Source organism: Lampetra fluviatilis, chromosome 32 (genome assembly GCF_964198595.1).
Source record: "Lampetra fluviatilis chromosome 32, kcLamFluv1.1, whole genome shotgun sequence".
Classification (NCBI taxonomy): Eukaryota; Metazoa; Chordata; class Hyperoartia; order Petromyzontiformes; family Petromyzontidae; genus Lampetra; species Lampetra fluviatilis.
This window is the reverse complement of record NC_136306.1, coordinates 179,375-323,155: the sequence shown is the minus strand read 5'-3', so window position 1 is coordinate 323,155 and position 143,781 is coordinate 179,375. Positions and strand designations below refer to the sequence as shown.

Here is a 143,781-nt window from a genome sequence, read left to right as displayed (position 1 = left end):
GCGAGACGACCTTGGGGCCGATGTGAAGGCTGCAAGCGCGTCGTCGTCGAGCATCGCTGGCAGAGCGCGCAGGGCAGTGGTGTTGGACCACCCCGACATTTCTTGATGTGCGAGGAACCTTCGGTGGAAGGCTCCCCAGTCGCCTCCGTCTGCCTTGAACGCCGACAGCGCGGGCAATCGCTGCTGGAGGACTCGGTCGTCGTCGTCGTCGTCGGAACGATTTTCCCCCGCGCCACTGTGGTTGTACAAAATGTCGGCTCTGTCAGCAGTCGCACCCTGGAGAGCTCCGGCGCGCGCCGATGACGCGGGCCGCGCTGAGTGGAGATCTCCGGCCACGTGGTGTCCCCGCTTCCCACCAAACAATGGCGGTCCCTCAAAAACGGCGCCAACCTCAAAACTTTTGGCGCGAAGCGCCTTCTGGCGGGAACCCTCCAGCCGCACCGCCTCCTCCAACCAACCCCGCAGCCGTCCCTCCGCCCGCTGGCACGGAGATCTCCGCCAAAACTGCAGCGGCGGCGAGCAGCAACTCCGCCAGGCGGGAGTGCGCGTCCTGTAGGCTGGTGTCGGAGGCGAGCTGAGCGTCGGCCATCGCCGCGAAGTGCTGCATCGGCGGCAACTCCTCGTCCTCTCCTCCCGAGGTTGGTGTCTCCGGTACGCCGTCGTCTTCCCGATCTCGCTCGTGGGTACGGGTAGTCTTCCTAGTATCCATTCTTCTGGAAGACAGGTTTACTTCTGACGCCAGTTGTAATGTAGTAACTCAGCGGGAGACGACTTCACGGGTAGCACACTCTTTATTTCACCAACTTCGGTTCACAGGCGACTAACACCCACTGTAGTATCTCGGGTGACTAACACCCACTTGGTTACTCGGGTGACTAAAACCCACTTAGCTACTCGGGTGACTAACACCCACTTGGTTACTCGGGTGACTAACACCCACTGAGTTACTCGGGTGACCAACACCCACTTAGCTACTCTGGCGACTAACGCCCACTGAGCTACTCTGGCGACTAACGCCCACTGAGCTACTCGGGTGACAAACACCCACTGAGCTACTCGGGTGACCAACACCCACTTAGCTACTCTGGCGACTAACGCCCACTGAGCTACTCGGGTGACAAACACCCACTGAGCTACTCGGGTGACCAACACCCACTTAGCTACTCTGGCGACTAACGCCCACTGAGCTACTCTGGCGACTAACGCCCACTGAGCTACTCGGGTGACAAACACCCACTGAGCTACTCGGGACACACCCTGCTGGGGTGTCCGTCTCGACTGTGGGTCCCCCAGTCCCGACCCACGTGGGCGTCGAACCACGGGTCCCACAGTCTCGCCTCCGAGCCACACAGGGCCCCGGTCCCTACAAGGACAGCGGGACTAGGGGTCTCGGGGCACTATGTCTTCAACTCCGTCTTCGATCTTCAACTGGTTAACAACCCCGAGTGCTCTCGCGCGTCCCCCTTTATACCCCACCTGCGGACGTCGCTGAGAGCACCCATCCTATTTGACCAATCACTGGGCGCTGGCTACGATCCTGTTTTCCCACATCTCAGCGTGCCTCACCACCCACGCCGCGCCGCCCCGTCATCCGTCACTCCCGGCGCGCGCGTCCATACCACGCCCACAACGCGTGCCCAACCCCGCACCCCGTGCCGCCCCGTGATCCATCACTGTCACACGGCGCGCGTCAACACCACCACTACATATTCACTATACAATTACGATACTATATATTACCTTATACATTGTATTAAACATTACACTTTAATACTATTTATTATTATACACTATGCTATACACTATACCATTGACCGTCGTGTGAAAGGTACTAAGAGGAAGCAAAGAAATATGTCAATGGGAGAGTGGTGATGGTGGTCCCGTCTGTAAAAGACGTAGTTCCAGACATACAGTACCCTGGCGTTTACAAACTAAGTTGCCTCTGTGGTAGCAGTTACATTGGAGAAACCAAACGACGTCTCGGACCGCATCCGTGAACATAAAGCAGACTTGAAACACGGTAGGACAAACACCTCAGCCGTGGCAGATCACTGTTACAATTCAGTGGGCTCACATGATATGGACTTCTCCAAGACAGAGGTTTTCTGCAAGCCATCCGGCTGCCATGAGAGGTTCGTCCATGAGGCGATCCACATATACAAACACAGAGACAATTTCAACCGAGAAGATGGATTCTGGCTCAGCAATCATTGGAAGGACGTAATAAACCATTCCGGATCTTAACTGATTGTGTTCACGTTTACGGTGACTTTCAGACCGCAGTCCACTCACTGACATTGACTATATATCTTGTATTCTCCGCAGGGAATGGATTCTTTGCTCCGCTGCATGCTTCCTATCACCACTCTCCCATTGACATATTTCGTTGCTTCCTCTTAGTACCTTTCACGCGACAGTCAATGGTATAAATTTCGATTTAAAGCTTTCGTGACTGCAGGGATTCATCTTCTTGGTTCTTTCGGTAAAGTCACGTAGAAGGGAAGTAATAAAATAATAAAAAAATAATAAAAATAAAACATAATAAAACAATTCTCACGACGTTTCGGCCACAACGCAAGCAGCCGTCCTCAGGCGAAGAATGAAACACCACCAAGCTTGGAGCGTATATTTAAGCTGGGTTAGAGGGGGGGAGGTGGGAAGAAGAGCGCCTAGACAAAATAATTTGCATATCAAGATGAATTCAGCATATGGAAAATGCGTAGGAGGTGGGCTGGGGGGGTTCCAAATCAATACTATGCCCGTGCATTATGCAGGATTAGCAGCATCAAAGGGGGGGGAGGGGGGTAGCATTAACAAAGGAAAGGAATGTTAATAGTATGTAGCTGCAGTTACTAAACAACCACGTAAAAAACTAAAGTATAAACTGCATAACAAACTAAAGTATAAACTACATAGCATCATCAGTATACTTACTATATTCTACAATAAGCTGAGTTACTAACAGTAAGTAATACATACAAAATTCTACGTTGTAAAAAATTATATAATATGCTTCCATCTAAACTTTATTCTCTTACATCACACGCGTCTATACCGTACTATTTACTGCCATAGACAAACCCAACATTAAATTACATACTGTATAGCTATAAACCACCCTATACCTTATACATTTTAATATAACACTATGTATTATTCTACCCACCCTAATGTGTATCGAAATGGTTTATTACGTCCTTCCAGTGATTGCTAAGCCAGAATCCATCTTCTCGGTTAAAATTGTCTCTGTGTTTGTATATGTGGATCGCCTCAAGTAATAAAATATTAACTACTTATTATTTTATTACTTCCCTTCTACGTGACTTTACCGAAAGAACCAAGAAGTCAATGGTATATTGTATAGCATATTGTATAATAAATAGTATTAAAGTGTAATGTTTAATACAATGTATAAGGTAATATATAGTATCGTAATTGTATAGTGAATATACAGCAGTGTGGTATACAGTTGGGTGGGTAGAATAATACATAGTGTAATATTACAATGTATAGTCTATAAGCATATTAGTTGCTGCGGCGCCATATTATTAACATTCCTTCCCTTTATTAATTCTAACCTTACTCCCTCCCTTTGATACTGCTAATCCTGCATAATGCATGGGCATAATGACTTTAAACCCCTCGCCAAACCTCCTACGCATTTCACAAGTAGTACTAATCGCATATCTGCATTTCCCATAAATATGCTAAATTCCTCTTGATATGCAAATTATTTTGTCAAGGCGCTCTCCCCCCCTCCATCCCAGCATAAATAGTCGCTCCAAGCCTAGGGCGTGCCATTCAGACTCTGCCTTCTCGACAGACCTGTTTTCCACCTGACGACGGCTGCTTGCGTTGTGGCCGAAACGTCGTGAGAATTATTTTGTTATGTTTTATTTTTATTATTTTATTACTTCCCTTCTACGTGACTTTACCGAAAGAACCAAGAAGATGAATCCCTGCAGTCACGAAAGCTTTAAATCGAAACTTCTGTGTTAAGCAATTTTAATTCTAAACAAAAACATGACACTCTAATATGCGAACTCTTATGTTTGGAATTGTTAACACAGTACTCCTGAAGATGTTTCTTATTGATCTGTGCATTTACCCTCAGTGATTATGTTGTCAAACTGGGTAATCATAACAATCAGTTCATTCCACAGAGTAACGCGAGCATATTCGGCGACAGGTAGAGTCGCCGTCGTGGTGCGCGATGATTCCGTCGTCAGCGCGCGCAGCTCATCTGCTGCTGGATGTATTGGTTCCCAGTGGGTGCTGGTCGATGTGTGTGTGTATTAAACACACGGCGCATTCGATGGCGCTCTCCTCTTCTGCACGGGCGGCCGGTCAGGCTTTTCCCCCTGTTGGATGACGGGTCGACAGGACGCTCGCCACTTGTCCGCTGATGGCTGACACCCTTTGCTCGCTGGCGCTCGCTGGCGCTCGCTGGCGCTCGCTGGCGCTCGCTGGCGCTCGCTGGCGCTCGCTCGCGCTCGCTCGCGCTCGCTCGCGCTCGCTCGCGCTCGCTCGCGCTCGCTCGCGCTCGCTCGCGCTCGCTCGCGCTCGCTCGCGCTCGCTCGCGCTCGCTCGCGCTCTTGCGTTTCTACCCTTTCTCGCGGCTGATTGCTCGTCAGCGCAACTCTGCCGGCTCATACCGAACTCAGCCCCTAACGACCCCTCCTCGTCCCATCTCTCCTCGAGGCACGGCACCCATGGTTGGTGTCGGTGCCTGCCGGCAAGCCTCCGCCCCAACTCCCTTGCGAGCCTCCCTCGCAACGCTGCGTCGCAAGTCGAGTCACAAGACTGAGCAAGACTCGACCCAGACTGAACTGCGTGATGTGCGTTTGTGCTTAAACCCCCTCTGCGCGTCTCTTGCGAGAGAAAATAAAAAAACAGATGTCCTCCGCGGCCTCTCCCCGCGGTCTCTTCCCGCGGCCGCCCTGACTCCCTACTCCCTCTGAGTGGTTGTCATCCCGAGGCCAGACCCCTCCATACGGATTTATGGCTGGCCTGTTTTCGTGCTGAACCGCTGGAAGACAAAGGTGGCCGGGGAGGCTTCTCTATGGAATACATTTTCTCTTAGTTGCGCGTGGTTGACCTATTTTGACTTTCTATTCTTTGTTCTAATATTTAATAATTATTATTCGGTTTGTGATTTGCCATGGTTATTACCACGTATATTCCTAGGGTTTGTTAACGTTTGTTGTCTATCTGTATACAGGGATTGCACTGTTTTACTCGAGTTATAGTTTAATGTCCTGAGGTTAGATGTAACTAAGTTTTCACTTAACCTTTCTTGACTGATGGAATTCGTATTCTTTGGTTTTTGGTAAGGTCACGTAGATAGAAAGATACACAAAATATATATGCGGTGAGTACGAGTAAATAAGGGAATTACTAATAAAGCCACTATTGTAGACTGCAGTCTTATCACGTTGATTTGTTCTTTTTGCTGAGTTTCAACTTTTACTGTTAAGGAAAACCGGTAAAGAAAACGCGAGTTGTAACGTTGTTTGTTTCTGCTCTGAGCGTGTGTTTTTTTTGGCCCTGCATATTATTTGTGCACCTCCAGAGCGTTTTGGGAATGTCGGGTCATAGACCTTTTGTCAATCTGGAGATTTTCAGATAGCCTCTAACCCCCATTTGCTCCGAAGTTTGTTGTTGAATGGTATTTTACGACCTCCAAATGCTGGGTGCTGTGAGGAGTAGCGGGTTGTTTTTATTATTTAATTTAAATAAAAATTTGCTGAATTATTCTTAATATGAATTTGCAAAAGACTTACAAATACAACAGTGTGCATTTCCGAGGGTTGGGACGAGAGCGGACCATCGCAAGCATTCTACCAGAGGAGAAGGAAGAAAAGGAGCTCGCCAGGGCCGTAAGGACGGGGACAAGGGAGCTCCTGGGACCCAGCGAGGACACCCCAGGATGGCTGGTGAGTTTACAGACCGGGAAATGAGATGTCGCAGGCAATGTGACCCATTTACGCGGGTATGTGTTTCAATTACATGGAAATGTGACCAAGCTGCAGTCCACAGTGGAAGTAGTCCAGTCTGAGGTAGAAGGATTATGCTCCACGTTTGGGGGCTAACCGGGCGAGTGTCTCAACTGGAGACAGCTTGAACAGACGCGCATTGGGAGGGGAAGAGGGAGTGGGTAAGGGGCCTCCTATGGAGCTACCACTCTTCCCCATACGTGCTACCTGTGCGACGTATGGGGGCATCTTGTGCGAGACTGTCCCCAGATTGCACACGCTAGTCAATTGCCAGGGTTAAACTCCAACGCCCCCTAGATAGTGGACCAAGTAGGGGTGCAATTGACGGGGTCACAACACAAGTTGATGATAATAATGGCGAGCGAGTGACCCCCATGCAGATGCTGACAACAACACCCGAGAACGTGGCGACTGCGGGCGACTGGCTGTGGGAGCTAGTGGCAGGGATCACAGGGGGCCACATCATTGGTGGAAGGGCAGGTTATCGGGCTGGACTTGGGAGCGGTAGCCTCGCTCATGAGCCTATTGCAGCATGGTCGGGGTCGATTTGGGCTGTCTACAGGCCCCGGACCACGCGTTGCACACTGCGAGTGGCGCAAGAATGCACCTACTAGGGAGAATCACGCTTGAGGTCCGCCTCAGACACCAGGTGTATAACCAGAAATTATACGTGTCAAGCGTGTCATGCCACGAGTGCATTGCAGGTACTGACCTCCTGGAAAAGTTGGGGCTCAATCTGCAGCCCCGCCAGCGATGCACCACTGTGGAGAGCAGTGGGGAGAGGATCCTGTTTTTGGGACAGGAGCCGGATCACCTCCACTTCAAGCGCATGGCCACCACCCTGGTGTCGGCCATTACCATTGACCCCCTCGCTGAGATGTTGTTGCCGGTGGTGACGGTTCCCACTGACCCCTCTCACCGACCATCAGTTGAGGTAATGTTGAACCCTCACCTGGAGTTGGCGGCATGGTAAGGGATAGTGGGGTCGGTCACGTTGGTGCACGATGATGGGGGCTATCTGTTTCTGCGAGTCGTTAACCCTCACAGCACCCCAGCCATGGTGGAACGGTGCACCCCAGTGGCAACAGTGCACCCCCTACACGCACACCACTCGAGCAACTTTGTGTTCCCCCTCTGAGCAGATGACCCTTGCCGCCCCGAGGACAACCGGGACCTGGCGTGGCAGGTCAGCCCGACCCCCCGAGCTGCGGTTGTTCCCCTGCTCGATGCACTCCAGGTACCGTGGGCAGAATTAATCAAGGTGGAGGCCGATCAGCTGTGGGGGTTGCTGCGGGAATACGCCGACATATTTAGTGAGCATGATTCGGATGTTCGCCGGACTGACCTCGTCAAGCACCAAATTGACACAGGTATGGCCCGACCCACTAACCTCCCCATTTACCAAGTGGGTGCGCCTGAGTGGGCCCAGATCAAGGAGGAGGTCGTGGATATGCTTCGCGATCACATAATCCAGCCCTCATCGAGCCCCTGGTCTTCCCCAGTTGTGCTAGTGACAAAAAATGGATGGGTCGACGCGGTTTTGTTTCGATTATAGGAAACTGAACGCAGTTACCCTCGGCAATGTCTTTCCCATCTGCCGCATCGATGACACTTTTGACAACCTCGTGGGGGCACGGTATTTCTCCACCCTAGATCTGGCATTCAGGTACTGGCAGGTAGAGATGGCGGAGGAGGTTCGGCCGAAGACTGCATTCACCACCCTTATGAGACTGTTCGAGTTCCGTGTGCTTCCGTTTGGACTTACTAACGCACCCGCGACATTCCCAGCGGTTGATGGAGTTGGTGATGTGAGGCTTGCAGTGGGAACAGTTTCCTTTATTTGGATGACAATAGGGTGTTCAGTAAATCCCTGCCTGAACAATGGTCTAGGTTGCGGGAGGTGTTACAACTACTGCAAGGGGCCCATCTCAAGCTCAAACTACGTAAGTGCTATATTGCACAGCACGAGATGGGGTACCTCGGATACTGTTTTAGCGAGGCAGGGGTGTGCACCGACCCGGAAAAGTTACAGTTTATGGTGGAGTGGCCGCAGCCAAGTAACCTGACAGAGATTAGGTCGTTTCTGGGATTTGCCAATTATTATCGTCGGTTTGTGAAGGGATTCAGCGAGATTGCATGCTCACTACTAACCCAACTGACTTCCCCCAAGAACCCTTACAGTTGGACAGAGGCCTGCCAAACAGCCTTTACCACCCTCAAGGCCCACCTCACCCACACCCCTACCCTGGCTTTCCCTGACTTTTCCGTAGATCTCATCCTGGACACCGACAACTGCAGCAGCGGTTGGGAGCCATGTTGTCGAGGTGCAGGATGGGGCAGAGCGGGTCATGGCATACGCCAGCCGGACCCTGAGCGGGGCCAAGCTGAACTACTGTGTGACCCGGCAGGAACTGTATGCAGTGGTCTTCGCGTGTGTAGTGGTGGTGTTGACGCGCGCCGACTGTGACAGTGATGGATCACGGGGCGGCACGGGGTGCGGGGTTGGGCACGCGTTGTGGGCGTGGTATGGACGCGCGCGCCGGGAGTGACGGATGACGGGGCGGCGCGGCGCGGCGTGGGTGGTGAGGCACGCTGAGATGTGGGAAAACAGGATCGTAGCCAGCGCCCAGTGATTGGTCAAATAGGATGGGTGCTCTCAGCGACGTCCGCAGGTGGGGTATAAAGGGGGACGCGCGAGAGCACTCGGGGTTGTTAACCAGTTGAAGATCGAAGACGGAGTTGAAGACATAGTGCCCCGAGACCCCTAGTCCCGCTGTCCTTGTAGGGACCGGGGCCCTGTGTGGCTCGGAGGCGAGACTGTGGGACCCGTGGTCCGACGCCCACGTGGGTCGGGACTGGGGGACCCACAGTTGAGACGGACACCCCGGCAGGGTGTGTCCCGAGTAGCTCAGTGGGCGTTAGTCGCCAGAGTAGCTAAGTGGGTGTTGGTCACCCGAGTAGCTCAGTGGGCGTTAGTCGCCAGAGTAGCTAAGTGGGTGTTGGTCACCCGAGTAGCTCAGTGGGCGTTAGTCGCCAGAGTAGCTAAGTGGGTGTTGGTCACCCGAGTAGCTCAGTGGGCGTTAGTCGCCAGAGTAGCTAAGTGGGTGTTGGTCACCCGAGTAGCTCAGTGGGAGCGTTAGTCGCCCGAGTAGCCGAGTGGGTGTTTGTCACCCGAAATACTACAGTGGGTGTTAGTCACCTGTGGAACGAAGTTGGTGAAATAAAGAGTGTGCTACCCGTGAAGTCGTCTCCCGCCGAGTTACTACATTACACGTGCAAGCAGTTCCAGCATGGTGACATCCAGCGATGTCACCATGCTGTAAGTGCAGTACCGGCCCTAGAGGGCACGGTGTGTGTCGACCTGAAGGGAAGGTCGGGTAAGGCCATGACAGCCTAGTTTACCCGGGAGGACATGTAACTGGTTAGAATGACAGAGGGGTCCCTGAGAGGGGGCTGTGAGGGTCACGTGATGGGAACTGAGGTTCTTTGTGAAGGTTCTGTAAAAGGGGCGTGGCCAGGGGCGGAGTCGGCCACGCCAGAGAAAATATAAGCCGAGTCCCAAGAGGAATCTTGGCTGTCCGTCCCGGGGAAGAAACCCTTTGTCTACAATCTCCGATCTTCATGTTCTCCAGCACGTGGACCCGGGCAGTATGCTGTTGGTCCCGGTCCGAAGTTGATAGTTATCTTGTAACCTGTGTAGTTAGCCAGGGTGGTCACCACCCTTGGTGGTTGTCTTGTTAATAGGTAAAGTTACCCCATTGTGTTGAAGTAATAAATGCGCTGCCTCCGAGTCTAAGTGTGCGACTCAGTTGAACCCACTACAACTGGCGTCAGAAGTGGCCAAATGTTATTGAGAGATATGCCTCGTTAGATTAAATGTTTACGCGGCGAAGACAACCTACCAGGATGTGGTCAGATGACGAAGATGACGGGGGGATTATTCCCCAGACAGCCCCGGGGATGGCGACCCCGGAAATTGGGACCGAGGTGCCACCGGCAGAGCAGTGCGGCAATCATCACAGCGACACCCCGCCTCCAGCGGGGAGAGAGCGACGATCATTCTGCGCCCATCTCGCCGAACTTCTCGAGGCCGTGGCCGCAATGGTCGCCGAGCTCAACCGAGAAGAGCAGGCGGTGGAGGAGAGAATGCCGGAGCTGCGCGGAGCTGAATCCTCTGCCGCTGATTCCCGCGTGTGGGGAAGTTTGGTTGCACAGCCCGTGCATGCGTGCGCCATTGATTGCTCAATTTGTATCCATCCTCTCGGTTGAAGTTATGTCTGTTTATATATCTGGATGGCTTCATAAACAAACCTTTGATAGGAGCCTGAAGGTTTGCAGAGCACCTTGGTCTCGGAAAAATCTATATCATGAGAGCCCCCACAGCGTTATAGCTGACCATTGCTATATCATGAGAGCCCACAGCATTATAGCTGACCAACCCGTTAGCAACATCAGCGTTTTGAACTTTCTCAATTAAAAAAGAGAGATGATATTGTCATACTCTCAGCCAACAAGGGCAATGCCACTGTCATCATGGATAAAACCATATACAACAACAAAATTCAGGACCTTATTATGGATGGTAGCTATACCAAAATCAATAGAGATCCTACCAACCGCTTGGTGACGAAAACCAACAATGTCATCACTAACTCGACTTCTCTAATCGAACCAACCACGCTGCTCTCTCCACCCAGATTTGATGGCCTTCCAAAAATCCACAAAGAAGGTACACCGCTCCGTCCCGTCGTTTCCACCATTAACTCACCCACCTACAAACTGGCGCGATTTTTGTCCAATACCCTGGTTCAATTCACTGGCAAGACCACCTCAGCTGTACTTAACTCAGCTCACTTGGTTTCTCCATACATCTCACTGTCTCCAGATGATTTGCTTGTCAGTTTCAATGTAGTCTCTCTGTTCACCAAGGTACCTGTGCCTGACACCATTGCAATCATTGAAGACTTGGTCCAACAGGGACTGAATTCTGATGTGCCAACTTTGGTGAGGCACTGCCTTACCAATACTTACTTCACCTGGAATGGTACATTCCACAAACAAGAGGAGGGGGTACCCCAATGGGTTCTCCCTTATTGCCAGTGGTAGCGAATATTTTCATGGAGAAATTTGAAACAGATGCCATCCAGACATCCACCCTACATCCTTCCTTGTGGAAGAGATACGTAGATGACACGTTCGTCATCTGGCCACATGGCCAGCCAGCACTAAACCAATTCTTCAACCACATCAATTCCATACACCCAGCCATCAAATTCACCATGGAAGTGGAAAAGTATGGCAAGTTACTATTTCTTGATGTTTTGATCGAGAAGAGACCTGATGGCTCGTTGGGACATTCTGTCTACAGGAAAGCCACACACACGGATGCCTATCTAAAGCCTGACTCCCACCACCATCCAGCCCAGAAGAATTCCCTCATCAAAACACTACACCATAGGGCCCATTGCATCTCCGACCAGCACCACCTAGCCAGTGAGCTGGAGCACGTACACCAAGCCCTCAGGATGAATGGATATTCTGACCATACAATTCGCAAAGCTGTCTCCCCAGCTATGGGGAGACAACCATCTGAGGACCCAATCAAAACTATCACCTTGCCAGACATAGCAGGGGTTACCAAAACATTTCCCAAATCTTAAACAAACACAAGATCCAGGTTCGTTTCAACACAGTACACAAAATCCGTGATTTGATCCCATCTGTAAAGGATGAGATTCCTGACATACAATTTCCTGGTGTCTACAAACTAAGTTGTGGCTGCGGCAGCAGTTACATTGGAGAAACGAAACGACATGTCTCGGACCGTGTTCGCGAACACAAGGCAGATCTGAAGCATGGTAGGACCAATACCTCTGCCGTTGCGGATCATGAAATAGATTTTTCCAAGATGAAGGTCTCTGCAAACCCGCTGGCTATCATCAGAGGTTTATTCATGAAGCCATCCAGATATATAAACACAGACACAACTTCAACCAAGAAGATGGGTACAAATTGAGCAATCATTGGAAGGACGTAATTAACCAGGTAAAGTCTTAACCTGCTGTGATGTTTCCATCCTTCCTGCGATTTTAGTTGACTCTGAGTTGCATTATTAGGTTGGATGTCTTTGTATTGACGGGCTGGATGTCCTTCTCGCTCAGTCACCGATGCTGCGACATACTAGGCAAGTCACCGATGCTGCGGCATACTAAGCTAATGCATTGATATGCTAATCTCTCGCAATACAATAGCCACTTTCACAGTCTCAGGCAAACCATCTCTAGCCTCGCCCTCTTACCCTGAGGCTGCACTCATCTCAAGCCTACATAAGACCTTGTTTCAGTAGCTTTCTTTCTCTCATCTGAAGGCTGTTGCCTGTGTTGTGATCGAAACATCGTGATCTATTAATAATTTTCTATCTATGTGACTTTACCGAAAGAACCAAAGAGTATGGATTTCTGCAGTCACGAAAGCTTCAAATCAATATTGTGGATTTTTTTTACTACTTTTTCTCCACACTCTCGTGGCGCCTCTATGTTGGTTGCGTGCTAAAGATTGAGGAGTTATTTATTTATTTAAATGTTTCCCTCTCTTTAAAAATGTTCAGGGGGTTACCAGCTGGGTCGACTGGATTTTATGAACGAGGGGGTAGAGTAGTGTCGTGAATACAGCCACTACTGTAGGTACTTTATACACTCCGGAAATGCTACTGTGCAACAGAAGCTGGAGGGACACATCATGGTGAGCCAGGGACTCCTGATTGGCTGAAGTGTGGGCATGGCCGACCCGAGGGGGAGGCGGCGGCCAGGGGATAAAGGGGGGGGCCGCGAGGGGGTTTGTGGCTCGTCTGGCTGACCCGTCTGTTGATGGCTAAACTGCTCTCACATAGCGATAGCGTAGGAACACATAACTTTCAGACCCGAGGAAGTTAGTGTTACCCTGTTGAGGTCTATTAATAAAAGTGTTGCCTCCAATTTGAGTGTGCGTGTGCCTCTGTACATCACACTACATAAATGAGCTTGTCGCGCTCGATGTCCTCGGTCCATTTCCGACCATGTCCCGCGGGAATAAGTATTAGTGGGCGTCGAATATTTTTCACGATGGCCGATGGCCTGACCGCTTCCCAACCAATCGGCGACGTCTATCACAGAGACATTTCTCTAAATTGTTCCGAGAGGTGTATGATTTGTTGGGAACTAAAAAGTATGAACGTCTCCCTATCACCCTCAGACGGATGGGATGTGGAGAGATTGTACAGGACTCTGACCTTCATGTTAAGCCAGCAGGTCAGTGGGTCCCAGTGCGACTGGGACTTGCATGTTCCCGGGGTTCTTGCTGTCTATAGAATGGCCCCTCACGCCATTTTTTCTAATGTACGGAAGGGAGCATGACCCCCCGATTGATGTCCAACTGGAAACTGAGCCGAACAGGTCTAAGGCTTACATTTCGGAGCCCATGCGCCTTACCCTTCAGAAACTTTTGGAAGCACATGAGGCTGAGGGGTCTCCACCTTTGAGGGAAGAAATGGGCTCCGGGTGACAGGGCTCTTGGCTGCACTATCGTCCAATACCGGTGGAAACGTCGCCCAAATTGTATAAACCCTGGCGAGGGCCGGTTGACGTGATTCAGGCCGACAGGCCACAGTGTGTTAAACTTCGCTTCAGTCGGTGAAGCTGGTTCGTTCACCACTGATGTTTTAAACCTTTCATTGTCCCTTGTGAATTCACCTCATCTCCAGTACACAGGGGCCAAGTTTCAGGTGTGTTGAGCAAGCTGGGGGGTGCGCCCGCTGAAGTTGGTCCTCAGGGGAGTTCTGTGATCTCGCCCACAGGATCTGAGCATTTAACACCCCCAATGCCGCAGCCTGCGTTGTCTCCAGATGCTATGCTCGTCAGGACATTTTCGAATTCCCCCCGGGACCCCCAGGGAGCTCAAGCCCACCTCGCCTGGGGGCCCGGCTACAAGGACTCATTCCAAGACTGTCCAGTTCTCGTAACTCCCACACACAAACACACATTCCCACACCATCGGTTGATTGTCACACCCATCAGTCGTATTGGTCATTGGCTGAACCTGGTCTTTATTGTGCTCACAATATTTCTATAGTGTATATATTGTACATACCGCTCATTGACACTTTTAATTATGGAGGCACACTAGGGGGCTTTCTGATTTTGTGGGAGTTGACAGCCGGGACGGCTGTGTTTTACAAAGCGGGGGGGGGGTGGTGATGTAGTGACATCGCTGGATGTCACCATGCTGTAAGTGCAGTACCGGCCCTAGAGGGCACGGTGTGTGTCGACCTGAAGGGAAGGTCGGGTAAGGCCATGACAGCCTAGTTGACCCGAGAGGGCACGTGACCGGTTAGAATGACAGAGGGGCCCCCGAGAGGGGGCTGTGAGGGTCACGTGATGGGAACTGAGGTTCTTTATGAAGGTTTTGGAAAAGGGGCGTGGCTAGGGGCGGAGTCGGCCACGCCAGAGAAAATATAAGCCGAGTCCCAAGAGGGATCTTGGCTGTCCATCCCGGGGAAGAAACCCTTTGTCTACGATCTCCAAGTTTTCCAGTACGTGGACCCGGACAGTATGATGTTGGTCCCAGTCCGAAGTTGATAGTTATCTTGTAACCTGTGTAGTTAGCCAGTGTGGTCACCACCCTAGCTTATTGTCTTGTTAAGGGCTAAAGTTACCCTGTTGTGTTGAAGTAATAAATGCGCTGCCTCCGAGTCTAAGCGTGCGACTCAGTTGAACCCACTACACTTGTGTAATAATACTCTTGGAGACGACTTGTGGAATCGGTCCTTTTATTTATTCCAGTTCACAAGTACTCCCCGCTGCTGGCAGGCAACGGGAAGTGGGCAGACAGACCACAAGAGACGCACCGCCACGTGGCACTCGGAGCCCCGCTCGCGCGGGGCTCCGAGGGCCGCCTGGGAACCCAGCGCCCGGCGCCAAGGGGCCCAAGTGCCTGGGCTGCCCAGGGTCCCAGAGCCCCCCAGCAGCCCCTCCCCTCCCATGTCACTACACCTACAACACCACAGTACACACGTTTACTGGGCAGACCCCATTCCTAATGATGTTTGGTTGTGAGTCTCGCCTACCTGCAGACCTGTTGTTCGGCATTCCCCCACCGCAACCGGAGGGTGGGAGTCAGCCCATAGAGCACCTGATGGAGACCCTGGGCGTGGCCCATGGCCGGGCCTACCAGAAGGGGGAGGCTGCCCACCAGCGGCAAGAGGAGGGCACCCTTCCCCGTGTGGAGCTCCCCTTTTACTCGGCTGGCTCTAAGGTGTGGCTGCATACCCTGCGTGTAGGCTCCGGACAGGTGGGGATGCTAACCAAATACTGGCAAGCACCCTGGACCGTGTTGCGGCAAATCTCCCCCTGGATGGTGCTGATTCAAGGCGGTGGATACGGGTTGGGAGATGGTGGTAAACATCTGCCGATTGAAACTCTGGAAGGTAACTTTTGCCAGAGAGGCACCTGCCTCTCGGGTTCCCCGAAATCCCACACCACCCATGCCCCCCATACCTGACGGCTTCACTCCATACATGGGCCCCACTAAATTATTAACTTGAACCTATCTACGTGACTTTTAACGAAAGGCCAAAAGAATATCAACCAAGTGTCTTACCTCGTACCTCGTCGCTGAAGATCCTGGCGTCACACGGACGCTGTGAGTGCCGAAGAGAGGACTGACCGAGATCTTCACGGCCAAGATGTAGGAGATGGGATTTTCCTTCGTTCCCCGGTCTCACCTTTTTATATCCGACTTCAAAGGACCTGGGTTACGTGATACCGCATGGCCAATTGTGCACCTACCTGTGGCTGTACCGAACTTGTTTCCTCGCAGCGACCGTTGAGCTCCACCACGTAGATAGGTTCAATAAATTATTAATTTGAACCTATCTACGTCACTTTACCGAAAGACCCAAAGAATATTAATACCTGCAGTCACGAAAGCTCTAAGTCAAGATGTACGCTTTGTTGACTGGGTGGGTATGCCACAGTAGATAAGGCTTTTCTTGCAATACACTCCTCTTGGGTTGTGTCGACTAGACCAGGGGTCGGCAACCTACGGCTCCGGAGCCGCATGCGGCTCTTTACGGGCTGCTTCTTGACGATATGTACGTATGTACAGTATGTACTCAGATGCATTGCGGCTCTTGAAATACTGAATTTTGTACCGAATTGGAAAGAAATGGCTCTTCTTGTTATTTTGATTGCCGACCCCTGGACTAGACAGCTTACTTTCGAGGATTTATTTGCGCCAAAAATAAAAGCATTAGCACGGATTGTATGTGGCATGGTGGTTGTGGTTTCCGTGTGGAGCTACCACGTATACGTGAGTGAGTCAATTGTGTGGGTGGTTGGGCGCGTAGCGGCCATTGTGTGTTGGCCACCATGTACACGTACTAATTCATTGTGCAGGTGGTAGAGCGTTTCGTAGCCTTTTTCTAGCGGCAGCTGCTGTGTGCGCGGGTGTGAGTTTTAACTCCGCGTGGCCCCGGCCTGCAATACAGCATGTCCCTTAGGGACAGCGTTAACCAAAGGGGCCTGTGGGGGCCGCTGTCTGCCCCACTTCCCTCGCCGGGCAGGTGGGGCACAACGTTCGCCCCCTCCATTCCCTCCTCCACTGCATCGATCAGCTCCCACCGGGCCCCCGCCGATCGAGTGATCAGCCCTCCCGCACCAGCGCCCTCTCGGAGAGACATGGCTGAACTACTGGCTTACCGCCGTACAGAGTTAGCCCTCACTCACTCGTACACACCACCCCTAATGCTAACGCGGCGGCGAGCACGCGCGCGCCCCTGCAGGCGATTACACCCTACCACGCACCCACATCACCGCTAACGCTAAAGTGACTGCGCGAATGCGCGCACTCCTGCTGGCGATTATATTCTAATACGCGCCTGCGGGCGGTTATATTCTAACCCACGCACGCACGCACCTAACACGCGCACACACCACAGCTAATGATAGTGCTGCAGCGCGAACGCACGTCAACCTGCAAGCGATTATACCCTAACATGTGCACACACCTAACACGCGCACACACCACAGCTAACGCTGGAGCGGCGGCGCCAACGTGCGCACACCTGCAGGCGATTATATCCTAACACGCGCACACCTAACACGCGCACACCTAACACGTGGAAACACCACAGCTAACGCTAGTGCGGTGGTGCTAACGCGCGCGCACCTGCAGGCGATTATATCAACGAGCGCTCGTGCTGCGGCTCTGCCCTCACTCTCGCTGCGCGTCTGCCTGTGCAGCCACTCCAAACACAAATCACAGACACTGCACCGATGCACTGTGCTAACGTTTATTCACGGCGCAAACCCTGCACTGGCCGGATGGAATATTCTGCGAGCAGAGCCGAGCCTCCCGCTATTCAAGTCCCCAAATACTCACACGCCCTATCACGTATCTCGCAGGTGTGCTCATGTCGTTGCACGGACGCTGTGAGAGTCGGAGGGAGGATGATGAAAAAAACCTTGCCTATCACTGCCTCGTAGCAGCACTCGCTGACATCACACAGATGCTGCGAGCGGCTCGAGGAGGCAGGACGGCAGGGGTGGGGGGGTCTTGGCGACCAAGCTGTTGAAGATTAGAACTATCTTGAACCATTTTTTGGCTCCTCTTTTTACTCCCCTGACTTTTGAAATCCAGAGTTACGTCATCCTGCGCAGCCAATCGTGCGCCTACCTGTGATTTTCAACTGTTTCCCTGCCCTTACATGGAGCGTTACATTACGTTATTTTTCAACCCCATGTCTCTATACACATACTCATTAATTCCTGACTCAGCCTGTTTAATCTGGAAGGGCCTCCGGCTGGCAAATACACACCCGGCTAACGTGTACTTGGTCTGTGATGCTTTGTATCCCCTGACCTCATCGTCTGCTCTGCTCGCTTAATATTTCACCCCAGCCCTCTCCCCGATGTTGTGCGTGACTCATTGCGGCTGGCCCGGTGAACCATTGTGCGCCCATACCAATTTAACCTAATTTAGGGGCGCCGCAATGTGATTTGTCCTGGGAGGGGCGGCCAGTCTCCTGGTACCAGGAAACTGCGGGACTTCCCACCTAGGGGCCCTTTGGATGAAAACCCGTTGAGCCAGGCGATCCCCCGCCGGGACACTACGTGTGTGTGTGTGTGCTGCGTGTGTGTGTGCATGTGTGCTCAGGGTGGGGGGCAGGGGGGAGTCACAGCGCTTGCGGAGTTGCTCCGCGGCCGTGGCACCACAGGCCCAGTTACTCGATCGGCGGGTGCCAGGCAAGGGCAGCCCGACGCGGTGGAGGAGAGGGAAGAATGGGCGGACGTTGCGCCCAACCTTCCCCGTGAGGGCGGCGGGGCGGACGTCGGGCCCCACACTTGCATCACATCTCATATCTATCATTCGAAGGGGCACCCCCAGTGACTGCTGTCATATACTGTAATGCAGATATTTTTGTGAGGTCCTCCCTGTCACCCACTACTTTGAGAATTCCCCCACAAGGCCTTGCTGAGACCTTCATAAACCAATCACCATCCATGTGTGTAAGCAGGGGCATGCATCTATTAATATTTATTGGGGTAATGTATAATAGCTGCACGTGTGTGTATTTGTATTCTCGTGGTTGTGTGTACATATGCAAACGACTGTATATGCCCGAGGTGTACACTGTAAGTATCAATTCCAATAAGTCCTCGATGGCAGTGCTTGCCTTGGGCCATTCACGAGCCAGTGGTGGAAATTCCAAATTTTTGTGGTAGCGCCCTTTTTGGACAGCCATGTTGATATTTCCATGAAATCATATTCATTTTATCAGCCGTGGAGAAATGATGGACGGAGTCGACTCATGGCCAGTTTATGTGTGGCAGGGGTGGTGCAGTGGTAACACTCATGCCTCACAGTAAGAAGGACCTAGGGTCGAATCCTGACTCGGCTCCCTGTCTGTGTGGGGTTTTTATGTTCTCCAGTTTTGCATGGGTTTCCACAACTTTCAAAATTTTTGTCACATAGCTAAAACACATTGCATTCAACCTGTATATACAAAACATCTGAATGCTGAAAATGTACCTGCAAATTACTAAATTGAAATTAGACATAGCAACAACAACCTTACCAGGACCCTCCTGAAAAAAAGTATTGAGACTCATGCTTTCGTTGCGTAAAAACAAGCGTAACAAAAGCGTGCGTTTGTTGCGACAGATGTTCAGAATTGGAACGGGGAACGCAGGTCGTGGCCGTACAAAACCGCCCGTGTCATAAAAAGTCGGCTGCCCGCTCTGCTGCACACTGGGTGCGCCACCGTGGATTTACATGCACGTTTCAACACCACACGCGCATGTCACGAAGGAATGTCACCTTTCTTGTTGCCGCACCAAAAAAAAACTCAATTTAAAACAAAACCTCACTGATTATTTTTCTCGCGATACTTACAACTCAATTTTTTGTCCGAATAGTTCAGTTCATCGCCGTAATTCTTCGACAGATTCGCAATTGTTTACATTTTCACTGCAGTTATAAATAAATGCCTGAACAATGAAAATATAAAGGGTCGATTTCTACGCATTGTCCGAATTAAATCTGGATTGCAGTGCGGAAGGTGAACTTCTATTGCCCAGGAAACCGGTGCCAGTGAGTGAACAGTGCTGAAAAGTCCAGCCAGCATTCCTGGCAGCAGCGACAGGTGACATACGTGCAGAAGCAGAGACACTTCCCTGTACGGCACAGCCTCCCCCACCCGTGCACCGTGTTTCATAAACCTCCAAGCCCCTCCACTCCTACCACAGTGCCGAGTGAACGCCAGAGTTCCACTGAGACGTGTTCTAAAGTAAAATTAAGTCGAGAGATTCTCTTCTCGAGAAACGGCGTCATGGCCGACTCGTTTTTGGAACGGTTCAAAGCGCGAGCTAAGCGAGGAAATAGCGAGGACTGGGAAAGCCAAGAGGCACATGAGGTTGAAGAGGATGAGGGCAAGAAGCCACAGGAAAGAGGAGACCAGAGCGTCAGGCAGACGAGCAATGGAGGAGGAGGCGGCAGAGAGGGTGACACGAGGATTCGAATGGAGGCGGCCAGCGTCGCCTCGCTGCACGGCTCGGGGTTTGGCTTCGCGGGGCAGGACGATGCGGCGCCGCGCGAGGACGTGGGAGGGGACCGCGGGAGCCTCCGAGTGAGGCACGGAGACAGCCCCGGTGCGGCCAGCGAAGACGCAGCAGCAGCGGCGGCGACAGCGGCGGCAGCTAGCGGAGTCCGTGACAGCGAGAGGAGGAAGAGTGGCGAGCCCGAGAGCGACCACGGCCATGACTCCATCGGGGAGGACTTTGAGTTCCTGGACATGCAGCAGGACAGCAGTCTGGTGGATGAATTTATGCAACATTTTGACGTGAGTCCCTGACAATGTTTGTGTTTTATAAGATCATGCACTTTGTTTCTCTAGGCATAAGTGTACGCAGTACAAGAGATGTCTTCCCACTATCAGCGCCAAGCCAAACTCCGTTCATCATTCATTTTGGGTTAGGACAAGGAATTATCTGATCGAATTTGTGTCGTTAATAAGAGTCCTTCACCACCCGACACAGCCAACATTACCACGCGTACAAGCGTTTAGTGAGCCGGTTCCAAAGCAGCCGTCGGGACGTCTCTATGTTTCGATGGTGAAACGACGCTCATGAGCTGTAGGACTTTGACTTGCTCGTCACACTGACTTGTGTGCTTCATCACGTTTCCCCAAAATCCAATCCTCGCGACCCACCGTTTTTTTACGTTTACCAATTTACTCCTCCACCATTCAAATTAACTCGTTCCACGCCGCACGCACCCGACGATTGTTAAACACGTACCACGTGATGCGCTAAGCAATTAACTCAGTCTGCGGTAATTGAGCCAATTCTAATTAAGATTGAGATCGCAGCATGGGTGTGGAACACGTGATGCAGTTAGAGTCTCAAGACTCAATTGAATAATAATTAGCGGGAGATTCTAAGCATTGGGGATGTTTTGGCCAGGACGAGTTACATTGTGTCTGTGTGCGTTTAGCTATTGGGGGGAGGGAAACCAGAGAATCCGAATGAGAACCATGAAGAACAGGGGTAGAACTTATAATCTCCACACGGAGAGGTGGCGGGGTAGGGAATCGAACCCCGGGATGTGAGACTCAAGGTCATCACCCAAGAGCTTGTATGTATGTGTGTTGAACGTATTTTGAGTATGTAGCTAACCGTGCTATACCGTATTTTGTTCACTTTACTGCCTAAGCCGACAATCTCTGGTTATCCCCATGTATATAATGATCCAGATATTTTGTGACCCCTAATTAATTGATCCAAAAAGTATTTTTCCCAGTTTTACATTTTCATTTCTGTTTTAAATAAACCTTGCTTTAAAAATAAATCATAAGTTATAGAGAATAAAATGGGGGGTAACGAGACATCTGGACCACGCTGTAGTATCCCCTCGAGAACAACCGCGTGTAGTTGCTGAGAAGTGACTGGGTCTGCGTGCGAGGCTGGCGTCATTGTGGCAGAGGTGGGACAAAGTCATTGTTATGCAAGTCCAAGTCGAGTCGCAAGTCATCAAATTCATGACTCGAGTCTGACTCGAGTCCAAGTCACATGACTCGAGTCCACATCTCATAGGTGGGACAAAGTCATTGTTATGCAAGTCCAAGTCGAGTCGCAAGTCATCAAATTCATGACTCGAGTCTGACTCGAGTCCAAGTCACATGACTCGAGTCCACACCTCTGCATTGTGGGGGTGCAGGCGTGTAATTGTGGTGGGGTAAACACGAGCCAAAACGAAGTGGATTATCCCGTGTATAGTTCTAGCAGCCCGATGCTCGAGAGCGCATGTTGATTTCTAAATGTGGAGGGGGGAAAAAACTGAGGACCCAGAGAAAAATCCACCCGGGCGGGGGGGGGGCAAACTAAACGTAGACAGCAGCAGGCGTCAGGATCGGGATCGAACCCACTACCTTCTGCACACCAGGCGAGGTAGCGAACATCTCCTAGCCACCGTGGCGCACGCGGGACACGCGGCACAGCGCGGACATTTGAAGGCAGTACAAACGCAGGCAGCTGGCGAGTCCTCAGCGGAGCCGGCAGCGTTGGTACAACAGCGCTGCAATCCAGCGCCAGGCTCCGAGATGTGCGGCTAACACGTTTCACGACGCGAGCTCAGAGGTGGAGTCTCTCTCGTCGGGGCGCAGGCGCGGCACCGTACGAGCCACGTTGCAACAGGGCGCGTGCAGGAAAGCCATCGACGTCGTGCGGGAGCAATGGGGCTGCACGCACGGGGAACAGCGCCCACTCGGGGAGAGCCGAGGGCACGGTTTCTCAACGCCGATCGGAAAACCGTCATTGATTTCCCACCTTATTAACTGTTCGTGTCAATTACGCGTGGTTTGTGTTGTTATGTAACTAAACTATATATAGTTGTTGTTTTACCAGGTAATGCCCACTGAGCTATACAGGGTGCTTCAAAAAAAGGTTAACACTTATTATTGAACTATCGTTTTTTATGGAAAAAGAACGGATAATACACTGCAACATGATAACAAATGCATGTTAATAGCTTCAAAAAGTAAAAGTCTCCACTCGTTCGCCATCATTGTTAACGCATGCCTGGAATCTTCTCTAGGTGGTCTCCAGTGCCCAGAGACACATTTATTGTGGTGTTGTTGCGAATTCTCGGAAGTGTTAACATTGTTTTTGAAGCTCACTACCGCGTCGGGGTGGCGAGATGTTAACTACCTCGCCTGGTATGCAGGAGGTCGTGGGTTCGATCCCGGCCCTCACACCTGCTGCTGTATATTTGGAGTTTGCGTCTCTCCCCCCATGGTCGCGTGATTTTTTTTTCTCCGGAGTTTTTCCCCTCCACATTTTAGAGTGAACATCACGCGTTTTGAGGAGTTGGCCGCTGCTATACATCTCCACTTACACAGCTGGCTGGACAAAGGCCTAGGCGGCGGGGGAGGGGAGTAGTTTGGAGTGCTTTGAGAAACTTTCCCCATTGGTTCAACAGCCGCGACGGGAGGTGGAGTCGAATCGGCAGTGAGCGGGGGGTGGGTGGTTCTGCTGAAGGTTCGGTAATGTGGCCCAGGGGGCGGTGCAGCTCGTTAAAGAGGTTCGCGGTTTTGGATCCGGCAGGCCGCCCCGGGGTTCTTCCTGCTGCGGGTGTTATTAAAACGACGCACAGTGGCTACGCGCCGTCTGCTTCGCGGTTCGACGTTAACGTTGCCGTGACGTCGTTCGAGAAGAGTAGTCCACAGGAGTGCCGGCGCCACGGTTCCAATTTGACTGCAGTGACCCTCAGTGGCGACTATGCGCAGCAGCAATCGGCGCCCCATACTGGCAGACGCGTGCCTGCTCGCAGGCCAGTTTGAACTTGTGCAGCACAGGGGCACTGGGGGTGCCCTTTCAAAAATGTGTTCAGATGAGCGTGACGTACGTTGTTTATTGCGTGTATGGCGCATGGGGATGTATCGGAGGAATCCAGGGCGCTCTCTGAAAAATAAACTATGATCATTGTTAACATCACTCACAGTCAAGTGCGCCTGCGGTACAACTACATGGGATTCAGTGAGGTTGATGATCCATCACTCACTGATTCACTCCATGCACTCTCTCACCGGCGGTCAATCACCTCCTCATCGCTCTTTTATCGCTACTACCATGGTTACTGTTCCCGTAAACTTAAGTCATGGATTCCTCCACTCATGTTGAGGACTGTCTTCCAAACACTCAGTGTTTCGTCTGATCAATTATGTGTTCAACCGTCACACTGCAGGTCACTGCACACTTATCCACTCAACACACTGTAGGTTACAACACACTCACCCACCCTCTCACCACGCTAGAGGTCACAACAAACTCACCCACTCGCCACATTGCAGGTCACAACACACCACACTGCAGGTCACAATACACTAACCCACTCAACACACTAACCCACTCACCACACTGCAGGTCACAACACACTTACCCACTCACCACACTGCAGGTCACAAAAAACTCTCCACATTGCAGTTCACAACACAATAACCCACTCACCACACTGCAGGTCACAACACACTCGCCACACTGCAGGTCGCAAAAAACTCACCACATTGCAGGTCACAACACACTCACCCACTCACCACACTGCATAAGCCTACACCAGAGTGCTGAAGAGGAGGCTCCGCCCGGGGGTCGAGTCTCAGATTCAGGAGGAACAATGCAGATTCCGTCATGGTCGTGGAACAATGGACCAGCTCTTTTCCCTCTGACAGAGATTTCAGGGGTCATGAGAGTATGCTTCGCCAGTCTACCTCTGTTTTGTAGACTTGGAGAAAGCATATGACTGTGTTCCCCGCAATGTCTTGTGGAAGGTGCTGTGGCAGTATTATGTACCGGTGCCACTTTTGTGCGCTATCCAGTCCCTCTATTCCTGGAGTGAGAGCTGTGTCCAAATTCTTGGTGTTAAATCAAAGTCGTTCACTCTGGGTGTTGGACTTGGCCAAAGATGCCTCTTGTCTCCACTCTTGTTTGTGATTTTCATGGACAGGATATCGAGGTGCAGCCGAGATATGGAGAGTATCCAGTACGGGGGCATGGAGGTGGCGTCACTGCTTTTTGTAGATGACGTTGTCCTCTTTGCCTCGTCAGTCTGTGATCTCCAGCGGGCACTTGAACGGTTTGATGCCGAGTGTGAAGTGGCTGGGATGAGGATCAGCACCTCCAAATCAGAGGTCGTGGTTCACTCCCGGGAGACGGTGGATTGTTCTTTTCAGGTGAGGGGGGAACAGCTGCCCTTAGTGGAGGAGTTTAAGTACCTCGGGGTTTCTTTCGCGCGTTATAGTAAGAGGGATTGAGAGATCGGCCAGTGATCGGTGCGGTGTCCACAATGTTGCGGACACCGCACCGTTCCGTAGTAGTGAAGCGGGAGCTGAGTTCTCAAACAAAGCTCTTGGTTTACAGGTCAATCTACATTCCCACCCTCACCTATGGCCATGAGCTTTGGGTAATGACCTCAAGGATGAGATCACGTGTACAAGGGGCTGAAATAAGGTTGCTCCACAGGGTTGATGGGCTCACTTTCCTTGAGCAGGTGAGGAGCCTCAGAGTCGAGCCGCTGCTCCTCCAGATCGAAAGGAACCATTTGAGGTGGTTCAAGCATCTGGTAAGGAGGCCCCCCAATAGACTCCCTCTGGAACTCTACCAGGCAGCACGTCCTACTGGGCAAAGATCCCGGTGCCGGCCCAGGACACGCTGGTGGGACTGTGTCGCTCGGCTGGCCTGGAAGAGCTGGAGTCTGTTGCCAGGGAAAGGGAGGTCTAAACCGCCCTACTCAACATGCTGCCGCCGCAACCCTCGCCAGGACAAGCGGATTGAGAAATGAACAAACGAATAATAACGTGAATTATATCCTAGGATCCCAATGCGCAAGCTTAATAACTACTAATACTCATGAACAATAATCACGAAAGAAGACTATGAATTATCAAATAAATAATGGAGAATTTCTAGAAGCTATCTGCAGTGCAACCTGAACGTATCCACCAGCGGATACCCTCCACATCACCACGCAAAGTAGGAGCGCTGCTCTATTCTGCACCATTGACTTTAAACAGTACCAAGTGCATCAGACACATATCTGAGATGAGCTACGTACAGTGTGCAATGTTTTGCAGACGACAACCTCGCAAGATAGGTGCGAGACGCAACTCTCGGGGTGGGGAGGGATTTACTTAAAACGTGACTGTTAATTAATAATATTAATCAATATTACACACGTACATACAAATTAGTCGTAATTTATTTTAGTTTTATACTGTATACTGTACGTTGAAATAATATTAACGGACTAAAACACATATTAATAAATATTACACACGTACATACAAATTATTTATTTAAAATTCCACGCATTGCAATTTCGAAAATGTCTTCAATGTCACGAAAAGCCACAGGCCCTTAAGGAAGTCTTGCAGCCTGAGATAAACTGCAAAGAGGTACCCCCAGGGCCCTCTGTGGCAGCAGCCGCCCTCGGCGCACGCCCTCTCACCCATCGCCCGTGGCACCGCCTCGGGCTCAGCCGAAAGCGATCGTCCGCCAATACACGCATTCGTACGGTAATTCCCACGAAGAGAAACGCAATGTTTGTCAAGTTTCACACTTAACTTCAAATTTAGCAATCTTTCGAGATCGTAATCAACCAGGCTATGCGTTAACTGTGTGTTAGCCGACTCTCTGTGTTGCATTGCATTACATTTCCAAGAAATTTGCTTTAAAAAATTCTCAAACTGCCTATTTCTCTCTCTAAAATATACCAGGCTTTCATAGGTCCATTCGCTCTTTCTCTCCCTCGGTTGCTTCGGGGTGGATTTCTACACAACTCTCTCTAAAATTTACCAGTCTTGTTGGGTCTTTCATTGACATGCTAATTTCTCTGCTCCAGCAGACCCACCTCTCTCTCTGCCCCCCCCTCTCTCTGTATTTAATTCCTCGACACAGAGGCATTGGGTCTCTGTGTGTCTATGTTGTGTGTCTCTCTCTGTGTCTCTGTGTTGTCTCTCTCTCTCTGCTTGTGTGTGTCTGTCTGTGTGTCTCCGTGTCTGTGTTTTGTCTTTCTCTCAAATTTAGTTCTACCTGATGACGGTTGCTTGTGTTGCAATAGAAACGTCGTATTATATAATATTATTTAATTCTTTTTCTTTCTACGTGACTTTACCGAAAGAACCAAAGAGTAAGAGCATAAACCAAGTCTTCCAATATTCCCCATTTTAATGTGTACAATTTGTTCAGTCCATGTGTTTTAAATGTCGAGGCGATGTGCTGTTGTGTGTTTTATTACGACGCGTGTTTGGCAATAGCGGGCAATGTTGCTGCCGGGTGCAATCGCCATTGAGTAATTTGCGGGTCATGGTTTGGCCAATACCAGTCACATTGTATTATTACATTTTTAGTTGTGGGAGGGAACTCTGCACACTGAAAGGCGCCCGAGTCGGGAATCAAACCCAGGAATTATTGCTGTGAGGCGCGAGTGTTACAACTGCACCACCCTGCCGGACAAGTCTTTCACTCAAGCCACTTTCAAATAGAAATCAGTGCCTTCAAAATATAACCACAGATATTCAAAGTTACACAGGTCCAGGCCCTCGGTCAAGGCAGCCTCGACATCAATGAGCAAGTGCGTGGGTCCCTTGCCTGCACTCACACCGATCATCAGGATGTTTCAGTAGGATTTTGATTGGAATGGTTCTCCATCTGTCGAGTCCATTGACATGGCAGAAGAAAGCCGAGTACCTGGAGAGAGAACACTGAACGTTCAAATAGATCAGGAACCTACTTGATGTACTCTACAGCCGTCTTGTAAGTAGGTACCACACACAAGAAAGCCTCATCCGTGTGATCCACTAGCCCTGCTCCCAATTGTTTTATTATGCACCAAAACATACCCAGCCAAACAGGACGCTACTTGTCAGCCGAATTCAATTCCTGGCAATGACACACGACAGGTGCAGCGATTGAGTCGTGAAGCCTGGCCCGGGTGGCGTCAAATTCACTTTGCGTGAAGCGCCTCGCCAGCAACAGTGGCGAGAGGAGGGCAGCCGGGGCTTTGGCCACACTTGTCCTTCCTTTTTTCTTGCCAACAGCCTGAACGGTTCTCTATTTTTTTTTAAATGCGGGGACCTTTGTATTGGTCTTTGTGCAATAACAGACCACTACTTTTGTGATGGTGTAACTTAAAGTTATAATGTGCCATTGTGGAAAATCAGTGATGTGTAAAAACTACATTTTGTGTTTTATGTAGAGGGACAGACATGTGGAAGCGTATCGTCTGCTTAGTTATTGTGATAGTGTGCGAGTGCGTCACGGATATGAGAATTCACAAGTGACTCCTTGTAAAAAAGGTGTCAGTTTTGTTGCCAGATAAAAGGGTAAAAAAACAATTATCATATTATTATAATTCACAAGTTGTGCGGTGTGATTTTGAGCGCTCGAATGTCGCTCGAGGATGTGACGCACAGCCATCACGTGGGGGTACGATGCAGCCAGTGCCCACTTCCCTGTGCCAACAATGAAGATGCTTCAAGCGACTCGACTTGTACAAGGTGATCCATGACATCACACTTGGCGGTCACGATTCTTAGCCACTTGCGTGATCTGGTCCAGAAGCCAGTGAGAGAGAGTGTGTATGCCTTTTCTCGTGGGGAGCGGTAGTGTAGTGAGTAGTGCGCTGTGCTATGAACCTGGCGGGCGACACGGGTTCGTTTCCCACTTGCCGCCAACACCAGGGACGATTATCTGAACCGGCCCTGGGCCTCCCCTAGGTCGGCTCAGGCTCAACTGAGTACCTGGTACTGTGTGTAAACATTGCCATTTAGAAAACAAAGGCGGCCGGGCGTGGTACTGGCCACCCCCCTTCGTGTGCCGTGCCGACCTTCATAGGTGCTCGCTAACAGCTCTTGCCCCAAATGTACGTTAAGGATATACAGGTGATTTCTGTCTTTGTGCCGTTTCTCCCCTGGGATAGACAAACGTAACGTTGCCTGGGCATGGATGCAATTGGCTGTTTTGTTTTTTAAACGTGGAAATGCAAAACCCGCAGGTAACGCGACTCGCGTCGCACTCAGAGGCACACGCGGAGGTTCCCACCAGAGCGGTGCTGAAACCTCACCGCACCAGTGGCAACCACCACAGCTGAGACGATGCTCATTCTCTGATGGCCATCTTACCATTTCCCTCTCCCTACCCCTGTCCAGTCACCTCCAAATAATTCCCACTCGTCTACCCAAATCTAGACGTTCTTCCTCTGCCTAGTCGTCCGAATGAGTTGACATTTTTCTTCTAAGCGACTAGGGACCTCGAGTTTAATTTTGTTCCCCGATGTCGTCGACTCTCCGGCTGTGTTGTGGGAGCTGCGCAAAACGCGTTATCGGGAAGGAATCTCACGCCTCGTGTCCCCAACGATCGGCGCACGCTTCTGGACCCTGAGCCAGGGCCTTGCTCAGAGTCCTCCGCGCGGGACTCTCTCCCCTGCAGCTCCCCAGAAAATTCATGAAGTGGCACCGGTGGGGCAGTGCACGGCGAGCCGCTGCACTGCGGCTGTGTTCACGAGTTGCCTCTCCCGAGCACAAACAAGTTACGTCACGGGAAGGGGGCGAGGGGGGTAAGGGAATGGGGGGGGTTCTTTGCCCCCGGGCGATTCCGCCGCTGTGTAAACTCCGTTGAGTCATGTTTTGTGTAAAAATTTTTTTTTAAATGTTTAGCCAAAGTTGGACCGTGACGCCGTCACACAGTGGTCTACTCTAGCTACGTACGGTGTGAAAAAAGTTCAACATACATACTCTTCCCAAGCAGACGGAGCAGTTCTATATATTTAACCGTTAATACACCCGCAGTGGTAACCAGGGCGCCCTACTGGTTTGACCCGCGAAGCCCTGCAACAACGCGCTGCCGCTGGGCCTCGTCCCCCGCCTTTGTGGTAATTCGTGCTCTGATACTCAGAAACACCACAACCACCACCACCAACCACTACCACCACGTCCCGTGCGCTGGCCTCCTGTCTTCCCCCCGGGATGCGCTCTCACCGTGGCAGCGCGTGTCCGTGCATGCACGCGCTGCCAACAGCATTCCATAATGTAACTTAAAAAATAAATGAGTTTATCGAGCAGTAACACTTCCAATTTTTTCAAGGGTTTGTCTGTTACGCGATAGCCCCGACGTATCATGCAACTATCCTTACGTCAACTTAAAAAAAACTTATTCAGGAAACATTTATAAAATGTCATTCTCATCGGGCCCCATGATGTAAACAAGTGCAGTGTCCAACCCTTATCATCCACTGTGCCTCTCCATGGGCCTCTCTGTACTATGAAGAAGGCCCATTGCCCGAAACATCGCCGATTACATACATTTCCTTTTAAGGCCACACACACACAGCGCTAGTGACGGGTGTGTTGACCGTGTGTGCGACGCTTGGAGCAGCAGCGCTTCGTTCCCCGGCAGTCCGAGGCCCAATTTCTGGCCACAGCTGCCGTCAGCGATCACTTTCTACCCGAAAATGGCTCTCCCCTTGGTTGCACTCAGCCTTAGTTTGAGTCGTGCAGGATGTGACTTTTGAGTCGCGTGGACGCCACGTTGCCGGTGAGTGCGCTCCGCGTGCGGTTACTTCCCCCTTGCGTCGGAGTGCCCGGACGAAGCGCAGCTGTTTCCTCCTCTCCTTGTGGCTTGCGCGCCCCGCTTCGAAGGGTGGGGGGCGGTGTGGGAGAGAGGGGGGGGCGGGGGGACTTTGCAGTGGGTGAATGATGATGATGGTGGTGGTGATGATGCTGCGCTCCGTTTAGGGGAGGCAGGACTACCCATGTCTCGCAAGTGCCACCATAGAACTTGAGTCAACGTTTATAAACAGCTGTTGACTTACAAGCCCGAGTAGCCGCAGGCTACTAAGGCTCAGCAGATGTTGCGCTGTTACTCGCCACCACCACCGCCGCCGCCGCCAACCTTCCCGTGGCTGCGTTAATTTTAGCGGCACACGCTAACCCACGCAGTGTGCGACGGCGCATGGCGATATCGCGTGGGAAGTTCGCGTCTGCGTGCATCCAGACGAAGGCTCTACTCCGGGTAGATTGGGGCAGAGGAATCCGCCGGGCGCTCGGGGGTGAGCGAGCCAGGGGGTGAGCGAGCCAGGGGGTGAGCGAGCCAGGGGGCGAGCGAGCCAGGAGGCGCGCTCAGAGTTCCGTCACCGTGGCTGCTCGCATGGCTGCCTACTACTGCAGCCAGCTGTGGAGCGCCCTGCAAGGCTGGGTGGTGAGTGGCACCAGGGCAATCGTGCTCGTCTGAGCTCAGAGTGAGCGTGGGGACTACTGCGTACGTGTGAACACTGTGTGTGTACACTCGTCTGTTTGTCCACTAGTATTTATGTGTAAGTGTACACTAGTCTGTGTATGTGTACACTAGTCTTTATGTGTATACTAGTTTGTGCATGTGTGTACACTAGTCTGTATGTGTGCACGCGTAGTGAGTGTAGCGGTTCGCGCGCTGCGCTACGAACCCGGCGACACACAAGTTCGATTCCCGCTCGCGGCCAACAGCAGTGACTATTATATGAACAGTATTATATTAACATTATTATATGAACACTCGGGGTTGTTCGGGGGCGCCTATGGCGCCCCCTTCGGCCAGGAAAGTCACAAAAAAATTACACACGAACGACGCATTCACGCAAGGGCCCGATGCTCCGTTTTGAAGTATTATGTTTTGAATTAGATAATTTTATTTCTTCATTAAAAGCTTAGAAATGTTACATCTGGAAGACGACATTTCGTGTGAATTTTCTCTTGTCAAGTAGATGGCCTTGCTGGAGGTTCGGTTCGATGCGGACTTTCACCTGTTTGGGATTGCGGGATCGAGATAAGGCGACATAGAGCTGGCCGTGCGAGAAGACCACTGTCTGCAGATCGATTCCAACCTAATCGAACGTCTGTCCCTGCGCCTCTGTCATTCATGCAGGGGGTGCGTAGGTTTGCAGCGCCCCCTGCATGGAAACGACGGAAAGTGCAGCGTTCATCACAGATAAAGTTGTGCGCTTATATAAGAGTATGTTCTGGGCCTCCCCTAGGTCGACTCAACCTGGTGTGCTGTGTAAACTTCACCACCAGGGAGACAGAGGCGGCCGGGCGTGGTGCTGGCCTCCCCCCCCCCCCCTCGTGTGCCATACAGGCCTTCATAGGTGCTCGCTAGCAGCACTTGACCAACAGTTTGTTAAAGGCTATATGGGGGATCTGTCGTTTTTGTGTGTATACTGAGTGTATTCTAGTGTGTGTGTGTGTGAACACTATTGAGTGTGTATGTGATGTGTGTACAAAGGTCCGGGTCTTCTCTGCCACAGTTATGCCCTTTCCATTGTCTACGCTTGCCAGACGCAGTGCGCGGAGCCCTCTAAAGGAACATCTCCGCCGGTTTGAAACATTCAGGCTGGCCTGCCTACGATCCATCTTAGGTTTAACCAGACTGGATTGTATTAGGGACTCACAGATTCTTGAAAGATCTGGACAAAGTCCCATCAGTGAGCTCCTCCGGCAAGCGAGGCTGCGCTGCCTGGGTCATGTTGCCCCCATGCCCAGCCACCGCATGCCCAAGCAGTTTCTGTTTGGCCGGATAGATGGGGCTAGAGATGAGATGGTCTGATGTGGTACAGAAAGGTTGTGTAGCTGATTAGATTTGCTGATGACTGGTACCAGCAGTTCCAAGATCGGCCTCTTTGGAGGAAGTTCGTGAAGGACGCGACTGGGGAATTGGAGGCAGTCACCTTCCGTCAAACAATGGAGGGCAGTGGAGTGACGCTCACAACGATCAGAGCGCCGGGCAGCTAAAACGCAGAAAATTTGCACAGTGGGAAGTACAGTTGGTGCATCTGCCAGTCATCTCAGTCAGTCAACCCATGGCACCTGGGTTTTCGCACATCCGATTTGCACGGTTGGCTACGTACTGTACGAAAGAAGTGCAGCATACATACATACCTGGGTGTGTTCTATGACCTGCTGCCAATGGGCCTTTGACACTTCACGTGGCCTAAGTACACCTAGCATGTCACAAGCGCCGTGGTGACGTCACCGCCACTTTGTGGTGAACAAAAGTTGTGTGTACACTAAGTGTACTCTGTGTGTGAACACCAGCGCGTGTGTGAACACGAGTGAATGTGTGTGTGAGAGCACTAGTGTGTAAGTGGGGAGCGGTGGCGCAGCGGGTAGCATGCTGGGCTACGAACCGGCTCACGGCCAACACCAGTGACGGTCATGGGCCTCCCCCTAGATCGACTCAGCCTCAAATGAGTACCTGGTGCGGTGTGTAAACATCATTGGGGAGACAAAGTCGGTCAGGTGTGGTGCCACTCAACCCCGTCGTATGCTGTGCCAGCCTTCATAGGTGTTTGCGAAAAACACTTGCCCCAACAGTCTGTTAAGGCTACATGGGGGATTTGTGTTGTCTTTGTGTGAGTGAGCACGAGTGCGTGTTGTGTGTAAAGTCGGTGGCAGAAATTCCACATTCCCATGGTGGAACCAGTCTGTACGGAGTGGCGATGTCTCATGAAGTCAGAGCCGAAGAGGGCTTCTAACTCGCAGCTTCACAGCACCCCCACCCTCACACTACCACGATCACTACGGGTCTTGACGGAGTGTCCTCATGTGCTGCTTCTAACCCGTGTGGTGTTGCCATCACGCGGGTATTGTCGCTGCTGTAGAGATACCTCGTGAGGCCAGCAGCGGACGATTTGGAGCCTCTCGCGGACTCATCTGAAGACGTGAACAAGTATGGGAGTCACAACAGGTACAGCCTGGGCCACATGGGCACCTTCGTGTTCACACATTGTGTCTCCCCGTGGCGAGGGAACATCCATAAGGCCTCTACACTGTATATTCTATTCATCATCATCAGCCATGGTCAGTCTACTGCTGGATGGAGGCCTCGACCATGGCTGTATTGACCGTACAAATTTGTTCTGTCCACTTCACAGTGGACAAAAGATCCCGTGATGTCTTTCGTAAGAATAGGTCATAGTGTGTGGTGTCAGGGTCCAAATTTACCAGATTTGAAAAAATTACCTAACAATTACTCATTTAGAAATAGCACCACCGCTCACGGCTGTAAAAAAAAAACACTGCAAATGATGTAAAAGATAGTGGCTTGATGATAACCTCACACTAATCCTGTACTGCACCACATGACTACACCGAGTGGCAGCACCGTCTGATGAGCAGATCGCATTCCCCATGTTCACCGCAGGGCCACCCTTCCGCTTGACGCCATTCGTGTCGGAGACGGCTGCACCTGTCGTGCATTGTCGGAACGCAATCGCGTGCGAGCTGATGCAGGGTAAAATGAAATGTCATTCCGTGCGATGTGTACTTCACCATGTCCACGGCCATTGTTGTCATCCAGAACCGAAGCGGCTTTGGAACGCGAGCCGCAGATGCCCGCTCTCGAGGGCAAGGGCGGCAGGAACTCTGAGGTCGAGATGGTGGTGGGCGGAGGCGGCCATTGTGACCTCGACCGCAAATCCCCGGCGAGGACTCTCGAGGGGACGCCGCCGTTTGCTCCGGTGGACGACGCCGCCGCAGCGGCTACGTCCAGGAGATCCGTTGGAGGCGAGAGAGACGATGCCGCGGAGCTCCGGCGACGTTCCCCCATGTTCACGGCAAACACGGGGGACGCAAATGTGTTCCAGCGTCATGCACCAAACGAGGAGGCCCAACAGCGTCTGATGGAAAAGGACAGCTGCTTGGGCGATGCCATTGGTCACACCGCCACCACTGCGGACCGTGCCTTGCATTCAGTGCCTGTAGAAAGGATGAGGGCCGAAACGTCAGTCACCGACGGTCACAACACATCAGCGCTGACGTTACACCCGCCACCTGCATCCCAATCGCCATGCGCCACATCGCCTCTGCTTCCACCATTCTTAGCGCCTCCAGAGGCGCGGAGCTTTCAGCCGAGCTTCGCTCCGTCGTCGTTAAACTCGGCACCGCCGTCTCCTTCAACTACCTCACCGCGCCAGGCCAATGAGTGTATAGCAGGCGGACGGGAGCACGAAGGCCATCAGGAATTCGCCGGCGTTGTTGACAAAGATGATTTTGAAATTCATCATTTTGATGACGTTGAGGTAATTGTTACATTGTTCAAGCGGGGTTAATTTTGGGAAGGAGGGCATGACATCTGCTTGGTTGTGTCTGATAATTTACATTGTTACATTCTGCACGCTTAATATTATGCATCTTAAAAATATGTATTTGCATGTTGGCAAAAGTAAATGTTACTGTGTTTTGGTAATGTGAGCATTGAAAAACTGGCGCTGCCTATGTAGTACGTACCGTAAACGTATTAACGTCTCTGTTTACGAGTCAAGAGTGATGGACTTTAAGAAAGCAACGAGGAAATAAGCTTCTGGTCTTTGAGCAATATAGCGTCAGAATGTTTAAAGTTCACAATGGAGGGTTGTAGTGAAGCGTGGTAATTTAACCAGGAAGCTGCGGCGTGCGGGAGGCCGTGGGCAGGATGGAGGGGGTGGCACCGCGACGTGAGGTGATGTGGCCCTGGAGGTCAACGACTACGGAGAACATCTGAAGGCGGACGGTGGCGATAATCCAATCCACTCATTGGTGCATTGGGCATTAACGCCATTCTCATAGCACAAGGCAGTCACGAAGGCGCTGTGTGTCACAAAGAGTCCGCAGTAGTATCACAGGAGCGGGCGATGTTGATATCTGTTAGGGCGCCGCGGTGGCGAGATGTTAACTACCTAACCTGGTATACAGGAGGTTGTGGGTTTGATCCCGATCCTGACGCCTGTATATTTGAAGTTTGCATGTCTCTCTCCCGGTGGTCGTGTGGATTTTTTTCTCCGGATCCTCCGGTTTTTTTTATCTATATTTAGAATCAACGTGCATCTAGAGTATTTGCCTGCTATAAATTTCCATGTAATAAGCAACTTCGTTGAGCTATGATTTGTGGCCAGGTCGCTTCTGAAAAAGAGCTACATAGCTCAATCGGCATTTCCTGGTAGAATAAAAACAGTTTAGTTATCCCAATGGATACATTTTAAAATTTGGAACGTAACGCCAGCACACAAGGGCCGACTCTTTTCGAATGGAATCATTGGGATTTTTAACAGCGTATATGTCATGGTTAATACACCAGGAATATAAATACGACCACAGTATTAAACCAGGGCAGCCTGCTGGATTCGTATCACAAATCTCTGCAACAAGCGGAGAACGCACTACCGCTGTGTCACGTCACCGCCCCGATGAGACTAAGATCGGGACTTTGAGGTCAGGTGTCAACTGTATGTAAGAAAGTTTATCATGTCCACTGCTCCTGTATCTGGTTGTGTACATTGTGGTATACGCGCTTGAGTGATGATGGCTGGGCATCGGAATCAATGTCTTGTCTCTTGATCTCTCCCAAGTGTTCGTCACCCCCATTGGATTTCACGATTCAAAAGCAGCGAGCCTCGCTCAGCAAGTCAGGAGCACTGGGCAATCGCAAACTGGGGAAACCACGGCCAGCAGACACGGACTCAGAGTGGATGTACAGAGACAGCACCGGTGCGCTCATACACACATATGGGCCACGCCGGACTGGCGCCCCTTTCCGATTGGCCCGGTTTGCGTGGAAAACCAAAGGCGCATTGCAAGCGCAGTAGAGGGTATTGGCGATATAATGTTGACATACGTTGTATGCTGTGATATCAATACCGGGAATTCCGCAAAATCCTCTTCACTCGTGACATGGGCAGCTACGAACACTTGAATAAGTTTGTAGCAATCTTACTACCAGAGGGAAAGAAAGTGCGAGGCACCAAATCGTAACACGTTTTGTCTTAATGTATACTGCAAACTCGGCATGGAGGGTAGAAAAGAGGATCGTGTGGACAATTCTGTATAAAGTACAACCTTGCTTTTCATCATTGTTGTGGAGAGAATGTACTCATTCATGCCAGATTATTGAGTTATGCCACAATAATATGACCTTCAACACTCGACATAACCAAACAAATTAATTATAACGAGTACAAGTAGTATTGCTTCAACTCAAGAACAATATTCACAACCGAATTTTGCAATTGTTTACGATGTTTCATTTGAAGCATACGCTAAGCATTTTCAGAACAAGATCCAGGAAGTGGGAATACATTTCACAAAGTCAGAATGGCCTAACCCAAAAATCTATATAATTAATATTGGCTGCAACAATCTACGTCTTCTTGGTTCTTTCGGTAAAGTTACGTAGAAGGGAAATAATAAAATAATAAACATAAAACATAATACATAATAAAATACAATTCTCACGACGCTTTGGCCACAACGCAAGCAGCCGTCCTCAGGCGAAGAACAGGGCTGTCGGAAAGACAGCGTCCGAATGAATACCACCAAGCATGGCAGCGTATATTTAATCAGGGGTTAGAGGAGGAAAGCGCCTTGACCAAAGGAATGTACATATCACCAGAGGAATTTAGCATATTTATGGAAAATGCAGATATGGGATTAGTCACTACTTGTGGAATGTGTAGGTGGTGGGGGGGGTCTCAAAGTCATTATGCTCATGTATTATGTAGGATTAGCAGTAATAAAGCGAGGAAGTAGGATTAGCAGTAATAAAGGGAAGGACATTTTAATAGTAAGGAGCTGCAACAGCCAAACCACCACGTAAAAAACTAAAATATAAACTTTAAATCGAAATTTTACAATCTACGTGTTAAGTCAATATACAGTGTTACCATTAAGTATCAACGGACTTTCCACTGGTATTTATGAGGATACATTGGGCCCAATGATCAATGGACAGTTGTGTTCTTGTGAATGTAAATGCAGAGGCTTCCCTCATTATTTTGCAGATTCTCCAAGTGCCGAGTTGCCAGAAGAGGAGCCACCCACTCAGAAGAGAGGTCCACCAGGTGGTTTCAGGCTGCCTGCTCTGGGACCCTCCTTGCCTGGCGTGCAGGTAATCTACCTGTGCCATGAGTAGGTATAACTCGTTAAAGATTGTACACAACAGGGAACCCATGGCAACAGGGGGCCATGCACTGTACCACAATCACAGCCACCTAGATTCGATTATTGGTCATGCACATCACATTACACTGTCCTGGGCCTCCACTAGGCAGAGATGGGCAGTATACAGTGTCCGAAAATGAAAGTTTAATAGTTTTAATGTTATTCGAGATACTGACATAAATCTGATATGAATATATGCATTAGACTCGTTGGTTCTTTCGATAAAGTCACGGAAAAAGAAAATACATTAAATAATAGAATACGACGTTTCGATTGCAACACAAGCAGTCATCAGGTAGAACTAAATTTGAGAGACAAAAACACAGACACGGAGACACAGATAGACACACAAGCAGAGAGAGACAACACAGAGACACTCGGAGAGACACAAAACATTGACACACAGAGACCCAACGCATCTGTGTCGTGGCCTTAATAGAGAGAGGGGGGGGCAGATAGAGAGGTGGCTCTGCTGGAGCAGAGAAATTAGCATGTCAATGAGAGAGCTGTGTGGAAATCCACCCCGCGGCGGCCGGGGGAGAGAAAGCAAGACTGGTACATTTTTAGAGAGAGTTGTTTGGAAATTATGTGCATTAGGCTTAGAAGTTTTAGTTTCTTGTGAATATTGATTGTACTTTCTTTTAGTTTCAGGAGAAACACAATTTTTTTTCTACAATGACAAGTCCGCCCATTCTGGGGTTTTTAAAAATTTTAATTGATTATAGTGAATGATAATTCTAGAATTTCTAATCAATACCATAAATAAAATAAAACATCTAAGTATATTACATGTACTTATTAAATTTATGTGAGTATTTCAAATAAGAGTAAAACTATTAAACGTTCTTTTTAGGTTCATACATTTTCAGACACGCTGTATTTAAAATACACCAAAGTATTTTGTATTTCAAGCACATTTATGAGAATGTTTTTTTGTTAAGTACAACATTTCAATGTATTTTTGAACAGCAAACAGCGACACCCCCTATATGCAGTGTAAACACACATCGAGAGTCTACACATGTCTATGCGTGTACGGTCAATGTGAATATAGTTGTCCGTTTCTCTATGTAATAGTCTGTGTGTACACAACCACTCATCCACTCCATACACAACACCACTCACCTCTACACGCCACCACCTATCTCCACAACTCTACCACTCACCAGATCCCATACCACACACCCCCAAACACCACCACCCACCTCAACACCACTCACCCCACCCCATGCCACCACATGCCCATTTTTTTGGTTCAGTTTTGTTCTTGCTTTTGTTGTTCAGATGTTCAGGAAGAAATCTCAAGACGGTGAACATGGCGAAGTCTCTCCCAAACCACAAACCAAAGAATTATTCAAGTCCAAGAGCAGCCTGGGCCTTCCCCTGCCCGGAGCCAGAAGACAGCTGCCAGTTCCGGCCAGTGATGACGCCGACAAACAAGGGTACGCTTCGATCGCTCCAGTTCGGTGCGTCCACTCCGATCCGGCATGATCGCTTCGGTCCGGCACAACTGGGCCGGACTTGCACACCGGTCCGGCGCGACCCGCTCCACTTCAGAACTACCATCGCTGCGTTACACTGTATTTGTTTCAAATGTTCTGCTGCATTATAAAGACGACTTAAATGCCAGCCGGAATAGCCGATGATGACTAACAAGGTGATTTTCACGTTTCATTTCTTCTCAGGTCGGAGCCTCCCCAATGGTTAAAGGAACTCAAATCAAAACAGAAAAAGCCTGCCATGGAATAGACACCAATGTGAGCCTGGAAAAGGTTTTCATCTATGAGCAGCACTGTGAATCGTGACATGATGTAGGGTTGATAATTGGTTCTTTACCCTTCTATCTGGCAACAAAACTGACACCTTTTTACAAGGAGTCATGTTTGCATAGACCGCAATACCTGCAGTCATAATACAAACAAAAGAACATAACTATGATGTGCACTGTCCTTAAAGTTGATTGATCCACACCCGAGACAGCTTTCCTTAGAGCCTAGTCTCATATGGGTTGGACCAGATGACGCCAAAAGGCGCACAACTCAAAGACAATGCACTATCAGAGTATGAGAGGTCGGGGCAAGCATCTACACTATGGGAACCTCATTTGCCAGTAAAAATATGATAATTGGTTCTTTACCCTTCTATCTGGCAACAAAACTGACACCTTTTTACAAGGAGTCATGTTTGCATAGACCGCAATACCTGCAGTCATAATACAAACAAAAGAACATAACTCTGATAATGTGCACTGTCCTTAAAGTTGATTGATAGAAGGGTAAAGAACCAATTATCATATTTTTACTGGCAAATGAGGTTCCCATAATGATGTAGGGTTAATTCCATATATCCTTAAATGGGTATTCTGAATGTTTCTACTTAAGGATTGTATCATTCGCAGACAAATACTTTTAAATATATAAATACAATATGTTCAGGCATTTGCATAAGTCACTTTTTTATTTGCTTCAGAAGTTTAAGAAATACGCGGCTATGCTTGTGTTAAAAACTCTTTATTTTTCCAGGTAATGCCCACTGAGCTATATAGCTCTTTTTATAAGCGACCTGGCCACGAATAATAGCTCAACGAAGTAGCTTATGTGGAAATTTATATCAGTCAAATCCTCTAAATGCGTGTTTCTAAATGTGGAGGGAAAAACAAAGGGACCTGGAGAAAAATCCATGTGACCACGGGGAGAACACGCAAACTCCAAATATACAGGCGTTAGGGTTGGGATCGAACCCACGACCTCCTGTATGCCAGGCGAGGTAGTTAACATCTCGCCACCGTGGCGCCCCCGTTTACTTTGGCACAGGTTTGTTTGGCCTTAGCTCTCCTCTCCTCCACACCTGAGATTTATCATGGTCCTGACGGAAGCCGATCGCTCCACGCACACGGACCCACACAACTGGGGCACTGAGGGCAGTGCTGGTCATACGCGATGCAGAGGTCACTGTGGATCGAATAACTCAACACAGAGGTCGTCGCAGTCACGGAAATTCCTTGCAGTCACGAAAGCTCCAAATTAAGTTGATTCCTTACAGACTCTGTCCACTACCAGGCACGGCTAAACACATTGACACGTATAGTAGCTCTCAAGCGCCTTGAGTGAAGGCGCTCTGTAAATTATATTAACGTGCCAAATTATTTCAGCTCGCGCGGGTAAGTTAAAGCATCGTAATCCTCAAGGCCAAATATAGCAATCAGATATATCTACCGCTTGTACCCGTGACCATTCGCTTAGCTATGTTGGGTGGACTTTGACACAAATGTTACCATATTAGGACGTGGCCGAACCCAAACATTGCTAATGCATCAGTGGCTGAAATGCATTTGCCGGGAGCTGGTGGCTCTGCAGCACGCGGCCTATAACCCAGCAGCACTGTGGACGAGCCGGCGGCGAGGGTTGGTGGATCACGCGCGCGCTCGGGAAACTCCCTGTCCGTGCAGGGTAATGCAGTAGCGCAAATTGGTTAATCTCCTTAGTTACGGGGATTGTTAAACCCGCCTCACACACGTGGGTTTTGTGAGGGTGCTCTGGTTTTATCCCACTTGTGTAAAAGACAACTCGCTCGCTCATGGAGTTGGCCAAACATCCCCCAATTGTAGGACCGTTGAGCTTGGGGAATGGTTGCCACCGGATCTGGCTGCTTCATCGCGTCGTATCTGTGGGTTCGCGCGCCTCTGAATCATTCTCCGTCGGACTTTCTGTGCGCTGTGCTCAACCTGTAAAGAATAAATTGCTTCACTGTTGATTACACTGCGTCGCCTCTCACGAGATTCATTGGTGACGCGCCATTGCTTCTTTTTAAGAGCGGGAAACCCCGCGGGCGGTACGTGACGTCACCGGCTTCTGCAAGGCAATGACGTCATGCGGCACGTGCGAAGGGTGACGTCACCAACTTGCTACAAGGGGGTGACATCAAGCGGTCCCGCGAGGCATTACCAGCTCTGAAGTGGGCAAACTTTCCCACTTCAGCAGTTGCTTCTTGCTGTGGTTTTCCCACCTGATGACGGACGCTTGTGTTGCGCCCGAAACGTCGTGATTTAATATATTTTTTATTTTCTACCTACCTTCAAGTTCATTTATTAGGTATAGCCCTGTGAGCCATTCGGCTCTTGAATCGGGTGCAACCGCAACAAACAAAAAACAAAAACATGAACAAAAAACATCTTAAAGTGAATGTGACTAAGTGCAAACAGAAAATCCAAAAAAGACAGCAAAATATTGCAGAAAAAAATCACTGTACACCAACGATGTGTGCAAAAATCCCAGTGGGATGCAAGTCAAACAACTAACAACCACAAGACAACTTAGATTAAGGCCATCAGTCTAACTCTGTACTACAACAAACATGGCTAAATTTCGATTTAAAGCTTTCGTGACTGCAGGGATTCATCTTCTTGGTTCTTTCGGTAAAGTCACCTGAGGACAGCTGCTTGCGTTGTGGCCGAAACGTCGTGAGAATGATTTTATTGTTTTATTTTATTATTTCCATTCTACGTGACTTTACCGAAAGAACCAAGAAGATGAAACATGGGTAAACCAATACACTTTTCGAAATCACCAAAATAAAGCCATGAAACAGTGATCATAGGAACTGTGACGGAATTTTCACAATAAATGGTATAAACAACATGTACTACCAAAACCCTGCAGCCATAGCTGGCTGCATGAGTCACTCCACAACAGGAGCATCAATCGGAGTATTATAATTTTTCAATGCACCTTTAAGATCAAAACACTAAATCAAAACACAGGTCATACTTTGTAGCGATCATCCGGAGCGAGACTTTGCCGAAAGAACCGAAAAGTATGGATACCTGCAGTCACGAAAACGTATAATCTAGATTCATTACCGGCTATTGAAAAGCAGCGTCACTGCACCACGAAGCGTGCATCACCGGCCTCCGCAAAGGAATTACGTCAGGCGGTACTAGCGAGGCGTGACGTCACGCTCGCAAACCCTGCCAGAGGAATGACGTCACGCTGCGCTGTGCCGGGGACGTCACGCCATGGCGGCCTCGTTCCACCCGCGCGCGGGGCGCCTCGTCTCGCTGAGTAACGGGGGCCGCACGGCGCGGCGCCTCCGAGCCGCGCACGAGTTCAACCACGGCCTCGTGATGAGCCGCGAGCCGCTGCGGGACGGGCAGCTCTTCCAGATCCGCATCGACCGCAAGGTGAGGAACCTGTCCTGCCCCCCCCCGGGGGTTAGGAGGGGGGGGACGCCGAGCCCCCGATCGCCCGGCGCGGGGTTCTCAGATTCCCCAGCTCGGACCGGCGCTTACCCCGCGCCCATTGGCCGAGGCGGCGGCCACGCGGCGCGCTCATTGGGCCGCCGCGTCACGTGGCGCTCGTGTGCACTGCGAATTCTGACGAGGGCCGCGCGCAGCATCCCGCAGCCCCTCTCCTCATCACCCCCACCCCGCCCCTCACTCCCTTCACCTCCTCACCCTCACCCCCCCTCCCCCTCTTCACACCCCCACCCCGCCCCACCCTTCACACCCCCACCCCGCCCCACCCTTCACCTCCTCACCCTCACCCCCCCTCTTAACCCCCAGCCCCCACCCCTCATCCCCCCCTCCCCTTATCCCAACCTCAACCCTAGCCCCCAACCCTCAGCGCCAGCTCTCCCCCCACACGATTTCACCCAACCCCTTCCCTTACCCCCTCACCCCACGCTTCCCCTCAGTTGCCCCCTGCAGGTTGCTGTTGACGTGTTGCAGGTTGCTGTTGACGTGTTGCAGGTTGCTGTTGACGTGTTGCAGGTTGCTGTTGACGTGTTGCAGGTTGCTGTTGACAAGTTGCAGGTTGCTGTTGACATGTTGCTGTTGCCAAGTTGCAGGTTGCTGTTGCCAAGTTGCAGGTTGCTGTTGACGTGTTGCAGGTTGTTGCCAAGTTGCAGGTTGCTGTTGACGTGTTGCAGGTTGCTGTTGACGTGTTGCCAAGTTGCAGGTTGCTGTTGCTAAGTTGGAGGTTGCTGTTGACGTGTTGCAGGTTGCTGTTGATGTGTTGCAGGTTGCTGTTGATGTGTTGCAGGTTGCTGTTGACGTGTTGCAGGTTGTTGTTGCCATGTTGCTGTTGCCAAGTTGCAGGTTGCTGTTGACGTGTTGCAGGTTGCAGTTGACGTGTTGCAGGTTGCTGTTGACGTGTTGCAGGTTGCTGTTAGTGCCTCATAGTGCCGTGCCTCATCAACGTGTGTGAAGCAACATATGATACGCATGTAGTACCCACGCATTACGAATGTCCTGAATGCTGAGAGCTATTTAATCTGAGGCGTAACTGCCCTTATTCGGCGAGACCGATGTTATCTGTGCCCCACGAGGCAACACCATGCACCTTGACATATATTTGACATATATCCTTGACGTATGTCCTCGTCTTTTTGCTCACCAGCGAAATCCATTTTGACGTTTCTGTGACTTGATTTTTACTGCGTGGTTTTTCGAAGTAATTTGTCCCAAGGCAACGTTTTGTTACAGCAAATGTATTTTAATTAATGTTAATATGTTTTGTGTACTGTTTCAGTTTCGCCTGTAAACATTTTTTGTTTGCTCTGATTTCTAATTGGCAGTTTTTTTTTGTTATCTGCCTTTTCCGAGTCGCTGGGCTCTTTGCGTGGTAACGAGCGTGTCGTCTTCGTCTTCGCAGCTCAACTCGTGGAGCGGCTCCCTCGAGGTGGGGCTCACATCCCGGGACCCTGGCCAGGAAGCGAGCGAGCTGCCGAGCAGCGCCACGACGCTGCGGGGCGGCGCCTGGCTGCTGTCGGGCTCCTGCGTGTTGCACGACGCCAAGACGCTGCTCGATGCATACGGGCGCACGCACGCCGGTGAGGGTACATGTTTGCCCTCGTGCGCGTGTGCGTGTGGCGCACACGTGCTTATCGGTGAGGTTTAATCGGCACGCCAGTGAAAGAGTGTGTGTGTTTGTGCGGACACATGCGGTTGTGAAGTTGTTATCGCACTGCCCTACTAACTAGGTTTCCGCTTATGGGTGACGAATATCTGAACCGGTCCTGGGCCTCCTCCCATGTCGACTCGGCCTTAAATGAGTACCTGGTATTGTGCGTGAACATATGTGAAATGGTTCGAGAGAGTCGCACACACTGCTATGGGAAGGCAACACTATTTATTAAGACAACGTGAAATAACACTACACATAGGGTGGCGACCACCGACCTATCCTCGCTAACACTCGTTAACACTCGCTAACACTGACACTGATCTTCTTGGTTCTTTCGGTAAAGTCACGTAGAAGGGAAGTAATAAAATAATAAAAATAAAACATAATAAAATGAAATAATTCTCACGACGTTTCGGCTACAACGCAAGCAGCCGTCACCTGAAGACGGCTGCTTGCGTTGTAGCCGAAACGTCGTGAGAATTATTTCATTTTATTATGTTTTATTTTTATTATTTTATTACTTCCCTTCTACGTGACTTTACCGAAAGAACCAAGAAGATGAATCCCTGCAGTCACGAAAGCTTTAAATCGAAACTGACACTGATAGCAACTGGCGTGGCCAAGCCAGGAGGGCTACTGCCTGGCCACGCTGGCTTGAGGCTTGGCTTCACTCTTCATGAGGCGTCTTCAGGAGGCATCTTCATTCCGGATCCGAGCAGCCCCGCACCAGGTGTGGAGCCCCCTTATATGCGCCACGGCGTGGCCAGGCCACACCCCGGCCACGCCCACCTTCGAGAACCCTCGAGAAGGCTTTGCTTCTGGCCACGTGGCCTCCGAAGTCCCCCCAGGGCCCCTGGCCCCCACCTTGATCCAGTCACATGTACGGTTGGGTTCATCCAGAGTGCCATGGCCTCACACAACCCCCGTGGCACTGACCGATGGCCTCCAAGCCCCCCGACCCGGCCGTGACGTCATTCCCTTATCCACACGTAGTGACATCGTGTGTGTGTGTGTATAGACCCACACGGTAGTGATGTTCCCCACACGTAGTGACATCATGCGTGTGTGTGTGTCGACCCACATGGTAGTGACGTTTCAAGTCACTACATATGTACTAGGGAACCAGAGGTGACTGGGTGTAGTGCTGGCCACCCACTCCCACGTGTGCCGTGCTGGCTTTCACAGGTGCACACTAATAGCACTTGCCTCAAGAGTCTGTTCAGGATACACGGCGGGATCTTTATCATTAATCGCGCACATGCGTGTGTGCACAAGATGAGTGTGTGGACCTGGACTCGCTGGAGGAGGGAGCGCTGGTTGGGGTGCAGAGGACAGCTGCAGGCGAGTTCCACGTGTGGCTCAACGGCCACGACTGTGGGGTGGCGGCCACAGGCCTCCCCTCCCCCGTGTGGGCCCTCATAGACCTCTACGGCAAGTGTACACAGGTGAGGATCATGCACGCGGGTGAGGCTCTTATACACCATAACCTGTTGTATGCATTTCCATGTGACTTACACACACGTGTGTGTGTGTGTCTTTACAGGTCACTGTTGTGGATGATGAACGACCACAACAGGCAGCCGATCACCCACCAGAAGGTATTTTACGAAGAGTCTACAGCAACCGCATTCAGGGCCGGATTAAGGCATGGGCTTTAGGGGCTGCAGCCCAGGGGCCTCCGCCAGAGATTAAGTGGAAAGTTATTTCATTTGTGAGTGCTGAATTTTATATGTTGTTAGCCTTGTAAAAATAAAGTTTATTTTTCTTTAACTTTTTTTTCTTTAACTTTTCCAGACCCAAAGAGTATGAATTCCTGCAGTCACGAAAGCTTTAAGTCAAGATTTGTTTTCCTTTTCAAAATATTACTGGGGGCCTCACAGTACCTGTAGCTCAGGGGCCTACAAAATCTTAATCGGGCCCTGACCGCATACACAAAATCCTCCCAGCTGCATGCACCATTAGTTAGTTATTTTGAAACAGTGGTAATCTGCCAACCGAGTCATCCTTGAAGAAGCACTTCTTAGCTCAACGGGTTTTACTTGGGAAATAACTTATATTTCTGTTAAACATATCTCGGCTCATTACAGTGCCCTCATACGACCACCATGTGGAAATGTTTTCTCACCACCTAGACAGCACACAGTCTCTGCATGATGTGCAAGTGCTCCTTGGATTTCACTCTGACGTCAACCCATAAATGACAGCCTGCAGGCAGCGAATCAACATCACCGGCCATCAAAATGAGGTTGACACTGATTATCCATTCTGGTTTGTGTGCGTTTGACTCGATGGCCCGGGAAGGTGCTTTCTAGGCAGGAGGGGTAAGACACGGTGGACCCGTCGTCATCGCTCCTCTAAGCGCATCCTCGTTGTCTGCGCACGTTCCCACCTCCCCAGCCTCCCCCTGTCTTCCGCCTGCCGCTCCTCCGCCGAACAACGTCTCCGCATCGCGCACGGAGAGTCGCCGCATCGGCGCGGCGCGGCACGGCACTCGGGCGGCCTCCACCTCCTCCTTGGCGGCAGTGGCAGTGGACGCGGGGTTGACAGTGGCGGTGGACGTGCACGGCTCGGCACCACTCGGCTTCGCGCTCGCCTCGTCGTCGTCCGCCTCCCTCCTCTCCGCTCCTGCCCACTCCTGGTCCAGCCCCCCGACGCCCCATGCGCCTGTGTCGGCCTGCAACGACGCACTGCTCTTCCACGCAAAGTGCGGTGCCCTCATCCGCCTGAGCAACAATCAGAAGACGGCCGAGCGGCGGCGGCCACTGGATGAGTTCAACAATGGCGTCGTGCTCACGAACCGGCCGCTCCGCCATGGAGAGACGTTTGAGGTGTGTGTGTGTGGATCGTGGGTTGATCGTGTGGTGTGGGTCGTGTGTGGATCATAGGTGGATCGTGTGTGGATTGTGGGTGGATCGTGGTTGGATTGTATGGTGTGGATTGTGGGTGGATCGTGGGTGGATTGTATGTAAAACATGGGTGGATCGTGTGGATTGTGGGTGGATATTGGGTAGATCGTATGGTGTGGATGGAGTGTGAATCGTGTACGGAGCGTGTGTGGATCGTGTGGTGTGGATCATGTGGTGTGGATCATGTGTGGATTGAGTATGAATGGTGGGTGGATTGTAGGTAGATCGTGTGTGGATCGTGGGTGGATCGTGGGTGGTTCGTGGGTGGTTTGTGTGTGGGTGAGCGGGCACAAGGAAGGTTTAAACATGTCATATTTTTTATTTACTCTTATCAGCAATCAAGTTTGTTTGCACCAATGCTGGGTGAACTGCCAAATGTTGACTTAAAGCTTTCGTGATTTCAGGAATCCATACTCTTTGGTTCTTTCGGTAAAGTCACGTATGTAGAAAAATACAATAAAAAATAATATATCACGACGTTTCGATCACAACACAAGCGGTCGTCCTCAGGCGGAAAAAATAATCCAGCAGTGGAACTGCTGAACCAGCGAGAGAGCTGCAAGGAATTCCATCCCCGGACGCAAGCAGGTCAATTGTGTTAATGGGGGAGATTAGGGAGAGCGAGATTAGGGAGAGAGATTAGCATGAAATGAGCTTCCGTCGCCCCATAAGTGTATCGTCCCCGCATATGCGCACAACAGCAGTGTTAATGGGAGATTAGCACTATGTTGATGGGAGAGATTAGGCAGAGAGATTTGGGGGATTAGCAAGTTAATGTCATGTCTATGTGTAACACAAGCTGCAGTGCTGCCAACTGCACTGTGAGAGGCAAGCGCGTCCACGCAAGAGAACCACCGCAATTGGTGGTCGCGCCAATGAGACACAGCCCATCACACAGCCAGAACCATTGATATATTGAGGCTAAGGGAGCAGAGGTGGCCATGTTAGTGAGACCCCAGCCCGTTAATGCAGAGGCACCTAACAGGGCAATGCAACTCAGAGAGTTGGAGATAACAGCCAAACGCCAGGGAAGAATGGAAGCACCACAGCAAGTTACGACTTTGCTTGGTTAATAACGTCCTTCCAATGATTGCTCAGCTTATACCCATCTTTTCAGTTGCAATTGTCTCTGTGTTTATATATCTGGATGGCTTCATGGACAAATCTTTGATGGTAGCCCGAAGGTTTGCAGAAAAAAACAATATCGTGCGAGCGGAAGCTCATTTCATGCTAACCTCTCTCCCTAATCTCTCTCCCTAATCTTTCCCATTAACACAACTGACGTGCTTGTGTCCGGCTCAGACCCCGCTTGCTTGCCCATCGCCATATATATAACCTCTTGTTGTAACAGCTCTCTCGCTGGTTCAGCAATTCCACTGCTGGATTATTTTTTCCGCCTGAGGACAACCGCTTGTGTTGCGATCGAAACGTCATGATATATTATTTTTTATTTTATTTTTCTACCTACGTGACTTTACCGAAAGAACCAAAGAGTATATGTCATATTCTTTGTATTCAAGTGAATTATTAGAAGTTATCCTTAATTCCATGCACCAACTCTTTGGTTCCTTCAGTAAAGTCACGTAGAAAGAAAATTAGTAAAAAAATATTCCTTAGGAGGGAGCTGGTAGGAACGTTTGGTTGCTCGGTCAATGGCCAGGGTCAACGGCAGCGTGGTGTATTCCGCAAATATGGCCGACTGTGAGGTCGGGCACAAGCCGGCGTGAGTAGGTTAAATGTTGAGTTTTATAAGGGCACCACGGGGTGACCAGCCCCCCCCCATCCAGCCCCACTCCTCCCACCCCCCACCCAGCCCCACCCTCCCCACCCAGCCCCTCCCTACCAGCCCCTCCCCACCCTGCCCCTCCCCACCCTCCCCTCCCCACCCTCCCCACCCTCCCCTCCCCACCCTCCCCACCCTCCCCTCCCCACCCCACCCTCCCCACCCTCCCCTCCCCACCCAGCCCCTCCCCACCGTCCCCACCCAGCCCCTCCCCACCCTCCCAAGCCAGCCCTCCCCACCCTCCCAACCCAGCCCCTCCCCACCCTCCCCACCCAGCCACTCCCCACCCTCCCCACCCAGCCCCTCCCCACCCTCCCCACCCAGCCCCTCCCCACCCTCTCCACCCAGCCTCTCCCCACCCTCCCCACCCAGCCCCTCCCCACCCTGCCCCTCCCCACCCTCCCCTCCCCACCCTCCCCCTCCCCACCCTCCCCACCCAGCCCCTCCCCACCCTCCCCACCCAGCCCCTCCCCACCCTCCCCACCCAGCCTCTCCCCACCCTCCCCACCCAGCCCCTCCCCACCCAGCCCCTCCCCACCCTGCCCCTCCCCACCCTCCCCTCCCCACCCTCCCCCTCCCCACCCTCCCCACCCAGCCCCTCCCCACCCTCCCCACCCAGCCCCTCCCCACCCTCCCCACCCAGCCTCTCCCCACCCTCCCCACCCAGCCCCTCCCCACCCAGCCCCTCCCCACCCAGCCCCTCCCCACCTTCCCCTCCCCACCTTCCCCTCCCCACCCATCCCCTCTCCACCCTCCCCGCCCCTCTCCGCCCCTCCCCACCCTCCCCTCCCCACCCTCCCCTCCCCACCCAGCCGCTCCCCACCCAGCCCCTCCGCACCCTCCGCACCCTCCCCACCCTCCCCACCCAGCCCCTCCGCACCCTCCCCATCCTCCCCACCCAGCACCCCCGCACCCTCCCCACCAAGCCCCTCCGCACCCTCCCCACCCAGCCCCTCCGCACCCTCCCCACCCAGCCCCTCCGCACCCTCCCCACCCAGCCTCTCCCCTCCCCTCCCCACCCGCCCCTCCCCACCCGCCCCTCCCCACCCAGCCCCTCCCCACCCTCCCCACCCAGCCCCTCCCCACCCTCCCCACCCAGCCCCTCCCCACCCTCCCCACCCAGCCCCTCCCCACCCTCCCCACCCTCCCCACCCAGCCCCTCCCCACCCTCCCCACCCAGCCCCTCCCCACCCAGCCCCTCCCCACCCTCCCCACCCAGCCCCTCCCCACCCTCCCCACCCAGCCCCTCCCCACCCTCCCCACCCAGCCCCTCCCCACCCTCCCCTTCCCACCCGCCCCTCCCCACCCAGCCCCTCCCCTCCCCACCTGCCCCTCCCCTCCCCACCCGCCCCTCCCCTCCCCACCCGCCCCTCCCCACCCGCCCCTCCCCTCCCCACCCGCCCCTCCCCTCCCCACCCGCCCCTCCCCGCCCCTCCCCTCCCCACCCGCCCCTCCCCGCCCCTCCCCTCCCCACCCGCCCCTCCCCACCCGCCCCTCCCCTCCCCACCCGCCCCTCCCCACCCTCCCCTCCCCTCCCCACCCGCCCCTCCCCACCCGCCCCTCCCCTCCCCACCCGCCCCTCCCCACCCGCCCCTCCCCTCCCCACCCGCCCCTCCCCTCCCCACCCGCCCCTCCCCTCCCCACCCGCCCCTCCCCTCCCCTCCCCTCCCCGCCCCTCCCCTCCCCACCCGCCCCTCCCCTCCCCACCCGCCCCTCCCCTCCCCACCCGCCCCTCCCCTCCCCACCCGCCCCTCCCCTCCCCACCCGCCCCTCCCCTCCCCACCCGCCCCTCCCCTCCCCACCCGCCCCTCCCCTCCCCTCCCGCCCCTCCCCTCCCCTCCCCACCCGCCCCTCCCCTCCCCACCCGCCCCTCCCCTCCCCACCCCACCCGCCCCTCCCCTCCCCACCCGCCCCTCCCCTCCCCACCCGCCCCTCCCCTCCCGCCCCTCCCCTCCCCACCTGCCCCTCCCCTCCCCACCCGCCCCTCCCCTCCCCACCCGCCCCTCCCCTCCCCACCCGCCCCTCCCCTCCCCACCCGCCCCTCCCCTCCCCACCCGCCCCTCCCCTCCCCACCCGCCCCTCCCCTCCCCACCCGCCCCTCCCCTCCCCACCCGCCCCTCCCCGCCCCACCCGCCCCTCCCCGCCCTCCCCTCCCCGCCCGCCCCCTCCCCTCCCCGCCCGCCCCTCCCCTCCCCGCCCGCCCCTCCCCTCCCCGCCCGCCCCTCCCCTCCCCGCCCTCCCCTCCCCGCCCGCCCCTCCCCTCCCCGCCCGCCCCTCCCCTCCCCCCCCGCCCCTCCCCTCCCCGCCCGCCCCTCCCCATCCGCCCGCCCGCCCCTCCCCACCCGCCCGCCCGCCCCTCTCCACCCGCCCGCCCGCCCGCCCCTCTCCACCCGCCCGCCCGCCCGCCCCTCTCCACCCGCCCGCCCGCCCGCCCGCCCCTCTCCACCCCGCCCGCCCGCCCCTCTCCACCCGCCCGCCCGCCCCTCTCCACCCGCCCGCCCGCCCCTCTCCACCCGCCCGCCCGCCCCTCTCCACCCGCCCGCCCCGCCCCTCTCCACCCGCCCGCCCGCCCCTCTCCACCCGCCCGCCCGCCCCCTCTCCACCCGCCCGCCCGCCCCTCTCCACCCGCCCGCCCGCCCGCCCCTCTCCACCCGCCCGCCCCGCCCGCCCCTCTCCACCCGCCCGCCCGCCCGCCCCTCTCCACCCGCCCGCCCGCCCGCCCCTCTCCACCCGCCCGCCCGCCCGCCCCTCTCCACCCCGCCCGCCCGCCCGCCCCTCTCCACCCGCCCGCCCGCCCGCCCGCCCCTCTCCACCCCGCCCGCCCGCCCGCCCGCCCCTCTCCACCCGCCCGCCCGCCCGCCCCTCTCCACCCCGCCCGCCCCGCCCGCCCCTCTCCACCCGCCCGCCCGCCCCTCTCCACCCCGCCCGCCCGCCCCCTCTCCACCCGCCCGCCCGCCCCTCTCCACCCGCCCGCCCGCCCCTCTCCACCCGCCCGCCCGCCCCTCTCCACCCGCCCGCCCGCCCCTCTCCACCCGCCCGCCCGCCCCTCTCCACCCGCCCGCCCGCCCCTCTCCACCCGCCCCGCCCGCCCCCTCTCCACCCGCCCCTCTCCACCCGCCCGCCCGCCCCTCCCCACCCGCCCGCCCGCCCCTCCCCACCCAGCCCCTCCCCACCCCACCCAGCCCCTCCCCACCCCACCCAGCCCCTCCCACCCTCCCCACCCAGCCCCTCCCCACCCTCCCCTCCCAGCCCCTCCCCACCCTCCCTTCCCAGCCCCTCCCCACCCTCCCCTCCCAGCCCCTCCCCACCCTCCCCTCCCAGCCCCTCCCCACCCTCCCCTCCCAGCCCCTCCCCACCCTCCCCTCCCAGCCCCTCCCCACCCTCCCCTCCCCTCCCCACCCAGCCCCTCCCCACCCTCCCCTCCCCACCCAGCCCCTCCCCACCCTCCCCACCCCACCCAGCCCCCTCCCCACCCTCCCCACCCCACCCTCCCCACCCAGCCCCTCCCCACCCAGCCCCTCCCCACCCGCCCCTCCCCACCCAGCCCCTCCCCACCCGCCCCTCCCCACCCAGCCCCTCCCCACCCAGCCCCTCTCCACCCGCCCCTCCCCACCCAGCCCCTCCCTCCCCACCCTCCCCACCCCACCCAGCCCCTCCCCACCCAGCCCCTCCCCACCCTCCCCTCCCCACCCAGCCCCTCCCCACCCTCCCCACCCCACCCAGCCCCTCCCCACCCTCCCCACCCCACCCAGCCCCTCCCCACCCTCCCCACCCCACCCAGCCCCTCCCCCACCCCACCCAGCCCCTCCCCACCCTCCCCACCCCACCCAGCCCCTCCCCACCCAGCCCCTCCCCACCCAGCCCCTCCCCACCCTCCCCACCCAGCCCCTCCCCACCCAGCCCCTCTCCACCCTCCCCACCCAGCCCCTCCCCACCCTCCCCACCCAGCCCCTCCCCACCCTCCCCACCCAGCCCCTCCCCACCCAGCCCCTCCCCACCCAGCCCCTCCCAGCCCCTCCCCACCCAGCCCCTCCCCACCCAGCCCCTCCCCACCCAGCCCCTCCCCACCCAGCCTCTCCCCACCCAGCCCCTCCCCACCCAGCCCCTCCCCACCCTCCCCACCCAGCCTCTCCCCACCCTGCCCACCCAGCCCCTCCCCACCCTCCCCACCCAGCCCCCTCCCCCACCCAGCCCCTCCGCACCCTCCGCACCCAGCCCCTCCCCACCCTCCCCTCTCCACCCTCCCCTCTCCACCCAGCCTCTCTCTCCCATTTTTGGATGCACGACGGACGGACGGACACAATAATCCCCTGTGGGCTGGTGTAACCAGGAGGTTCCTACCAGCATAATAGAATACGACGTTTCGATTGCAACACAAGCAACCGTCATCAGGTAGAACTAACTTTGAGAGAGAGACAAAACACAGACACGGAGACACACAGACAGACACACAAGCAGAGAGAGACACACTGAGGCACACAGAGAGACACAACATAGACACACAGAGACCCAATGCCTCTGTGTCGAGGCCTTAAATAGAGAGGGGGGGGGCAGAGAGAGAGGTGGGTCCTGCTGGAGCAGCTGCTGGAGCAGAGAAATTAGCATGTCAATGACTCCACCCGAAGCGACCGAGGGAGAGAAAGATCGAATGGCCCTTTGAGAGCCTGGTACATTTTAGAGAGAGAAATAGGCAGTTTGAGAAAACTAAATGTAGCAAATTTTTTTGGAAATGTAATGCAATGCAACACAGAGTCCATGCACCCACATTGTGTTTTTTTTATTCTTAGATCCGGATAGACCGACTGGTGGACAAGTGGAGTGGCTCTCTAGAAATTGGTGTCACGACACATGACCCCAACAGCATGGACTATCCAGCCACAATGACCAACATGATGTCAGGTATTGTACAAGCACATTATGAAACGTAATCGTCGATAAACATGCAGTATTATGTGAATTAATGAGTGGCGCAGTGGTTAGCGGCACTGCGCTCTGAATTCGGAGACCTGAGTTGAAATCTGTGATGTCTGAGCTGGTCCCGTGACCCCCATTTCACCAGTTCACACTCCCAGTGTGGTGAAATATGACCAAATATCCCCCCACGACCAACACAGCCTGGGTAGGCCTTCATCCAGCAGTAGATTTACAAAGAGCTGTAAGTTATTATAAAATGTACATCAAAACACTTTACAGTATTTGTCACCGACATATGCCATATACAGTGTCTATCTATTATCTTACTAACAAGGCAGAAGTAATTGCGGAGGCGAACTAATTAAACAGTACGCATTTATACAAAGTCAAAAGCATAAAGAAACACAAATTATATTAAAACGGTGCACACTGCCGGTTCATGTAGAATGTAACCCAGGTTTGTCGTAGCATCTGCAGGAGTGTTTGTGTGTCTGCAGATAACTTTCCTCATCCCTCGCCTTAATGTGTGTATGTATGTTGAACTTGTTTTGCAATGTACGTAGCCAACCGTGATAATCAGAGGTGCGGGAGGATGATGATGATGGTCTGTTTAAATATGCAGGTACAATCATGATGAGCGGCTGTGGGATCCTGACAAACGGGAAGGGGACGCGGCGAGAGTACTGTGATTTCAGCCTCGATGAGCTGCAGGTGACGTAATCATTACGGGCATGATTTCCACACGCTTTGTCATCGATGCTGCCTTGACAGTACAGCAAACTCTCGATTATCCACGTGCGGTTTATCTGATTCGCGGATTAACCGCGCACCTGAGATTTTGACATAAATTAATAACTCACGGATTTTCCCTTAAGCCCAAATTAATCATCTAAAACAGTTTTACATTGTTATTCGTGGAAATGTTTATTACACGTCACTTGCTTAAACCGAACAAATATGTTGCTCCAGTTAATCTGAAATCCACATGTTCGCCTCTACAGTACAATACATTAATTGCATATCTTTACAACAGTGGGTAGAGTTTGTTTGATGTTGATTGGTATGGCTCTGCTGCTGTCCACTTAGTGGGCTGAGTCTTCTGCGCGGGAGCATGAAAGTGTTATCACTGCGCACGCGCATTGATCGGTAATTTAGACCTATGTTCGTGCTTTTTGGCATAGACATCCACGGAAATTGGTTATATTTTTGGAGGATCCGCGATTTTTATTATCCGCGGACGTCCTCCCTATCATTAGCGTGGATAATCGAGAATCTACTGTATTTGTTTCGCTTAATATTGCTTTATCTGCCATTGACCCCACCGAGTCTGGTGGTTCCCCCCATGTTTGTGAATGCTGCAGTGGTTTCCCAATATGACTGTCTTATTCCTGTATATATTTCTAGTGTCATCACCATATTATAATTACTTATTCCTGTATATATTTCTAGTGTCATCACCATATTATAATTATCCATTGTTTTATTTTTCTGGCTGTAGGAAGGGGATCACATTGGCTTAATTAGGAAAACGAATGGCGAGCTTCACTTTTATGTTAACGGCTTGGATCAAGGTATGTATTGCCCTCATACGTGTCCATTAATCTGTCCCGATCATATTTTGTGAACAATTTGCATATATGTGATCGGAGGCTAATGGGTATTTAATTCCTAAATAAGTTTTTTTTCCTATTTTAAATTGACGAAAGGTTGAGGCATCATTCCACAACGAAGGTGTTTACTTTCTGTGTAAACATATGGTAAGTAGGCCCGTTAATCTTGTCCAAAAGCTGGTCCCACCATTGCGGTGATGTTCACAGTAATTCCAGCTGGTCTGGGAGATTTTCCTTTTTCACACTGAATGGCCATGGTTACTTCTTCAAGTGTGACCTCTTGAACATTCTCTTCATCTGGAAATTGCCTGTGATATGTTAATCTTTAGCAATGGAGATTTGCATAAAAAATAATTCTTGTCATGCACTAAGAATTGCCAATCTTCAACCTTTCCTGCTGCTGTCATGCTCCCATTGCTTATGACATCTTCAACGATATCTTTTTTTGTGTTTTTTTTATTTATATTCTCGTTCTATTCCTGATGGTTTACAGACTTCAGTGTATGTTATATTTTGTTTGGAATGATTATCTAGTGATCATTAAAATCAGCATACCTCGGGAAAAACAACATTCTGATCATACATATTACCTGGCATGATTTTAATTAGAAACGGAGGCGCTGACCTTGTGGAGATGTGTTTCTGGTATTGTGGAGGTGTAATGTGCTGCCTTGTTTCCTTCCACCACCTGTGTACACAGGTGTAGCGGCATCCCAGACCGCGACCACGATCTACGGGGTGGTGGATCTTTATGGAATGGCTGCCAAAGTCACCATTGTCCATGAACAAAATCATGCCGACCGTCTGAGGAGAAACACGGCCATCATGCGTGCGATTTCTCCCGAGTCCACCAATCGCGCCACCGGCAGATTGAACTCGCGTTCGGAGGCCGACGCGTGCGGCACGGCACGGGCCACAGCCGCCCCCATGCCTCTACTCGCAGGAGAGAACTTTGATGAGAGTGTTGATTTTGGTGGAGATCTCGAGACACGGAGAGGGGCGGAGAGGACCACTCGAGCTGTCAGGGAACGAGATAGAGTGATGGACGAAGTGGGATGGAGAGACGAAGAGCAGGAGACAGAGAGAGAAACGCCAGAGGTGGCGGAAGGAGAGAAGAGCGCAGAAGACGACATGAATTCCTCGAGAGAGAGGAGGCGGGAGCAGATATCAGGAGGAGATGCGTCGGGTCTGTTCGAGAGATACGAAGATATTCCGAGCAGAAGATGCAGGAATGGAGAAGTAGGAGGAGGTAGACAGAGCCTGGCGGATAGGGAAACCAATAGAGACAATTACCTGAGGTCCGATTTGGACTATTTTTCCAGTCTGTCCAGCTATACGGATTTTGGAATCGCCTATTGCCGAGCTCATGCCACAAGAGAAAACTTGCTCCGCTCTGCACGTAGCAGAGAATTGCAGGTGGAGAGAGAGCTAAATCGGGAAGAGGAGATGGACACGGGCAGACAGGTGGAGATAGAAAGTGACAGAGGGAGACTTTTGCCAGAACTGAATTTGCCTACAAATCTTTCCGACGCAAGGCATCTCATTGCTCACACGAACGTGCGGTTAGCCGCGTCGTGGAGAGAGAGGGGGGGAAATGGAGATGAAGATTTAGAGAATGGAAGGGAGAGAGATGGCATCGGATTGGGGTTGAGCCATTCAAGTTTCTTTACAAATGCCAGATTGTCAACATGGAGAGAAAGAGAGACAGAGAGGGAGAGAGACAGAGGGACAGCAGTGAATAGAAGCATATGCACTCCAGAACCAAATCAGCTCTCACTTCCTACTGCTGAAGCGATTTTTGCCAATAGTGAATTCTCTGGTTTGGACAATGGATCTGACGTTGAACTTAATGGACAGAGTTGTAATGCCACAGCATTGGCCGGTGGTCCAAGTGTGGGTGGCTGCGGCTCCGGAGAGATGGAGGAATCCGTGACGACGGTGATAGAGGGAGGTGAAGGCACTCCTGGGGATTGTGGGCCACTGCTCTTCCACCCAAACTGTGGGCAGCGTGCGGCCGTGGTCAATGGAGGACGCACCGCGTTGCGGCCAAAGTGAGTCTCGTCTTGTGTCTCTCGATTGTCTTGCAATCGGAAGCAAGTTCGTGGCCTCGTCAAACACGCCTTGGAAACCATAATTCGTTGTTTTTAATGATTTACACTTGGTTATAGCAAGAAATCTTCACTGAGCCTCAGGAGTCTTGTACAGGAGCGTCCTGCCAAGTTTCCGCATTATGGGGCGATGTTGCTGTGTGTAATCCCAATGTAGTCATTTATCGGTAATTTTTCACCATAGGGATGTTTTGTGAATATCAGTTACATTGGACGTTATTTCAGCTATGAGAAAAAACTGGAAAATCCAAAGGAAACTCATGCAGATCAGGGGTAGAACATACAAACTCCATGCAGAAAGGTGCCCCAGTTGGGAGTTGAACCGAGGTACTTCTTGCTGTGAGACAGGAGTGTTACCACTGGACCGCCCCTGGCTTAGTCCTACTGCTTGCTTCTTGTCTCATCCAGCTGCAGAAACTCAACATAATTTGATTTTAGGCTCAATTAAATAAGAATCCCACATTCCTATAGTGGGGCCAGCCTGTCTGTGGGATGACCATGGCTGCATCCACACAGCCATGTGAAGATACAAAGCCTTGTTCCCACAAAGTAGTGCTTATTGTATTAACCCAGAAGGAAAATGGGCTCACCCGACCTCTAACTATGATTTAAATTCCTTACCTATACACATTTGGCAGTTCATACTCTTTAGATCTTTCGGTATATGATATAACATCCTGTTTCAGCAGCTCTCTCACTAATTTTTTCACCTGAAGATGATTGCTTGTGTTGCGATCGAAACGTACATTTTTTTTTATAATTTTTCTATCTACGTGACTTTACCGAAAGACTCAAAGAGTATGAATTCCTGCAGTCACGAAAGCTTTAAGTCAACATTTGGCAGTTCACCCAGCATTGGTGCAAACAAACTTGATTGCTGATAAGACTAAATACCAATACCAGTCCAGAGTTTGCTTGTGTTGAACTAATGCTTCTGGAAATGATGCACTCTCAGAAGGCTGTGTGGCCGATGGGATGTGTAAAATATAAAATTTTCTTGTGGATGGACAGATATGGGAAGGGGGTGAATTTCCTGCTAATTTATTTTGTTAATGTAACGCCTGCTTTTCCTCTCTGTGCACTTCAATTAATGACAATATGTTTGTAATTGCTATGTAGTGCAGTGTTTGCAGTTATGATTGTGTATTTGATTTGCGTAATTTGTTCCATTTTTATCATGCCTGCTGTACCCACAGTGCCTTGGAAGATTTTAACCACGGGGTGGTTCTCTCGAACCGACCGCTCAGGCCGGGAGAGCGATTTGAAGTGCGCATCGACCGCATGGTGGACAAGTGGGCGGGCTCCATCGAGGTTGGCGTGACCACTCACTCGCCCGTGCGCATTGCGCTGCCCTCAACCATGACCAACATGCGCTCTGGTACGCGTGTGTGCGCGCGCATCCATTCACTCGCGTGGGCCACCGTGGTCGGCCGGCAGGGTGGCGGCAGCGCATTGGCAACACTTCTGCCTCGCGGCAAGGAGGGCCTGAGTTTGATTGCTGAATTGGGCTGGGCGCCTTTCTGCGTATGTTCAGCATGTTCGTTCACCCCCTGTTCTGCATGGGTTCCTCCAGGTTTTCCCCTATTTTCTCCAAAAGCTAAACCAAATATACATTGTAACTGGTATTGGCCAAACGTCACAATGTTGAAAAATGACATGTAAATTACTCATTTGGGATGATCCAAATCAGCGTTGCCCCCTCTTTAAAAAACTTTGCAAGAACTTCCTGAAAAAAAATCTTGAGACCCAGTGAGTCTTTCCAGTCCAAACGAGCGTAATACATTTTTTTTTAAAGCGTGTATTTTGTTTAACCAGGTGAGAACTGGAGAGACACAGGCAGAGACTCATTTGTCAGTGTCGTCTGGGTCATGAAACTGACAAAGCAATTGCAACAGAACGAAGTACAACAATAAAGCTAATAGAATTCGGAGCAAAAACAACCAAAATATAAGTAAGAGCAAAAATAAACAAATAGAAATTGGAGCAAAAGCAACTGACTCAGAATCAGATTCTTTATTTGGACTGGAGGAATCTGATGAGCTATGAAGCTCTTTTTTCATAGTTGTCCAATAACTGCATTACAGAGGAAATAAAAAACAGTGCACCATCACAATTCACTATCAATTAAATACATATCCAGTTATATGAATCTATATATATAAAATGGAAATTTGTGAATGTGTGTCTGTTCAAAATGTTTAGCGAACTTCCCGACATGCAACAAACTTGAAATTTGCCATGTGGGTACTTTCCAGGCTGGGGGGGGGGGGCGCAATAATGCATACATTTTGCACGGAAAGTGAGCTGTGACGTCACATCTGTCATGTGACCCGTATGCAGAAGCGTAACGCAGTGTGTGCTCATGTCACGCATCCCCAACCCTCCGCGGGTAAAGTGAAATACAAATGTGTTGCAGGTCTAAGGCGTTCTTCGTGCAGCATTGGTTTATTATTTTAGTCGTTTACTGCCGTACGCACCCTGAAAGTTGTGTGTGTCTGCAGCAAGCACGTGTATGTGTACTTATGGACGCACGCGTGTGTGTGGGGGGGGGAGCGGTAGTGTAGTGGTTAGCGTGCTGCTCTACGAACCCGGCGACCCGAGTTTGATTCCTGCTCATGGCCTACACTGGTGACGATTATTTGAACCGGTCCTGGGCCTCCCCTAGGTCGACTGAGCCTCAAACAAGTAACTGGTGTGGTGTGTGAACATCGCCACTGGGGAGACAAAGGCGGCCGAGCGTGGTGCTGGCTGTGCCGGCCTTCATAGGTGCTCGCTAACAGCACTTGCCCCCTACAGTCTCAGGCTACACGGGGGATCTTTGTCTTTATCCTGTGTGTGTGGGGGGCAGCGACTGCGTAGCGATTCGCACGCTGCGCTACGAACCCAGTAACCCGAGTTCAATTCCCGCTCACGGCCACCGGTGACGATTATTTGAACCGGTCCTGGGCCTCCCCTAGGTCGACTCAGCCTCAAGCGACAAACTCGTGTGGTGTGTGAACATTGCCACTGGGAGGACAAAGGCGGCCGGGCGTGGTGAATCCGAGTCCCGGTGTCTGTTCGAAATGTTTAGCATACTTCCCGACATGTGACAAACTTGAAATTTGGCATGTGGATAGCTCCCATATTGTACACAATGTTAAAAGTATAAAAATAGACTTTTGTATTTTGGGTGGGGGGGGGGAAATGACCATGAAGTGTGTGGCGTCAACCCGCATACAGGACTGGCGAGAATCGATAGCGTTTGTGGTATCGATTAATCGGGAATAGGCCGATTCTAAATAAATCTACAACCTTCGATTCCTTTGCTCGATTTAAAGAATTGAATCTTGGCGCGTGAGCGCAAGTTTTTTTTTCCACCGCGCGTTGGGTTTTATTTTCATTTTAATTTATCAGGTTATGATAAAAGTTTTCTTTTCATTTATCATTAAATTGCTGAAAAAATATATAATTATATTGTTTATAAAGATTAGGGTTATTGTGTGCAAACTTTACATGTAGCACGTTAAACGTTTTCCCCCTAAGTAACATGGCTAAACGGTACAATGCCAATGGGTCTTTTATGTAAAATTGTATTTAGGTAAATTATTATTGTACTTATTAAAGTACTTAAATTCTTACCTATAAAAGTTATTTTGTATCTGTCTGCGTCTCCGTCTGTCTGTTTGTGTACGCAACTTGCGACGCTTTTAACTCACAAACTGGGGTTTACATTTCTAACTTTAAAGTAGTTAAATTGACAATTTAGTACTATAAATTATTATTTTACTACACTGAGCGCGCATCTTCGCGTGCACGAAACGTCGTGGCTCCCATAGCAACGCACACGCGCGATTGGTGAGGGCGGGGAAAAAATATAATTCGCTTTAATGCAAATAAAAAAGACGCACAACGCTGAGGTAATTCTGCAAAGTGTGATGTCCTCTTCTCCCCCTCCCACGCCAATGTGTGCAGTTACTACTATAGTAAGTATATACTGCTGCAGAGTCGGTAGATACAACTATAGAGTCCGTAGATACTGCTATAGAGTCTGCAGATACTACTGTAGAGTCAGTAGATACTACTATAGAGTCAGCAGATACTACTATGGAGTTAGTAGTTACTACTATAGTCAGTAGATACTACTATTAAGTCAATAGATACCACTATAGATTCAGTAGGTACTACTATCGTCATTAAATACGACTGTAGTGACTGGGAAAGTCACTGTGTGGTACTGGGCTGGTGAGGCCACGGCGGGATGTATACTGTTGTGTGTACACCCCGGACATGGGGTGCAGTACCAGCCCTAATGGGGGCTTGGGTGAGCGCTGGTTAAGCACGATGGCCACGCACACACAGCGTGCAGTGCGGGCTCCCGTTGAGAGAGCGAGAAAGTGTCAGCCAGCTGGGGTTACGTTGGGGGCATGTGACCGGATGATACTGGAGGGGGGCCACCGGTGGAAGGGGCTAATGGGTGGTCCGGGAAGAACTCTCGAGAGCCTTCGGGCGAGGGTGAGAGAGATCGAGAAGGTGGGCGGGGCGAGAGGCGGAGCCAGCCCCAGACCGGCCCGATATCAGGGGGGCCCTGTGAGGGGCTCGGGGTTCTTACTGTTGGAGAGGCAGGAGATCCACGTCAAGCTTGAAGAAGCCTCCAGCCACGCGGTCCGGGACCCAGCTTGTGGTCCAGACCGGGATAGTGGAACCGTGTCTAGTTCCGCCGTAGCGTGGTTAGCTGGGTGGTCACCACCCGAGAGTAAGTTGTGTTAATAGCCTGGAGTATGTTGTGCTAAGAGTTGAATAAAACGTGTTGCTCCCAAGACAACGTCTACGACTTAGTTGGACTCACTACGTTACTGCAGAGTCAGTAGTTATTACTGTAGAGCCAGATACTACTGTAGAGTCAGATACTGCTATAGAGTCACTAGATACTACTCTATTGTATGTCGGGTGTTTAGGTATATATGCCTACGCGGGGGTAAAAATCTTTTTGGAGGGTGGCGGAGGGGTCGACAATTTTCGGAAACCTTTTAGATCAACTATTTACCCCCCACTTTCTATAACTTTTTTGACTTATAATTTTGTTGATGGACAAATGGACAAACTGCACGCCGGGCTTTCACAATAGCTTAGTATTTGTGTATGTATATGTAAGGTTTTTAAGAGAAGTTTTGAAGTATATTTTTCGCACAGGCAACGCTGGGTACTTCCCGCTAGTCCAGTTATAAAGGTTGGCCCGGACAAATTCCTTTTAAAACCAAAGTCAAGTTCAGTTGCAGGAAATGTAAATATATTTATGGTGATTATTACACGAATATGGAAACACAAGGATATTTAACAAATACAACTGCAAGGGAAATTATATACAGAATTGACTGCTTAGCATAAAATTGTGAATTAGATGGGAGACTGTATGTGGGTTTGTTGGAACATTTTCTCTACTCGTTTTTGAGACTCAACGTGTATGCCTTCCTATACACTGTAATGGGCTGTACATAAGTGAGATATGTTAATTTACTTCTGGTTTAATCAGCCCCTTGTGTTCAATGGAAAATGGGTTTATGTATTGCTTGGTGTACAGGCACGTGGATGATGACTGGGAATGGAGTGATGCACAACGGAACCACCATTCTGGACGACTATGGGCATAACCTGGATCGCCTGCGGGTTTGAATGCACATTCACAAGTCATGTATCCATTAATGACTGCATATGCATGAGCACTGGCACACACACAGAAATTACAATAACAGCCACCATTCGCCACAAAGTGGCAATGATGCCACCACAGCGCTTGTGTCAGGTTAAGTGCACTTTTAGGCCACTTAAAGTGTTGAAGGCTCACTGACAGATGGTGACAGGACAGACCCAGATATTATGGGTTAACTGCCGGAGATGACTGACAGATGCACCACCTGTGCTCCCCATTGTGCCAAGTTGCTACGTTTTAGCCACCTGGCGCTCCGCTCGTGAGCGTCGCTCCTCTGCCTTCCACTGTTGTTGTGCCTCCTCTGCCCTCCAACTGTCTTCCACGAGACTGCTTCACAGAGGCTGATATTGACACCACTGATACCAGTCATCAGCAGTCCTCAGGTGGACATCCTGTGTACCCCATTAGCACGTCTCTTCTCTAGCCCATGCCATGTTTGTTTATATTCCTCTATCCAACCAAATAGAAGCTGCGTGGGTATGCAGTGGCTGGACATGGGGGTGACATGACCCAGCCAACGCAGCCTCACCTTCCGGAGGAGCTCACTGATGGCTTTGTGTCCAATCTTTGAAAGATTTGTGAGCTCATAAGAACCTGTACGGTTAAACCCGGGATTAAATGTAGGCAGGCCAGCTTGAATGTTTAGAACCAGTGCAGATGTTCCTTTTAAAGGGGTTCACGTTTTGCAAGAAGATCCAAAACCTTGTATGGGGCGACAGGCCATCTAGCTTCCACACAGTGTTACGCAGGCGATGAAAATATAATGCCGCTCGACTGATTTGGAGTGAGACCTCTGCTTCTTCTTTGTATGGCTGGGGGAAGCAGTTTGATGTCGCGGTTAGCAATCTATTCAACGGCTTCAGCTGAGACAGGGTGAGTGGTCGCGATGCCACCGGGAATGGATTTCTCAGGGCAGGAGTTCATTACATGGGGCGATTGTCTGGCTTGGGTAGTGGCCACAGTCACAATTTGGGATGCTCCTCATGTTCTACTTCTGGAGCAAGTGGCCACATCTTCCCTGGCCCTTGTCCTCAAGCGATTGGGAGTTGTCCAAGTTTTCCATGGAAGGTTGAACTCTGGGACTTCACTGTGCGTGCTGATGTGTGTGGTTTGTGAGTGCGTGCTGATGTGTGTGGTTTGTCGGTGTGCGTGCTGATGTGTGTGTGGTTTGTGAGTATGCGTGCTCATGTGTGTTTTTTGTGAGTGTGTGTGCTGACGTGTGTGGTTTGTGAGTGTGTGCGGAGGTGTGTGGTTTGTGAGTGTGCGTGATGATGTGTCTGCGGTTTGTCGGTGTGCCTGCTGTTTTGTGCATGTGTGCTTTGTGAGTGTGCTGACGTGTGTGTATGGTTTGTGGGTGTGTATGCTGATGTGAGTGTGCGTGCTGATGTGTGCGTGTGTGGTTTGTGAGTGTGCGTGCTGACGTGTCTGGTTTGTGAGTGTGCGTGCTGACGTGTCTGGTTTGTAAGTGTGCTTGCTAATGTGTGCGTGTGTGGTTTGTGAGTGTGCGTGCAGATGTGTGCCTGTGTGGTTTGTGGGTGTGCGTGCTGATGTATGTGTGTGTGTGCCTCTGTGCAGGCGGGGGACAGTGTGGGAGTGATCTGCCATGTGGACGGTGCACTCCATTTGCTGGTGAACGGGGAGGACCAGGGCCGCGCAGTCATTGGGGTTCCACCATGCGTGTACGCCGTGCTCGACCTCTATGGGCAGGCGGCCCAAGCCACCATCCTTGACTCCACACACGGTATTCTGCCCGTGCTTTGTGTTCCGCTTTTAGTGCGTCAAGACCGGCGGCGCAGTGGTAACAATTGTGCCTCACAGTAATAAAGGCCTGGGTTTGATTCCCAACTGTGGGTTGTGTGAAGTTTATATGTTGTACCCCTGTTCTGCATGACTTTCTTCCAGATTTTCTGGTTTCCTCCCAAAGCTAACAACACGTAAAATATAACTTGTATTGGCCAAACATCCTATCATAGAAAAACTACCTGATAATTACTCATTTGGGATTCCATGTAGCAAGCGCCCCCAATTGAAAAAACTTGGCGTGATCCTCCTAATAAAAGGGTCTTGAGACTCAATGAGGCTTTCCTGGGTAAACGATCCCAAGCCCTTCTTGCTGTGAGGCACAAGTGTTCCCACGCTGCCACCCAGTCGCTCAAATCGCGATGTGAATTGATTGGTGCTATTACAAATATCACTTTTGATTAGTGTTGTAGTGTGTTTACGCGTCGTGTGATTACTAATCAGCATACACATGTAGCCAACCGTGCTAATTAAAGGTGCAGGGGCTGGACAACAAACTAAACACAAAAAGCAGTTCTAAAGAAATGAGTTTCAAATTTATATTTAACAGTGTGTACCTCCTGTGGCTTCCTAACAGGTACTGCGAGATCTGACCATATCCATACAGTGCTCGCTGAGCTGCATTGGCTTCCGGTTGCTGAACTACTACATTATAAGGTCGCACTCATTCCACACAAAGTCCTTGCCACAAATTAACCACAATACCTTGCTGATCTCGTCAAAGAGCATAAACCGCCACACAAACTATGGTAATCTTCACAGCGGCTTTTCACGAACCATCGAACATAGACAGTCACTTGCATCGCACGCTTTAAGATGCACTTCTGCGGCTTTGTGGAATGCTTTCCCTTCCGACATTAGGAAGCCACTAGAGCTATGCACTTTGAACTCGAGATTGAAGCACATTTTGGTAGAACCTCCGATTTGCAGGGTTGGCTACGTATGGTGCGAAATAAGTTCATACATACTAATATTGGAAGGAAGAGCAATCCACACGGCCACAGAAGCGCATCTGAAAGTGTGCGATGCACTGACCATCTTTGTTCGATGGTTAGCCAAAAGCCGCTGCAAGGATGACCAGAGTTTGTGTGATGGTTTATGCTCCTTGACGAGATCAGCAAGGTATTGTGGTTCATTTGTGTACGTAATGAGTGCGACGTAATGTACTCGTTCAGCAACCGGAAGCCAATGCAGTTCAGCGGGCACTGGACGGATATGGTTGGATCTTGCAGTGCCCGTGAGGTAGCCACTGGAGCTTTGCACTTTTAAATCTAAATTGAAAACATTTCTTTAGAACTGCTTTTTGCTATTGCTGCTACTACTAATGCTGTAGGTTTCACGTGACATCCATGTGCTGTTTGTTCCCTAGACATGCCACCACTGCCGGACGATCTGTCCGACACGCACACCCACCCCACCCCGTGCACCCCTCCGCTCTCTTTGTGCGACTGCGGCAATGGTCCGGCGCGGTGTGACCTGGTCTTCGCTCACTTTCACGGCACCAACGCCGTCATCACCAACGGCGGTCGCACTGCCCTGCGCCAGAACCCACGTGCCGAGTTCAACGACGCCATCGTCATCACGAACCGGTGCGACACCGCGGAGCTGAGCATCATGCGGCGTAGATGTTGTGCGTTGTTACGTGACCCACCGGGTGTTTGCCAAGTGACCTGCGGACTGGCAACATGAAAACCATTTGAGCTATTTGGGGCATTCGGTTCTGATGTTGGCCATGCTTTGGATCTTGTGTTCAATTGTAATCCTGTGCTCATGTGCTGTTGGTTGTGTGCTCAGACCGCTCCGGGACGGAGAGTTGTTTGAGATTGTCATTGAGAAGATGGTGGACAGATGGTCTGGCTCCATAGAAGTCGGTATGAGCAAAGGAAATACTTTATTTACTGATTATCTCACGTTGTGCAGAAACCTCGTTTTACATTACTTGATTTGTCATGATATGTTGCCCATTGTTCTGTTCATTGTTTTTAAAACGTGATTGGTGTTAAAGAGCAACTGTGCGTCGTCCGCATTTCTTGTGCCTGGTTAGCTTGTGCCTGTCTGTTGTGGTGTTGTGTGATGCAGGTGTCACTGCAATTCTTCCCGAGGAGCTCCACTTTCCAAACACAATGACAGATATCGACCATGACACCTGGATGCTGAGGTAAAGGTGTCAGTTTGCAAATACCCACATTAGAGCATAAGTGCACGCTCATAATAATTATCGCTATTGCTTCAACTTATAACTCCATGCAATGTTCGCTCTTTCTCATGGAGAGAGAAAATGACTCAGAAGGCACGCAGAACCACGGACTAGCAGGAAGGCAGCCACACGATGAGCTAGCGCCAACATTTGCCCAAGCTCCATGTTCGTCTATATACGAAGGTGTTATCAGCCAATTAATGAGTTTACATGTGGGAGAAAACCACCCAAGCAAGGGGAAACACTCTGTCCCTTACGGATGTAATAGATGGAGTCCGATTTGTACTGCCCTCTCTTGGCGTGCCAGGGCATGGCTCCTCCTGGACACCCAAGGAAAGGGAGTTTTACAAATTGTGTGCGATCCACCAACCCTCGCCTCCACAGTGCTGGATAAGAGGTGTGCACCACTGCCAGCACCCAGCTAATGCTATGACTTGTGCCCCGCTGCTTAACTGCCTTCAAAAAATATTCCCACCAATATTTGACCGGCAGGGTGGTGGCGCAGTGAGAACAGTTGTGCCTCGCAGCAAGAAGGGCCTGAGTTCAGTTCCTGACTTGGGTGCCTTCCTATGTGGGGTTTGTTCTCTGTGGCTTTCCTCCGGGTTCTCCAGTTTCCTCCCATAGAAAGAAAAACATTGTAACTTGTTTGAAGCTTTCGTGACTGCAGGAATCCATACTCGAAACGTCGTGATTTGTTTTATTTTATTTTTAACTACGTGACTTTATCGAAAGAACCAAAGAGTAGCAATGTAACTGGTATTGGCCAAAGATCCCAATCATGAAAAATTACCTGCAAATTACTCAATTGAGACTACACACAGTAACATACCCCCCCTACTGCAAAAACTTGGTATGACCCTCCTGTATTTAGATGAGTAAAAGTCAAAATATTGCCCTGCAGCCCAACTTCACTGCGATTTCACCTCTTTGGAAGCATCATAGTACAGTATTCCCTCGTTATTCGAGAACTTGCGACTTTGGCTATCCACGAATCACATCTGAAACTCGACACGACTGCATCGAGAGAGAGAGAAAAGAGAGTGAGATAAAGTGATGAGATACTTTAATATTTATTCATAATATTTATAAATTTTGTTGTGTTATGATAATCTTCATGTATTTAATAGGTTATTTATGTAATTCTTTAAAAAATCTAGGTTTCCGTAGGCCAATATCATTTTCCGCAAAATGTTCTATTCACGAGCATCTCCGGAACGTATCCTTTGAGAAGAACAAGCGACTACTGTAAATTGCTGGTATACAGGATTGGTATTCTGAAATGCTAGCATGGCATACTGTTGTACACTGGCCCCTTTTAAACACATTCCTGTGGAGGGAGCTGGTAGGAACGTTGGGTTGCTCGGTCAATGGCCAGGGTCAACGGCGGCATGGTGTATTCCGCAAATATGCCCGACTGTGAGGGCGGGCACAAGCCGGCGTGAGTAGGTTAAACGTTGAGTTTTATAAGGGCACCACGGGGTGACCAGCTCCTCCCCACCCAGCCCCTCCCCACCCTCCCCTCTCCACCCAGCCCCACCCCTCCCATTTTTGGATGCACGACGGACGGACACAATAATCCCCTGTGGATTGGCTTAACCAGGAGGTTCCTACCAGTACCAAGGATGTAGAAAAACATTTGATGTAATAAAGAGATGTTTTTTTGATAGAGCTTTCTTTATGCCGGATAATATCAGAGCGCTTAACACGCAATAAGCTATTTGCATTTCTTCTCAACACATTTGAGAGGGCACCCCCAGTGGCAGTTGTCCCTTTGGGCACGTTGCATCTGGCCTGCAAGCACGCACTAGTCTGCCAGTAGGGGGTGATGATTTTTGCTATCTGTAATCCCAATTGAGTAATTTGCAGGTAATTGTTCGAATTTGGCAAATTGGACCATGATGCTGGCACACAGCGGCTTCATCTTTTTCCGAATGGCATCAGGAGATCTTAATTGTCCACTGCGAAGCAGACGGCACGTAGTACAGTATGGTTAATACACCCGCGGTATTAGCCAGGGTGGCTGCCGGGTCGAACCTCTGCAACAAGCAGCAAAAGCGCTACCGCTGGGCCACGTTGAAACATTTGTTGGTGAGACATGAACAGCACCAGTAGTGGAGGCAGCGGCGTCAGCAGGTGAAGGATGTGAAAGGCGAGTTTGCGTGTGTGTGTGCGCGTGTAGTGGCACAGCCATCATGCGTGATGGTAACACGGTGTGCAACAGCTACGGGAGCGACCTGGACCGCCTGGGGTTTGGCTCACGGATCGGCATGCTGCGCTCCCGCCACGGCGCGCTGCACTACTTTATCAACGGCGTGGACCAGGGCCCCGCCGCCACGGGCCTCCCTGCCGGTGCGACTCGCCAACCCCGCCACACATTTTTGTGTCTCACACTTGCACTGCTGTCGGCCCCACCACCAGCTGTGTGGCAGGGTTGGCCCCCTCGTGGGAATGTGGAATTTCCACAGCCATCTCTGTGTCTCAATCTGTCTTTGCTTGGCTGCTTCTCTTCATGCTTACCGCTCTGCCTTTGTCTCTCTATTGTTATGCATGTGTTAATAGTTGTGACAGCGCAGACTTTTTCTAAACCTGTCTGTGTGTGAAGAGATGCTTGCTTACAGCACTTGCCCCCAACAGTCTGTTAAGACTATATGGGGGAACTTGATCGTTTTATGTGTCTGTGTGTGTAGAGGTGTATGCGGTGGTCGACCTCTATGGCCAGTGTGCCCAAGTGAGCGTCACGGCCTCCAGTGGAGTGGTGGACAACAGCTTGTCGAGCAGCGTGGTCACTCACCTCTCGCTGCCCGAGGACTCGCCGCGCTGTGAGTGACCAACGCGGTGCTCCCCGGGCCACGACAATGAGAATGACCTCGTTTTGTTTGGTTCATAACTTATGTTTGGGTTAGGCCGTGTAATTATCTGACCAAATAGTGAATGGTGAGTGCTGTGTTTGCTGTGTGCAGTGCTTGGAGGTGGTATATTGTTAGGTTTTTTCTCGGTAAAGTCACGTAGGTAAAAAATTCAAATTCAAATTAATAAAATTAAAATAAAAAATGAAAATCACGACGTTTCGGAGGCAACACAAGCTTCCGTCTTCAGGTGGAACCGTCACTGCACGATTGCTGTATCAAGTAAGAGAAATTCCAAGAGACCCGTCCTTGTATATATACTGGTTGAGGGTGGGAGGAGCCAAGGCAGGCACCTGGATCGGAGTTTTGTATTATTATTATTGTGAGGTTGGTGCGGCTGAGGCCGCTGCTAGGAATGAGCCTTTGTTGTGTAGACTGGTTGAACTGGGAGGTACCAGAGTTGTTAAGGTGCGGCTGCTGTAAAGGTGCGGCTGCTGTAAATGGGTCTGAGCCTTTGTTATGTAGATGAAACAGCCAGGAGGTTTGCAGAGTACCTTGGTCTCGGAAAAGACAATTTCATGAGAGCCCACAGCGTTGTAGCAATGATCGGCAACGGCGGAAGAATCAAAAAGATTTCCAAAATTCTAAACAAACATAAGATCCAAGTCCGATTCAGTACAGTACATAAAATCCATGATCTAATTCCATCTGTGAAAGATGTCATTACTGACTTACAATACCCTGGAGTCTACAAACTGAGTTGCAGCTGTGGTGATTGTTACATTGGAGAAACGAAACGTCATATCTCTGATCGTGTCCGCGAGCACAAGTTAGATCTGAAACGCGGCAAAACTGATTCTTCCGCCGTTGCCGATCATTTTTACAACGCTGTGGGCTCTCATGAAATTGTCTTTTCCGAGACCAAGGTACTCTGCAAACCTCCTGGCTACCATCAAAGGTTTGTACACGAAGCCATCCAAATATACAAACACAGACATAATTTCAGCCGTGATGATGGGTACAAACTGAGTAATCATTGGAAAGATGTGATTAACCACGCAAAAAAGATTTAACTACACATATTTGGACCATTTTATTTGACAGGCACTATTCTTCAGTTACCGTACAGTTTCTTCTTTTTTCACACACTGGTTTCCTGCTTTAAGTTTTACCACACATATTTGGCAAATCTAGAATTAATCCCAGCAACATAGCAAAGGGCTGTTTCAGCTACATAACAAAGGCTCAGTCCCATTTACAGCAGCCGCACCTTTACAGCAGCCGCACCTTAACAACTCTTTTTTTTCACACACTGGTTTCCTGCTTTAAGTTTTACCCACCCAGCAACATAGCAAAGGGCTGTTTCATCTACATAACAAAGGCTCAGTCCCATTTACAGCAGCCGCACCTTAACAACTCTTTTTTTCACACACTGGTTTTCCTGCTTTAAGTTTTACCCACCCAGCAACATAGCAAAGGGCTGTTTCATCTACATAACAAAGGCTCAGTCCCATTTACAGCAGCCGCACCTTTACAGCAGCCGCACCTTAACAACTCTTGTACCTCCCAGTTCAACCAGTCTACACAACAAAGGCTCATTCCTAGCAGCGGCCTCAGCCGCACCAACCTCACAATAATAATAATACAAAACTCCGATCCAGGTGCCTGCCTTGGCTCCTCCCACCCTCAACCAGTATATATACAAGGACGGGTCTCTTGGAATTTCTCTTGATACAGCAATCGTGCTGTGATGGTTCCACCTGAAGACGGAAGCTTGTGTTGCCTCCGAAACGTCGTGATTTTTATTTTATTTTTATTTAGCTTTTATTAAATTTAATTTTTTACCTACGTGACTTTACCGAAAAAACCTAAGAATATGAATCCTTGCAGTCACGAAAGCTTCAAATCTAGACTTGGGGGTGGTGTTAGTGAATGGGAAGCGCTGTGTGCAGTGCTGGGGGTGGTGTTAGTGAATGGTGAGTCTGTGTGTGCTATGCGCAGTGCTGGGCGTGGCACACAGGCTACACGCGTGCTGTGGGAAAGGCATCGTGCTGCGGAGAGAGGGACGCTCGGCTCTACGCCTGCATGGTTATGCACACGGCCTGCTCTTCAGCGCCGCGGAACTACGCACCGGGGAGCTGTTTGAGGTGCGTCGTGTTGCGTATTCACACGAGTGCACTAAGGCCTGTAACATGAAATGCTAAATCCACCCTGTTGCCACCCTGGGCAGCAGGGTGACCCATTGGCAACACTGGTGCCTTACAGCAAGAATGCGCTGGGTTCAATTGCCGACTTGGGCGTCTATCAATACGACGTTTGTAAGTTCTCCCCCTGTTCTCCATGGGTTTCCTCTGAAATCTCTGGGATTCCTCCCATAGTTGAAAAACACACAATGTAACAGGTCAAATTACCTGAATTTACTCAATTGGCATTACACACTGTAACACTGCCCCGACTGCAAACACTTGGCAGGACCCACCTTACAAATAGTCTTTTGACTCGATGAGGCTTTCTGGTATAAACAATAATATTTGTTATTGACATTAAAATTTGATAATAACAACAATTTCGATTTAAAGCTTTCGTGACTGCAGGGATTCATCTTCAATATGCAGCGGTTTTGAACCCCATTGCCCTGAATGAGATTTTTGGCCACAGCAAATTCAGCGTTGAGTGATACCTGAACTCGTCTTGGGCCTCTTCTTTTACCAACCTGCATTGACCAGTGTGGTGCAGTTTGGTATGGCCAAGGAAGTCGATCATTTCTATGTGTAATCCTTATTGAGTACAGGAATCCTTCGCCAACCGCAGACTTGACAACCGCGGTTTCACGTACACACGGTTAATTATTTGTATACCAAATTACCAACCGTGGCCTGGAAATATGAGTATCCATGGGTAAGCACGGTGTTAAGGAAGTCACATAACGCGTGTATTATTATATCATTGCATCACAGCATGACATTGAATATTGCGTGACGTCATTGTCTGCTGTTAGCATTCTATGAATCTAGAACACACGGGTCCACAGTGGGCCTTATCTGGTCAAATATAAATAGTTTATACAGTGAGGGAAAAAAGTATTTGATCCCCTGATGATTTTGTACGTTTGCCCACTGACAAAGAAATGATCAGTCTATAATTTTATTGGTAGGTTTATTTGAACAGTGAGAGACAGAATAACAACTAAAAAAATCCAGAAAAACGCATGTCAAAATTTTTATAAATTGATTTGCATTTTAATGAGGGAAATAAGTATTTGACCCCTCTGCAAAACCCTTGTTGGCAATCACAGAGGTCAGACGTTTCTTGTAGTTGGCCACCAGGTTTGCACATCTCACGAGGGATTTTGTCCCACTCCTCTTTGCAGATCTTCTCCAAGTCATTCAGGTTTCGAAGCTGACGTTTGGAAACTCGAACCTTCAGCTCCCTCCACAGATTTTCTATGGGATTAAGGTCTGGAGACTGGCTAGGCCACTCCAGGACCTTAATGTGCTTCTTCTTGAGCCACTCCTTTGTTGCCTTGGCCGTGTGTTTTGGATCATTGTCATGCTGGAATACCCATCCACGACCCATTTTCGATGCCCTGGCTGAGGGAAGGAGGTTCTCACCCAAGATTTGACGGTACATGGCCCCGTCCATCGTCCCTTTGATGTGGTGAAGTTGTCCTGTCCCCTTAGCAGAAAAACACCCCCAAAGCATAATGTTTCCACCTCCATGTTTGACGGTGAGATCATTGACAAGATCCTTCCGTGTAGTTCTGGGCTGATTCCTCACCGTTCTCAAGATCATTGCAAGTCTACGAAGTGAGATCTTGCATGGAGCCCCAGGCCGAGGGAGATTGACAGTTATTTTGTGTTCCTTCCATTTGCGAATAGTCGCACTAACTGTTGTCACCTTCTCACCAAGCTGCTTGGCGATGGTCTTGTAGCCCATTCCATCCTTGTGTAGGTCTACAATCTTGTCCCTGACATCCTTGGAGAGCTCTTTGGTCTTGGCCATGGTGGAGAGTTTGGAATCTGATTGATTTATACAGGTGTAGTAAGTATTCAGGAGGCTTGACGATGGGATCGGAGGCACACTTATTTATTAACACCAACTTGTGTACAGTAGCAGGTACACACAGTACTTAAGGGGTTAACGTCCCCTTTACTCAACTAACAGGGAGACACAACATCTAACCCTGCTAACCTAAGCCCAAGTCCTCCACTACGGAGCTAAGGGAGGCTACCTATCCCAGCCCTGGTCAAGCTGGGATTCTGGCACCCTGAGTCTGGGCTCTCGGGGCCACGCCACCGGCTTGCCCTGGTCGGTCCTGACAAGGACAGCGAGCCAGGGGAGCTCCAGGGCCTATGCTAGCTGGTCTTCAGTCTTCGCTGGTTAAAGCTGATACTCCGACCTCGAGCACTCCGGTTCACCACCTTTTATAGTACTCGGCCCCCGGGAGGGGCCCGTGGGGGATGCAGGTGCGGACGTCGGTGTGAGCACCTCCTCTGTGTACGGCCCTAACCACGCCCCTTGTGTTTGTTAGCCATCCGCGCCCATACACAATTACACCTCTACATCACCCCCCCCTGTACAGCTCGCAGCCGTCCCCGGCTGCAACAAAATCAGAATAAAGGTGCATCCCTCCCCAAAACCGTGTGTGCCTCGCGTAATTTTAACAAGAACAATGACAACCATAACAACAACAACAACAGGAAACAGGTAGAAGAAGAAAGAGAAAGAAAAAAAAATAACCCGGCGCACCCCCCCGAATAAATACCCCATTCCGCAAAACCAACATATATACACGCTCTCCGGACGCCTCCCCCCCTCGTCCGCAAAGGCCCCCCAACGGCCGACCTCACAATAGTCTGCGCATTTTGGCGCGCGTTCTCGCGGCGGGCCCGTCACAAGGGCCCGTCCTGGCATGCTCAGTGGCGGTTATTGACGGTCTGGGTGCGAGAGAGTCTGGTTTCGCTGCCGAGTGACCCCCGACCCCCCCGGGGGGGGTTGGCGGTCGTGGACCCGTCACTCCAGTTGCACCTGGAGATGGAACAGTTGATGTCAGGTTAGGCGAGAGCAGCGACGTCGGGGAGTCGGCGGACCCCTCACACGTTTGACCATGCGTGTGTGTGTGCGAACCACGGGGCGGCGCAATGAACGGTTTCAACCTTGAGGGGTGCACGTACCACCGACGCCTCCCCCATTTGACGCGTACACATTGCGGCCGCAAGACCTGTACGACCTCCACGGGCCCCCGCCACGGCCGTACCAACTTTGACGAGGTCGCCAGCGGCACCTGGGGACAGTGCAACCATGCCCTGTCCCCTGGTTTCCATTTGAACACATGTACCCGCCCCAGCCGAAGCCTCTCGTTCGCCTTCTGGCGGAGTTCAGAATTTTGCACGGCCGCTTCCCGCGCCTCAGATAATTTGCCGATGTTAAATTTAACTTGTTCGGACAATGTAGACTTCGCCTGAGGCGCCGAGAGCTTCAGCTGGGTCGTCACAGGGGGTTAGCCTCGCGGCCATACATTAAAAAGAAAGGGGAAAATCCGGTGGCCGCATGGGGAGCCATCCTGTAGGCTTGCAACACACCGGCAATGCGAAGGTCCCAATCTGTCTGGGATTCCGATACCTGCTGGGACAGCATGGACGTGATGGTCCGATGCAGCCGTTCCACCATCCCGTCAGTTTGTGGGTGATACTGGGAGGTCCGAATTTTCTCCGTACCCAAGAGGTCGCACACCTAGCGGAGGAGTTTCCCCGAAAAATTCTTACCCTGGTCAGTCAGCAGCCGTTCCGGAGCACCTTTGTCGAGGACATAGCCCTGGACAAAGGCCTCCGCGATGGCTGCAGCCGACTGGTTGGCCAGGGGCCAGGCCATAGGCCATCTCGTGAAGTATTCGACCCCTGTCAACAAATACCTATTTCCCCTGGGTGTAGCGGGAAATGGCCCGAGAATATCAAGAGCAACGAGCTCGTTAACCCGGGAAACCTTTATGGACTGCAGCAGAGGGTTGGACCCCCTTGCTGGTGGCTTCCGCTGCGCGCATTGCGTGCACGACCCCAGGAGATCTCCCACGTCCTTTGCTATGCCCGGCCAGAAGAAATCGAGCTGGAGCGTGGCAAAGGTCTTGTGAACCCCCAAGTGCAGGAGCCGCTCATGAGCAGCCCATACTACCTTACCCCTTAATGCTGCAGGCACCACGAGCCGTTGGCGGCGGGATTTTCCGTCCCAGTGCATTAAAAGACCCTGGAACAACCCCCACGAGTCAACGTTCGCCACCCCCTGACCAACCCCCCCGGTGCGACGGCGCAGAGCGAGGAGGGAGGTGTCCTCCATTTGGAGGCGTCCCCACTCCGTGACCGACAACCCCAGCAACGAATCCCTCCCTTCTTGCTCGATAGGACCTGAAGCCGAAGGCGCATCGGCGGCGGCCACGAGGACCGAATCGGTGGTGACGTTCGGGGGCCTACAACGCCCCGAACCCAAGAGGCAAGCGCACTCCGAAGTGGGTGGCAACCGCGACAGGGCGTCAGCGTTCGTGTGGCGGACGCCCTTACGATATTTGGTGACAAAGTCGTAGTCCTGGAGAATCTCCAACCATCGAGACAACTGGCCCGATGGTTGTTGAACCCGCAGGGCGTACTGTAGAGCCGCATGATCTGTACGGACGGTGAAACGCCGACCGTACAGATACGGGCGGTACTGCTGAATGAAATAAACAATTGCCAATAATTCCCGACAGGTAATGCAGTACCGTTGTTCCGCTGGAGACAGTACCCGACTACCGTAAGCCACCACATGCTCTACGCCCCCAATGAGCTGGGACAGCACGCCCCCAATGCCCGTGTTACTTGGGCGCGAAAAGCAGCCTCCTCCTCCGGCCCCCAATGAAACCTGACTCCCTTGGACGTCAAGGCATGCAATGGTTTCGCGATCGTAGCGAAGTCAGCCACAAACCGTCGGTAGTACGACGCGAACCCAATGAAACTCCTGACCTCTCCCACCGAGGTGGGAGTCGGCCAGGAGCTGACGCATTCCGTTTTGGCGGGATCAGTGGATATCCCCGAGCGCCCAACAATGTGACCCAAATACCGCACCGATTCGCGGAGCAAATGGCACTTCTGCGGTTTAAATTTCAAATTGGCAGCCCGCATTTTGAGAAAAACAGCACGCAACCTCTGGAGGTGTTCCTCGAAGGATTTGCTAAAGACGATGACATCGTCCAAGTAAATTAAACACGAATCCCATTGCAAGCCTGCCAAGACCAGTTCCATTAACCGCTGAAAAGTTGCCAGCGCAGAATGTAAGCCCATCGGCAAGCGGTTAAATTGGAAGAGACCTTGCGGTGTACAAAAAGCAGTCTTAGGTTTTGATTCGTCATCCAGAGGACGCTGCCAGAATCCAGAAAGTAAATCGAGGGTGGAAAAGAATCGCGCCCCCGCCAAGGCATCGAGCGACTCATCCATTCGAGGAAGCGGGTACGCATCTGCCACAGAAATTTTGTTCAATCGCCGAAAGTCGACACAAAACCGCAGTGAGCCGTCGTGTTTTTTCACCAAAACGATCGGCGCGCCCCACGGGCTGTTGGAAGGGGAAATTATATCGGTGGCTAGCATGTCATCAACGGCCGATTTGACATGATCCTTTTCGGCGGGACTCAGCCGAAAGGGATTTTGGCGGATTGGCGCGCTGTTACCCATGTCAATATGGTGTCGCAGCAATTTAGTACAACCAATATCAAATTTGTGTTGACTAAAAACGTCGGCAAATTCTTTCAGGAGAACTCGCAGCTGCGCACGCTGCGAGTCGGACAGGTCCACTGATCCCGCGCAAAGTGCATCCAACCATCCGTCATCACAGTCCGAATGCGGTCGCGACGGAGGATCGGTGGTTACCTGACCCACGAGTGGTTCCTCATAGGGTGCCGGCGTTGCGTGTGCAAGCACGGTCCCTTGAGGAACCACGGCCGTTCGTGATCCTACATTAAGGACTGCAATGAAGGGGTCCCCATCCCCTTTCACCATGGTCTGAGCCGCTAGCAAATTGGGGCCATTGACCCCGGCCCGAGATGGTCCCAACAAGACCCCCCAATCCGCAACCCCCTCAGCAAACGGCCGACGCAACCTAAGAGGGACGAGCATCTGAGCCCCCGGGGGTACGCGCACAGTTTTTGCCACGAGCGCCTGCACGGTTGCAAACGCCTGACGCCCCGTGGCGGGGGAAGACAAAAACGTTACGCGCCGACCCGACGGGAGCTCGCTGCACCCCTGGTCAATCAAGATACGAATGGCCATTTTGGCCAAGAAATCCGTCCCCAACAGGCACGGAACCGCCAGTGAGGAGGAAACCAAAACAGGGCCGGATAATTTAATGTCTCCAATGCAAATTTTGGCGCGGATTTGGCCAATGATGCCTAGCGAGCCCCCGTTAGCAGCATAGCATGGCACGTCAACGGGGAGCAAGGGACGACTTTGAACGGGAAGAATGTTATAGATCAAATCAGATATAATGGTCGCCGACGCTCCTGTGTCAATTAAAATCCGCACCTTTACCTTATCAATATGACCGACCACAACCGACGATCCCGCCGACGCTGCAACAACACGATGGGCGAGCTCCGACCACTGACCCGGTTGGAGTGCTCGCCGCATTTCAGAACAATCGGGCGCAACGGCCGTCGATTTGCGAGCCCTGTTCGGTTGAGCGCGTGAGTGTGTGTTGGATGTGTGCATGGGCCAAACGTGTGAGGTGCCACGACTCGCCGTATTTCTCTGCTGGAGCTTGGGTGGAGACGGCGCGGCGTCCTGACGAGGTGTCGCCCCGCGCTGGCGGGGAGCCCGGCACCCTGAAGCAACGTGGCCTTGAAGGCCACAGTTGTAGCAGCGTGTGAGCGCCCGAGATGGCCTGGGCTGCTCCTGGCGGCTTGGTCCATTCCGAGCCTGTGGTGCCGCCGATCTCCATTCCCCCCGCCGCTCCACCCCGCAGACCTCCTCCGATGGGAGGGTGGTGGCCGCCATGGCATGGCCGGCCACCCCCTTGGCGGCCTTGCGACGCAGGGACCGCAAGCCCCCGTGGATGTGGCGCGCGACCAGCGAGGACGACATCTCTGCGTCGTCTTGAGCCAAGACGGCGACGTCCAGCTCATCCGCGAGTAGCAGCAGCTTTTCAGCCACCATAGCGTCCACTCCCTCCTCGTCCATCCGCGGGAAAGCTGCCTTCGCCAGGGCCAGGAGAGCCGTCCGGAAGGCCAGGGGCGATTCGTTGGCGCCCCGATGCCGATCGTGGAACAGCTGCCTGCAGTCCGAAGGCGGGCCATAGACAGCTGACAGCAGCTGCAGCGCCAAGTGCAGCGTGGCGCGCTTTTCCTTAGGCGCCGAGGTGAGAGTAGCCAGGGCGTCGTTGTTCAGCATCGCCGGCAGCGCGCGTAGTGCTTCGGCGTCCGTCCAGTTCGCCATCTCTTGATGAGCGATGATCCGCCTTTTGAAGCCGCCCCAGTCTCCGTCCGCGCCCACGAATTCTTTGAGAGGCGGAAGTCGCTGCTGTAACGCGACGTCCGTGGCTGCGGATCGCGCTCCGTCGTTCCCAGCAGACGTTACAGTGTGGGCGGGCTGCGAGCATGGCATCGCCGGTCGCTCTGTTGTTGACGCGCTGGCCGGTGTTGATGATGTCACGGCTCGTGCTTGGCCCTCAGCAGTCACCTGACGCGTGCCGGCCCCGCCCTCTGCTCGCACTGTAGTGACGGCGGGAAATTTAACCTCGAGCCGCGTCGGGGTGGCGGGAACTGTCGCCGCGCGTCGGCTGCTGTCGTCGTCCCGCGCAGCCCCTCTAGCCCCCAGCCGCGTGATCTCTTCCAACGCGGCGGCCGCAGCGTAGAGCAGCTCCGCCAGGCGGGAGTGAGCCAGCCGAAGTCCCTCGGCCGACGCATCCCCCCCCTTCCTGTCGTAGCAGCGCGGGTGTACTCGGCCCCGGCTGCTCCGATCCGACCTCGGCCATCTCTGGTGGCGATTCGGCCGCGGTGTCCTCCATCTCCGACTCCCTGGTACGTGTCGTCCCTCGTGTGTCCATCGTTGAACGTTTTACTTCTGACACCAGATGTAGTAAGTATTCAGGAGGCTTGACGACGGGATCGGAGGCACACTTATTTATTAACACCAACTTGTGTACAGTAGCAGGTACACACAGTACTTAAGGGGTTAACGTCCCCTTTACTCAACTAACAGGGAGACACAACATCTAACCCCGCTAACCTAAGCCCAAGTCCTCCACTACGGAGCTAAGGGAGGCTACCTATCCCAGCCCTGGTCAAGCTGGGATTCTGGCACCCTGAGTCTGGGCTCTCGGGGCCACGCCACCGGCTTGCCCTGGTCGGTCCTGACAAGGACAGCGAGCCAGGGGAGCTCCGGGGCCTATGCTAGCTGGTCTTCAGTCTTCGCTGGTTAAAGCTGATACTCCGACCTCGAGCACTCCGGCTCACCACCTTTTATAGTACTCGGCCCCCGGGAGGGGCCCGTGGGGGATGCAGGTGCGGACGTCGGTGTGAGCACCTCCTCTGTGTACGGCCCTAACCACGCCCCTTGTGTTTGTTAGCCATCCGCGCCCATACACAATTACACCTCTACACAGGTAACAAGCTGAGATTAGGAGCACTCCCTTTAAGAGTGTGCTCCTAATCTCAGCTCGTTACCTGTATAAAAGACACCTGGGAGCCAGAAATCTTTCTGATTGAGAGGGGGTCAAATACTTATTTCCCTCATTAAAATGCAAATCAATTTATAACATTTTTGACATGCGTTTTTCTGGATTTTGTTGTTGTTATTCTGTCTCTCACTGTTCAAATAAACCTACCATTAAAATTATAGACTGATCATTTCTTTGTCAGTGGGCAAACGTACAAAATGAGCAGGTGATCAAATACTTTTTTATCTCACTGTAGCTGATATTCTTTGGGTCTTTTGGTAAAGTCACGTAGGTAGGTTGAAAGAAAATAACAAAAAAAATTATTTCAACCTATCTACGTGAATTAACCGAAAGACCCAAAGAATATGAATCCCTGCAGTCACGAAAACTTTCAGTCAAGATTTATAGCTGATGTTACAACGCTCCACTGATCGCCCTGGGAGCGCCTGCGTCGATTTGCCGTGCCTGAAGCTTGTGGCTGATCGTCGCGGGGGTGTGGGTGTACACCGAGTACAGGTGCAGGTGGACGATGTGAACGATCTGTGGGCAGGCACGCTGCACGCCGGCCTCACCTCTCTCTCCACCTCCGACCCAGCTCGACTCGCGCCCTCAGCTCTGCAACTTCGGTGAGAGGATGCTGCTGCTGCTGCTGCACCCAGGAGGAATTGTATGCATTATATTGTTCACCTAATTTTTGTGCAACAAACTGAATAAGCAGACAACATGCCTTCTTCCCATATCTGTCACTCCGCATTAAATATATATACGCGTATTTTTTTACACATCCCATAAGCAGTATTGGTTCAACACAAGCATACTCTATACTGGTTTTAACATTTGGTGTCTCATCATCAGAGTCAGGCTGGCTTGATCCAATGCAAGGACCCTCACCAACATTGTTGCAAGCAGCGTGACTGCTGATGAGACACTGAATGTCAAAACCAGTCCAGAGTTTGCTTGTGTTGAACCAATGTTGCTGAAATTCTGCACTCCCAGAAAGTCAGGCACGTGGTCGGTGGGGTATGTCGAAAATACTTTTCATTTTTATGCAAAGGGATAGATATGTGATCAAGGCATAATTGTATGATTTAGCATAACACAAATGGTGAGTTTTCATAAATGTTTGTGTGTCTGGTTTCCAGATCAAAGCTCACATGGCTGGTGGTGGGATCGGAGGTGAGATGCAATGGAGTCACACAGAGGCAGAACTATGGCGCTACACTGGACAGACTGCGCGTAAGTGTGGCTTGTTTGTAGCCTGGTATAGACTGTCACTCGTAAAATTGTTGTATTGCCTTTCAGAGTGATATTTTGTTCGTGGGAATATTACTATAGACTTCTTTTAGTGGTGTTCCTTTTGGAAGAACACGTTTGCACAATTCTGATGAGACCCTATCTGTGTCAGGTGGGTAACAGGGTGTGTGTGTCAGGTGGGTAAAAGGCTGTGTGTGCCTGGTGGGTAACAGGGTGTATGTGCATCAGGTGGGTAACGGTGTGTGTGTGTGTGGTAGGTGTTTAACAGTGTGTGTGTCAGGTGAGTAACAGGGTGTGTGTGTGTCACGTGCGTAACAGGGTGTGTGTGTGTGGTAGGTGGGTAACAGGGTGTGTGTGTCAGGTGGGTAGCAGGGTGTGTGTGTGTGTGGTAGGTGTTTAACAGTGTGTGTGTCAGGTGAGTAACAGGGTGTGTGTGTGTCACGTGCGTAACAGGGTGTGTGTGTTTGGTAGGTGGGTAACAGGGTGTGTGTGTCAGGTGGGTAGCAGGGTGTGTGTGTCAGGTGGGTAACGGGGTGTGTGTGGTAGGTAGGTAACAGGGTGTGTGTGTGCGTGGCACGTGGGTAACAGGGTGTGTGTATGTGTGTGTGCGTGGCACGTGGGTAACAGGGTGTGTGTATGTGTGTGGCAGGTGGGTAACGGTGTGTGTGTGTCAGGTGGGTAACAGGATGTGTGTGTGTGTGTCAGGTGGGTAACAGGGTTGGAGTGAAGCGCTGTCACGATGACACGATGCATCTCGTCATTGACGGCAAGGACATGGGGCCTGCAGCCACTGGGGTGCCAGCGGTGAGACTGTGCGTGTGTCACCACACAACAATCAATACCTTCATAAAGGCATTTATTTCTGCTCTGGAAACCATATTCACAGATTGCAAATCAGTATGTGATCAGAGAATGTAATCATGAATTAATATTTAAGCACACCTCTCCAATGCATCTTTTGGTTGTACCGCATGTTGTTCAGTCTGTCTGGCCTTCCTAAGATCCATCCTGAGTTTAACCAGGCTGGATTGTTTGAGGAGCTCATAGATACTTGATAGAGCTGGACATTTCCATCAGTGAACTCCTCCAGCAGGTGAGGCTGTATTGGCTGGATCATGGAACCCGCATGCCCAACCACCACATACCCTCGCAGTTTCTGTTTGGCCGTAAAGAGGGGCTAAATGGACATAGCACAGGCTATAGAAGAACCACTGAGGTATGGGACGATTTGGAGCTGAGCGGACTTGCCAATGACTGGAGCCAGTGGTGTAAGAATTAGCCTCTGTGGAGGACGTTATTTAAAAATGCTACTGGAGAGTTAGAGCCAATCGCCCTCCAACAACAATGAACGGTGGAGGAGCAACCTTCACAATCGCCAGCGTGCTGGGCTGCTAAAACGCAGCAAGTTGGCACAGTGGGGAGCACAGGTGGTGCATCTTCCAGTCATCTCAGGGGGGTCAACCCGTAACAATGGCGGTTGTTGTCCTGTTGTGTATGAGGAGCTGTGATACAGTGGTTAACGCACTCACATTGAACCCAACCAATAACAGTGGCAAATATTTGATCCCATCATGGGCCTCCCCTAGGTTAACTCAGCCTTAAATGAGTAGCTGGTGCATTGTGTAAAACATCAGTACAGGGGAGACAAAGGCGGCCGTGCGTGGTGTTAGCCACTCACTCCCTCGTGTGCCGTGTCTGCATTCATCGGAGTTGCTTGCTAGCAGCACCTATCCCAACGGTCTGTTAAAGGCTCCATGGGTCTTTTTTTATCTGTGTGGGTGCTGTGACAGGGCGTGCACGCCGTGTTTGACCTGTACGGCACCGTGACATCGGTGACGGTCACCAGCACGGGCTGTGCCCTCGTGTGCGCCAGTCCGGAGAAGATCCCCGGCACCGTCTCCGCTCTCCAGCCCACCCTACCGGTCAGCAGCAGCACCTCCTCCACAACACATCTCTCCTTTACAAGTGAAGAATAATGAATAAATTACTACATTTGGTATTTGCGGCATTCTTACAGTGCAAGGCTGTCGCGAAGAAGGCGTTATGTTTCACAGAAATGGTCTGCAGTAGTTTCGCTGTAGGGGCGATGTTTTCATCTGTAATCCCAATTCAACAATTTGCAGGTCATTTTTAAATTTGGCAAATCTAGACCGTGACGCTGGCACACATTGGCCTTCTCTTTTTGAACGACCTCGCTGGATCTGCAACGTCCTAACCTACAAAGCACTGCATGGCTTGGCCCCTTTCTACCTGCAAAACCACATCTCTCCCCAAACCTCAGGCACACACACACTCCATTTCACGAGAACGACAAGACTTACCCAGCCCAGGATTATTTCACCCGACGCTGGGGGGACGAAACCTTTTCGAGCACAGCATTCTGACCACAAGTATTGTGGTTAATGCAGACATGATTCCTTGTAAAAAGTTTCAGTTTTGTGTTTTAATATCTTAACACCTGTTTTGTTGTCAGAAAAAAGGGGAAAACCAATTCTCATGTTTATTTACTTTATTTGTATTAACTACTTGCTTTCCGTATGCTATTGGTTGGGCGTTGTTGTAATTTGCTCAGTCGGTGTTAGCCGCTGAGGGCGTCACGGGTTTATTTTATCATTCCTGTTGCTGTATGCCCCCTGTACCGTTCCTGATTTACCATAATGTGCACTGATGACTACTTTATTGACCGTGATATTGGCATGTAAAATAAAGATTGATTCATTGACTGTGAAGTAGACGGCACCTAGTATTTTACGATTAAAACACCTGCAGTAATAACCAGGGCAGCCTGCACCATTCGGACTGTGAACCCCTGAAACAAGTGGCAACTGCGATGCCGTGTCAACGCCCCCAGGCCACGAGATTCCTGGCCGTGTGAAACGGAAGTCACGAGCTGCAGGCTGCCCTCCCCTGCTCTCGATTATCTCTGCTCCCCTTCTCTGGATCCACCTTCACTGCATCCACCCTAGGAATTGGCTTGCTCCGCGTGGGAGTCGCCCGTGTTTGTGGACGGGAGGAACCTGCTGCTGTCCAACCACAATCGCACGGCAACGCGCCGGGACGGCTGCTCGCAGGCGGTGGCCAGGACGGCGCACGTGCTGCCCCGCCAGTGCCTGCTACAGGTACGGCAGCCTCCGCATCTATCCCGCTCACTCGCGTGTGCCTCGCCTGCATGTGTCTCACCCGCGCGTATTGTGTCTCTCGCCTCAACAAGATTATTTACAGAAATTATGCCGTGCGTGTTCGTTAATCCCCTCGTGCCATCGCTGTTGGCATGCGTACAGGTGTGTGTAGACCGCCTGTCCCACGAGTGGACAGGCTCGCTGTGTTTGGGGATGGAAAGTGTCAGTGAAGGCCACTCTCCGACGGCGCACACCCCAACGGCGCGCACCCCCTTGGCGCGCAGCCCTGCGACGCCGCCCTCCTCAATCGTGCAGGGGGGCCGACAGCAGAGCTGGCTGATCCGCGGCCGTGCTGTCTACCACAACTCCACCAAGGTGTGACCCGTGTTCCGCCACTGCCTCGCTTGGGGCTTCTCGCCCTCTCGCTCAGTTAGACCTGAATGTGGCGTGTAAGGCGGCCGTTTTGTATGAATCTGTAGTTGGGGCGGCAGGTAGTGGTGCAGCAGTAACGCTCGTCCCTCACAGCAAGAAGGGCCTGTGCTCGATTCCTGACTCGGGTGCCTTTCTGTGTGGAATTTGAGTTTAACAACTGTATTTTTGCCAAAAAGGGTACAGGCTATTCTTTTTTTCACCATCTTGATACTGGCAAAAAGGGTCCCATAAGCATAATAACGAGTAGTGCTGTTGTGCAAGTGATTACATCCAAAGGTAAACAAAGAATTAAAGTAAAATAACTAAAAAAGAGCCAGTGATTTAAAATGATCTTTGAGGCATTGCTCATCTCCCGTTTACAGCCCTGAGCCAGTGGTAAAATTCCACATTTGTATCTTCCTCCAAAGTGGTACTCATATCAACTCCGGAGGGTTGATGGGCTTAGTCAACCCCCAGCTAAGATTTGAACTTGCATTCCAAATGTGAGCCTCTCGCTCGGCTGCTGAGCGACAGGAAGTATAAATCGTAATGTGAGAAGCTGTCTGGTTTATTTAGAGTTTGTAACGTATACAGTTTTTGTTCGCTCGAGAGAGGGAGAGTGATACAGAGGTGCGTGGGTATCCACAGACAAGTGGGAAAGCAGCCAGAATTAGCGCCAACAATTCCCTAAGCTCTGTCGCCCAATAATTGGTATATTCGGTCAACTCCAAGTTTTTATACATTCTGGAGGAAACAGGGAATACCCGGAGAAAACCCACACGTGCAAGGGGAATACAAATGGAAAGGAACCCACTTCCTCTCCTACCTTCATACCATTGGAAGCCAGGAGATGGCGACCTCGATGTCCGCGGAGTTTCACGGACGTGTGCCACCCACGTGTGTGCTCACCGCCGCCTCCACAGCGCCGCGTTACGGGCGCAGCACGACGGCAGCACAACGGCCGGGGGCCACCTGGCTAACGCGCCGCCGCTGTCTCCGTCCGTCCCTCAGATCCGGGACGGCTACGGGCCGGGCCTCGACTCGCTGGCAGAGGGCACGCGCGTTGGCCTGCTCGTCGACGCGCTTGGAGCGTTGCACCTGTACGTGAACGGCGTCGACCAGGGAGCGTGCGCCGCCCATGTCCCCGTGAACACCCGCGTCGCCGTGCACCTCTACGGGTGCTGCCTGAAGGTGCTCGGGTACCGCCAGGGGCGGGCTCATCGTCGTTGTTGTCGCTATCACGCTCGTTTGCCCAGGAAGTCCTCACCAACTATTTATCAGGAGGGTCGTATAAAGTTTTTGTCGCAGTAGTGGGAGATGTTGCAAGTAATTTGCAGGTCATTTTTCAGCATTGGGATGTTGGACCGATACCAGTTACATTGTATATATTTATCTATGGGTGGAAACTGGATAACCTGGAGGAAACACATACAGAACAGGGGGAGAACTTAAAAAACGGCACACAGAAAAGCGCCCAAGTCGGGAATCGAACCTAGGACCTTCTTGGTGTGAGGCATCAGTGTTACCACTGCGCCACCACCCTGCCACCGGATAGCTAATACCTCGTTCCTTCATATTGTCCATGAGCACTGTTGTTGTGTTCTCAGGTTACCCTGGTGACGGACGAGGGTGCGTGCGGGGAGGAAGGCTGTGAAGACAGAGAGAAAGCCGACATGGTGGACGGTAAGAAATCGCATGCAGCAAAATAACAGGCGATGGCTCCTATGGATCTCAGCGTTGTTAGCATGCGTATCCTGTCATGTGTAAAATGTGTATTTATAAACCATAAACAGCACAGCTACATTTATTGCATCCCATGAAATGGCTATGTAATGATAGCTGTGCCAAAATCTATACATGTGAAGTATTGGAAAATGACGGCAGGAAACTCCTTGACGGGAACACACTTCTTTTTATTAAATCTTGACTTGTAACAATACAACGCGTGGCCTCTCTTCTTCACAATGCGGTCACCATACAACGGTACAACTCGTGACCTCTTCTTCTTCACCCTACGCTTCTCTTGACTCTCTGGATTCTGTGCTGCTGGCTCTCTGTGCCTCGTGTAGACTCCGCGCCTCGGCTACACTCCTCTCTCGCCTCGTGTAGACTCTGCGCCTCTGCTACACTCTCCACTCGCCTCGTGTAGACTTTGCATCTCTCTCTCTGGCTACACCGTATGCATACTCGGCTCGTGTAGACCTTCCTCTCTCTCCGGCTACACCGTATGCATACTCGGCTCGTGTAGACCGTTCTCTCTCTCTGGCTACACACTATACATTACTCAGCTCGTGTAGACCGTTCTCTCTCTCTGGCTACACACTATACATTACTCAGCTCGTGTAGACCGTTCTCTCTCTCTGGCTACACACTATACATTACTCAGCTCGTGTAGACCGTTCTCTCTCGCTGGCTACACACTTATACCTTACTCTCCTCTATTCTCCATTACTCTCCTCTACTCTCCATTACTCTCCTCTCCGGGCTCTATCTCTGCACCTTCGTCTTCATTCTTAGATGGTTCCACTTCTGCCCCCTGCTCCTCTGTGCATCACCTTATATACCTCTTCTTCCCGGGAGACGGAGCGGATGCGGACCTCAACGTCGGCACCGCTCCTCAGTTACCCAATCCCCACGCGCTATCCCTACGATCCGGTTCCGCTCAGCGCGTGTTTCCACTCACCGACCAATCACACCGCGCTGCTACCCGATCACTCCCTCTGGGCGCGTCACCGGCACACAGCCAATCAGCAGCACTACCCCCACCCGCGCACTGACGCCTGCTCCTCCCCGTCAGCGCGCGTCACCACACACACACCCGTACATACGCGCTGGCACACGACATATACACCCAGCGCGTATCACCACTACATCACCCCCTCCCACATAGCTCGCAGCCGGCCCGGCTGCTAACAACAACCAACCGCGACGATAAAACGACAACCAACAAAAAAAACCCCGTAACCCCCCGAGTGTGCCCCGTAACATAACACAACAACAACAACAAGAATAACTATGTACAGATTGACAATGAACACGAAAAGTCAACAATAACACGATACGAGCAAATTCGAAAACGAACGCGCCCCACGTCCCTGCGGCTACACGCAGTGACGAGGCGCTCCAACTGCCCCGACTCCTCACGAGGCAGGTCATGCAAAGTAGCACGACCTGGCGCGAGTCCGTCTGGTTGGTCCATCGTATGGGGCGGGACACTGACGACCGTCCGGCGGTTCCGGCTGCTCCAGACGGCGCGGAACGGGCCTGAAAGGGCCGGCCCCGCCGCGGAGATCCGGCCGCCGGTGATCGGCAGCTGTCAGTTCCGAGACACCTGGGAGCAGATCAGGCGAAAATACGTGTGGATCAGGCAGAGACATTTCCCCCTCTGGGTCGCCGGTCACGTCACACGCCCGGCCATCACGACACAAGGGGAGGCCATATGGAGGCGAGAACGGTTTCAGTCGGGAGGGGTGAACGTACCAACGGCGCTTTCCCCACTTTATCTGAACGCACTGGGGCCGTGCAACGCGCACGACCTCCACGGGTCCCCTCCACGGTCTCAACAATTTAGGCGACGTAGCCAAGGGTGCCTGAGGGCAATGCAGCCAGGCCCTGTCACCTGGTTTCCATTCGTGCATGGACACCTTCCGTGCCCGCAACCGTTCATTGGCAATTTGGCGAGCCCGCGAATTAAGCCGTGCGGCCTCCCTCGCCTCTGTCAGCTTGTGAATATTAAACTTAATATGTTCTGCCAAATTAGAATTAGTTCGTGGAGCGGACAGGCCAAGTTGCGTTTCCATTGGCGGGTCAGCTTCCCGACCGTACATCAAATAGAATGGGGAAAACCCCGTAGCTGCATGGGGGGCCATTCTATACGCGGCAAGGACTCCCGGGACCTGCAGGTCCCAATCTACATGTGCCTCGCACACCTGCTGGCACAGCATGGAAGTCAAAGTTTTGTGGAGTCTCTCCACCATCCCGTCAGTCTGCGGGTGGTACGGGGAGGTACGCACCTTCTTGGTACCCAACAGATCGCACACCTCTTGCAACAATTTACTCGAAAAATTTTTACCTTGGTCGGTCAGCAGGCGTTCGGGAGCCCCCTTGTCCAGGACATAGCCCTGGACGAAGGCATCCGTCACAGCCGCTGCCGACTGGTTAGCGAGAGGCCACGCCATAGGCCATCGGGTAAAGTATTCGACCCCCACTAACAAATATTTATTCCCTCTCGGCGTGACTGGGAAGGGCCCCAAAATATCGAGTGCAACGAGCTCGTTGGTACGCGAGACCTGAATAGATTGCAGCGGTGGATTAGCTGCCACGGCCGGTGGTTTACGCCTGGCGCACTCAACGCACCCCTTCAGAATATGTACCACATCACTTCCCATTCCCGGCCAGTAATAGTCACGCTGAAGCAGGGCAAGCGTCTTGTTAACTCCCAAGTGCAAGAGGCGTTCGTGTGCCGCCAAGACAACCCTCCCCCTCACAGCGGAAGGCACCATGAGTGCGTTCCGCCGGGACAAACTGTCCCATCTCAATAACACGCCCTGCTCAAGTACATAGGAGCCGGTACGCTCCTGGTCCCCCTCGGGACCCCCAACCTTGCGGCGCAATGCTAGCAGCGAGCTGTCCGCCATCTGGAGGCGGCCCCATTCGCTGAGCGACAGCGAGAGCAGCGAGTCCCGACCCTGAGAGGCAGTGGAATCATCCCCGATCGGTGCGCCCGCTGTCGCAGCCAGTGCCCCCATCTCCCCCGCAAGCGTCGGTTTACAGCGCGCCGATCCCGACAAACACGCGCATTCATCACAAGGCAACAACCGCGACAAGCAATCGGCATTAGTGTGTCGCAACCCCTTACGGTACGTAGTCGTAAACTGATAGTCCTGGAGGACTTCCAACCAACGCGACAACTGGCCCGAGGGCTGGGCGACCCTCAATGAATACTGTAGCGCCGCGTGGTCCGTTCGGACTGTAAAGTGACGACCATAGAGATATGGCCTAAACTGCTGCACAAAAAAAACAATGGCAAGCAGCTCGCGATGGGTGACACAGTAGCGCTGCTCCGCCGGAGACAACACCCTACTACCGTAGGCGACAACTCTTTCGACACCCCCAACGACTTGGGATAGCACCCCCCCAATGCCCGTGTTGCTAGCATCCGTGTCCAGCAAAAAGGGACTGGCAAAATCGGGATAACACAAGGGTGGGGCACCCACCAAGGCGTCCCGGAGGGAGCGAAACGCGGCCTCCTCCTCCGGTCCCCATTTGAACTTCACTCCCTTCGCCGTTAGAGCGTGCAAGGGTTTTGCAATGGTGGCGAAGTGCTCAACGAACCGCCGATAATAAGAAGCAAACCCGATGAAACTACGCACGTCGGAAACGGACGTAGGTGTCGGCCACGAACCGACACAATCCGTCTTCGCGGGATCGGTGGAGATCCCCGAAGAATCGACAATGTGACCCAAGTATCTAACGGACCTACGAAGGAGGTGACATTTGGCCGGTTTAAATTTCAACTTAGCCGATCGCATTCGCAAGAACACCCCTCTCAATCGCCGGAGGTGTTCTTCAAACGTTTTACTGAAAACAATGACATCGTCCATATAAATCAAGCATGTATCCCACTGCAAGCCCGACAAAACCAGCTCCATAAGTCGCTGAAACGTCGCTGGAGAGGAGTGAAGTCCCATGGGTAACCGGTTAAACTGGAACAGCCCCCCTGGAGTCCGAAATGCTGTCTTAGGTTTCGACTCTTCGTCGAGCGGCAACTGCCAAAACCCCGATAACAAATCAAGAGTCGAAAAATATCGCGCACCAGACAATGCATCGAGGGACTCATCCATCCTGGGGAGCGGATACGCGTCAGCCACAGAGATCTTATTCAGGCGACGGAAATCAACGCAGAATCGCAGGGACCCGTCCTGCTTCTTAACCAGCACAATAGGCGCTCCCCACGGGCTAGAGGAGGGCGAAATAATATCGGCTTCTAGCATATCGTTAACAGCCGACTGAACATGTTCCTTCTCCACGGGACTCAGTCGGAAGGGATTTAGCCTGACCGGCGCCGCATCGCCCGTTTTAATGTGATGGTGCAACAAATCCGTGCACCCAATGTCATACTTATGTTTACTGAATACATCAGAGAATTCAATGAGCAACTCGCGCAGCGCACCCAACTGCGCCGCCGACAAATCGTCCGAGGCGGCACATAGCGAATGGACCCACTCAAGGTCTTCCCTTGGCTCAACGTTCCGCGCGGGGCTCGAGCCCACCTGCGCAACCAACCCATCATCCCCAGGGACCTGCGCCGCGTGAGCCAGCACGGTGCCCTGCGGAATGACAGCTGGTCGCGACCCCGCGTTCAAAACCATCACAAACGGATCCCTGTCAGCCCGCACCAAAGTGTGAGCCACCGATAAATCAAGACCCCCGACAGCCTTGTTAGAAGGACCCAAAAGCATACTCTGTCCCGAAGCCTCCCTCACCCATGGTTTCCGCAACCGGAGGGGAATCAACATCTGTGAACCCGGGGGCACTTGCACTGTCTGCGTCGCCACCGCTTGTATCGTAGCGCACGCCGTCCGAATGTCAGTAGGGCCCGTCAAAAATGAAATCCGGCGACCCGATGGCAGTTCAATGCATCGTTGATCGATAAGAATTTTAATAGGCATTTTAGCCAAAAAATCAGTGCCCAAAAGACACGGAACTGCCAAAGAAGACGAAACGAAAACGGGTCCCGACAATTTGATATCTCCAATGCAAATGGACGCCCTAACCTGACCGATAATGCCCAACGATCCCCCATTAGCGGCGTAAAATGGCACATCCACTGGAAGCAGCGGACGACATTGGACTGGAAGAATATTATAAATGAGGTCCGATATAATAGTTGCCGATGCCCCCGTGTCCACTAACACCCTAATCTCAACCCCATCAATAGATCCCGTAACAACGGACGAACCCGCCGAAGCAGCCACAATTCTATGCCCCAATTCCGCCCATTCAATGTCTCCCTGGTCCCAGCCGAACCCCCCTCGCCGAACCGAATCCCCGAACCTTAACCGGCCCTCCTCCGCCGCAACGCGGCGTCCCATGTGTGCCGAATAAACAGGCCGAGCGTGTGAGGTGCCGCGACTTGCCGGGGATTGTAGAGATGACTTGGGCTCTCGGTCGTCGTCCAGCCGAGCTCCCATGGCGCGCTGCCGCGGAGCGCGGCACCCGGACGCCACGTGGCCCCGGAGGCCGCAGTTATAGCACGTGACGAGGGTCGGAGTAGATCTTGGTTGCTCCGACTTTCGGCCCGATCGCAGAGGCGACCGGGCCCCCGGCCTCCAGTCCCCTGGTCGTCCCGTGGCGAACGCCTCCTCTCGTGGGCTGACGACTTGGGGTTCGGCGACCACCACACCCGGGGCTGCGACGACAGCAGCGTTGCAACCAACGCCTTGCTTCCGTTGTAGGGCCTCGTGTGCTTGAATACTCGTGGCGACTCTCAAAGAAGAAATATCAATCTCGTCAGCTGTGTTGATAGGGACCCCCAGGTCCTGCGCCAACTTGAGCAGCTGCTCCAAAACCATCGCGTCTTGGCCCTCCTCGTCCATCCGAGGGAACGCAGCATCAGCAAGAGCCAGCAACGCCGTGCGATAGGCCAGCGCGGTCTCCGTGGCCGCTTTCCGTCTTGCGTAGAACTGATGGCGGCACGTAGAGGGAGGTCCGTAGACCCTGGCCAACAAACCCAGCGCATCCTTCAGCGTGGAGCGGTCCGACTTCCGTGCAGCCCTGAAGGCCGCGAGCGCATCGTCGTCCAGCATGGCGGGCAATGCCCGCAGCGCCGTAGCATCGGACCACGCTGACATCTCTTGATGCGCCAAAAACCTTCGCTGAAATTGGCCCCAGTCTCCGCCTTCCGCCTTGAAGGCTGACAACGTGGGCAGGCGCTGCTGAAAAATGAAGTCATCCGCCTCGTGGTTCCTCTCCGCCTGTCCGTCGGTGTCTAAGATGGCGGCTCCAGCAGCAGACGTAAGATGGCGGACCCCCTCGCGCGCTGATGACGTCGATGCGCGCGCTTGGGAACCCACCACCACGTGGCGCTCGCCGTTCCCGCCAAAAGTAGGCCCAGGCGCAATGGCGGGAATCCCCCATTCGTTTTGGCGGGAATCTGCGGGGCGACCTTGTAAAATGTCCCCCACCGTCCCCGCTCCTCCCGACGAGCTGATCTCCGCCAAGATGGACGCGGCGGCGAGCAGCAGCTCCGCCAGTCGGGAGTGCGCCTCACGAAGCCCGGCGTCGGTCCCCGGTCGCTCGGCCGGCGCCGTCGACGGACCCTGCAGCGTGGGCAAGTCCTCTTCCTCACCCCCCGCCACCAGCGGCCCCGAGTCGTCCAGGTCTTCCTCGCGGTCAATCCCGTGGGTCCTACGGGTCTTCCTTGTCTCCATACTTGGAAGCCCGTTTCACTTCTGACGCCAGATGAAGTATTGGAAAATGACGGCAGGAAACTCCTTGACGGGAACACACTTCTTTTATTAAATCTTGACTTGTAACAATACAACGCGTGGCCTCTCTTCTTCACAATGCGGTCACCATACAACGGTACAACTCGTGACCTCTTCTTCTTCACCCTACGCTTCTCTTGACTCTCTGGATTCTGTGCTGCTGGCTCTCTGTGCCTCGTGTAGACTCCGCGCCTCGGCTACACTCCTCTCTCGCCTCGTGTAGACTCTGCGCCTCTGCTACACTCTCCACTCGCCTCGTGTAGACTTTGCATCTCTCTCTCTGGCTACACCGTATGCATACTCGGCTCGTGTAGACCTTCCTCTCTCTCCGGCTACACCGTATGCATACTCGGCTCGTGTAGACCGTTCTCTCTCTCTGGCTACACACTATACATTACTCAGCTCGTGTAGACCGTTCTCTCTCTCTGGCTACACACTATACATTACTCAGCTCGTGTAGACCGTTCTCTCTCTCTGGCTACACACTATACATTACTCAGCTCGTGTAGACCGTTCTCTCTCGCTGGCTACACACTTATACCTTACTCTCCTCTATTCTCCATTACTCTCCTCTACTCTCCATTACTCTCCTCTCCGGGCTCTATCTCTGCACCTTCGTCTTCATTCTTAGATGGTTCCACTTCTGTCCCCTGCTCCTCTGTGCATCACCTTATATACCTCTTCTTCCCGGGAGACGGAGCGGATGCGGACCTCAACGTCGGCACCGCTCCTCAGTTACCCAATCCCCACGCGCTATCCCTACGATCCGGTTCCGCTCAGCGCGTGTTTCCACTCCCCGACCAATCACACCGCGCTGCTACCCGATCACTCCCTCTGGGCGCGTCACCGGCACACAGCCAATCAGCAGCACTACCCCCACCCGCGCACTGACGCCTGCTCCTCCCCGTCAGCGCGCGTCACCACACACACACCCGTACATACGCGCTGGCACACGACATATACACCCAGCGCGTATCACCACTACACATGCATTGGGCCCAGTGAGTTTAAGTGCAAGTAGTGCATCTGATACTCATCTCAGTTAACCTATAACACCTGGGTCGTGCCATGACATCCCGCAAGCGAGCCCTTCAATACTTTAGTTGGCCTCACAGTGCTCCCAGCCTGGCACGGGCGCCGTGTGGTTGTGCGTCTTGCTTGAGAAGTGACGCGATGGTCATGTGGCTGCTTTGTGGTGAGACAGGCTTGAAGGAAGGCGTTTTGAGACCTCCAGCGTGTGTTGACGGAAGCGTCCTCCGAGCCGTCTGCGATTACCAGGCGGTTTGCGTGCGGTTCAGGGACCTCCTGGCTCTCCCAGGTAATGACCACTCACACGCACATCTGCCACACGTATCTGGTAAAGGCACAGCCCTGAAATTGCTTGCTCACGCCACTGCTGACAGAAGGGCCTCCACCGGAACGGATACTAAGAGTGTATTTGGTCTACTCTTCCCCCTCGTTGACCAAACGTGTTGGAAAAGGTTGGCGTACCCACATTTTATCACACCGCACGTGACTTGCCGATGACAGACTAACTGCGGTGAACTGGTTTTTGCTGCTGGGTGGACAGAGGCGATGCGGAGGATTTGAGAAACTTTCACCGTTGTTTCAACTGCCGCGCCAGGCAATGGAATTGAACCTCCAAAGTAGTGCGCTCACCATTCCACCACAGCAGTGCAAAACCAGATTAAATACAACGACCTCTTTTGTGCAGTGGGTGGTTGACAGGGCTGAGACCGTGGGCTCGCTCCATTGGCAATCCGGTTTTAGTCACTGGCAGCCACCTGCGATTAAAACCGGATCACAGCGGCGTCAGCTCAGCTCTCTGACCTCTAAGCCCACTCGGCCTCCACTGGTTTCAGTGTTTGTTAACATCTTTAGTGCCTTGTTCAATATAACCTTTAACATTACAATTTTACATTTCATTTCTCCTTGCTCTTTAAACTTTTATGAAAGCATTATTTTATTATTTTATTTTTTCATTCATTACCTTACTGAAACCAAGTCTATGTTTATCACAAACCTCCTTTTTTCTGCATTTAAAGCGTGTTGTGGATTGTATTTGTAATCTGATATGAAGACAGTGCCATCTGCACATCTCCCAACAGTCATGGCCAAACGTTGATGAAGCCTTATTCCTCTCTCACTGTTTGCTCGTGCCTCTCGAGTAATAAACACAGTGCCAATGACAGCACGGGACCTCGTCTTTCACCTCTTCACTTTCATCCATGCAATCGCCTGTTTATCATGCTTCTGCAGGTCTGTCTCTACTTCAAAATGCAGCAAACTCTTCTTTCCATAATAGAGGTTTTTTTGGGTTAGATCGGGTAAATATATAAATGTGTCGTTAAAACCCGACACCACCCGACACAGCCAACTAGTAAAGGGTTGTCACGTAAACAGAACGTGGGCAATTCGTCACTAGTACAGCACAGTAATTACAACTAGCCTCATCAGGCGGCAGCCAGATTTGTGGAGAAGTCCACCTGTTTCGTTCCTTATATAGAGGCGTAGATGTGGTGACCACACTTCTGCGCTCTTGCGCAAAGTGGGGGGGGGGGGGTGGGATTAATATGTCAACATACATTATTATGCGCATTATACGAGCCGTACCAACGGTAATCCATATTGAAGTATGGTGTCCTTTATAGGAATGCATTTAAACAATGTATTATTTGATGATTTGCTTCTACGCAGCACTAAGGCTCTTCGAACGGTTAAAATAATTAGTATTTCTTTCAATTTAGATAGATTCTCTAATTAGTCTTGACCAGTAGTAGCTAGTTTTGCACAGAACTTCAACATTATCAAAATCAATTGAGTGTCCTTGTTGGCACGGGTGTTCTGCTACTGCTGGCAGTTGTATTTGGGAGTATTTAATATTTCTCTGATGTTATTTTAGTCTCACGCTGTTCTTTAAAATCACATCTTTTCCCTCATTTCAAGCATTGTCTTTAAAAAACAGGACCCTGCGGGGTGGGCTGGTAGGAACGAATAACCAAAGAATATAAACATAATGTATTATTACACTTGTTTAGCCAGGAAAGCCCCACTGTAGGTTTTTGTAGGGTCCTGCCAAGTGTTTGCAGTAGGGGGCGATGTTGCTACACCTAATCGGACGATACGAAGGGAGACTTTGAGGCCTATTTCTAGGCTTTAGGCCTAGCTGTAGGCTTTAGGTTGCTGTGAGTTAATATTTAATTTAAATGTTTTAATTAATAATGTAAAAGCTTGAAATTTAAATGTTTCTATTTAAAAAAATCAGGGAATGTAACATTGTGAAACATTAACTCCCTTTCACACACGCGGGGGTACGATACGAAGGGAGAGTTTGTGGCCTAGTTCTAGGCTTTAGGCCTAGCTGTAGGCTTTAGGTCGCTGTGAGTTAATTTTTAATTTAAATGTTTTAATTATTAATGTATAATTTAAATGTTATAATTATTAATGTAAAAGCTTTAAATTTAAATGTTTCTATTTAAAAAAATCAGGGAATGTAACATTGTGAAACATTAACTCCCTTTCACACACGCGGGGGTACGATACAAAGGGAGAGTTTCAGGCCTAGTTCTAGACTTTAGGCCTAGCTGTAGGCTTTAGGGCGCTGTGAGTTTTTTATTTAATTTCAAAGTTTTAATTAAAAGCTATCTCAGGGAATTATAAGGGAATGTTACACGTGTTTAGCCAGGAAAGCCTCATTAATTTAAATGTTTTAATTAAAAGCTATCTGAGGGAATTATAAGGGAATGTTACACTTGTTTAGCCAGGATAGCATCACTGGGTCTAAAGGTTTTTGTAGGGTCATGCCAAGTGTTTGCAGTAGGGGGCGATGTTGCTACATGGACGGACGGACGGACAAACGGACGGACGATATAATCTATTGGTGTCTGGTCCACTTCGTTCCTACCAGTAAAACTTTCACTGTGTAATGCGAACATAAATGGGGTTGTTGCTGGGCTCGGGTCCAATCACACGGCCCGGGGTATTGGGGGGCGGAGCCTGGTCTGCGGGGCGTGTGGGAGGGGCCACCGTTCACCTCGGCTCCAATGGGAGGTGAGGTGAATGGGGGCGGAGCCAGCGGGGTAGTATGGGAAGGCCGGATCTGAGGATCCGGAAGGGGAGGAGTCAGGGTCACGTGGGGGGAATGTATATAAGTGGGAGCGCGGAAGAGATCAGGGCAGTCGGGGAAGTTAAGAGGCTGAGCCACGTTGGGTGGTGAGGAAAGATCCGCGCCATCGGCCACGTGGCCGAAGGACCTCAGCACGCCGTCGGCCAGTGGTGTGCGGAGTGCGGGAATAGAGGAGCTAACGGAGGAGTGTGCGGAGCACGCGAGAGAGAGCGTGCGTGGCACGCAAGAGGGAGCGTGCGCGGGGCGCGCGCGAGACGCGCGCGAGACGACACTGGTCCGAGAGGAGGCCAGTGGGGGGTGCGGAGAAGAACCTAAATAAAAGACAAGTCTTTTATTACAACTGTATGACATTGCTGTGTGTGTGTGGCCATGCTGTGTGTTTGTGGCCGTGCTGTGTGTGACCCTGCTGTGTGTGGCCGTGCTGTGTGTGGCCCTGCTGTGTGTGGCCGTGCTGTGTGTGTGGCCCTGCTGTGTGTGGGGCCCTGCTGTGTGTGGGGCCCTGCTGTGTGTGGCCGTGCTGTGTGTTGTTGTATGTGTTGGGTTATGAAATTTTTATAAAAATAATAAAAATTACTAATTTTCCGAAAAATGCGCAAATTGCATCAATTATGTTAATATGTGTATTAATATGCATAAATTATGATAATGTGAGTAATTATATGCATAAATTATGATAATCGCGGAGATAATCGGAGTAATTTATTCGGATGCTTGTGTAGTGGTGGTGTTGACGCGCGCCGACCGTGACAGTGATGGATCACGGGGCGGCACGGGGTGCGGGGTTGGGCACGCGTTGTGGGCGTGGTATGGACGCGCGCGCCGGGAGTGACGGATGACGGGGCGGCGCGGCGTGGGTGGTGAGGCACGCTGAGATGTGGGAAAACAGGATCGTAGCGAGTGCCCAGTGATTGGTCAAATAGGATGGGTGCTCTCAGCGACGTCCGCAGGTGGGGTATAAAGGGGGACGCGCGAGAGCACTCGTGGTTGTTAACCAGTTGAAGATCGAAGACGGAGTTGAAGAGATAGTGCCCCGAGACCCCTAGTCCCGCTGTCCTTGTAGGGACCGGGGCCCTGTGTGGCTCGGAGGCGAGACTGTGGGACCCGTGGTTCGACGCCCACGTGGGTCGGGACTGGGGGACCCACAGTCGAGACGGACACCCCGGCAGGGTGTGTCCCGAGTAGCTCAGTGGGTGTTTGTCACCCGAGTAGCTCAGTGGGCGTTAGTCGCCAGAGTAGCTCAGTGGGCGTTAGTCGCCAGAGTAGCTAAGTGGGTGTTAGTCACCCGAGTAACCAAGTGGGTGTTAGTCACCCGAGTAACCAAGTGGGTGTTAGTCACCCGAGATACTACAGTGGGTGTTAGTCACCCGAGTAACCAAGTGGGTGTTAGTCACCCGGGTAACCAAGTGGGTGTTAGTCACCCGAGTAACCAAGTGGGTGTTAGTCACCCGAGATACTACAGTGGGTGTTAGTCACCCGAGTAACCAAGTGGGTGTTAGTCACCCGGGTAACCAAGTGGGTGTTAGTCACCCGAGTAACCAAGTGGGTGTTAGTCACCCGAGATACTACAGTGGGTGTTAGTCACCCGGGTAACCAAGTGGGTGTTAGTCACCCGAGTAACTGAGTGGGTGTTAGTCACCCAAGATACTACAGTGGGTGTCAGTCGCCTGTGAACCGAAGTTGGTGAAATAAAGAGTGTGCTACCCGTGAAGTCGTCTCCCGCCGAGTTACTACATTACAACTGGCGTCAGAAGTAAACCTGTCTTCAAGAAGAATGGATACTAGGAAGACTACCCGTACCCACGAGCGAGATCGGGAAGACGACGGCGTACCGGAGACACCACCCTCGGGAGGAGAGGACGAGGAGTTGCCACCGATGCAGCACTTCGCGGCGATGGCCGACGCTCAGCTCGCCTCCGACACCAGCCTACAGGACGCGCACTCCCGCCTGGCGGAGTTGCTGCTCGCCGCCGCTGCAGTTTTGGCGGAGATCTCCGTTCCAGCGGGCGGAGGGACGGCTGCGGGGTTGGAGGAGGCGGCGCGGCTGGAGGGTTCCCGCCAGAAGGCGCTTCGCGCCAAAAGTTTTGAGGTTGGCGCCGTTTTTGAGGGACCGCCATTGTTTGGCGGGAAGCGGGGACACCACGTGGCCGGAGATCTCCACTCAGCGCGGCCCGCGTCATCGGCGCGCGCCGGAGCTCTCCAGGGTGCGACTGCTGACAGGCTGGGGAAACAACGCTCGCCTTTCACACGGCGCTGCTCGCCTTGGCGGACGCAGCTTTTCCCCGCATGGACAAGGAGGGGAAGGACGCCATGGTGACGGAGCAGCTGCTGGCGTTGGCCCACGAGTTGGGAGTCCCCATCAATGTGGCAGACGAAATGGATATCTGCTCCCTGGCGATCGCCACGAGTATTCACGCGTACGAGGTCCTCAAGCGCAAGCCGACGGTCGTCTGCAAATTGGGGGAGAACGCGGCACTGGCCGCCACGATCGCCGAGCCTCAGCCAGCTGCGGATCGGGAGCAGGCCTTCGCTGTATCGCGTCCGGGGGAGTGGAGAACGGGAGGTCGTTCACCCACACGTTCATCCCGCAAGCTGGAGCAACCGAAACCTACGACGTCCCTCGTCGTCTGCTACAACTGCGGCCTTCGGGGTCACGTCGCAGCCGGGTGCCGGGCCCCGCGTCAGCGCGCCACGGGACCACGTCGGGACGACGACCAGGCCCACAAGTCATCCCAACTAAACCCGGCAAGTCGGGGCACCTCACACGCCTGGTCCACATATGCGGCACGTTCGGGTCGCCGTTTGGCGGTGGGGGGTCAGCGGCTGGGTGCCGGGGGTTCACTTCGGCGGGGGGGGTCCGTACACGGCCCACAAGCAGTCGAATGGTCCGAATTGGCCCACAGGATAGTGGCTGCGTCGGCCGGGTCGTCCGTGGTAACGGGGTTTATTGACGGGGTTGAGGTCCGGGTGCTTGTGGACACGGGTGCGTCGGCCACTATCATTTCGGACCTTATTTATAACATTCTTCCCGTCCAAAGTCGACCCATTCTGCCTGTGGACGTGCCATTTTATGCGGCGAATGGGGGATCCCTGGGGATCATCGGCCAGATTCGGGCGACTATTTGCATTGGTGACATCAAATTGGCGGGCCCTATTTTGGTATCATCATCGCTGGCCGTTCCTTGTTTGCTAGGTACGGACTTTTTGTCCAAAATGCCCATCAAAATTCTCATAGATCATGCCTGCATTGAGCTTCCGTCGGGACGGCGGGTTGCGTTCTTGACAAGCCCTACCAAAATACGCACGGTTTGTGCGACGGTGCAGGCACTGGCAACTCAGACTGTACGGGTGCCCCCGGGATCGCAAATGTTGGTACCCCTTCGGTTGAGGAAACCACTCGGGGTGGGTGCGGGGGCACAGGGAGTACTGTTGGGGCCGTCTAACAGGGCCAAAAGTGGCCTCGACTTGGCGGTAGCTCAAACCATGGTGAGAGGGGACAGTGAGCCGTTCGTAATGGTCCTGAATACGGGGTCGCGGCCGGCCATAATTACGCAGGGAACGGTGCTGGCTCACGCCGCGCCGCTACCCGTTGAGGAACAGCTCGTTGCTCACGCCGATTTCAGCGTCGAGTCGCATCCTCCAAGCGATGAGGGGACAGAGTGGTTGGACTCGTTGTGTGCCGGGTCTGCTAACTTGTCCAAGGTGCAATTGGGAGCATTGAGGGGTTTGCTACTCGAGTTTGCTGATGTGTTCAGCAGACATAAGTACGATATCGGCTGCACAGACCTGTTGCGCCACCACATAGATACGGGGGACGCGGCCCCTATTCGACAGAATCCCTTCCGGCTCAGCCCAGCCGAGAAGGAGCATGTGCAGTCGGCGGTTAATGATATGTTGGCGGCCGACATCATTTCGCCCTCTTCTAGTCCGTGGGGTGCTCCTATTGTTAAAAAACAGGACGGGTCTTTGCGGTTCTGTGTCGATTTCCGCCGCTTAAACAAAATCTCGATGGCGGATGCGTATCCGCTCCCCAGAATGGATGAGTCGCTGGATGCCTTGGCGGGAGCACAGTTTTTTTCCACACTCGATCTGCTTTCCGGATTTTGGCAATTGCCCCTCGATAACGAATCTAAACCTAAAACCGCTTTCCGGACACCTGGTGGCCTATTTGAATTCAACCGTTTGCCCATGGGCTTACATTCCGCTCCCGCCACGTTCCAGAGGCTCATGGAATTGGTTTTGTCGGGCCTCCAATGGGACTCCTGTTTGATTTATCTCGACGATATCATCGTTTTCAGCCGGACTTTTGAGGAGCACCTCCAGCGACTGAGAGCGGTGTTCCTCAGGATGCGTTCCGCTAAGCTTAAATTTAAGCCGACTAAATGTTTTCTGCTTCGGGAATCGGTCAGGTATTTGGGCCATATCGTGAGTCGTTCAGGGATCTCGACAGACCCTGCTAAGACGCAATGCGTCAGCTCATGGCCAACGCCAACCTCGGTCACGGAGGTTCGCAGCTTTATTGGATTCGCCTCCTATTACCGTCGTTTTGTCAAGCAGTTTGCCACCATAGCCAGGCCCCTGCACGCTTTGACGGCTAAGGGTGTGCGGTTTCACTGGGGGGCGGAAGAGGAGGCTGCGTTCTGCTCCCTTCGTGACGCCTTGGTGCAGGCTCCCCCCTTGTGTTACCCCGATTTCACACAACCGTTTTTGCTTGACACGGATGCCAGCAACACGGGTATCGGGGGAGTGCTCTCACAGGTGGTCGGGGGGGTCGAACGGGTGGTCGCCTACGGTAGTAGAGTTCTTTCCCCCGCCGAACAACGCTATTGCGTGACTCGCCGTGAATTGTTAGCGATTGTGTTTTTTACACAGCAATTCAGGCCGTATCTTTACGGCCGTCATTTTACGGTTCGTACGGACCATGCGGCTCTCCAATACGCTATGCGGGTGGCGCAGCCATCGGGCCAATTGTCCCGATGGTTGGAGGTCCTTCAGGACTACCAATTCACGACGATTTACCGCAAGGGATTACGACACTCAAATGCGGACGCCTTGTCGCGGTTGCCACCGCGCACGGATTGCGCCGACACCGCGGGAGTTGCGCTCGCCGCCACTGACACCCCGGGTGTCGACGCTCCCACGGGGAGGGACTCGCTGTTATCGTTGCCCCTCATTGAGTGGGGCCGTCTCCAAATGTCCGACAGCTCCCTGCTTACGCTACGTCGAAAAGTTGACGCTCCCGAGGTAGGGGATGCGCGGGTCGGTTCCTGGGTGTGCAGACAGGGCCTCTTGATGAAGTGGGACAACATGTCCCGGCGTCACGTGCTTGTTGTGCCTTTTGCTATGCGGGGTAGGGTCGTTCTGGCTGCTCATGAACGACTCATGCATCTGGGTTTTCACAAAACGCTCGCCCTAATCCAGCGAGACTATTATTGGCCGGGGATGGGTAACGACGTGGCGAACATTCTTAAGGGATGCGTAGGGTGCGCCCGAAGAAAACCGCCACCATTGGCGGCTAATCCACCGCTGCAATCCATTCAAGTTTCGCGCACAAACGAATTGGTTGCGTTAGACATCTTGGGGCCCTTTCCTGCTACGCCGAGGGGAAATAGGTTCCTGCTGGTTGGCGTAGAGTACTTCACCCGATGGCCCATGGCATGGCCACTCGCCAACCAGTCGGCTGCAGCGGTTGCGGACGCCTTCGTCCAGGGTTATGTTTTGGACAAGGGCGCCCCCGAACGCTTGCTGACGGATCAAGGAAAGAATTTTTCGAGCGTTTTGTTGCGCGAGGTGTGCGACCTGTTGGGTACAAAGAAAGTGCGGACTTCCCCGTACCACCCGCAGACTGACGGGATGGTTGAGCGTCTGAACAGGACGATTACGTCTATGCTGTGCCAACAGGTCTGCGACGATCAGGTTGATTGGGACTTACAGGTGCCGGGGGTACTCGCGGCCTATCGAATGGCCCCTCATGCGGCGACGGGGTTTTCCCCATTTTTTCTTATGTATGGGCGGGAGGCCGATCCGGCCATGGACGTCCAACTGGGGATTTCCCAGCCACGTGCAAAATCTAAATTGGCAGACCACATCAAATTTAATATCGCCAAATTGGCTGAAGCGCGGGAGGCGGCGAGATTGAATTCGCGGTCTCGGCAAATCGCGAACGAGAGATTGCATGGACGGAGGGTGCATACGCACGATTGGAAACCAGGCGATAAGGCCTGGCTGCATTGTCCACATGCACCGTTGGCTACGTCCCCCAAATTGTTGAGACCTTGGAGGGGACCGGTGGAAATTATGCGGGTTGCACGACCCCAGAGTATACAGATTAAATGGGGAAAACGCCGTTGGTACGTGCACCCCTCCCGACTGAAGCCCTATGCGGCACCGTGTGACCCCGTTCTGTGCCGTAACGACCGGGCGTGTGATGTGACCGTCGATTCGGGGAGGGATGTGTCGCAGGCTGATCCTCACGTGTCTCCACCTGACCCTCCCCCAGGAGTCTCGGGCCTGACGGCTGCTGACCGTCGGGAACCGGAACCCCGCGGCACGCGCGGGTCCCCGATGCCTGGCCCGTGCCTTCCTGAACTGCCGGCACCGCCGGACGGTCAACCGCGTCTGGTGCCGTACGACGGACCGGCAAGGCGGACTCGGGCTAGGGCACAACACTTTTCATGAAGACATTTTTCAACACCGAGCTCGCCCGGTGTTCCCCCTCTGCCGGGGTCATGTCCCGTTCTAGGGACGCTCGGAAAGAATGGGACGCTGCACGAGTCGGTAGAGAAGAAAAAAAAAAAAGAAAAAAAAAAAAATTATTTTTCTTTTCTGCATACACATTTGGTATTGTCACTCGCCGGATTGTATATATTGTTCTGTTGTTGTGTAGTGGCATTGGTTGATGGTTGCGGATGGCAGTGTTCGCGTTGTGTTGTGTTGTTACGTTGGTTGTTGTTCTTCTTGTTGTGTTACGGGGCACACTGGGGGGAGGGGGTGTTGTATATTTTTATAGCAGCCGGGTCGGCTGCGAGCTATGTGGTAGGGGGTGATCTAGTGGTGGTGTTGACGCGCGCCGACCGTGAGAGTGATGGATCACGGGGCGGCACGGGGTGCGGGGTTGGGCACGCGTTGTGGGCGTGGTATGGACGCGCGCGCCGGGAGTGACGGATGACGGGGCGGCGCGGCGTGGGTGGTGAGGCACGCTGAGATGTGGGAAAACAGGATCGTAGCGAGTGCCCAGTGATTGGTCAAATAGGATGGGTGCTCTCAGCGACGTCCGCAGGTGGGGTATAAAGGGGGACGCGCGAGAGCACTCGTGGTTGTTAACCAGTTGAAGATCGAAGACGGAGTTGAAGAGATAGTGCCCCGAGACCCCTAGTCCCGCTGTCCTTGTAGGGACCGGGGCCCTGTGTGGCTCGGAGGCGAGACTGTGGGACCCGTGGTTCGACGCCCACGTGGGTCGGGACTGGGGGACCCACAGTCGAGACGGACACCCCGGCAGGGTGTGTCCCGAGTAGCTCAGTGGGTGTTTGTCACCCGAGTAGCTCAGTGGGCGTTAGTCGCCAGAGTAGCTCAGTGGGCGTTAGTCGCCAGAGTAGCTAAGTGGGTGTTAGTCACCCGAGTAACCAAGTGGGTGTTAGTCACCCGAGTAACCAAGTGGGTGTTAGTCACCCGAGATACTACAGTGGGTGTTAGTCACCCGAGTAACCAAGTGGGTGTTAGTCACCCGGGTAACCAAGTGGGTGTTAGTCACCCGAGTAACCAAGTGGGTGTTAGTCACCCGAGATACTACAGTGGGTGTTAGTCACCCGGGTAACCAAGTGGGTGTTAGTCACCCGAGTAACTGAGTGGGTGTTAGTCACCCGAGATACTACAGTGGGTGTCAGTCGCCTGTGAACCGAAGTTGGTGAAATAGAGAGTGTGCTACCCGTGAAGTCGTCTCCCGCCGAGTTACTACATTACACTTGCGATTATGTTAATGTGTGTAGTTATGATAATTAGGCTCAGCTTCGTTTATCCAGTGTTATATCAATCAGGATAACACGATTATCATCGATTAAACGTTTATCGATTATCTTAGTGTGTTTATGTTATTTTAGGTCTCCATTTTCATATCTCATCACAGGATACAGTTATCAAGAATAAGACAGTTTTGCATGGACTTGGAAGGAACACTCGATATGCTTCTGTGATAACAATTTGATTCTAAACAATATGTGACATTCTAACATGCAGGTCAAACATGCGTCAATAATTCATGAGCAAGATTATGCAATTAACGAAAATGGATGACTAAAACACTTCTAACAATCGTAACCTCTACCTTTCCACCAGGCATCTCATTAGTTCCCTCATGTATCGATCACAATCGGCGACTGGCCGAGTTTGAAAACAAGCATGACACACTTCATATGGCGGTAATAAAGCACTTATTGTATCCCAGAGGCGAAAGTATATGTCAGTAGATTCATCGGCAAGTATAAAATCCTTTTAACGGAATGTTTGAGTCAATGGTGGGTGAGGGCGTGTGTGGTGGTATGAGAGCCAATCTGGCTCTGTTTTAATTAATTCTTCAGCGAGACTCTGACAAAGAAACCGGTTTGACAAGATATTCTCTGTGCTTCCTTGAGCCTGTGGGTGTGGAAACGATTCAACCGATTAGGAGATTCCTCTGTCCGTGCGAGTTGCAGCCGAGACTTTCTCCGCTGCGAGGTGAGCGGCGGCGCTTGGCGGCGCTCGGTAGCTGACGGCGCGATGGCGCCTCTCTGCAGCTCTGACGGCGGCGCTCGTTCGGAAGACTTTGACTCTCTTTCTCCACTGCGGGATGACGAGTCGGTTTTGGTTGATGCTGGTTGATCTGGGTGTGTATTAGACACACGGCGCATTCAACAGCGCTGTCCTCCTCCTCACAGCCGTTTGACCAGGCTTTCTCCACTGCTTCGCGCTCTCTGCTTTGCTCGCTTGGCGATCTCCGCCTTTCCTGCCGGTTGTTCGCTGGTCGTCACTTTGACGAGGAGCGATGCTTCGTTCGTGGCAGGGTGGACGTTGGCGTCTTTGTTGTGGCTTCACTCGCAGCTCGGCGACTCAGGGTAGCGATTCTTCTCAGGTGGTGCAGACCTCGGCTTGTTGCTGCACGTCGCTACCCCGCGAACCTCGTCATTCTGGATGACGAAAACTTCTTCGTTGTCGGCGTTGAGATGAGATGGGGCCGACGCCCCGTGACGAGATGGGGCCCAGAGCCCCTGACAAGATGGTTTGAATGGATTTTTCCTCGGCTTATATCGGGAAATTCCACTCAGTTTTCCCGAGTTGTTCAAAGGCTGTCATAAAACCTTCCTGTGGGGGTGAAGTTGTGTGTTCGTGTGTGTCGTGTCCGTCCGTGTGTGTTTGTCCGTGTGTTTTAGTCCGTATGTTTATTAGCTTTGAAGACCAGCTGTGTAATCGTTCTGGGAGGAGGGGTGGGGGCCTCGCGACGGCGCCACCTCATTATCCATTAACCAGACCGATGGTCCGCGTTCGCATCGAGTTATATTAAAAAAATATTCTAATCCATGTTTTTGTTACTGAATAATATTTGTCGCGAAAACCTACGCGTTAAGCGAGCTTAATTATTCCCTCCCTTGCTCGGGGATCATATCTTTTGTCTCACACAGCTTAAGTTGTTTTGGTTTGGAAGTTGAAATGCGATTTATTTGTTGCTTGGTTCCATTGTGACTTGATTGCGAGCGACCCTGATTATGCCGTAACCGTGTTCACGGTGTTTCATCATGGCCTGATCTCCCCATAAAAATGTTATTTGCTCGCGTGTGCAATTTTTGCTGTCCGTGTTGCGAGAAGACAAAGACGGTTGTTTCCACGGTGGAAGCACCTGGCGCATGCGCTTATTTATTTATCTTCGGAGGCATGTGTTCCAACCTTTATTGGGGCACTCCTGGCCCCTGGTGTGTGGGTGTGGAGATCCTCTTCCGGAAAACAAAGACGGCCGTGTTGCGTTTGGTTAATTATGAGAGACTTCTCCGCCCTTAGCTCCTCTAGGAGATCCACTTTAATTCCGTACTTATTATTTGACTTCTTGTGATTATTTAATCTGATATCCCGGCTAGGAATTTTTGTTTTGGAGCGACCCAAGCCATAATTATTCTTTGATGCTTCGGCCCGGCCGCGTAGAAACTACCAAGTGTATATAATGTCTGTATGGAATTAATACATGAGGATTCAAACCCGTCTGTGTTTTTTTTGTTGTCGATGCTATTTCCTTTGTTAAGAATATAATTATCTCTTCCTCCGTGGTGCCTGGTTTTGTAAGAAAATGTAACGAAAGGATGTCATTCTAACCCTCCGCCTGCCATTCCCCCCTCCCTTGTTCCTCTTGTGTGAAATTAGGGGAGTTTTTATGACCCTTATTGCCCTCTTTCATGCCCTCTAGTCTTTTGAGGTGAGGTATGCGCATCTGTGGAAGTGTGGGGGCGTGTCCGTTCCCACGTTGCCGCGTGTCTATAAAAAAACGATATTATATATGTTGGTAGAATAATTCTTTAAAAAAATAATATTTAAAAAAATAAAAAGGGGGTATATACACAACAGTCCGCCCTTTTGAAAATTATCAGGGGTCGATTTGGCCACTGGCGAATTTTCAAACAAAGTAATGCCCCCTTTTTTGTCATGAATCCCATCAGCCGCCCTTACTCTCGGCGGTTATTTCTTACGACGCGCGTGCACGTATTACGATCTTAACCTGGTTACATTTGAAATAAGCAAATAAAATAAACAACACGTTAAACATCGATAGTGCGTTACATCGGTTCTCATCCATCATAACTACGGCGAATATTCATTTTTGTTTTTGTTAAATCCTGGGAAACGCTAGGTAGCGGTTTCGGACGCATTTCTTACGACGCGCGCGCACGTATTACGATCTTGATATGGTTACATTTGAATTGAGCAAAGAAAATTAAACAAACGTTAAACATTGATTTTGCGTTACATCGGTTCTCATACATCATAACTCCGACGAATATTCATTTTTGTTTTTGCTTAACATGGTTACATTTGAATTAAGCAAAGAAAATAACAACACGTTAAACATCGATATCACCAGTTACATCGGTTCTCATATATCATAACTCCGACGAATATTCATTTTTGTTTTTGTTAAATCCTGGGAAACGCTAGGTAGCGGTTTCAAACGCATTTATGCGTTACCTTCCTCATGTTGCCTGGTTTACCACTTATCACTTTGATAATTCGATCACGGTTTTCGGGTTCGTTTTTGTAGTTTCCTCTCTCACTCTCTCGCGTCGTGGGAGTGTGTGGTGAAAAATTGTGCTGCACATAACCAGAATTCGCGCACACGACCAACTTTGACACTTGGTTCGTGGCATTCGCTCTCTCTGCGATCACATGCACATTTGCCGAGTCAGTGTGTCGATTTAATTCTGTGCCTCGTAATGTTGCCCTCTTTGTTTTTACGAGTGTGTTAGATTCCAACACCATTCCCGATATGTCATGAACATTCGTCTCAATTTTAGCACTCCGATCCGCATAAATTTTGGTTTCCCTTGGATATTTTTCATTCAAAGGCTCACGCCTGCGCTCCTCAGGGCGTGTCTCTGTGTTCTCTCTTTGTCTCTGCTGTCTGTTATCTACTGTCCGATCACACTTCAATTCAGCCCTGTCCTTGCATTCGATTTGCGCGTCATTTACGGGAGCACTGTCCGCGTTTCTTACCGCATCGTATGCATTTGATGTTTCCCGGTCGTGGTGGTATTTGCCCGCCCTGTCACTTGCAGCCTGCTTTAATTTCCCAATGAGGCCAGGATTTAACAAAACTTCAGCGTGCGTGGCGCGTATGGGCTGCTCGCTCTCAATCACTGTGGGTGGTTCATCACGTATTTGGACCGCATTCTGTGTTATTCCTCTATTCCCTCCTGGTATAGCCGGTGGAGAAATTGGTCGGAATTGGACCGATTGTGTTTGACCTCCCATTCTGCGATTCTCCTGAATGTTCGCATCCATACCTCCGCAGTCTGTGTACCACCTTCCCGCTAGATGGTTATCTTGCCATCTTTGTGTGTAATTTGAACCTTGCGTGTGTCGTGGGATGGGGTGTTGATATGGTTCTGCTCTGAACCTCTCCCTCCTACGATTCTCGTACATTTTTGGCCCAGTGTTTTTCTCATTTGGGTGCCAAATTTTTCCTGGATTGTTACTTCGCCATCTTTGTGCGTAATTTTGACCTTGCGTATGTCGTGGCATGGGGTGTTGATATGATTCTGCCCTTGGTCTCCACATTCTGCGATTCTCCTGAATGTTCGCCTCCGTACCTCCGCAGTCTGTGTACCACCTTCTCGCTAGATGGTTATCTCGCCATCTTTGTGAGTAATTTTGACCTTGCGTGTGTCGTGGCATGGGGTGTTGATATGGTTCTGCTCTGAACCTCCCCCTGCGATTCTCCTGAATGTTCGCCTTTGTGCCGCTCTCATTCTCGTGCCCCCCTCTCTCTGGGTTATTTTGCCATGTGTGCGTGCGTCTTTGCTCCTCCCTGCATTGTGGGACTGCTCGGTGATTTTTATTCCTCTCTGAGAGGCTGGGTTCCTTATCCCTCTCCCTGTGTTCTGGATCCGAATTATGATTCTTAGCTCTGTATAACCATGCCATGTACGCCTTGCTCTCTATGCGGCGTAAGGATGCGGTTTCTGGATTCAAAACCATTTTCACCCTTTCTGTAATCTCTGGGCTCAAGGATTCAAAAAACATAATTTTGAACATTTTATCTCCTTCGTGGTATTGATTCACATCGCCTGCGTAATACGCTCTTTTAAATTGTAAAAGGTAGTCACGTGGGTCTTGGTCCATGCCCTGGGTCATCGATTTTACCGCATAAAACCTCTCAGTGAGTGTCGAATATTCTCCAAACTTCCGAATCACTGCCAGGCTCAGTTGTTTAAAATCATTTCTAACCTTGTGTGGTAGTGACTTTACCCATGGTATAGATTCTCTATGTAAGCTTCGTTTCAACAAACTCGCTTTTTCATCCCGTCTCCTCAGCCCTCTAATCATTGTCTCCTCTTCTACTGTTGCGATATGTGTGTGTATATCCATAGTCTGATTGTTTGGGTCAAAATCGGGAATTCTGACAAGAGCCTTGTCCATCAATTTAAGGGTTTTACTGTTGAATAGGTATTCCGAAAGTTGATCGCCGTCAGCGTCATCATCAAACAAGTTATCATCAGGCAATCTGTCACTTTGGTCTGTGCTGTGTCGGGCGTGTTTCAGCGGCGTGCATTTTTTGTGTGCGCGCCCAGTGCTGTGTCGCTCGTGTTGCCATTTCCCTTCAGTTTTTGCCTCTGCCCTTAGTGAAGAATGTCCTGGTAGCTTTACTTTAACTTTTGTGCGATCAGTCCCTGGACTCTGTCCACGTACCCAAGAGTGTGATTTAATGTTACTTCCATATTTATTCTGTGGATCAACGTCTGTGAGTTTCGCTGGTGTCGCGAGCACTGATTTCTCTTCCCTCTCGAGGGTGTGAGGACATTTCTCCTCGTTTATTAGAGACGATTTCTCTCCCGTTTTCTTTCCAAAATTTTCCTCATTCCACAATCCCTGTCTGTATGGCTGTGTGGGAAGACATGAGTCCTGTCCTGCCTTCTCTGCAGTTTTTGCATCGTGTTCGCCTTCGTTACATTTTATCCAGTCAATTAGTTTCCCCCGAGGTGTGTTCGTGTTATCGATACAGCTCCCTTCCCATATGTCTCTCTGACTGTACTGCTTTGTAACAGATCGATCGGTACGTTTTAATACGAGCTCCCAGTACCCCGTAACCCATTCAAAAATTATTTTTAATCCAAGCATCTCAAGTGTGGCGGGAGTTACTTTGACATTTCCTTTCAGAGTGCATATAAAACAATTATCTCACAGAGTGTAGTCAATTTGACTCGAGCAATTCTGTTATATTCCGATTCAGAGTGCGTACCTCTAACCGCATTTATCACAGGATGCAATCGGTTTGATACGATATTATCTTAATTCCACTGTCTCTGTTTCAACCTGCTATTCTGGGTTTTAACCTTAGAGGGCGTTTTTTTTTGTTTTACGCCCGTTTACAATCACCATGCAATGTTCGATCCCGATATTCTGGTTAACGCGTAGTGATTCATTCCATCATCCATGCAAAACACTGTCTGCGAGAGATCCCGGACGACGCCACCCATTATGTTGTATGTGTTGGGTTATGAAATTTTGATTAAAATTTGTTTTTTAAAAAATGCGCAAATTGCATTAATTATGTTAATGTGTGTATTAATATGCATAAATTATGATAATGTGAGTAATTATATGCATAAATAATGATAATCACAGAGATAATCGGAGTAATTTATGCGGATGCTTGCGATTATGTTAATGTGTGTAGTTATGATAATTAGGCTCAGCTTCGTTTATCCAGTGTTATATCAATCAGGATAACACGATTATCATCGATTAAACGTTTATCGATTATCTTAGTGTGTTTATGTTATTTTAGGTCTCCATTTTCATATCTCATCACAGGATACAGTTATCAAGAATAAGACAGTTTTGCATGGACTTGGAAGGAACACTCGATATGCTTCTGTGATAACAATTTGATTCTAAACAATATGTGACATTCTAACATGCAGGTCAAACATGCGTCAATAATTCATGAGCAAGATTATGCAATTAACGAAAATGGATGACTAAAACACTTCTAACAATCGTAACCTCTACCTTTCCACCAGGCATCTCATTAGTTCCCTCATGTATCGATCACAATCGGCGACTGGCCGAGTTTGAAAACAAGCATGACACACTTCATATGGCGGTAATAAAGCACTTATTGTATCCCAGAGGCGAAAGTATATGTCAGTAGATTCATCGGCAAGTATAAAATCCTTTTAACGGAATGTTTGAGTCAATGGTGGGTGAGGGCGTGTGTGGTGGTATGAGAGCGAATCTGGCTCTGTTTTAATTAATTCTTCGGCGAGACTCTGACAAAGAAACCGGTTTGACAAGATATTCTCTGTGCTTCCTTGAGCCTGTGGGTGTGGAAACGATTCAACCGATTAGGAGATTCCTCTGTCCGTGCGAGTTGCAGCCGAGACTTTCTCCGCTGCGAGGTGAGCGGCGGCGCTTGGCGGCGCTCGGTAGCTGACGGCGCGATGGCGCCTCTCTGCAGCTCTGACGGCGGCGCTCGTTCGGAAGACTTTGACTCTCTTTCTCCACTGCGGGATGACGAGTCGGTTTTGGTTGATGCTGGTTGATCTGGGTGTGTATTAGACACACGGCGCATTCAACAGCGCTGTCCTCCTCCTCACAGCCGTTTGACCAGGCTTTCTCCACTGCTTCGCGCTCTCTGCTTTGCTCGCTTGGCGATCTCCGCCTTTCCTGCGGGTTGTTCGCTGGTCGTCACTTTGACGAGGAGCGATGCTTCGTTCGTGGCAGGGTGGACGTTGGCGTCTTTGTTGTGGCTTCACTCGCAGCTCGGCGACTCAGGGTAGCGATTCTTCTCAGGTGGTGCAGACCTCGGCTTGTTGCTGCACGTCGCTACCCCGCGAACCTCGTCATTCTGGATGACGAAAACTTCTTCGTTGTCAATCTTAATTTTTAGAACTTTCGTGACTGCATGAATTATTATTTGTTTCTTTCGGTTAAGTCACGTCTAAAGATAAAATAATAAATTAAATTAAATAATAGAATACGACGTTTCGATTGCAACACAAGCAATCATCATCAGGTATAATGAAATAGCGACATAAAATCTAACCAGAAAACTATAGACAGACATATTAGCAGACAGATATCACCAAGATACATAGAGAGAGCAACACAAGTAACAGAGAGAGGTGGTCGTCTCTGTGGGGTGGCCTTAAATAGACAGAGGAGGGCGGACGCAGAGAGAGGGAGGGGGGTTAGAGAAAAAAATTAGCATATCAATGAGTGGACAACAAAACGTGGTGCTGCAAGTGCGATGACACGGCAAGCAAGCCTGAAAATCATGAGAAGGACACACTAAAATTAAATAACCTAGTAAAATATCGAAATGTAATCTAATACAACACAGAGGGTCGGTCAACACACAATTAACGCATAGCCTGGTTGATTACGTATTTCAAACATTGCTAAGTTAGAATTTAAGTGTGAACATTCCAAAGAAAGGACACAGGCAGAGAGAGAGCAAGTAGTCAGAGAGAGAGAAAAAAGAAGATAAGTTTAAAACTTCCCCGTAGAAGTGGTTCAATCTTAATTTTTAGAACTTTCGTGACTGCATGAATTATTATTTGTTTCTTTCGGTTAAGTCACGTCTAAAGATAAAATAATAAATTAAATTAAATAATAGAATACGACGTTTCGATTGCAACACAAGCAATCATCATCAGGTATAATGAAATAGCGACATAAAATCTAACCAGAAAACTATAGACAGACATATTAGCAGACAGATATCACCAAGATACATAGAGAGAGCAACACAAGTAACAGAGAGAGGTGGTCGTCTCTGTGGGGTGGCCTTAAATAGACAGAGGAGGGCGGACGCAGAGAGAGGGAGGGGGGTTAGAGAAAAAAAATTAGCATATCAATGAGTGGACAACAAAACGTGGTGCTGCAAGTGCGATGACACGGCAAGCAAGCCTGAAAATCATGAGAAGGACACACTAAAATTAAATAACCTAGTAAAATATCGAAATGTAATCTAATACAACACAGAGGGTCGGTCAACACACAATTAACGCATAGCCTGGTTGATTACGTATTTCAAACATTGCTAAGTTAGAATTTAAGTGTGAACATTCCAAAGAAAGGACACAGGCAGAGAGAGAGCAAGTAGTCAGAGAGAGAGAAAAAAGAAGATAAGTTTAAAACTTCCCCGTAGAAGTGGTTCAATCTTAATTTTTAGAACTTTCGTGACTGCATGAATTATTATTTGTTTCTTTCGGTTAAGTCACGTCTAAAGATAAAATAATAAATTAAATTAAATAATAGAATACGACGTTTCGATTGCAACACAAGCAATCATCATCAGGTATAATGAAATAGCGACATAAAATCTAACCAGAAAACTATAGACAGACATATTAGCAGACAGATATCACCAAGATACATAGAGAGAGCAACACAAGTAACAGAGAGAGGTGGTCGTCTCTGTGGGGTGGCCTTAAATAGACAGAGGAGGGCGGACGCAGAGAGAGGGAGGGGGGTTAGAGAAAAAAATTAGCATATCAATGAGTGGACAACAAAACGTGGTGCTGCAAGTGCGATGACACGGCAAGCAAGCCTGAAAATCATGAGAAGGACACACTAAAATTAAATAACCTAGTAAAATATCGAAATGTAATCTAATACAACACAGAGGGTCGGTCAACACACAATTAACGCATAGCCTGGTTGATTACGTATTTCAAACATTGCTAAGTTAGAATTTAAGTGTGAACATTCCAAAGAAAGGACACAGGCAGAGAGAGAGCAAGTAGTCAGAGAGAGAGAAAAAAGAAGATAAGTTTAAAACTTCCCCGTAGAAGTGGTTCAATCTTAATTTTTAGAACTTTCGTTGTCGGCGTTGAGATGAGATGGGGCCGACGCCCCGTGACGAGATGGGGCCCAGAGCCCCTGACGAGATAGTTTGAATGGATTTTTCCTCGGCTTATATCGGGAAATTCCACTCAGTTTTCCCGAGTTGTTCAAAGGCTGTCATAAAACCTTCCTGTGGGGGTGAAGTTGTGTGTTCGTGTGTGTCGTGTCCGTCCGTGTGTGTTTGTCCGTGTGTTTTAGTCCGTATGTTTATTAGCTTTGAAGACCAGCTGTGTAATCGTTCTGGGAGGAGGGGTGGGGGCCTCGCGACGGCGCCACCTCATTATCCATTAACCAGACCGATGGTCCGCGTTCGCATCGAGTTATATAAAAAAAAATATTCTAATCCATGTTTTTGTTACTGAATAATATTTGTCGCGAAAACCTACGCGTTAAGCGAGCTTAATTATTCCCTCCCTTGCTCGGGGATCATATCTTTTGTCTCACACAGCTTAAGTTGTTTTGGTTTGGAAGTTGAAATGCGACTTATTTGTTGCTTGGTTCCATTGTGACTTGATTGCGAGCGACCCTGATTATGCCGTAACCGTGTTCACGGTGTTTCATCATGGCCTGATCTCCCCATAAAAATGTTATTTGCTCGCGTGTGCAATTTTTGCTGTCCGTGTTGCGGGGAGACAAAGACGGTTGTTTCCACGGTGGAAGCACCTGGCGCATGTGCTTATTTATTTATCTTCGGAGGCATGTGTTCCAACCTTTATTGGGGCACTCCTGGCCCCTGGTGTGTGGGTGTGGAGATCCTCTTCGGGAAAACAAAGACGGCCGTGTTGCGTTTGGTTAATTATGAGAGACTTCTCCGCCCTTAGCTCCTCTAGGAGATCCACTTTAATTCCGTACTTATTATTTGACTTCTTGTGATTATTTTATCTGATATCCCGGCTAGGAATTTTTGTTTTGGAGCGACCCAAGCCATAATTATTCTTTGATGCTTCGGCCCGGCCGCGTAGAAACTACCAAGTGTATATAATGTCCGTATGGAATTAATGCATGAGGATTCAAACCCGTCTGTGTCTTTTTTTGTTGTCGATGCTATTTCCTTTGTTAAGAATATAATTATCTCTTCCTCCGTGGTGCCTGGTTTTGTAAGAAAATGTAACGAAAGGATGTCATTCTAACCCTCCGCCTGCCATTCCCCCCTCCCTTGTTCCTCTTGTGTGAAATTAGGGGAGTTTTTATGACCCTTATTACCCTCTTTCATGCCCTCTAGTCTTTTGAGGTGAGGTATGCGCATCTGTGGAAGTGTGGGGGCATGTCCGTTCCCACGTTGCCGCGTGTCTATTAAAAAAAACGATATTATATATGTTGGCAGAATAATTCTTAAAAAAAATAATATTAAAAAAAATAAAAAGGGGGTATATACACAACAGTGTGGCCCTGCTGTGTGTGTGGCCGTGCTGTGTGTGGGGCCCTGCTGTGTGTGGCCGTGCTGTGTGTGGGGCCGTGCTGTGTGTGTGGCCTTGCTGTGTGTGGCCGTGCTGTGTGTGTGGCCGTGCTGTGTGTGTGGCCGTGCTGTGTGTGTGGCCGTGCTGTGTGTGTGGCCCTGCTGTGTGTGGGGCCCTGCTGTGTGTGGGGCCCTGCTGTGTGTGTGGCCGTGCTGTGTGTGGCCGTGCTGTGTGTGGGGCCCTGCTGTGTGTGGGGCCCTGCTGTGTGTGTGGCCCTGCTGTGTGTGGCCCTGCTGTGTGTGGCCCTGCTGTGTGTGGCCCTGCTGTGTGTGTGGCCGTGCTGTGTGTGGCCCCGCTGTGTGTGGCCGTGCTGTGTGTGGGGCCGTGCTGTGTGTGGCCCTGCTGTGTGTGGCCGTGCTGTGTGTGGCCCTGCTGTGTGGGGCCCTGCTGTGTGGGGCCCTGCTGTGTGTGGCCCTGCTGTGTGTGTGGCCATGCTGTGTGTGTGGCCGTGCTGTGTGTGGCCGTGCTCTGTGTGGCCATGCTGTGTGCGTGGCCGCGCAGTGAGCCGACCCTTGCCGTGCTGTATGTGTGTGGCTGGCACACAGGAGGCTTCTTCACGCCGTGCGTGTCGTGCTTCTGCACGTCATGTTGCCACCTACGTGACGATGAAGCGTACCGCACGAGGGGAGAACCACCACGGGACTACAGCCTGCCTCTCGGATGGGTACACTTCACCCTCCGGTGAGTACTGCATGTGCCAGCCGAGCGTGTCCGTCAGCCCCTGCTTCGTGGAGGGGTCGCTGCTTCTCCTCAACTGCCCCTGCTGTGTGGAAATCCCTCTGTCCTGATATCCGTGATATTGAGTCGAGACATTTCCACTTTATTTTCTCCTCATGATCGAGTACCATTAGCTCAGATGGTAGAGTGCTCGCGAAGCATGCGAGAGGCAGTGAGGTCTATGTCCGCATCCAGCACATGAACTACATTGGGGCAGTGAGTGGCGGCAATGCGTTCGCCACTTGTTGCAGAGGTTAGAGGTTAGAAACTGGCAGGCCACCTTTCTTAATCCTGCCGATATATTATCCGTAAATTACTCGCCTCCCGCTGCACAGTGGGCGAAAAATATCTCTTGACTTCATTGGAAACGAGAAAGGCCATTGTGTGTTGGCGCCATTGTCCACATTTGCTACATTTGAAACATTACCCACAAGTGATTCGATTGAGACAACACACCGCAACATCGCCCCCCGACTGTGACGCTACTGCAGACTATGTGAAACATGGTGCCTTTGTGATAACCTTGCGCTTTAAGAAATGCCGCGACTACCAAATTACAAGATTATTATTACGTGGACTGTTCACCCAGATAGGTGCTCGCTAACAGCACTTGACCTAAAAGTCTATTGGGGCTATAAGGGTGATCTTTGTCTTGTCAGGCTTTAACACTCTCTGTCGACCCGTATAGCGTCGCCTTTACAATAGATGTGCCGTGTTGTTCTCTATTAATATGATTCTCAGTCGTACTCAATCAGAGCATATGACATCTCTGTCATTTTATGCCAATGATTCTCTCAAACCTACAAGTCTCTACTCATACTCTTTGGTTCTTTCGGTAAAGTCACGTAGTTAGAAATAAAATATAACAAATCACGACATTTTGATTGCAACACAAGCAATATTCATCAGGTGTGACAACCACAGCAAGAAAAAAATTGCTGAAGTGGTCTCTGTATATTAGAACTGAGTTTAAAGCTATAACGCTAAATTATTAATATTAATTGTAACTATTATGATGCAATTTTTATTTTTTGTTGCACTAGTCATGGTGATCCACATCTGAAAAATATTGAAGTTAACATCTCAACCATGAACACCTTTATTTTAACTTGTATACAGGCGTTACAAGTTTGGTATGATCATGCTTATAGTCTATGCTTGTGTCCTCATGGTAGTGTATGTGGGTACTTGGGTATGCGCATTTTAGAGTGATATTCTGCTCTTATGAGCGTTGAGGCATTGTTGCTCATCTTTACATCCCTGAGCCTGTGGTTAAAATTCCACAATCCTATGGCAGGAGCAAGGCTATCCATAGAACAATGACTGTTGACTTCTCCAAAAGTGGTACTTATTTGATCAACTCCAGAGGGATGATGGGCTGTATGTATGTTGAACTTCTTTCTGACACCTTCCATGTTTCCTGTTGAATGTGTCAGGACGAATCCCCGTAGCGACGCGACCTTCCTCAAGCGGTGGCACGTAGCTTATCATGGGGCCAGCATAGGTGATGTTCGGCGCTCACTCGACCACGGAGAGCTGTATGCAGGTTCGCTGCACTACTGTGCACACATACCACTCACAACACGTACCCTGCACCCACACACACCACTCACAACACATACCCTGCACGCACTTACGAAATGCACCATGCACTCACACACCTCACTCAGAACATGTACCCTGCACTCACACCCCACTCACAACACGTACCCTGCACTCACACCCCACTCACAACACGTACCCTGCACTCACACACAACCCTCACACACCCCACTCACACGTACCCTGCATTCACACACAACACTCACACCACTCACAACACGTACCCTGCAGTGAACACACACCCCACTCACAACACGTACCCTGCACTCGCACACACCACTCACACCACTCACACCACTCACAACACGTACCCTGCAGTGAACACACACATCACTCACAACACGTACCTTGCACTCGCACACAACACTCACACCCCACTCATAACACGTACCCTGCACTCACACACACCACTCACAACACATACCCTGCATTCACACACAACACTCACACCACTCACAACACGTACCCTGCAGTGAACACACACCCCACTCACAACCCGTACCCTGCACTCGCACACCGCACTCACACCACGTACCCTTCCACTCACACACCACACACACCACTCACAACACGTACCCTGCAGTGAACACACACATCACTCACAACACGTACACTGCGGTCCACACACTCACCACTCACAACATATGCCCTTGAGTGCACACACACTACTCACAACACGTACCCTGTTGGGCAGACACTCTAACACACCACTCAACACTTATCCTACTCACAAAACTAACCACGCTCACTGTCACACTCAGTACTAAACCGGGACTGCAGGTCACGTGACGTGTATTATCAGCATTAAATTGCAGCCCGCAAGCCTGCATTGCTTCTCACAGTGTGAGTTAATTTTTTTCTCTTAAGTTGTTCAAATGTAGAGAGATCCCGCAAAGAAACTCGTGATGCGCAGGGACGGTCTATCTACCCATTTTCTTTGAATAACTCATTTTCCACGTACGGTTTGTGTGTGTGTCATGCCTCTATCCAGCCTTACAGCCCTGCAATTGTGTCCCATCTTTGCCCCCCCAGCTTCAAAATGCCCCCTCTTTGCACAGAAGATGAAGACAGATGAAAGCGGTGCGCACACGGCCACTGAAGGCCAGGCTGCGGTCCAGGGTGACGTCGTAACGGGGCTGCTCACGGCGGCCGTGCGACTGTCTCCATCTCTCCCGCATGCGAGCCGCGACTGCAGCTACATCACGTGCGTTGCTCTGTGCGTTTAGACCAGGGTTGGGGGACCTTTTTTCTGCCAAGGGCCATTTGGATATTTATAACATCATTCGCGGGCCATACAAAATTCAATTTATGTTGCTATGAAAAAAGCGCCTAGATTTATTGAATTTCGAGTCGTACGGTTGCCTTGGCAGGGCCAGACCAAATGATTTCACGGGCCTTATACGGCCCGCGGGCCGGACGTTCCCCACCTCTGGTTTAGACGGTCGTTCGTGCGTGTGTAGTGATGGGAGCGGTAGTGTAGTAGCTGTTTGCACTATGCTGCGCTACAAAGCTGCGACCCGAGTTAAATTCCCATTCACGACCCCTCGGTCGACTCATCCTCAAATCACAAATCAGTATCTGGTGCGGTGTGTAAACATCGCCACCAGGGAGACCAAGGTGGTCGGGCATGGTGCTGGCCACCCATCCCCTCGTGTGCCGTGCTGGCCTTCAGAGGCGTTCGATAACAGCACTTTCCCCAACAGTCTGTTAAGGCTATATGGGGGACCTTTATCTTTGTGTACGAGGCGGTGACGTCGCCTAGTAGGAGCCTATTTGCCGCTTGTTGCAGGGCGACCGCCAGTTCGGGCCCGGCGGTCACACTGGTTATTACCGTGGGTGTACTCGCTGTAGCAAAGCACACGCTGTCTGCTTCAAATTGGACTTTAAAATCCCGTTCTGTCATTCTAAAATAGTAGGCTATTGTGTGTCGGTGTCATGGTTCAGATTTTATAAGTTTCTAAAGTTACTTTCAAATTACTCAATTGGGATTCTACCCGAGCCTCTAACTGGTGAAAGGCAATGTCACCTTGACTTAAAGCAGGGATAGCTAAAAAATAAAATGCTCAGCTCTGTTATTGTTTTCCTACCAGGGTAGTTAAAATTGGTTGGTTTGCATTGCCGATAACTGGACATTTTTTTTTAAATAATTTTCTTCTGCGCATATAGGAACGTCTCGAGCAATCAGCATAACAATACACCCTGCTACGTGAGAAACAATTGTAATTTAAGTTTCTCAAATCACCCCACCTCTCTCCACTCGCCACAGTCGAAACAGCAGGTCGGTTGTGGTGGGGTAAAGTGTGGTGGGGTAAAGTGTGGGTACACCCATCTCTTCCTAATAAAATCCACTGGAAACATTTACTGGTTTTTGACTTTAGGAACCAGTATTCGATTATCAAACAGGTTATCATTTAACGACCTTACTCCCTTTGCCAATTCTCTTTCCTTCGCTTCAGCCTCATCCGCACGGCATTGCCTTTCTCTCTCTAGGTTCCGCGACCCCAAGACTCAGAGCATGCACGGGGCTCGGGTGGCTTTCCAGGTGTGCGTGCGGCCCGGAGCTTACAAGTACAGCGCTCACCCGGCCGTGAACACGGGACACGCCGCACACTCCTTGCAGCCCGCACGCAGCGCGCACGCGTTGACGAACACGTACCCGCCGCACACACAGTCTGCCGCCACGCACTCGAACATACACGCGCCCGACACGCGCTTCCCCAGCTCGGAGATTGAGTGGTTCACCAAAGAGAGGGGCTCCACCATCATCACAGCCTTGCTCATTCGTGTGGAGTGACCGTTTTACAGACGCCACTTCCGAGATCCTTGGACGTATCGCTCCCGGCCGATTTTGTCCGACAGTTGTGCAGCGTGAATTATGCTACCACGACTGCGCGATTTCCGAGCAAACGCGTAAAAGACACAGCGGTTTTGCTCTTCTCGGAGCCATGCGATTGTCCTGAAGCAGCTGTGCTCAGTCGACTGTGGTGACTGGCGATGATGGAATTAAGTGACGCTGAAAATAGCAGGAAGCAACTCGTTTACAGCATGGTGCAATAGCGAATATTTCACCAGTAGTTACCTTCCTAGAGGCACCAGCCTGTAGATTTGTGTACAGTTAATGACCTAGATATTTCTGCCATATGTGTAACACCACTGATGTCTACGGAATTTTACTGTTTAATACTCGGAGTCAAAAGCTCGCCATGAAACTTGCTAGTATTTATTTAGCCTAATAGCAATATTTGTTTAATGGGGCAGTATAGCAGTTGCAACAAGTGGCGTTGGAAAGGATGCCCTTGACCTCGATAAGCACTCTGACTTTTCATTAAAGATGTTGATTAGTATTATGTCCTTGGCCGATACGAACAAGCACGCTCATCGTTATCAGTGCAGGACCATGGCCAGGTTGCATCCTTTTGATGCTCGGATGCAACAAAAATGAGCCCAGAACCTCGTGCTCTGACAGGTGGCCCGAGAACAACACAACACGTTGAATTACAAACACACTTTAACATTCGTGAAAATCTGAATAAATTACCTCGTACACAGGCCCTGTGAGTTTACGCATTGTTTTCCGAAACCATCTGTATATGGGGATCATACACACAGGCTGGGTGACTGCACAAATGGCTCAATATACCACGTGTACTCCAGAAGGCTTAGGACATTTATCTGCATGTGCATTCATAATCATAGCCCACTCATAACGTTGTTCCGGTTTCTGAGCTTGTGCATTTTAGAAGCTGATTTTTGAAGCCGAATATTTTAGGCAGAGAGCAGATTCTCACAGTTGGCTGCACGCACCGGCTGGACAGGGAGCGGGGGGTCGTTCATCCTCCCTAGTGGATCACACGGACGGTCTTCCTTGTGCGTGGAGCTGCCGCTTCAGCGGTCCCCGCTGTCTCCACAGCTCAGTGCGAGCCTCAGCTGCAGCCCTTTGTTCCCACCTCCGCTGCTTTTTTCTATCCTGCCCACAATGGGAATCTTGCAGACATTAGTATCAATAACCACTCTTCACTTTGGGGTTTAGCGACCAAGGGGAATGTCCAACAGTAGATGGCGGGATACTACTCGAGCGCATCAATGGCACTGTGTGAGTCTACAGCCAGATTGTGGGATACTGTTAGGGCAGATCTTGGAGGTCATGTGTCTCCCTGTGCAGCTGCTCCGGATATGTTGGAGAACAAAAAGCGTTGGCAAGCGAGGTGCGGTTGTGGCATCAATCGCTTTGTCCATGATGACATCTAGTTGGTGATGTATTGAGAGGTGGCAGTCAAGTCCTAGACATGACGATCGATGTGAATTACGTTCACTCTCGAGGTTGTTACCCTTCGCAAGTGCCTCACATTGTCACAGCCACGTGTATTGTTCTGGTGCCTTATGCATTAAATTATTGGAACGGAGCGTGGAGACGATATGAGACTGGTTTTAAATGGCATTGCACCACAATTTACACGGTTGAACCTTTTAAAATAAGCAGTCGTCGTTCATTGAACTATTGCCAACATGCAAATGTTGCAACAGATTTATACTCGTGCGCGTGATGGGACATGGCTGCTAGAGGTTGAGCGCAGATTTAACCGCATACAGCACGTGAGGTGACGCGAGCAAGCGCCACGTGGGTGCATGCGCAGCACACGTGTGTGTGCACCCGCTGCGCATGCACGTGTGTACCACATGCTTACCCCACGTGCATCGTCGTGTTTGCCGTGCGTGCACGTCAGTGGGCTGGCTAGTGACGTGCAATGATTCTCTTTGCTATTTATACAAAACGGTCGTATGTGTAACATAACCAAGTACAGAGGGAGCGACGTTATTAATACGTACGTTTATTTACAATTGCTTATCCGAATGATTTATTGAACGCTGATTGTTAACGAAACTGGAATTGTTGGTGTCGTGTGCAATAAAGATGAATATTCACGTTTCTTCACGTGGAACTATTGTGCATTTTATCCGTTTAAAAGGTTGTGTAGTTAATGATTTTATATGTGCGTGCATCTAATGTAATACAACTTGGAGAATACTAATTGACATTCAATAAAGATTGTAAAATGTTGTCTTTTAAAAGATAAACTCAAACATTTTGCCCGATAAGTTATTTGACGTATTGTTTATATTGGCATATTCTGCACCGAACATGCTTTGTTGTCATTTCCAGTTGTACGTTGTATGATGTCAACAGAGCATCTAATCCTCAACAGCCATGCTCATTCCACTGCTAGATAAAGGCCTCCCCAAACCATCACATCTCACGATCCTGCGATGTAATCTGGCTAGCACCTGTAATTGAGCTGATTTCATTGCTCCATCTCCCCGGATAATGTTCCGTTCCGTTTCTTCTGCTCCATCACTGCTCTTGACTACCGGTCTCCATCCCTTCTGATGACGTGTCCTGCACAAGTCCACCTACGATATCTCCACAGTTTGGATTAGGCCTCGGCAAGGTAAAAGGTAAAAACAACGAGCCTACATTTAACCTACCTTTTACCCTTACCCCATAAAAATTACCCGATTACAGGGTAATTAATGGGGTAATACACATGAAAAAAGTTTATAACAGGTAAATGCTAGGAATAACGCTTTATTCATATAGAATACTGTCGATTCCAATTTTAAATGGAGGCCACAGATTGCGCCACGGAGCTTTTAGCGAGCAGTAAACGGTACTTACCAGGTAATACTTCGCGCTACCTTTACCCTACCCTTTACCTTACCCCTTGGCATGTCGACACTTTTACCCCGTGAAAAGGGTAAATTACCTTACCTTGCCGAGGCCTAGTTTGGATTATGTCTTTGACCTCCGTATTGTCTCAAATCTACGTGTAACTCAATAAACTAATTAATATTAAAAGTAAACTCATAAAACGTTGCTGGTACATTGCGTTTTGGGAAGATTCTTGTGAGGAAAAGGCACTGTCCACTTAGCAATACATGGGGCAACGGAGTGGCGAGATGTTGGCTACCTCGCCTGGTATACAGGAGGTCTTGGGTTCGATCCCAAGGCCTGTATATCGCACCTCCGATTAGCACGGTTCGCTACGTACAGTGTGAAAGAAGTTCAACATTTATACTTAAGAATTTGCATGTTCTCCCCGTGGTCACATGGATTTTTCTCCGAGTTTCCAAGTTTTTACATCCACATTTAGAAACACGCGTTTAGAATATTTGGCTGCTATAAATAAAACATCGAAATTAGATTTGGCACGGTACATAACATACAAAAGGTTATATTTGGTACTAAAGATGAATTACCGAAGCTACCAATAGGAGCTGTGTACCTTATTAATTGCTCCTGTGGCCAGGGCTATGTTGGTCAGACGGGACGAATGATTAACATAAGACGAAAAGAAAATATTAAATGCCTACAAACATAACTGTCGTCAGTTGCAGAACATGCGTGCCAACAAGAACATTCAATTGATTTTGAGAATGACGTTTTGTGTAAAACTCTTACTGGTCAAGTCTACTTCGAGAATCTTTTAAAATTGAGAGAATTACAAATTAATTTAACCATTCTGATAGCTACAGGCTCAGTGCCGCTTGGAAGCGTCGTATTAAGTATTACACCTTAATTGCATGCCTTTTCAGGGTATCATTTGCTAATTAACTGTCACTAACGCAACCGATAATTATATTTTATGTACGTACTGCATATTTTCAGCTTAACACAGTCTATTGTAATTTTCATAATCACAATCCCTACGTGTTAAATTGGCTGCTATAAATTTCCACGTGCTAAACCAACTTCGTTGAGCTATCATTCTAAGAAGTGCATATGTTTGAACTTCTTTCGCACCGTACGTAGCCAACCGTGCTAATCGGAGGTGCTAATCTAAGTAGAATGTGGAGTACATTTTTATGAAACGTATGTAACAAAAGTTGCATTTCGTGTGGGGTTTTTTTAGTGATAGGAGGAAATCGGAGAACCAGGAGGAAACCCATGCAGAACAGGGGGAGACAACACTCCACACAGAAAGGCACCCGAGTCGGACATCTAACCCAGGGCCTTCTCGCTGTGAGGCACGAGCGTTAACCACCGTCGCCCGTGACTGTCGGGCCGTCGGTGACTCTCAAAGAGCGACTCGCGTGTAAACCATACCGAGTGACACTGACACGGTACGAGTGTAGTGGTGATATGCGCTGGGGTAAGGATCGCGTGCCAGCGCGTAGTGATTGGCTGTGTGTGTTGGTGACGCGCGCTGACGGTGAAGGATCATGGGTCAGCGCGGGGTCATGGGTTATGAGGCGGTGATTGGCTGGGTATCGGTGACGCGCGCTGACAGCGAGGGGATTGTGTGGCAGCGCGTGGGGATTGGTCAGCTAAGGAGGTGCTCACGTCGCGGTCCGCATACGCTCCATTTCCCGGGAGCGGAGGCTATATAAGGCGGTGCGCACAGGCGCACGGGGAGTTGGTGACCAGTGAAGACAGAAGACGGAGGAGGAAGAGATAGGGCCCTGAGGCACCTAGTCCCGCTGTCCTTGTGAGGACCGGGGCCCTGTGTGGCTCAGAGGCGGGACCTTGGGACCCGGGGCCGAACGTCCGTGTGAGGGCCGGCCCGCGGGACCCAGAGGTCGTAACCCACGCCCAAGCTGGGGTGGGTCTGTAGGCTCCACGGACGCTACGGGGCTGGAGTGGCTGTGAGCGTGCACCGTGAGCGTGTAGCGCGAGCGTGCAGCGTGAGCCGTAGTAACCACACGTGTCAAGTGGAATGTGCAGCGTGAGTTGTAGTGACCACACGTGTCAAGTGGAGTGTGTAGTGTGAGAAATAGTGACCACACGTGTTATTGTGGGAAGACAAGATTTAATAAAGTGTGCTACCCGTCAAGTGGTTTCCCGCCGTCATTCCGAATACTTCAACTGGCGTCAGAAGTGAAACAGTCTTCCAGGCATGGATACAAGGAAGACTTGTCGGACTCACGGGATTGACCGCGAGGATAACCTCGACGACTCGGGCCAGCTGGCATCAGGGGGAGAGGACGAGGAGATGCCGACGCCGCAGGACCCACCGGGGGCGCCCGACGGGCGGCTGGGGGCTGATGCCGGACTCCGCGAGGCGCACTCCCGTCTGGCAGAGCTGCTACTCGCCGCGGCGTCCATCCTGGCGGAGATCACCACGTCGGGAGGAGCGGGGACGTCGGCGGACATTCAACAGGCTCGCCTCGCAGATTCCCGCCAAAATGACTTGGCAGTTCCCGCCATTTCAACCACGCGGACATCTTTTGGCGGGAACGGCGAGCGACACGTGGCGGGAGTTCTCCAAGCGCACCCGCTTACGTCATCAGCGCGCGCTACGGACCGCCATCAGCCACCCGCCATAGGGGCCGCCATCTTGCAGACCGACGGTGCGGCGGAGAGGAACCACGTGGCAGAGGACGACTTCATCTTCCAGCAGCGCCTTCCCACGTTGACAGCCTCAAGGCGGAAGGCGGGGACTGGGGCGCATTCCAACGCAGGTTTCTGGCGCATCAAGAAATGTCGGCCTGGTCCGACGCTACGGCGCTGCGGGCACTGCCTGCCATGTTGGACGACGACGCGCTCGCGGCCTTCAGGTCCGCACAGAGGTCGGACCGCTCCACGCTTAAGGCTGCGTTGGGCCTCATGGCCAAGGTCTATGGACCTCCTTCGGCTTGTCGCCATCAGTTTTACGAGCGACGGAAGGCGGACACGGAGACCGCGCTCGCCTACCGCACGGCGTTGTTGGCTCTCGCCGACGCCGCGTTCCCTCGTATGGACGAGGAGGGCCAGGATGCGATGGTCTTGGAGCAACTGCTCAAGTTGGCGCAGGACCTGGGGGTCCCCATCAACACGGCCGACGAAGTCGACATATCTTCATTGCGGGTCGCAACAAGTATACAGGCGCACGAGGTCCTCAAGCGTAAACAGGGGGTCGTCTGCACTGCTGCCGTGGCCTCAGCTCCGGGCCCGGTGGTCACCGAGCCCCAAGTCGTCTGCCCACGGGAGGAGGCGTTCACCGCTGGACGACCGGGGGACTGGAGGTCCGGGGGTCGTTCGCCTCTGCGATCGGCCCGAAAGCTGGAGCAACCGAGACCTCCGACGTCCCTCATCACGTGTTACAACTGCGGCCTCCGGGGCCACGTGGCGTCCGGTTGCCGCGCTCCACGTCAGCGCGCCATGGGACCTCGGCTGGACGACGACCAAGGCCCCAAGTCGTCCCTACTACCCCCGGCAAGTCGCGGCACTTCACATGCTCGGCCTACATGCACGACACACATGGGCCGTCGCTTTGCGGCGGAGGAGGGCCGATTAGGGGTCGGGGATTCGGTTCGGAGAGGGGGGTTCGTGCAGGACCGAGGGGACATTAAATGGTCTGAGTTGGGTCACAGAATAGTGGCTGCGTCGGCGGGTTCATCGGTCGTTACGGGATTCATAGACGGGGTCGAGGTCAGGGTGTTAGTGGACACGGGGGCGTCGGCGACTATAATTTCAGACCTCATTTACAACATTCTCCCCGTCCAATGTCGACCTCTGCTTCCGGTGGACGTGCCATTTTACGCGGCAAATGGGGGCTCTTTGGGCATTGTCAGGCAGATTCGGGCGTCCATTTGCATAGGGAATATTAAATTGTCGGGACCTGTTTTCGTCTCCTCTTCCTTAGCAGTTCCTTGTCTGTTGGGCACAGATTTTTTGGCTAAAATGCCCATTAAAATTCTCATCGATCAACGTTGCATTGAGCTACCATCGGGTCGCCGTATTTCTTTTTTGTCGAATCCTACGGAAATTCGGACGGCGTGCGCTACGATACAAGCGCTGGCGATACAGACCGTGCACGTGCCCCCGGGTTCGCAGATGTTGATTCCCCTCCGGTTGAGGAAGCCATTGGATGGGGAGACCTCGGAACAGGGCGTGCTTTTGGGTCCATCAAATAGGGCTGTCGGAGGTCTGGATTTGTCGGTGGCTCACACGTTGGTTCGGGCTGACAAGGACCCGTTCGTTATGGTTCTAAACGCTGGTTCGCGGCCGGCCGTTATTCAGCAGAGCACTGTGCTTGCTCACGCGGCACGGGTCCCTGCGGAAGAGCGCCTTGTTGCACATGTTGATCCAGTCCCGGCGCAGAAAATTCGATCGGGGGAGGACCTTGAATGGGTCGATTCGCTGTGTGCGGACTCAAAGGATTTGTCAAGGGTACAGTTGGGTGCCCTGCGTGCTTTGCTGATAGAATTCTCTGATGTGTTCAGTAAGCACAAATATGACATTGGGTTTACGGACCTGTTGCGCCACCATATTGAAACAGGCGATGCGGCACCGGTCAGGCAGAATCCCTTCCGGCTGAGTCCTGCTGAGAAGGAACACGTTCAGTCGGCCGTCAACGATATGCTGGCGGCCGACATCATTTCGCCTTCTTCCAGTCCTTGGGGAGCACCTATCGTGCTGGTTAAAAAGCAAGACGGGTCCTTGCGATTTTGTGTAGATTTCCGTCGCCTGAATAAAATCTCCGTGGCTGACGCGTATCCGCTCCCCAGAATGGACGAGTCCCTCGATGCATTGTCTGGTGCGCGATATTTTTCTACTCTTGATTTATTATCGGGATTCTGGCAGCTGCCACTCGACGACGAGTCTAGACCTAAGACAGCATTTCGGACTCCAGGGGGCCTGTTCCAGTTTAACCGGTTACCCATGGGACTTCACTCCGCTCCCGCGACGTTTCAGCGCCTTATGGAGTTGGTTTTGTCGGGTCTGCAATGGGATACTTGCTTGATTTACCTAGACGATGTCATTGTTTTCAGTAAAACGTTTGAGGAACACCTCCAGCGGTTGAGAGGGGTGTTCTTGCGGATTCGATCGGCTAAATTAAAGTTTAAACCGGCCAAATGCCATCTTCTTCGAAAGTCCGTGAGATACTTGGGCCACATTGTCGATTCTTCGGGGATCTCTACCGATCCCGCGAAGATGAACTGTGTCAGTTCATGGCCAACGCCCACGTCGGTTTCTGACGTACGCAGTTTCATTGGTTTTGCTTCCTACTACCGCCGATTCGTTGAGCATTTCGCCACCATTGCAAAACCCTTGCACGCTCTAACGGCAAAAGGAGTCAAGTTCCGATGGGGACCGGAGGAGGAGGCCGCGTTCTGCTCCCTCCGGGACGCCTTGGTGGGTGCCCCGCCCTTACGTTATCCTGACTTTACAAGTCCCTTCTTGCAAGATACGGACGCTAGCAATACGGGCATTGGGGGGGTGCTCTCACAGGTCGTTGGGGGAGTCGAACGGGTGGTCGCCTATGGTAGCAGGGTTTTGTCGCCAGCGGAACAGCGCTACTGCGTCACCCGTCGCGAGTTGCTGGCTATTGTTTTTTTGTACAGCAATTTAGACCGTATCTCTATGGCCGTCATTTTACGGTCCGGACGGACCACGCGGCGCTTCAGTATTCATTGAGGGTCGCCCAACCCTCGGGCCAATTGTCACGGTGGTTGGAAGTCCTCCAGGACTATCAGTTTACGACCACTTACCGTAAGGGGTTGCGCCACACTAACGCGGATGCCCTGTCGTGATTGTCGCCTTGTCCCAAATGTGCGTGCTTAATGGGGTCGGCGCGCTGAAAACCGCCAGCTGCGGTAAGCGTGGGTGCGTTGGCCGCGACCGCGGATGCGCCGATTGGTGACGTTCCCGCTACCCCTCAGGGAGGGGACTCGCTGCTCTCACTGTCTCTGATTGAGTGGGGCCGTCTCCAAATGGCTGACAGCTCCCTGCTAGCGTTGCGTCGCAGGGCGGGGGGTCCCGAGGAGGGCCGGAAGCGAACTGGCTCCTGGCTGCTCAAGCAGGGCCTGCTAATGAGATGGGACAATTTGTCCTGGCGGCACGCACTCGTGGTGCCTTCCGCTATGCGGGGAAAAGTTGTCCTGGCCGCACACGAACGCCTCTTGCATTTGGGGGTAAACAAAACGCTTGCTCTGCTTCAACGTGACTATTATTGGCCGGGGATGGGGAGCGATGTGGTAAATATACTAAAGGGTTGTGTAGACTGCGCCAGACGGAAACCACCGCCCGTGGCGTCAAATCCACCGCTGCAATCTATTCAGGTCTCGCGCACTAACGAGCTCGTTGCGCTCGATATTTTGGGGCCTTTTCCAGTCACGCCTAGGGGTAACAAGTACCTGTTGGTTGGTGTGGAATACTTTACCCGGTGGCCTATGGCGTGGCCACTCGCCAACCAGTCGGCGGCGGCTGTGACGGACGCCTTTGTCCAGGGCTACGTTCTGGACAAGGGGGCTCCCGAACGCTTGCTGACCGACCAGGGAAAGAATTTTTCGAGTAAATTGCTGCAGGAGGTGTGCGACCTTTTGGGTACTAAGAAGGTGCGTACCTCCCCGTACCACCCACAGACGGACGGGATGGTGGAGCGACTCCACAGGACTTTGACTTCTATGCTGTGCCAGCAGGTGTGCGAGGCACATGTTGACCTGCAGGTCCCGGGGGTCCTCACCGCGTATAGAATGGCCCCCCATGCAGCAACGGGATTTTCCCTATTTTATCTGATTTATGGTCGGGAGGCCGACCCGCCCATGGAAACTCAGCTGGGTCTTTCCGCGGCACGAACGAATTCAAAATTGGCCGAACATATTAAATTTAACATTGCTAAGCTGACCGAGGCACGGGAGGCCGCACGGCTTAATTCGAGGTCTCGCCAAATCGCCAACGAGCGCTTGCGTGCACGGAAGGTGTCCGTGCACGACTGGAAACCGGGCGATAGGGCCTGACTGCACTGCCCTCAGGCACCTTTGGCTACGTCGCCTAAATTGTTGAGGCCATGGCGGGGACCCGTGGAGGTCGTGCGAGTTGCACGCCCCCAGTGTGTTCAGATAAAATGAGGAAAGCGCCGTTGGTACGTCCACCCCTCCCGGCTGAAACCGTTCTCGCCTCCGTATGGCCTCCCTTTGTGTCGTGAGGACCGAGCATGTGACGTGACCGACGACCCGAGGGGGGAAATATCTCCGCCTGATCCTCACATGTCTCCGCCTGATCCGCTCCCAGGTGGCTCGGAACTGACAGCTGCCGACCACCGGCGGCCGGATCCCCGCGACACGGCCGGTCCTTCCAGGCCCGATCCGTGCCTTCCGGGGCTGCCGGAGCCACCAGACGGTCGTCAGCGTCCCGTCCCGTACGATGGACCGGCCAGGCGGACTCGCGCTAAGTCGCACAACTTTTCCTGACCAACTGAATGAGGGGCCGATGCGGCCGGAGCGTCTCGTCACTGCGTTCCCCATCCGCTCGACCGCTCTATCACCCCGGTTGAGGAGCGAGCGGAGGGGGGGATCGATAGTTACAGAGACACTGGACACGTTTTTTCTTGGAATTACTTTTATTGTGTTGTTCGTCGGTTTGTACATAGGTTGTTGTCTGGTGTTGTGTCGTTGTGTTGTTGTTGTTGTGTTACGGGGCACACTGGGGGGTGGGGATTTTGTTGTTGTTACTATTGTTGTTGTTGTGTTGTTTAGCAGCCGGGCCGGCTGCGAGCTATGTGGGAGGGGGTGATGTAGTGGTGATACGCGCTGGGGTAAGGATCGTGTGCCAGCGCGTAGTGATTGGCTGTGTGTGTTGGTGACGCGCGCTGACGGTGAAGGATCATGGGTCAGCGCGGGGTCATGGGTTATGAGGCGGTGATTGGCTGGGTATCGGTGACGCGCGCTGACAGCGAGGGGATCGTGTGGCAGCGCGTGGGGATTGGTCAACTAAGGGGGTGCTCACGTCGCGGTCCGCATACGCTCCGTCTCCCGGGAGCGGAGGCTATATAAGGCAGTGCGCACAGGCGCACGGGGAGTTGGTGACCAGTGAAGACAGAAGACGGAGGAGGAAGGGATAGGGCCCTGAGGCACCTAGTCCCGCTGTCCTTGTGAGGACCGGGGCCCTGTGTGGCTCAGAGGCGGGACCTTGGGACCCGGGGCCGAACGTCCGTGTGAGGGCCGGCCCGCGGGACCCAGAGGTCGTAACCCACGCCCAAGCTGGGGTGGGTCTGTAGGCTCCACGGACGCTACGGGGCTGGAGTGGCTGTGAGCGTGCACCGTGAGCGTGTAGCGCGAGCGTGCAGCGTGAGCCGTAGTAACCACACGTGTCAAGTGGAATGTGCAGCGTGAGTTGTAGTGACCACACGTGTCAAGTGGAGTGTGTAGTGTGAGAAATAGTGACCACACGTGTTATTGTGGTAAGACAAGATTTAATAAAGTGTGCTACCCGTCAAGTGGTTTCCCGCCGTCATTCCGAATACTTCACGAGTGTGCGCTACGTGGCCTCCCTCGCTCGGGTCGGCGCGGGTTCCAGCCGGGCCGCCCTTGCTCAGAGTGGCGATCCGAGCGGCGAGATCCCGCAGCCTCCTCCCCTCCGCGCCCTTCAAGGCGCGTTTCTTCTGCTGCTGCTGCCCACGGCAGCGTGACCCCTCCTATCACTCACCCGCGCTGCTCCCCAGCCAGCCGGCCTCTACTCCCCGGCGCCTGCCTGCTCTGCCCACCCGGCCCCAGAAGGCGACTGTGGCTCTCAACGCAGCTCAAAGACTCAAGGCGACAGAGCAGCGCGTATCATCATCATCTCACGCGTCTTGAGTAGTTTTTGTTGTTGTTAATTTCTCTGCTAACATGTACGTGCCCACCTTCGTGTTTTTACCACTGGGTGAGTGCGACTCTGCTCGGCGTCCGTGTTGTTGTTATTGTTGATGGAGCTGATGGCTCCGGGTCTGCTCCGCTGCCCGTGTTGAGGACTCGGTCTCTCGCAGACACCGACTGTTTCGTCTCACGCACCCACTCACACACCTACTTACTCTTACATGCACTCACCAAACCGCAGGTCACAACAACACACTCACACCTACTTCATCTTACATTCATTCACTCACCACACTGCAGATCACAACATCACACTCACCCACTCACACCTTACACTCACCCACACACACCTCCTTACTCTAGCACCCCACTCGCCACACCGCAGGCCACAGCGCTTCTCTTTCTGCTGCTTTCCTCCACTATGGAATTCCCTCCCACCATCGTATTCTTTCCCAAACTGTGATGATAATAATAACAATTAGTATAACCTTGCTCAATTAAAGAAACGCGTTTCACTCGTACCTATTTCAACTTTGATAATAGTTATGTATGTGGCTGACCTCTTGATGTGTTTTAGACCTTTGACTTGTCCTCTCTGTGTTTGACAAATATTCAAATGGCATCAAGAGCGCTGTAAACTCGACACATTTAATAACATCGTGGCCTTACAACGAGCGTACAGAACGGGTGACGTTTTGGGCATTGGCCCTTCTTCACAGCACGTAGGCGTGCGCCTGTATGACGTTTCCGATTGAGGCCACACGCACGCAGTGTTCTTGGCACGGAACGCGTGGCGCTGTGCCGTTGGCTGTGCTTGGTGCATTCACTGCAAGCGCAGCAGCAGCACCACGTATTTTATTTTAGCGAGGTCTGTTTAAAAAAAATGTTTGTATATCGGGTAACCCTGGGGTGGGCGCCGCGGTGGCGAGATGTGAACTGCCTCGCCTGGTACACAGGAGGTCATGGGTTCGATACCGACCCCGACGAAGCCTGTATATTTGGAGTTAGCGTGTCCCCGTGGTCGCGTGCGTTTTTCTGCGGGTCCTCCGGTTTTCCCCTCCACATTTAGAATCGTGCCTTTTCGAGTATTTGGCTGCGATACATTTCCACACGATACGCCACTTCGTTGGGATATCATTTGTGATAGCCAGATCGCTTCTGAAAAATAGCTATATAGCTCGGTGGGCCTTACCTGGTAAAATAAAACAATAGTTTAGTTTAAAATAGCAGGAGACATTTTTTGTTTAATTCAGTAAACGAAAATCATTTTTCAAGAGCCCCAATGAATGTGAATACGAGATGGTGGTCCTTTATAAACGTCACGAAGAGTCCTTAAAGAGCCGCACGTGGATCCAGAGCCTTGCGGTCATCGAATTGTAAACAACGACCACCGGTTTGCCGCACGGAGAGCATCATGACTTATAGACTTATAATGATTTATAGACTGTATCATGATTTATAGACTTATAATGATGTGTAGACTGTATCATAATTTACAGACTGTATAATGAGTTGTAGACTGTATGATTTATAGACTAAATCATGATCTATAGACAGTATCATGATTTATCGACTGTATAATGAGTTATAGACTGTATATGTCGGGCAGTGAAATTAGCATTTCACCTCTTTTAACTGAAAAACAAAAGCAGCTGCCACGGCGGTTAGCGCTGGGTGAGCGGCGAGCGCACTCCACTGAAGCAGTTCAGAGGGCGCCGGTTCGGTTCCCATCTCCCGGCGCGGCAGTTGGAACGAGGGGGCCAATTTCCTCAAATGCTCACCTTCAACGCCTCCGTCCACTCAGTGGCAGTACAATAATTGGTCTTCCACAGTCGATCGGCAGGTCGCGTGTGGTGGGGTGAAGTGTGGGTACCGCCCACCTCTTCCAAGCCGTCAGGCCAACGTGGAAGAGTAGGCCGAACACCATCGGGAGGTCCCTTTCCGCCAGCAATGTCGAGAGCAAGCTCTTTCAGGGTTGCGCCTTTTACCTGTCTGTACGTTCTCGCGCACCTGTCAATCAGTGCATTCGAATCTAAAATTCCACTGGAAATGAACGCCGCTTCCTGACTTTCGAAACCGGATTGTGTAAAACGATTACCGGTTCTACTGATTGTCGGTTAACAACCTTAATTTTAAACCATTGTGAGGGTAGGGAATGTCCGCTGGGACGCTGATTATTTTTAAACACAGTTGCTGAGCACAGGACCAGAGACACAAAACGCCAGGCGGCCAGAAACGAACAGTACTATAAGGTTTCGAATAGATAACAGTCAACAGTTAGAGCTTGGGGAAAAGAGACGATGGGAGGGAATTCCCAAGTGGAGGAGAGCGAGGCGAGAAGCAGAAAGAGAAGGAAGGTGACCGGCGGTGTGGTGAGTGGGTGGGCGCCAGTGTCGTGTTTGTTTATAAATAGGTCGACTCAGCCTCAAATGAGTACCTGGTAAGGTGTGTAAACATCGGCACAAGGGAGACAAAGGCGGCCGGGTGTGGTGCTGGCCACCCACCCCCTCGTGTGGCGTGCCGGCCTTCATAGGTGCTCGCTAACAGCACTTGCCCCAAAAGTCTGTTTAGGCTGACCTGAACTGTGTGCGGTCGTGGTGGTGGTTGAACACAGCGTGGAGTCTGGTGAACCGTCGAGTCGTCAACATGGGTGGAGGAAGCCTCGCGAGTGAAGCTCACGGGAACGGTAGCCCTGGGAACATTGATTGGTATTAATTTGTTCCTCGGTACATCGTCTGTGCTCGCTCCCGTGCTGTTCCACTGCGGGAGCTCCACAACTCATTCGCCTTGTGCCTCATGCCGGTGCGGCAGTCGGATATTGATCGCAATGGATGGGGTGGTAGTGTTGTTGTTGTGATTGTCTCAGATCGAATATCGTGTCCACGGTGTCTGTGGAAGGACGCACCGCCCGGTGACTTTGTAACTGGATCCTAGTCGTCGTAATCTGGCCAGGTCCAGGCACCGCTGCCTCACGGTGCCAGAGACCCGGGGGAGTTGAAGCAGGTTAAGAGCCCTGGGGGCGGTGAAGCAGGCTGAGAGCCCTGGGGGAGGTGAAGCAGGCTGAGAGCCCTGGGGGTGGTGAGGCAGGTTGAGAGCCCTGGGGGATGTGAAGCAGGCTGAGAGCCCTGGGGGCGGTGAGGCAGGTTGAGAGCCCTGGGGGCGGTGAAGCAGTTTGAGAACCCTGGGGGAGGTGAAGCAGGTTGAGATCCCTGGGGGGAGGTGAAGCAGGTTGAGAGCCTTGGGGGAGGTGAAGCAGGTTGAGATCCCTGGGGGAGGTGAAGCAGGTTGAGAGCCCTGGGGGAGGTGAAGCAGGCTGAGAGCCCTGTGGGCGGTGAGGCAGATTGAGAGCCCTGGGGGCGGTGAGGCAGGTTGAGAGCCCTGGGGGCGGTGAGGAAGATTGTGAGCCCTGGGGGAGGTGAAGCAGGTTGAGAGCCCTGGGGGAGGTGAAGCAGGTTGAGAGCCCTGGGGGAGGTGAAGCAGGCTGAGAGCCCTGGGGGCGGTGAGGCAGGTTGAGAGCCCTGGGGGAGGTGAAGCAGGTTGAGAGCCCTGGGGGAGGTGAAGCAGATTGAGAGCCCTGGGGGAGGTGAGGCAGGTTGAGAGCCTTGGGGGAGGTGAAGCAGGTTGAGAGCCCTGGGGGAGGTGAAGCAGATTGAGAGCCCTGGGGGAGGCTGAGACCAGGACACATACATAAATATACACAACAGCCACCACGTGTCACTTAGTGGCGGTGACATCATAATGGCGCTTGTACCAGGCGAGGTGCACATTGACATACGCACACTGCATGTCATCAGCAAGAAGGCCGAAGCAAGACTTGTGCTGGACACTGGAAAGTGGGAAACGCAAGAGAGGACTCCTGATGATCTGGAGCCAGATTACACAAAGGGAAAGAACGTCTATCAGAGTTACTTGGGAAGAGCGGCCTCAGTTGGCACAGAGACCCATTAACTCACACAGAGACATATATCCACACAAAGACAAAGTTCCCCCGTATAGCCTTAACACACTGTAGGGGCAAGTGCTGTTAGCGAGCACCTATGAAGGCCGGAACGGTACACGAGGGGATGGGTGGCCAGAACCGCGCCCGACCGCCTTTGTCTCCCCAGTGGCGGTGTTTACACACCGCACCAGGTACTCATTTGAGGATGAGTCGACCTAAGGGAGGCCCGGGACCGGTTCAGATAATCGTCTACCGGTGTTGGCCGTGAGCGGGAATCGAACCCAGGTCGCCGGGTTCATAGTGCAGCGCGCCGCTGCACTACCGTTCCCCACATATATATATATCCACACAGAGACACATAGACGCCACAAAGACACAGATTCACACAGAGACATATAGACTCACACAGACACACACAGACTCACTCAGGGACTTACAGAGACCCAACGATTCACATATAGGTCTATATGAGAGCCTGTGTGTCTCTTTGCATGTATATCTCTCCCGCTGATGGAACAAGAATGTGTGCGTGGAGGCGCTGGGTGTCAGTGACGGATAAGGCCACGGACTTGGGGCCATGGTGCCGTAGTTCAGAACCATTTGGTTGGTTGTGAAAATGTGCTTTTACATTCAATCCTACCTCGGATCATCGCTCATCCTATCCCAGTGTGGTGGAACATTCCTGTCACCCAGAGGCTTGAGGGTAGGGAGGTAGATCATGCCAAGAGACAGAAAATGATTGAGAGGTGCGGGAATCCACAGACAGGCGGGAAGGCAGCCGGAACCGGCGCCAACAATTTATCAAGCTCTGTGGCCCTCTATATCGGGATGTTTGGCCAACTCCACACGTAAGCTGCGTGTTGTGTGGTCCCTTCAGCAGCGTCAGATCGAGACTGCAGTGGCTTTTACACGGAGGCGGGTGAGTGGCACCTGGGCTTCGACTGCCCATGGCCCCAGCACTGCTGCGGAGACTGCCACGCTCGCTATTGCTGCACCACGGCCCTGGAGGAACTGCACGAGGATGAGCAGAGTTGGTGCAACTTCTTTGTGATCAGGTCAGGAACGCCGCACACCTCCACGCTCACGGATTAACGGTGCAAAAAAGATCAGATATATCGCGAGTACATTCTGTAAAGATGTGCACAGGAAACGTATTTATTATTAAGCTTATTTACCCACAAAGGTATCACTTGAGTTCCAAGACTCTGTTTCAAGTGATAATAATTGAAAAGGTTTTACTCTTTCCAGCAATGATACAGGTGTTGAGATGTTCAAACACCAAATAGACACCCATTGCAATGCATCAAGTATGCATTGACCACACATGATTGTGGCAAAACATGCAAACACACGTTCCTTGATAATAATGTATGCATTGTGTTTGAAACGGATTGGCCTACACCAGAGACAGTCTCCTTTATGGCCTCGTCTCACCAGTGTTAGACCACAGAACGCCAAAAGGCAAATAACACTAAGGCAATGCAAATATCAAAGCATTTTTATGTCGGGTTGAGCAGTTATATCTATGGGACCATTTTTTGCCGGTAAAAAAATGGCCACATACATAGTCCTGTCAAGTGTTCTCAGTCAGGGTCAATGTTTCACTGTGTAATCCCGATTAAGTAATTTCCAGGTAATTCAACATTGAACCTGGAGGAAAATCCATGTTCTCCCCTTGTTCCAAAAAAATGTGACTAGTATTGGCCAAGCATGCTGAACAGTTACAAAGTTACCTAAAAATAACTCAATTGGGATTGCACAGAGCAGCAACATCACCCCCTCCTGCGAAAACCTGGCAGGACCTTCATTAAAACATATATTCTTATGATTTCCTGAGTCAACAAGGACGATGTTTACGCCACTGTGCATGTGAATTGGCACGGTGTGCTGTCACCTCCCCAGCCCCAGCATTATCGCGGGCATCACGCTGGGGCTTTTCCTGCTGATGCTCATCCTCACCCTCATCTGCTGCTGCACCTGCTCGGGCTGCGTGCTCAGCCAGATGCGCCTCCGCCGCCGCTCGTCCTCCTGCTCCAGTGGGTAACACCACACTGGGCACAAGTGTAAAGATCCCCCGATGGCCTTTAACAGACTGTTGGGGCGAGTGCCGTGAGCGACCACCGATGAAAGCTGGCACGGCACGCAAGGAGATGAGTGGCCAACACCACGCCCGGCCGCCTTTGTATCTCAAGTAGCAATGTTCACACATCGCACCAGGCTGAGTCGACCTAGGAGAGCCCCAAGACCGTTTTAGATAATCGCCACTGGTGTTTGCGGTGAGCGGGAATCGAACTCGGGTTCCCGGGTTCATAGCACAGTGTGCTAACCGCTGCACTATCAATCCCAATTGCTGTCAGCTTAATCATGCATGACCACACAGAAGCAGTGCAGTGCATTTTTATTTGGCATTGTCATGAAAATTCAGCACAATTATGAGCGGCTCTTGTTATTAGACGGTTCTGTAAAGATAATCTAATCATTAATAGTCGGTTATTGGTTATCGGTCATGGAATGATCTGACCAAATTTGTGTCGTTAATACCATACACCACCCAATAACCAAACAGATTAATTATTATGTGTAAAATCATCTAAAGCATCACTTATTAATGTTTAAGCTCACCTGTAAGATGAACAATTTTCACAACTAAAATATAGCAATAAGATATGGCGTTTCATTTGAAACTGCACCATACATCTTCAGGAAGAGATCCGGGAAGTCAGAATCACCTGACCTGGCTTCAAAATGACAAGGCCTAAACCCAAACATCAATAATGGATTGTAACACGAGATGCGACATCGCACGTGTTAAGCATCGATATGATTAAACTTTGTTGGTTTTTCAGGTCACTGCGATGCATCATTGTACGGTTCCCATGCCGGGTCCTTCAGCAGCCTCACCATAACGCAAGCCCAGAGTCAGCCCTCCAGCCAGCACGCGGGCAGGCAGTTGCATGGAGGCTACACGGTGGTCCCGGCCAACTCTCAGCTTGTCTCACCCGCAGAGCTCACGCCCAGCCCGCAGTCTGAAACCCCCCCGCTCGTCTCTGCCACGTTCGTAGGGGGCTTCTCTGGTGGGCTGGTTCCGGAGGGTGCCACCGTGGTACATGCGGTGCGTGCAGTCACCGAGTATCAGTTCATCGTGGGGCCGCCACCACCGTACGACGAGTCTGGTCGGCAGGGCACGCAGATTTAGAACGGCCGGCAATGCTGCGGTGGCGAAGTGGTGACACTCGCACCTCGATAGCAAGAAGGGTCTGGGTTTGGTACCCAACTCGGGCGCCTTTCCGCGTGGATTTGACCAATATTTTTCGTAATAAAGTTTTTTGGGTTACATCGCGTAAATATAAATGTCGTAAACCCACCTCCACCCGGCACAGCCAATTAATAAAGGTTGTCACGTGAACTTCAACACACCTGTGTGTTGGTGAGAAAACCCCACATTTCCAAATTTAGCTAACCACGTTTCGCTGGTGATTACAACCTTACTAAATGGCTGTGTTGATGTAAAAGCTTTTATTATGAATGTGGGGAGTTTATATGTTCTCTCCTGTGTTCTGCATGGGTTTGCTCTGAAAACTCACTTCTTTAGAACTGATTTTTGTGTTTAATTTGATGTCCATCCCCCGCACCTCCGATTAGCACGGATGGCTACATACGGCGCGAAAGAAGTTCAACATACATACAATGTAACTGGTAATGCTGAAAAATGATCAGCAAATTGCTTCATTGGGATTACACACAGCAGCAACATCGCCCCGGACTGCAAACACTTTGCAGGACCGTCCAGAAAGAGCTGAGGCTCAGTGAAGGCTTTCCAGGGTAAACGAGTGGATTAACAATAACACAGTGTAAAGGTTGCTAAATTACCACAAATACTTTACACTCTCGGTATGCATTGCCGACGGCAATTCCACCGCAATGATTGGCGCGGATGAAGATTGAGAGAGCAAGGAGTTGTTTATTTACAGAGTAGGAGCACAAATCGAGAACAAGAATGCATCACCTGCAACAAACGGAAATGCAACCGAGTGCGAGATTTCCAAAGGCGACCGAGAATGCATCTACCAAAGCATTACCCGCGACACCTTTAGCTTCCAGGTGTCCCGTGCCATCATCGTCATCATGTGCATGCCCCTCAGGGAGGAGCAGTCCCCACGAGGCGCCACCAGGCAATCCTATCCTGCTCTAGCCGCCACGCTGAATACAAGCCAAGGCCGTGGTGTCGAGGATTTAGCTTGTTTGGCTACGTCTGGTGGTGGGGTGGAGGGTCTTACGACATACATTTTGCCACATTACGTGGCCTATTTTCAAACATCAATTGCAAAAGCTGGCAGTTTCTGTATATTAATTTACCACATAAAGAAAACAAACAATATAAACATGGTATTTCTAGGTGACTTTCAACACGCGTGTGCAATAGTAAAACGAGTGCACAGCTCGGTGTGGTCGCGTTTCCCAGCACAGCTGTGGAAGGAGTTGAGCCGGGAGCAGCGCTGCGCGTGTGTCTACGTGGCCCACGCGTGGATTGGGCCTTCGTGTTTCCCACCACAAGGGCCGTCCATAGGAGGGTGTAGGATCCGGGGCAAATCCCACTGTGGGCCCCCCGACGCTTTCAAACTAAACCGGGAGTATTACACACGCCACGTAACGTCGAAGCGCGCACCGCCACCCCAAAGCGCCCCCGCCAAAAGCGCGGGGCCCGGTGCGGCCGCCCAGATTCGCCGTGTACCCTGGGGACGGCTCTGCCCCGCCACTCATGCTGCACAGCTTCGACTGGAGTTGCGATATGACTTGAGGCTGTATACAAGAGCGCATATAATATAAACGTGTGTGCACCAATGATTCTACGTGTATCTGCAATATAAAAAAACACTTATTCTTAGGTTTTTTTTCGGTAAAGTCACGTAGGTAAAACATCAAAATTAATAAAAATTAAATTAAATAAAAATCACGACGTTTCGGAGGCAACACAAGTCTCCGTCATCAGGTGGGACCGTCACAGCCAGATTAGCTGCATCAAGTGAGGCAATGATTCAAGATGTAATCCCTTAAAAGCAAGTTGAGGGGGGAGGAGAGGGGGGGGGAGCTCATCAGAATGTGGTAGCCAATGAATGGAACGTATCGGGAGGGAGGGGGGCGGGGCTCAAAGACGGCACGGAGTGCCACGTACAACGCATCGGGAGGGGGGCGGGGCCAAAAGGATGCACGACGGCGTGGACGCGGTTGTGCGCAAGCAACTACTGCTGCTGCACACGCCAACGCATTGGACAGAGAGGGGGAGGGGAGGCCAGATACACATGATAGAAAAGAACGAAAATGCCCATGTTATACCAATGCTGGCTGAACAATGAAGAGAGTACTGTTAAACACTGGGGATGTTAACACTCGGTAAAGTAAAGTAAAATAGTACCTGTCAGATAAGATGGTCCAAAAAAGTGTAATTAAGTCTTTTTTGCGTGGTTGATAACATCTTTACAATGATTACTAAGTTTGTACCCATCATCACGGTTGAAATGTCTGTGTTTGTATATTTGTATGGCTTCGTGTACAAACCTTTGATGGTAGCCAGGAGGTTTGCAGAGAACC

At 51.6% G+C, this 143,781-nt stretch overlaps 4 protein-coding genes across 5 annotated transcripts; all 4 read left to right on the top strand.

The window, feature by feature from the left end:
• Positions 1–30,279: 30,279 nt before the first annotated feature.
• On the top strand, positions 30,280–41,239 carry KIAA1671 (KIAA1671 ortholog). The gene is made up of 7 exons (XM_078871213.1): positions 30,280–30,775; positions 33,210–33,295; positions 33,908–34,628; positions 35,934–36,072; positions 37,362–37,468; positions 38,806–38,963; positions 39,207–41,239. The coding sequence occupies exons 1-7, from the start codon at positions 30,725–30,727 to the stop codon at positions 39,268–39,270; spliced, it is 1,326 nt and encodes a 441-aa protein (XP_078727339.1). The 5' UTR covers positions 30,280–30,724; the 3' UTR covers positions 39,271–41,239.
• A 1,256-nt stretch (positions 41,240–42,495) lies between these two features.
• Positions 42,496–124,869, top strand: NEURL4 (neuralized E3 ubiquitin protein ligase 4). The gene is made up of 31 exons (XM_078871207.1): positions 42,496–42,700; positions 44,172–44,349; positions 45,699–45,868; positions 45,967–46,021; positions 46,821–47,251; positions 53,900–54,011; positions 54,649–54,737; positions 55,525–55,597; positions 56,337–57,687; positions 58,941–59,122; positions 63,302–63,387; positions 65,006–65,171; positions 66,600–66,819; positions 67,025–67,101; positions 67,310–67,388; positions 69,607–69,776; positions 70,115–70,246; positions 72,275–72,420; positions 81,461–81,570; positions 82,087–82,180; positions 82,904–83,002; positions 83,989–84,120; positions 85,165–85,317; positions 85,480–85,692; positions 86,740–86,919; positions 87,336–87,411; positions 95,422–95,535; positions 117,926–118,061; positions 119,534–119,643; positions 120,732–120,903; positions 122,190–124,869. The coding sequence occupies exons 1-31, from the start codon at positions 42,536–42,538 to the stop codon at positions 122,491–122,493; spliced, it is 5,775 nt and encodes a 1,924-aa protein (XP_078727333.1). The 5' UTR covers positions 42,496–42,535; the 3' UTR covers positions 122,494–124,869.
• A 3,224-nt stretch (positions 124,870–128,093) lies between these two features.
• LOC144943794 (uncharacterized) lies at positions 128,094–132,829 on the top strand. Its single transcript, XM_078871636.1, has 2 exons — positions 128,094–128,889; positions 132,691–132,829. The coding sequence occupies exons 1-2, from the start codon at positions 128,176–128,178 to the stop codon at positions 132,703–132,705; spliced, it is 729 nt and encodes a 242-aa protein (XP_078727762.1). The 5' UTR covers positions 128,094–128,175; the 3' UTR covers positions 132,706–132,829.
• A 957-nt stretch (positions 132,830–133,786) lies between these two features.
• Positions 133,787–142,997, top strand: LOC144943793 (uncharacterized). 2 transcript variants are annotated; one of them, XM_078871635.1, is made up of 4 exons: positions 133,787–134,319; positions 139,073–139,247; positions 140,095–140,228; positions 141,039–142,997. In XM_078871635.1, exons 1-4 carry the CDS (start codon positions 134,286–134,288, stop codon positions 141,386–141,388), a joined length of 693 nt encoding a protein of 230 aa, XP_078727761.1. In that variant the 5' UTR covers positions 133,787–134,285; the 3' UTR covers positions 141,389–142,997. The 2 variants fall into 2 exon arrangements, with proteins under 2 accessions (XP_078727761.1, XP_078727760.1); XM_078871634.1 differs by having other exon boundaries at positions 139,070–139,247.
• The last annotated feature ends 784 nt before the right edge of the window (positions 142,998–143,781 follow it).

Coding starts and splice junctions, on each gene's coding strand:
- KIAA1671 (XM_078871213.1), top strand. CDS start 30,725: ATGGCTGCCTACTACTGCAGCCAGCTGTGGAGCGCCCTGCAAGGCTGG. Junction 33,296..33,907: donor AAGTATGGGAGTCACAACAG/GTACAGCCTGGG, acceptor GTTGTCATCCAG/AACCGAAGCGGCTTTGGAAC. Junction 34,629..35,933: donor ATCATTTTGATGACGTTGAG/GTAATTGTTACA, acceptor ATCTCTCCCAAG/TGTTCGTCACCCCCATTGGA.
- NEURL4 (XM_078871207.1), top strand. CDS start 42,536: ATGGCGGCCTCGTTCCACCCGCGCGCGGGGCGCCTCGTCTCGCTGAGT. Junction 45,869..45,966: donor TCTACGGCAAGTGTACACAG/GTGAGGATCATG, acceptor GTGTCTTTACAG/GTCACTGTTGTGGATGATGA. Junction 81,571..82,086: donor CCCTCAGCTCTGCAACTTCG/GTGAGAGGATGC, acceptor TCTGGTTTCCAG/ATCAAAGCTCACATGGCTGG.
- LOC144943794 (XM_078871636.1), top strand. CDS start 128,176: ATGTCGGCCTGGTCCGACGCTACGGCGCTGCGGGCACTGCCTGCCATG.
- LOC144943793 (XM_078871634.1), top strand. CDS start 134,286: ATGTACGTGCCCACCTTCGTGTTTTTACCACTGG. Junction 134,320..139,069: donor CTTCGTGTTTTTACCACTGG/GTGAGTGCGACT, acceptor TGGTCCCTTCAG/CAGCGTCAGATCGAGACTGC. Junction 140,229..141,038: donor CCGCTCGTCCTCCTGCTCCA/GTGGGTAACACC, acceptor TTGGTTTTTCAG/GTCACTGCGATGCATCATTG.